The sequence below is a fragment of the Schistocerca gregaria genome, chromosome 5 (assembly GCF_023897955.1).
Source record: "Schistocerca gregaria isolate iqSchGreg1 chromosome 5, iqSchGreg1.2, whole genome shotgun sequence".
NCBI classification, from domain to species: domain Eukaryota; kingdom Metazoa; phylum Arthropoda; class Insecta; order Orthoptera; family Acrididae; genus Schistocerca; species Schistocerca gregaria.
In genome coordinates, this window is record NC_064924.1 from 148347646 (window position 1) to 148482673 (window position 135028).

The window sequence follows — 135028 nt, forward strand, 5'->3', positions numbered from 1 at the left end:
GACTGGGTATTGTGTTGTCGTCATCATCATTTCATCCTCGTCACCGGCTCGCGAGTCGCGCAATGTGGCGTCGACTGAAATAAGACTCGCACTTGGCGGCCGAAATTCCGCGGATGGGGCCTCCCGGGCAGCAGCGCTATACGATAATTTCATTTCATGTGGTGTGGTGTCAAGTTTGTGTTGTGTGATGATGAGAGATGGGGGCAATGGAACACAAAAGCCTGCAGTGTCAGCAGGCTGCCAAGCTCAACGTCCCTATTGGACATACACTCCTGGAAATTGAAATAAGAACACCGTGAATTCATTGTCCCAGGAAGGGGAAACTTTATTGACACATTCCTGGGGTCAGATACATCCCTTGAACACACTGACAGAACCACAGGCACATAGACACAGGCAACAGAGAACGCACAATGTCGGCACTAGTACAGTGTATATCCACCTTTCGCAGCAATGCAGGCTGCTATTCTCCCATGGAGACGATCGTAGAGATGCTGGATGTAGTCCTGTGGAACGGCTTGCATACCATTTCCACCTGGCGCCTCAGTTGGACCAGCGTTCGTGCTGGACATGCAGACCGCGTGAGACGACGCTTCATCCAGTCCCAAACATGTTCAATGGGGAACAGATCCGGAGATCTTGCTGGCCTGGGTAGTTGACCTACACCTTCTAGAGCACGTTGGGTGGCACGAGATACATGCGGACGTGCATTGTCCTGTTGGAACAGCAAGTTCCCTTGCCGGTCTAGGAATGGTAGAACGATGGGTTCGATGACGGTTTGGATGTACCGTGCACTATTCAGTGTCCCCTCGACGATCACCAGAGGTGTACGGCCAGTGTAGGAGATCGCTCCCCACACCTTGATGCCGGGTGTTGGCCCTGTGTGCCTCGTTCGTATGCAGTCCTGATTGTGGCGCTCACCTGCACGGCGCCAAACACGCATACGACCATCACTGGCACCAAGGCAGAAGCGACTCTCATCGCTGAAGACGACACGTCTCCATTCGTCTCTCCATTCACGCCTGTCGCGACACCACTGGAGGCGGGCTGCACGATGTTGGGGCGTGAGCGGAAGACGGCCTAACGGTGTGCGGGACCATAGCCCAGCTTCATGGAGACTGTTGCGAATGGTCCTCGCCGATACCCCAGGAGCAACAGTGTCCCTAATTTGCTGGGAAGTGGCGGTGCGGTCCCCTACGGCACTGCGTAGGATCCTACGGTCTTGGCGTGCATCCGTGCGTCGCTGCGGTCCGGTCCCAGGTCGACGGGCACGTGCACCTTCCGCCGACCACTGGCGACAACATCGAAATACTGTGGAGACCTCACGCCCCACGGGTGTCGAGCAATTCGGCGGTACGTCCACCCGGCCTCCCGCATGCCCACTATACGCCCTCGCTCAAAGTCCGTCAACTGCACATACGGTTCACGTCCACGCTGTCGCGGCATGCTACCAGTGTTAAAGACTGCGATGGAGCTCCGTATGCCACGGCACTCTGGCTGACACTGACGGCGGCGGTGCACAAATGCTGCGCAGCTAGCGCCATTCGACGGCCAACACCGCGGTTCCTGGTGTGTCCGCTGTGCCGTGCGTGTGATCATTGCTTGTACAGCCCTCTCGGAGCAAGTATGGTGGGTCTGACACACAGGTGTCAATGTGTTCTTTTTTCCATTTCCAGGAGTGTATGAATCGCCATGAACAGTGTCATATGCGCTAATATTGCTACCTCATTTTCTACATTTCCTATACCAAGAAGACGTGATCAATTCAATACTGATATTCTAGTTTTTGCGAAAACGAAAAAAGCGAATAAACTGCTATGTCGACAGAGACAAAAACTGAAATACTTCTGTTAGCAATAGTTGTGAACTGTTTAGAAAACCATGGAAAACTGGGCTGGGGTTCTATCTAGCGCATCGGCAACAGACATTTCGATTAGAGGTAATGTCACGGAATATGAAATCAAGATCAGTATCGCTGCTTGTTGTTATTTTCACCAGAGTACAGTGAGACTGATTTTCATTAATCTCAATACAAAAAAAGAACAAAAATGGCGGTTCGTTTGGTCTCAATACAAGTTTGCGTCTTTGCATACCCTTACCGGACGGACAAGTAAAAAGTATTTTCTATTCCTTTACGCAGTTAGACTCTGCCAGTAGAAGTACGAAAGATTTAAATAACTATGCTGAACTCTGGTGGACCCAATAAATAATGCAAATTATACGTCCTTGGGTGTATCAGAAATAAGCAACTGGACTGGAAACGCTGTTTATTCTCCTTCATAACATATCGTATTTCTAACAACTTCAAAATGAGATACAACAAAGGTTTCACTCCGTGGGACACTGCTGATAGGTTTGAAATTTAATTCATGACGTTGGCGCAAAGTCTAGTTAGCAGGAACATTACACCACGAACTATCGTCTCTTCCTGACCTAATTACGGTGATGTAAATTTTTCTGTCACCGACATTCGAAACGGCTATCTTCGAGTCGAGCGCCACAGCACACGTGTGCGGTGACGTTCGCGGCAACGAAGGTGGGTTCAAATGTTGAAGAAAGCAGTGGAGGGCTTTGTTCAGTGACCTTGAATGTGTAGTCACAATGATGTAGAAGGTCTTGCAAACATTACATTCATTATACAGGGTGTTCAGAACAGACCCAGAAGCTTCTGAGGGTGCTGCAGGGTAGATTATGCTGAGAAATAGTTGTTAAGAAAAATATTCAATGCGTTGCGTCGTTTCAAAGTTAAAAGCATTCAGGTTAGCCAATCAGGCATCTGTGCGTGCAAGTTCAGGCTACCCGTCAAATGCAATTAGTTGTTGTGGGAGCGTAGATTATAGGGCAGAGGACTGCTCAGACTTTGGCTCTCTTTCGATTCTTACTGCCGCTCCACAGTCTCACTTTTCTGTCGCTCTCGTGTTTGGTTTTAGGAAACCAAATGAAGAACACGTTTGATGACTCCGTTTCTAGCGGGCCACTTCAGTTTGTGCGTGTAACTGCTTGATTGGCTAACTTCAATGCTGGTTAACTCGGAAACGGCATAAGTGAGTATCGAATTTTTTTCGTTACAAGTATTTCTCAGCATAACCTAGCCCTCAACACATTTACAACCTTTCCAGGCTGTTTCCTACCACCAATTATCAGTGTCAATACTTATTCCTGCATATGTATGTCATTAGCCAAAACAAAGCCAAGTTAGCGTGTTTCAAGACCATGTGCTTCCTTTGACCCAACCAGTCTGCCGCACACAGGATGTCTGATGTCATATTTTGACTATAGAGGTCACAGAAGATGTCCACAATCTGATAAGCAACTAACGTTTCAGTTCTGTTCATCTTTACAAACAGCTGTAACTCCTACATATGCAACACGCAACTAACTACAGGCAAGATTTTTGTTTGAACTTGGAATGGGCACGTGCAGGGGACGTTTTACAGTTGGTAACTACACCGTGTCGTACCTACCATACAACAAAGCAAGTTTCTTTTAGAATTACCGTATACACTAAATTAATACATTTTCAGAATGCAATATTCTAATGCCACTTTTAACTCTGCCGTTTATTCTCAGCGCGTAATTTGCTTAATACACATTATGTTTAATCGAGTTATCTCAATGATCACTCGACTGTGCTGCGTATAGATTTCTAAAATCCGGAGTGTGGTGTAGCAGCGCAGAAACAGGGGGCGGCGGCATTGTCTGCTAACACGAAGGGTTAAGCAGTTCTGAGGCAACCACTCTTGTTATAATAGTAGATGTAGTGCTTCTTTCCTCGTGGTCGTGCGGTAACGTTCTCGCTTCCCACGTCCGGGCTCGATTTCCGGCGGGGTCAGGGATTTTCTCTGCCTCGTGATGACTGGGTGTTGTGTGCTGTCCTTGGGTTGGTTAGGTTTAAGTAGTTCTTAGTTCTAGGGGACTGATGACCACAGATGTTAAGTCCCGTAGTGCTCAGAGCCATTAGTGCTTCTTTACTTTTATTTCATTATTTTCTTCGTTTCCATGACAATCTGCAAAAGTTCAATGAGTATTTGCTGTTTTTCCTATGATTTTCTCCCAAAACAATGAACAAATATCTGAAAGCTTATATAAGAACTGAAATAGATAAAATCATTCAATGAAATTAATTTCAACAACAAAAACGTTAGCTCCGTTGAATGGAAAACCAAGTTTAGGATAATTTATGGCACTTAGAAAGAAAATCAGTCACAGCATAACGTAAAAGGACGTTATGTAGTGACTTCTGAATACTGTTTCATGCTTAATGTTGCATAACAAGTACTGTTTTTGTTCTACTGATATTTGTTCATTTCTCACTAGTTTTCGGCTTATTGGGCCATATTCAGGAACCACGTGACTAGCTTCCACAAGGAACACTAGTCCTTAGATAACTTGCCATTATAGACAAATATACAATGCACTTATAAACAATGGTGTGAACCAAATCTGTTTTTCAGCTTTGTGAACTACACTTTACGCACTGGATAATATTAAACACAAAAATATTTAAAATAAAGAGTATTACAGTAGTACATGTTACATACAGAGATATAACGCTATAGTTTCTGAGGTCGTCACATTGGCTGAGAAGTGTCTAACTGGGCACTAGACACACATGTTGTGCAACAAATACGTTTTACATTGTATATTACGGTTTATGAAATGGACAATATTAAACACAACATTCTGTGCTAGTAGGTTGTATCTTTGTTTATTATGTTTGTTTACCCAAAAACTAGTGTTGCTTGTGGACACTAGGAAGTTGTTTGATGAACTTGGGCCAATAATCCGAAAACTATATATATATATATATATATATGAAAAAATCAGTAAAATAGAAACAGATTACCTGTTAGTAATGTTTGTACGACACTTTCTTTGTTCTTACAGCTTTCAGAAATGTGGAGTATATCTCGTATATCTTTATCAAGTTCTTTCACTAAGAATTTGGTTGTTGATAAAATCTACTTTCGTTGCTAGTTCCTTAATGAAGTTGCTACATGTATTCAATTTTTTAATGAGAAAGACAGTCTTTCATAACCTCAATTTTACAATCGACAGCACTTAGAACGTACTCCGATTTGTTGTTGGCGTCTTTAGGACATTCGTGACAAAGGACGCTGCGGGAGACTAACTTGCCACGAGTAGTCGGCTGAAGCAGATAAATACAATCGACAAGATATGTGTCACCCACAGGAGACATCATGAAGATACTGCATGATATCATCTCTAACCTTGATAAACAGAGTTCACTTCAGGGTTTCAGTATTCCGCTGAATCATCTCACTTGTAAGCAGATCCCACACAGTCCTAAATTTTTTCTGTTGGTTTAAAATCAAATAATTTAGCGGGATAGCGTTCGTAAAAGAAGAAAGCTATACGGGCTGCTCTGTGAACACTGCTGTTATCTTGGAAGACATAGAAGAAACGTCAACGTTTGGTCTACGAGAATGCTAAATTAATCGTGTTTGTTCCCGTTAATTTTAATCTGAACGGATGAGTCTAACCTAAACCATGGTACGATAAACACACTGAAAACATAACAGAAGCACCTCCCGCCTAATCTACAATGTCCACAAACTGCAGTCGAACGCCTGACGCGGCCGTCGGTGCAATCGACAACTTGAGTCATTGGGAAAAAGGCAAAACAGCGGTTCCTTGAACAACACTACGCGACTGCTGTGAGTAACTACCCTACGTCTGTGTAGTAAGACCTACTGAAGACGTTCTGCTTTATGTGCCATTATAAACTGTGGCCTTTTGCTAGGTAACCGGCTCCTAATCTCTATTGCATGCAGTTCGCTTGACATTGTTCAATCGGGGATAAGTTGAAATGGATCTCATTCACCGATAGCAGCAATTCTTGCTGTCTTCGAAACCGATTGTCACATAACGTGACAAAAGTCGCCGACCACGGCTCCGTTTCATCGTCTTACGACCGCTGTTATTATGGCATGTTATATGGTTGCACGTGGTACACCATTCCTTGTAAGTTCATTGGACAGTCTGCATTGATACATCACCAGATCGAGGAACCACATTCACGGTGTGCTCACAACACGTAGAGACATGACAGCACCTTCCTGCCGTACTGTCACATCTCTGCGCAACCACACATACATCCGACAGGTACAAACAGAGCTTCACTCCTATGTCACACAGCGGTAGAAGATCACACGACGGCTTGTGTACCAGTTGCACAGCATACACTGTGCTCTAAAGCTATCAGTGTGCTCTTCTAAGCTGGTGACTAATTTATGCTCTGTGAGCTTATGTCGCTCGTGTAAAACGGCCTTCAGAAATACCTGTCCGAGTAAATAAGAATATAATGACCGAAGCAGACGAAATGGCATACATTTTCATCTGTCCCCGTTGACGTATGTCAACGCCTGTAAGACGCTAAGGGTGTTCATTTCATTGTAATTTCCTTCTAACGAGCTGCATGGTCACCGATGATATCTGTTCTTTCGGAATGTCCGAAATAACAGGTACCATCTTAGTATATATATGAATGAAAATTTCAGCTGCCTCCAGGACTCAATCCTGGGTCTTCTAGCTTTCGAGGCAGAAATGCTAACCATTACTACTGCTTAGTGCCCTCCCCAATGATACAAGAACGTCTCATTGCGTCCAATGCTGGGGTGCTTCCCAATGTCGGAGAGCCCTAGCAGTAGTGACAATACGTAAGAGAAAAATGAAATGAAGTTTGTGTTGGGGAGGGAACTCAGGTAGTTCATACATCAATGTTGACCATCGTACTGCTGTGGTGTAAAGGTTAGCGTTTCTGCCTAGTAAACAAAAAAAGACCCGGGTTCGAGTCCCAGCCGCAGCACAAACTTTAATTCATTTCGTCTGCTTCGATAACTATTGTAGGTAATAAAAGGAGACTTAAATGTCTCAGGGAAATATTTAATTATAAGATCTAAAAGAAGATTATGTCCAGAATCAAGGCAGCTGGAGTCCCAATAGCAGTCGAAAGCGACATTTGACTGGAATCCAAAGTAAAGCGGAAGCAATGTGGACATGCAAAATGACTAATCAGTCGCGCTACCCAGAGTGGCTTCCGACAGCCTGCGGCGACTACGTCTGTAGCAGACAGAGCCAGCAGCATGCTCCATCATTAAGTGGCGCTTAGAGCGCTGAGGTGAGGCAGTCCACTTGAATTTGCCCGGGCTAACTGGCACCCCGAGTACTAAATCAGGCTCTGAACGCAACGTATCGACTGCTGCCTCGTCTGTGCTATATATTGTGTACATATGGCTCACATACCGATCGCAGTAAACAACGACTGGATTTACGAAGAACGAGTCATGAATATATCTTTTCATAATGCACGACAAGAAAATAGACAGCCTTGCTAAAGGCTGGGAAAGAAAGTGAATCCGCTACTTATAGTTAACATTTTCAGATTTTGTTCTTGTTTCAGATAAATTGGTACGCAATGCATAGTCAGACCTGTGACAAATACCCGGACGGAAAAAACAAAATGACAACACCAAGAAGGAGTTGTTCGGCAGAAATGGAAGTTGGTATGCATGTTTCTGCATCTAAAAGACGTAGTATATTCAAATTTCGTGTCAGACGCCAATCATGTTAGCTTTAAAAAAAATATGTAATGGTCGTGGCCGGTAGTTATCTTTGAGATTGGACGTGATGAGTTGACGTTAGTCAAGAATGCTTTCAAGGCGGCAAAGACGCCATTATCGACATTTTATTGAGTTTGAACGAGATGGTGTAATAGGGCTACGAAAAGCTGGATGTTCCTTCTGCGATATTTCGCTAAGACGTGGCATGAATGAAGCCACTGTACCCGATTACCGGCAGCGGTGGTCATGAGAATGTATGGTCGCAAGAATACAGGGCTCCGCACGGCTACCTGGCACTACTGAGAGGGAAGGCCTCTCGTTTCTGGCGTATGGTCCTGGCGCATCGTACTGCTTCTGCAGCAACGACTTGAGTAGCAGTTGGCACTAGAGTGACACAACGAACTGTTACGAATCGGTTAATTCCAGGACAGCTCCCAGCCAGACGCCCTCCAACGCGCATTCCACTGACCGGAAACCGTCGCCATTTGTGACCAGTGGAGTCAAGCGAGAGCTGTTACGTTTTCTGATGAAAGTTGTTTCTGCTTCGACGCCGTTGATGTCCGTGTGTTCGTTAGAAGGAGGTCAGTTGAGGGCCTGCAACCAGTCTGTCTGCGAGCGAGACACAGCTGGAATTATGGTCCGGGGTGCCACTTCGTATGACAGCAGGAACACTCTCGTGGAAACCCCACGCAAACTGACTGCAAATCTGTACGCCACTCTGGTGACTCGAGCTGTTGTGCTTTCATTCATTAACACCATTCCTGAGTGTGTTTTCAAACAGGATAACGCTCACCCACATAGCGCTGTTGTTTCTCAACAAGTTCTATAGTGTAGACATGTTCCCTTGGCGAGTTTTGTTTGTTTCTGGCAGACACTTTGTGAATATATTATCATTTTTATGCTGGGCAGCTTCATTATATAATCAAGTTTAATATACACTCCTGGAAATGGAAAAAAGAACACATTGACACCGGTGTGTCAGACCCACCATACTTGCTCCGGACACTGCGAGACGGCTGTACAAGCAATGATCACACGCACGGCACAGCGGACACACCAGGAACCGCGGTGTTGGCCGTCGAATGGCGCTAGCTGCGCAGCATTTGTGCACCGCCGCCGTCAGTGTCAGCCAGTTTGCCGTGGTATACGGAGCTCCATCGCAGTCTTTAACACTGGTAGCATGCCGCGACAGCGTGGACGTGAACCGTATGTGCCTGTGGTCCTGTCAGTGTGATCATGTGATGTATCTGACCCCAGGAATCTGTCAATAAAGTTTCCCCTGCCTGGGACAATGAATTCACGGTGTTCTTATTTCAATTTCCAGGAGTGTATTTAGACAATGGATTCATTTACAGAAACCTCATCATGCCCAAAATATAAGTAACAGGACATCAAGAAATTTTTAACTTTTTTAAAATTTTTTTCTCTCATCAGAACAATACAATCATCTAATTATACCATGGATTGGACGATAGTAATTTAACACAAAAAATGGTTCAATTGGCTCTGAGCACTATGGGACTTAACATCTGAGGTCATCAGTCCCCTAGAACTTAGAACTACTTAAACCTAACTAATCTAAGGACATCACTCACATCCATGCCTGAGGCAGGATTCTAACCTGCGACCGTAGCAGTCTCATGGTTCCGAACTGAAGCGCCTAGAACCGCTTGGCCACCGGGGCCGGCAGTAGTTTAACACAGAAAGTTCCGCAATTTCACTGCATAGATTGTTTAGCATGAAAATGCAGTGGACCATAAAATGTGTAACAGTATGTCAGTGCAGTGTAGGATCGGAAATTAATAAAATTTTTTCAAGCTCCCTGACTTAGAAAAAAAATAAATCTTACATGTAGCATAAATGTTACCTAAGGATTGCAGAGGATAACAATGTCTTATTGAGATGTTCCAAATATTCTCCGCATCAACATCAACTGCGTGACACATTGCAAAAATGTGAATTTTCTTGCCACCAGATACTGAAACTCTAATGAGTCATAAAATCTAGAAATTAATATTTTAACAACACGTTACCTGCAGGAAGTAGCTATAAATCTGTAGCTTATAAAATACTGAAATTTGTAAGTTCCTATATGCACGAAATAGCTGTATACTTAAGATTTAACTTTCTTCCTTAATCTTAATAAGACTCGTTTGCAAGAAAATGAGCCTGCTCGAAGTGCTAGAAATTTATATCTACAGCTATAACGTACTAGAACTTATTCTCAGCGAACAAGTGGAACCTGCAAACAAGTCTTATCTACACATATTCAATGAAATATTAAAAAACAAAAACTAATTATCCTCTGATATAATAACAAAGTAATATTCTGTGGAAATTCGATGTAGCAGTCATAAAACAGTTCAAGTGTCATTATCGTAATTTGTAATAGTCACATTGTAAACACAAACTGTAACTGTCATTGTATAATTTGTAGTATCTTTCAAAATTTCATGTTTGTAACATCATTGTACTTACTAGATCTAAGTTCTCTGACAACAGTGTGGCTGAAAACAATTTTATCTGTCATTTTTTAAATTGTAATAGCTTTAAGTAATTTCATACATATAAAATCATTGTCCTTCCTAGCTCTAAGTTCTCCAACTAAAATGTGGACCAAAAAAATTTCATAATGTGTATCAGAAAACTTCGTAGTCCGTAGTAGCTTTTCATGTTTGTATATGTGAAACACCTTTGCACATAGTGTGGCTAAGTTCTTTGACCATAACGTACATGTTTCTCTATGAGCAACATATTTACACCTGCTACATCCAAGTTCTTTGACCACAGCCCACATGTTTGTGTGTAAACACAGTGTATTTCACGAATGCACATCGTAATAGTGAAACATGCAGCTAAATTTTGTAAAACTGAAATATGGACGTGAAAATGATAATAAGTGTGTAACTAAGTGGATAAATGGTAGCGTAACTACAATAATGATGCTTCAGCTTTCGTAAGTACAGATATATTTCCGACAAATGCTGCCTTGCCACTTACAATTGTCCCACTTGTATCTATTTAGTCACCAGCAAATAATTTTTTGTATTTACACAGTGATATCCAGCATACAAACACGTACATGAATGTATAAACACCTGAAGATGGGTGCAAGCCCGAAACCGGTAGTGTAACAAATAAATAACCTTTTATTGTGACTGATATCGGAAATTTTTCTACACACTATAAAGGAACAGTAACGCAGTTCAACAGCATCCAATATGGATAAAATTCACTTTATGTGCATCTCTTTCGAATTTCGCCATGCAGTTTCATCTGAGTACTGACGTAGATTGTAATGACTGGACACATTTTTCCACAAGGTATTAGATCTGCTAGCAGATGGAATTCTTTCATTTTCGAAAATGTGGCTTCTTAATTTCAAAATTCGTCATTGCATCCGTAAACTAATTGTTTCTGTGTGAGAAAATCCGCTGATGAGGGTGCTGCAAATGAGTACAAAGCAAAATTTCGTAATCTTATTTATGAGCATAAATTTTTTCCACACAAAATTTACAAAGCCGATGAGGTTGGTCTGCTATGACGGTCTTCGCCATATTCAACCCTAGCGGCAACTGAGGACTGCAACGCAAAGAGTTTTAATAAGAACAAATGCAGGATAACTGTCGTAGTTGGTGGAAATGCTTCAAGCAATCTTAAACTGCTTTTGATTGTGATTTGAAGATATGAAAAGCCTAGATCTCTAATAAATGTGATAAATTTGCCGGTTGTTTATGCCCCACATACTAATGCCTGGATGAAAGCATAGTTCAGAAAAAAATCTATTCTTTCGTCATTTCGTTCCAGCTATGAAAGAACCTCTAAAGAGGTTCCCATCATTACCAGTTGCGGTCTCACCCTCCAGATTCGGACCTTATGTCAGGTAATACATTTTTACACATATCCTCCCGCAGAAGATGAACGAAGGTGTCATACAAAATTTCAAGTGGCTGTTTAGCTGAGTGTAACGTTCTTGTCTATCACGCAGTGGGCCCGGGTTGGAGATTTTCCCTCCTCGTGGACTGGATGATATGTCGTCTTAATCATCATATCACCATCCCGGGCATGCAACTCGCCCTGTGTGTCGTCGATTGAAATAAGACTTGCAGCTCGGCGGCCAACCTCCTCAGCATGGGGCCTCCCGGCCATCAATACCACACGATCATTTCATTTCATTTCAAGTGCTAACACACAGGAATGTTTGGGAAAAACTAATAAGCTCAGAATGCAGTGTCAAAGATTTGGAACGGAATTTTTTAATTAAAAACGCTATTTTGACCACTGCAATTGCTTAGAACTCTGAAAAATACAACACTGCCCAGTGCCTGGAGAAAACTGTCGCCTAAACTAGTTGAAGACGCCTAGACGGAAAGTAATGGAAATGACGATGAGTCGACAACCTTTCGAGTGGTAAATTTGGCATCAACTAGTGAAGTGCGTGCGTTTTCTGCAGTAGCAGTTGATGAATAGATCAACATTAACAGTAATTTAGCTGTCGAAGAAGAGCCAACTGACGATGTTATGTTAGAAAGTGCTTTCTACCCAAAGGAGGCACAAGAAACTTAGAGTGACGAAGAAGAAACTCTTACAACTCACGTCTCTTATGCTGTGGCTCCAGACGCCTTGAAATCTTTTGTAAAATTCGCTTTACAAAACATTTCTGTAAAAATTGAGCTTAGCCCAAGAAACAAGTTAGTACAGTACTTCCGCAATGTTTCACAGGACTCAGAAGAAAATTTCAGAAAAAGCGTCAGTGGTAGATACATGTCCAACATATTGCATGTCCTCGACAACGAAAGATACCTGTTCTATTCCTAAAGATACTGCACCAATTTCTGTTACCTATCTTGTTCTCCTACTAGCTGGGTTATCAAAGTTCTACTGCATATGCCAAAACTGTACGCTAAGATTTTTCACTAGCTTTCCATTATGTTACAGTGATATCTGTGATATTTACCTGTCTACAAATTGTGGTCGAAGTCAACCAGATATTGAAAGGATGTTAATGGTGAAGGCTATATGTAACAGTAATCTCTAAGGATATAACGTTTTTCTTAGACAATACAAATTTTATGCATGCTTTTCTGAGATTCAACAAAACATTCAAATTTGAAAGTGCAGTTCTGCATAAGTACATTTACAAACATTTTCCCGTTCTTGACTACTTCGAAGGAATCTACTTAGCTAGACCAGAATAAATAACTCTTTGTTATGATCTAGAAAATCTCTTTAAAAAACGAAAGCATTAAAAGGACTGATGATCGGGAATTAGACACTGTTGATTATAGACTGAGAATTCATTTCTTCTGGCGGTACCACTGAACGACTCCTTCAATAAACCAAGAAAACATGGCCGTGAGCAGCATTCCAGACAGGAGGTGCATACACAGCGGGTAGTCTTCTGTCTTGTCACGGACAAAACCTGAAAAATAGAAAAATATTTAATATTATGTACCCCACAATCACAACTGAGGAGAAGCATATTCTGTTTATAGATAAAGACATGGGCACGTAATTCAACGATAGGTCATCTAGGAAGTTTACAACACAGAGAGAAAGAGAGAGAGGAAAAATTGGTCTTCAAATGGTTCAAATGGCTCTAAGTACTATGGGACTTAACATCTGAGGTCATCAGTCCCCTAGAACTTAGAACTACTTAAACCTAACTAACCTAAGGACATCACACACATCCATAGGCGAGGCAGGATTCGAACGTGCGACCGTAGCGGTCTCGCGGTTCCAGACTGAAGCGCCTAGAACCGCTCGACCACACCGGCCGGAATTGGTCTTACGTTGGGGTTAATGCACAATTCTGGATGTGAAAGAATCTGTAATGGATAGTTAGGTTTATGACCCTCAAAAATGACCAAGAAAGTGGTGAATGAATTTATGGGCTGCCTTAGATGCACAAAGAGAACGACAATAAATATTGCACAAACTGTCCTAGCAGACAGATGCAGTAAGTGTTGCCAGGAAAATCACTTTGAAGTGTCTATAGGATAAATGAAGATTCGAAAAGGTGGAAAAGAGGTGTGAAACCATAAAAATACCGGCAAAATAGGTTAATTTCAATGGTACTAATGTTTTCTCTCGTTGTAACCACAACAGTATTAAAGCAGATTTAATAAATAATGCTTGTCTTGTATAATTTGTTATATCATGGACATTCCTGTCGTACATCCCTTACATCTAATTATAATATGCGACAACTTGGACAACAATAACCCACTTCGGTTGGATTGAGTCAGCTTCCACTCCCCACGCAAAGATACTGTACTACAAGCTTTATTTAATTAACTGGAGAAGTATATCAGAAAATTGTTTTTGGTAAGAAAACGAGAACATACGATGTCTGTGAATATGAGACCTTTTATTCGGATATTTGCAAAGTAATCTGCCCAGAAGAATGGAAGATTGACTGAAGGAAACTTATAATTTAACGTTTCGTCGACGACGGTGTTGTTATCGGCGCAGTACCAGTTGGAATTAAGGTAAGACGGGGAAGGATTGTATCGTTTCCAAAGAAACCATTTTAGAATTTTACTGAAAGCATGAAAAGCCTAATATTCGATGGCCCGATTGGCATTTGAAGCGTAACGCATCTAAATACTATTCCAGTAACAACTACATCTCTGCGATCGGTACAAACATTAAGGTAAGAAGCACATATTACGGATGATATCTGGTAGAGATTTTACAAGTAGATGATGTGGATATTTAAGAAGCGGTACAACGATTGGTGGTAATAAGACCGCCCCTTCGTTACTAGAATTTATTGCCGCAGTTATTGATTATTTCGTCGAGGCTGAATGAAGCGGAAGCTAAGAAAGATATAGTTAGGTATCATGTATATGTACAACAGAAACACGTTAGATTGTTTACTCAACTAGCTGCAAGGTTCACTTTTGATGAATAACTTGCCCAGAAATTGAAATTCATGGGTGGAATCGATGAGGACGAACTGAACGAAGTGCAGTGACATCAAAGGATGTCTGTGAAGTATACACAGAAAATTCTGAAGTTCAGTGTAATGAATATGGCGTGACTGTGCCTGAATCCGCTTTCTAAATTTTGTTTTCAAACTTCCTTTTTTCTTTTATTTTTACTTTTTTTACCGGGCCTTCATCCGCCCCCTTCAGCACCTGCACCAATAAACGCCTTCGCAGTCATTCAATCTTTGGCGATTGATGCCGTCTTCATGTATCCAAAGCAAGGCTTTTCCTTGAAAGTAAACAAGTTTGAGGAATTAATCTTGAAACGAAAAGAAAAACGTGTGTTTCTTGTCTTGGCTTTCTTACTGTGAAAAACGATTAGACTGTATGAGCCACCTCAAAAGCTGATTATAACTTTCATTGTCACTAATGTTTTCTCCACTACTTCCAAATAGGAGAGCAAACAGTATGTGGGAAATGTACATTGCGGATCGAAATTTTGGTTTTATCCACACTGATGCAATTTGTTTCGTTTCAGTGGATAGAAGTCAGTTTATAAATATCCCTTTGGCAGGGGAAGCCAGGGACCCCCACTGAATCTGTTGCCCCAGCTCTCAATGGTGCTATTCCAAAGTGTCGCGTGGAGAACCTTTCGCTCCTGTGTTCGGAAGTAACGTTAGGAAATATCAGTGATACCTCAATCAATTTCGATAAACACGTAATCCTAGGACCAGTCGTTGTCCGACATATATTTTCATTAATCGCTCAATAGCTACCAGTATAAAAAACGAATATTTGAGCCAAAACTACGATGTTAACATGTAGATTATTGTGATGAAGCCATATTAATACAGAAACGAGTCTCCGCTCTTGGGAGTGGGAACTATAATAGGAGTCGAGCAATAAGATTAATTTCACACAGACTTGTAGACTGTTTTCGTTGGAAAGCACTGCAATCTCTTATCACTTTCAGACAAGATTTATTTCTGGAGTAAGGAAAATTTTTTATAAGTAGTTATGCTCTTAGGTGATTTTTTGATGATTTGCATGCTAGATTTATGTAAAAATATGTTCCCGTTTCCAATACATACTTTGTACACTTGGCTTCATTTTATTGTCCAACATAACTAATTACGAGATATTCCGTACTGCAATAAACAATTAAATGATCATTCAATAATTACCATGCAGAGTAACAATAAAAATAATCAATTGTACAGTGGAATATAGCGAAGCAACCACATCAATGTATTTTGGTGGTCCTAAACTGCTGCACACTGCTACAGACACTTGCTGGTATTTTCATAGTGATGCCCAACAGTTGGCAACAGCTTCGCATAATGAAAAGGTGGAATATTTTTCCACTGGGAAAAAATACCTTTGTTCTAGCTAAGATACAGTAAAAGTTGATGTCAAAATTTGTTGCCAAAGGGTTTGAAAGGTGTTAATTATCTACTTTGTCAGTTATGATGTATTATTTCCTCATCACTACTCCCCGCATACTTTGAAATATCGTAAGTGAATTTAACCTAGCCTACACACACCTAATCATTTAAAAGTCTTTACTCTTAGTTTCCTGTACAACCCTCCAAATGGCAACTTACTATAACAGAATCATGTATTTGATAATGGAAGTTATGGAAAGACATTAGTGGTGTTACATTCGTCTTTCACTCTGTAAAATCGTCAGTGAAATACGTTTATCAATATGTGTGTCTATATATTTATGGTCTCACATAGTACACTTTGCCCTACAAACTAATGTTGAATAGTCATAGTCATAAAAAAATCGATGAACAAAAACTCTTTTATGCGTTTCATCAGTAGTAATTATCAAATAACGGGATATGTTCTTCACTTACACTAATTTTGTGTCTTAACATAACGCACTTGCAAAGTATCCATTTTGCTTCTTCGCAACGTCTGTCATAAATTATTGCAACTGGAATGCTGATTATCCATCTGTACTGGTGCTACGAGTTTTTTTTTTATATACAAACGATATCCAAATCTCCCGTCAATGGAACCATAGCGTTGCATATAACGTGAGATTTACGTCAGGTCAAATGAAAATGGATGTTCTGAATTACCTTTTTTTAATGTAAATGTGTAAAAATCTTTATTACACACCGAAGAAAGAATACTCGTAGAAAGTTGTAAGTTATAATCTTGACGACAAGTAAAAAACAAAGAGGTTAAAGCTAGTTAAAGAAATGTGTCTTAATATTTGCCCCTCCTGTGCGGCCCTTGCATTTTACGTTACTCATATCGCTCTAGTGTGATGACGCTGACACAGTTATGAGCACAGTACATCCTTTGTTGTGTACGCCAAGTTCTTAATGTGGTGTTACTTATCAATTCTGCGTTCCAAGTAGTTGAATACTCTGTCACCTACCAATACATGTGATAAAATACACAGAAATGCAGAATACAGTATCTTAACAAAAAAGCGATTTCATTATTTGTGAAATAAGAGTCCCAAAAGATATCATTATGTTGACTCTTTTACATAGACTTTAGGAACTAGCTCTTGGCTGTATAAGATGTTATTAGGGTTCTTCGGCATTTAGAACCGACATTCGCTATGTTCATTCCCCTGTACCAAAACTCTGACATTCTCTAAGAAAGACCTTACCACTTCATACAGAAAGACAAGAGTGAACTTAAAATTTAGCAATAAACAATCGCAGATCGAGAGTTAATCAGTTGTTGTGACGTGTAAGCAAGTATAAAATAACTATTTATTTGTATACATTTTATGAGCAATAAACTGAAACATGTTGAACGGCTTTTAAACTGTGGCTGGTCTCATATCTCTTATTAATGTCGACTTATGCATGTACACAGTTTCTCTTGCATGCTCTAGCTGTACATAGCTTAGCAGCTTGTTGCAGTGAATGCAACTAACGCGAATTTACTGGCTTAAAGGATCCATGAAAGTTAAAGCGAAAAGAAAAGGTCTAATGCCCCTGCGTGACACTATATGACTGTATGACAAGAACGAATTAAAACAGCCTTCTGTAATGGCATTTCCTCCGCGCAAATGTACCATAGCAATCTTCGGAAATTAAATGACACTTTCCATCAGCTGGCTGTTGATTAGCTTCTGCACACTGCCATCTCATTTATACACTGAATCTGAATGCAGATGCGGGTACTGTACGGTACAATCACCAGTAATGACGTCTGCTGCGTATGAGACGAATCGAGTTCAGGTTCGGGCCGGCCGCTGTGACCGAGCGGATCTAGGCGCTTCAGTCCGGAACCGCGCTGCTGCTACAGGTTCGAATCCTGCCTCGGGCATGCCTGTGTGTGATGTCCTTAGGTTAGTTAGGTTTAAGTACTTGTAAGTTCTAGGGGACTGATGACCTCAGATGGTAGGTCCCACAGTGCTTAGAGCCATTCGAACCATTTTTCAGGTTCGGCTAGAAGAAATGAAACGTTCAAGATTAGCCGATAACATTCAGTTATATCACAGTCATCAAATGATATGGAACAGAGAAGCAGTAACAGCAGAATCGGTCAAGCAGTAGAGCCCATTATCCTCGGGTCTTCACTCGTCATTGATATCAGGTGAGTAACATATGCATCAGCGACACTTCAGTCATTCTAAACCTGCCAAAGTAGACCATTCGTGATGCAGTTATAAACAGGAAACGCAAAGGACCAGGATAACCTCAAGCTCAGGTGGAGAACGTCCGTCGAGATATGCTGAGGGTGATTTAAAAGATCGCGTAAAATTAGCTGCACGAAACTCTGGTGAGTTCCACACTGCTATCAACAGTCCAGTTAGCGCAATGATAGTGCATAATATGTTAAAAATAATGAAGGACAATGGTCGAGGAACCGTCACATGCATTTCTATAGACACTCACTCTGCAGCGGGGTGCGCGCTGATACGAAACTTCCTGGCAGATTAAAACTGTGTGCCGACTCGAACTCGGGACCTTGCCTTTGGTGGACAAGTGCTCTAACAACTTTTGATCTCATTTTGTTAGTGATTGTTCGTTTTACTTGTTCGGGATGAATGTCCTACGACCCTTGTTCAAGCTCATCTTCTTTCCATAAACTCAGTTTCTTATTACAGATGGCGGCTAACCCTCCGACCGAACACTCTGAGCTACCTTGCCGGCTGTCATTTTGCTCGTTATGGCTAGTTGCTCAGTGCGGACGTCGTTGATGCGTTCACTCAGTTTTTGGTACAGAGGGCAGTTCACGCTCTGACCGAACATGCTGAGCTACCATGCCAGCACCAACTGACCTACGCACGCACAACTCAGGACTCGTTCTCGCAGCCTTGCTCCCGCCAGTACGTCGTCGCCTACCTTCCATGGGTAGCTCAGTTGGTAGAACATTTGTCACGAAAAGCAAAAGTCCCGAGTACGAGTCTCGCTCCGGCACACAGTTTTAATCTGTCAGGAAGTTTCTATAGTCATTGCTTTGAATTACGTTGTATCCAGTGGGTAATTAAATGGAATAATGTGGAATTGTTGAAAGCCCGAATAACGTTTCTGGCGTCATGTGTAGTGCCAACACAGAAGTATGGCGGAATTTGTGTTACTGTATGGGCTTTTTTTCATGGTAAGGGCGTGGTTTCCTTATTCTACATAAGATAACACAAAATAGGGATGGGTATGAACACATTTTACGACACTGTGCGCTGCGTACAGTAGACGAACAGCTCGGACACGAGGTTTATGTCTGCATGAAAACGTACGCGGTCATCTTGTGTGAGACAATGGTTTATGGACAAAAACATTCCTGAAATGGATTGGCCTGCGCAGAGACCCGACTTGAGTCCAATGGAACATCTCCGGGGTGAGATAGAACGTCGACTTCACTAAACACCCCAGCGTCCAACATCAGTGCATTCTCTGGTTTCAGCTGTTGAGGAAGAATGTGCTGCCATTTATCCACAGAGATTCAGACATCTCATTGCAAGTGTTCCCCTATCGAAGTTGTAGACATCTTAAAGGTGACGGATGAACCCACCTCATATTAATTTCTACTAAGAATTCTGATGAGCGACACTTATAATTATAGTCATCATTTATTACACAACAATTTCATCCCTCACTATACGTCATTCTGCACTCGCGCTCGTCTATACTTTTGCAGCATTTATTTACTCAGGTTGGTGTCATTGTGAAAATTTCCCCCTTCATATTACTAATGTTGAGATGAAACTCGTATTAGACAGTTATTGAGCTTGTTCGTCATGCTCATTTGAGATGATAAAACCCCATTTCCCGTTGATGTGTTCTATTGATTTTGTCCCTCTTATCACCCTTCCATGTCTTAGATCAGAGGTATTAGTCCCCTATTTAGTATTCAGAAGTCTTCTGTATCATTAAGCTATCTCCAAAGTACTATCTACCTTCTCTCGTGAGGCGAGCTACTGACTCACTCTAACACACACGACTCCCAAGTAACATAATAAACTAGTGTAAGATTATGGGATAGCGATATATCAAAATATCGATATGTGGGTGTCAATATCGCGATACTTTTAATCGATAGTGGGCCAGCTGATAGGTAACATTGATATTTTGCGACGATATAATCGTATAATATTGTTTATTGTCATGAGCTAATCAATAACATAGAAAACTGAAATTAGCTTTCTATTAATACTGAAGTACTCACAACCTAAGAACGACGCCTACTGTTTCATACTTTGAAGTTGCTACAGAAATTTGGAATCTTCTCCCAGAATTATCAGTATATTTGCGAATATCAGCCGGAGGGCAGTTGTTGGAGGGTGCCTCATTGACAATCTGGAGGAAAGTATCTCAGCCTAGTTTCAAGCTGTATTATGCAGCTAGGAATTATTCCTCTGTTTGGAGACCTGAGTTCCCGCAAAAAGACATTTCCAAAGCTGGTGAAGCGATTTATGCACAAAGAAGTAGATTGAAAGCGTAACGCACAAATAAACTTATTATTTTAATTTTTTTACAAATTAACTTACAGCAATGACAGCTTATCCTTTGTATTGTCTGTAATTTGACCTATTTTTTCTGTCTATGTTGTCCTATGGTCTAGTGTAACTTCTGTATTTGTCTGTTTACATGCAAAATAATGTATAATTAAATTTGGGTTTCCGAAATGTTTTAGTAATTCATAAAACTCACTCCTTACAGTTTTAAATAACAGAAGCAATCGTAATTAACCTTAATTTTAATACTAAATTTTTGGCGCTGATATATCAAAGTATTGATGCTTCTCATTCGAAGAACCGTTGATATCGGTACTTAGCAAGGCGATGCTTCATCTTACTGAATTACGATATTTGTCTGTCGATGTATCTTCCCTAATGAAAACAAAACCCTTCTCAAATCGTAAAATCTCACAATGTCAGCACAACGATAACAAATGAATATCCGCCTCAGATAGAATGTGGCTGCCAGTAGATATCGTAGCCTTACAAGTAGCATGGAGAGAGTCTTTGGATTGAAGACCCAAGAAAACGACAAAGAGAATCAGACTCCGTAACAGATCCATCCAATGTGCACTAGTAACTGGAAGTAGATGTTGGAAGGTTAGCGCCTTACCCACAATGGGCCCAACGCCGAACATGAGGACGCCGGCGAACATCATGTTGAGCCCGACGGCGGCCGGCAGCTTGTGGTCGGGGCAGGTGTCTGCCACACACATGTTGGAGTTGACGACAGCGACGCCTCTGGCGAAACCACACAGGGCGCTCCAGACGCACAGCGTCACCAGCTCAGAGCTCATGGCCACCGCTGCAACACACCGATATCACGTCACGACCTTAGAACTGAATACTATGCCGAAATAAGAGATCGCATAATAGAAACTCACAAAAAACTCACAAAAATCTCTCACCAAAGGAAAGATATGTGTACATGATAGGATATTTGTACGCTTCTCTACATATTACAAGACACCGCTAACGTACATGGTGTAACGAGTACAAGTACAATACTGGCCATTAAAATTGCTACACCAAGAAGAAATGAAGATGAGAAACGGGTATTCATTGGACAAATATAATATACCAGAACTGACGTGTGATTACATTTTCACGCAATTTGGGTGCATAGATCCTGAGAAATCAGTACCCAGAACTACCACCTCTGGCCGTAATAACGGCCTTGGTACGCCTGGGCATTGAGTCAAACAGAGCTTGGATGGGATGTACAGGTACAGCTGCCCATGCAGCTTCAACAATATACCACACTTCATCAATAGTAGTGACTGCCTTATTGTGGAGCCAGTGGCTCGGCCACCATTCACCAAGTGTATTTAATTGGTGAGAGATCTGGAGAATGTGCTGGCCAGTGCAGCAGTCGAACATTTGCTGCATCCAGAAAGGCCCGTGCAGGACTTGAAACAGCGGTCGTGCATTATCCTGCTGAAATTTAGGGTTTCGCAGGGATCGAATGAAGGGTAGAGCCACGGGGCGCAACACATCTGAAATGTAACGTCCACTGTTCAAAGTGCCGTCAATGCGAACAGGAGGTGACCGGGACAAGTAACCAATGGCACACCATACCATCACGCCGGGTGATACGCCAGTATGGCGATGACGAATACACGCTTCCAATGTGCGTTCACCGCGATGTCACCAAACACGGATGCGACCATCATGATGTTGTAAACAGAACGTGGATTAATCCGAAAAATGACGTTTTGCCACTCGTGCACCCATGTTCGTCGCTGAGTAAACCATCGCAAGCGCTCCTGTCTGTAATGGATGGTCAAGGGTAACCGCAGCCATCGTGTCCCAGCTGATATTCCATGCTGCTGCAGCGTCGTCGAACTGTTAGTGCAGATAGTTGTCTTCCAAATGTCCCCATCTGTTAACTCAGGGATCGAGACGCGGCTGCACGATCCGTTACAGCTATGCGGATAAGATGCCTGTCATCTCGACTGCTAGTGATACGAGGCCGTTGGGATCCAGAACGGCGTTTCGTATTACTCTCCTGAACCCATAGATTCCATATTTTGCTAACAGTAATTGGATCTCGACCAACGCGAGCGGCAATGTCATGATACGATAAACCGCAATCGCCATAGGCTACAATCCGACCTTTATCGAACTCGGTAACCTGATGGTACGCATTTCTCATCCTTACTCGAGGCATCACAACAACCTTTCACCAGGCAACGCCGGTCAACTGCTGTTTGTGTATGAGAAATCGGTTCGAAACTTTCCTCATGACAGCACGTTGTAGGTGTCGCCACAGGCGGCAACCTTGTGTGAATGCTGTGTTCTGTATCACAGCATCTCCTACCTCTCGGTTAAATATTGCGTCTATAGCACGTCATCTTCGTGGTGTAGCAATTTTAATGGCCAGGAGGGTATATGCACACATCAGATAGTTGGATGATTTTTCTGCGTCACTCTTCCCACAAACACTTCAATAACTTTACAGCCTGATGTTTTGTGCGCAGTAGTAACTGCAACACCAGCTGGACTACGCTGGTAAGTACAAACTACCTGCCTTGCGTCCATGCAGCCAAATTTCCACACCTGACCACATGCACTTGGAGGTACCACCCAACCCAAAAACATACGACTTGTAATATCTATAATTATTTGTCTGCAAATGATGTAACTTTTGATGTAATGTTGTTCAGTTCACCTTTCTCACTAGTCAATAGAAATGTCAGCACTTGATTCACTTACACCCCGTATTTCAAACAGCTGAAACAAGGGGCATATCATTCATACACACGTAATGACCTATGCTTGCAGAAAAACTGGAAATGCACTTTGAAAACCAATTTCCACGTTTGTTTCTCTGTAAGTTATTGGGTTGACAGTATCGGTAACGTAATTGTAAACGTTTTCAAATTGGTTAAATGAATGATGGGACACTGTAACCTGCATTTGAACTAATTGCTAAACAAATTAGTTTGCGTTATAAATACAGAATGGAATATACATATATTATAATTGAGTAACACAGCATACTTCACATTCGAGGAATCATCTCAGTGACATGTCCCCTTATAAGTCGATTGCTGACAGTGGTGTCATATTCAGTCCAATAGAATCTCCATACTTAAAACCGCGGCACTTCTGTTCATGGAGGTAGCGGATCGGCTTCTGTGCGGTTTGGACTTGGAGGTGCTCTGATAATCATTTCTGTCGCAATGATGGAATGCAGATATACTGTAGAATAAGCAATGGAACAGATAGTCTTGGTGCTATTTTTTTTTATTAATCTCATTTTTGTTCGCTTGTGTTCGTTGCATCTGCTCAGGGCGGACGTCGTAAGACATCCATTTATGTTCGATGTTGATCGATTGCCTCAGTTTTTTTATTACAGAGAGCACGTAACCCTCTGACCGAACACGCTGAGTCACCGTGCCGGCTGGTGCTATAGTTGTGCGTTGAAGGTGATTTTGTCTGTTTTGAAAATTTGTTTCCGAATGTCCAGAACTGACTGTCAACTTTTTAAAACTAAAAATCAACTTCGGTAAAAGTATTTCGAGTTGTTATAGCTGTTAACCGTAACTACTACAATGGTTTTAGGGAACACGTTGAAGCAAAGTAACAACCATAAGAATCAGAAATTATGCACATCAGTAGTTGACGTCGTTAACAGAATTTCCCCACACGCAAAAGAAAAATGTGCCACAGTACAGTTACGTTATTATCATTATCACAGTTTCGTGAATGCAGATGATGACCTATTAGTGCCTGTAACTTGTGTTATAGAAGAAGTGACCGCGTGTGTTGTATTAGGAAATGTGCATGTGAAGCGAAGCTAAATAGCATCGCACCAGGCAGAATCCCCTGTATCACTTGAGAATAATACCGGCACAACAACCAGTTCGTCAGATCCCATGAGAAGGAGCTACGCATGGGAAGGCAGTGTGTAATTCTCGTATTGTGATACTGTGCTGTACACAATCCCAGTGTCTCTACGAGACTGTTTTGTAATATTTTCATATGCGCACTGAACCACTGTTTTCTGTTACGACTATTTAAGGTCTGCCAATATAACAACTTCAGGAACTCGTTTTCTTTCTTTCATAGTCATTCAGTCATTTACTTAAAAACGTCACAGAAGATAAAGGAGACTTGAAATTTATTTGTAATATGAGCAAAAAGGCCACTGCTCCATAGCTGTTTGCACGTGGATCAGCTGGCTCTTCGGAACGTCTATCTACACTGAACAGCGATCGAATATTACATTTATTGCTATGACTTATTAAAACCTTATAAATCAGTTGTTCTGAAAATCTGGAAAAAAGTTAGTAAGATGGATAGTTAACAACGGCACTAATTTAAACTTTTTACGTTAAGTAACATCTGGCATACAAAAGACTGCAAAAAACACAGAATTTGTGACTTTCCTTGGAAAAAGGTTCTTAACATCCAGAATGACATTTTCACTCTGCAGCGGAGAGTGCACTGATGTGAAACTTCCTGGCAGATTAAAACTGTGCCGGACCGAGACTCGAACACAGGACCTTTGCCTTTCGCGGGAAAGTGCCCTAACACTTACCCGATAAAGGCAAAGGTGCCGAGTTCGAGTCTCGGTCAGGCACACAGTTTTAATCTGCCAGGAAGTTTCAGGTTCTTAACATGTTAATATGTTTTGATCAGTTGTTCGACCAGAACGTTAACTAAACACCTGATTCTTAAAACACTAACTGAACAATATTTTCATGAAAGGACTACAAATTAATACATAAGCTTCCATTTTAACTACGCTGTTGTTTTATGTGCTAGACTGCGTACTTTTCACTTGTTTTGTTGTCTGAGTAAATGTGGAAAACAATGCAGCATGAAAGTGAAATCTGAATCATTGAAATTGCGAATAACTAAGTGTGAGACAGTGTGGAAACCAAATGGCTCAGTCTTGTCACGAGTCATATACATGAGGGAAAAATAATAATCGTAAAGAAGTAGGTTTATGTTATTTTAGAAATATGAAAGTTACTTCTGTTTTTCAGACACTTACAGCAAAATGGTTCAAATGGCTCTGAGCACTATGGGACTTAGTATCTGAGGTCATCAGTCCCCTACAACTTAGAGCTACTTAAACCTAACTAACCTAAGGACATCACAAACATCCATGCCAGAGGCAGGATTGGAACCTGCGACCGTAGCGGTCGAAACACTGAAGGGAATATACTCGCAGTGTGAGTGGGAAAACGTTGACGAGATAATACGAAATTTGATTTGGGTCGGGTAGCCGAAACGCTTAAGGTGGGAAATCCAGGTTCGAGTCCCATTCGAGCATGAATTTTCATATGTTACCAATAAGCACTACAGCTGCAGTCAACTTAGATTCGCAATTTGTCAATAACATTTGCAAATAATAGATTTCAGCTATAAGTCGTCCTTTGTAAATTTTATTGGCAGATCTAGATTTCAGCTAGAAACTAGCCATCCTTAATGCATTATCATTTTTGATCAATGCTTGTAATGCCTGTTGGTCGGGCTTCATCCACAGGTCAATGATAGTGCATTGAGAATAGCTAGTTTCTAGCTGAAATATACACTCCTGGAAATGGAAAAAAGAACACATTGACACCGGTGTGTCAGACCCACCATACTTGCTCCGGACACTGCGAGACGGCTGTACAAGCAATGATCACACGCACGGCACAGCGGACACACCAGGAACCGCGGTGTTGGCCGTCGAATGGCGCTAGCTGCGCAGCATTTGTGCACCGCCACCGTCAGTGTCAGCCAGTTTGCCGTGGCATACGGACCTCCATCGCAGTCTTTAACACTGGTAGCATGCCGCGACAGCGTGGACGTGAACCGTATGTGCATTTGACCGACTTTGAGCGAGGGCGTATAGTGGGCATGCGGGAGGCCAGGTGGACGTACCGCCGAATTGCTCAACACGTGGGGCGTGAGGTCTCCACAGTACATCGATGTTGTCGCCAGTGGTCGGCGGTAGGTCCACGTGCCCGTCGACCAGGGACCGGACCGCAGCGACGCACGGATGCACTCCAAGACCGTAGGATCCTACGCAGTGCCGTAGGAGACCGCACCGCCACTTCCCAGCAAATTAGGGACACTGTTGCTCCTGGGGTATCGGTGAGGACCATTCGCAACCGTCTCCATGAAGCTGGGCTACGGTCCCACACACCGTTAGGCCGTCTTCCGCTCACGCCCCAACATCGTGCAGCCCGCCTCCAGTGGTGTCACGACAGGCGTGAATGGAGGGACGAATGGAGACGTGTCGTCTTCAGCGATGAGAGTCGCTTCTGCCTTGGTGCCAATGATGATCGTATGCGTGTTTGGCGCCGTGCAGGTGAGCGCCACAATCAGGACTGCATACGACCGAGGCACACAGGGCCAACACCCGGCATCATGGTGTGGGGAGCGATCTCCTACAGTGGCCGTACACCTCTGGTGATCGTCGAGGGGACACTGAATAGTGCACGGTACATTCAAACCGTCATAGAACCAATCGTTCTACCATTCTAGACCGGCTAGGGAACTTGCTGTTCCAACAGGACAATGCACGTCCGCATGTATCCCGTGTCACCCAACGTGCTCTAGAAGGTGTAAGGCAACTACCCTGGCCAGCAAGATCTCCGGATCGGTCCCCCATTGAGCATGTTTGGGACTGGATGAAGCGTCGTCTCACGCGGTCTGCACGTCCAGCACAAACGCTGGTCCAACTGAGGCGCAAGGTGGAAATGGCATGGCAAGCCGTTCCACAGGACTACATCCAGCATCTCTACGATCGTCTCCATGGGAGTATAGCAGCCTGCATTGCTGCGAAAGGTGGATATACACTGCACTAGTGCCAACATTGTGCATGCTCTGTTGCCTGTGTCTACGTGCCTGTGGTTCTGTCAGTGTGATCATGTGATGTATCTGACCCCAGAAATGTGTCAATAAAGTTTCCCCTTCCTGGGACAATCAATTCACGGTGTTCTTATTTCAATTTCCAGGAGTGTAGATCTGCCAATAAAATTTAAAAAGGACGATTGACAGATGAAATCTTTTATTTGCAAGTCAATATGACAGTGGCTGACTGCAACAGCCTTCTGACTGGAAGGTAACCTCATTTCTTAACATTTTATGAGCAGTTGTAGATCGTCACACAGTGTCTGTTCCTATACACACGGATGTATGTCTGAAGGAACATTGTTTCATATGAATAGTCAACATGGACCTTATACTGTTACGTCGTAAGTGACACTGATGAGTTTGATGAGTTTACTCTCTTTTCTCAGATATCTGGAAAAAGGATGAAAATTCACCACGCCAATTCCAGTCGGGACGTGGTGCAAATTTGACAGGAATCGGCCATTGTCAGAGTCAGTAGAGCGACCTATTTTTACTGCTCGAGTGCCTGGGATCCCACCGGTTCGCATTAAGGGACGACATCTAAGCAATTCAGAGATGTTCTGTTAGATATGGTGCAGGTAGGTTCTACCAACACGTGAGTATAACGAAGATGCTTCGTGAACACAAAAGGGAAAAGATGTTTTTCCGCGAAACGCTGTTGAGAAAATTTAGAGAATGGGAATTTGTAGCTGCCTGCAGAACGGTTCGGCTGTTGCCAATCTATACTGTGCGTAAGGACTGCGAAGAGAAATTAGAGGTCGTAAGGAGGCATGAAACAACCTTCCCTTTGCTCAGATTCTGAGTGGAATAGGAAAGGAAGTGACTAGTAGCGGTACAAGGTACCCTCCACCTTGCACCATACAGTGACTTGCAAAATACGTATGTAGCTGTAGATCTTGAACCACTCTAGTTTAGGCAGACAGGCGTCAGCGGTCACTGAGGCGTGGAATTCTACGTTGTTTTAGCCTTAGCATTATGCATCAACTCTAGACAGAATATTTCGATTTTATACGATTTATACAAGGCTATAAGAGACGCCGAAGACTGATGAATAATTAATGACATAGTGAGGAAATTCTTAAACATATTAGTAGTAGAATATACAGAGAAGTGTCGCTGCCGACTTTCCAGGGCACCGTGTTTGCAAAACGGATTAGAAGTGTACAGTGAGTGCGAGTTATTTAGTAAAAGTGATCAGTATTGCGTGTGGAGCTCACTGTTAGCTGTCCACACCCTCGCAAACACTCACAGTTACAAAGCTGCCTACTCTACAGAGGAAACAAAGCTGTTTCACATCTAGCGCAGGTCAAATCATAGGTTTAGATAACGGCTAACATCAGACTAGTGTTCTAATTGTAATAACTATAGCTATACATATTTTTAAATAAATATTACTAGCACTGTCCCTTGAAGAAGAGCAAAGGCTCCAGATCCTAAAGGCCTGAGCGTGAACTGGAGAACAGCACCGATTAGATGCATAGTAGTAATTGAGTGTAGGCGCCGGCCCGAGTGGGCGAGCCTTTCTAGGCGCCACAGTCTGGAACCGCTAGACCGCTACGGTCACAGGTTCGAATCCTGCCTCGGGCATGGATGTGTGTGATGTCCTTAGGTTAGTTAGGTTTAAGTAGTTCTAATTTCTAGGGGACTGATGACCACAGCAGTTAAGTCTTATAGTGCTCAGAGCCATTTGAGCCATTTGAGAGTAATTGAGTGTAGGCATTAACTGTGGGATGATAGTCGATATACACGCCAATTTCACAACCCAGGGTGCTGCGATAGGGACTTAACTATACCTTTTTCTACATTCTATCCATTTTTCTATTACTGTCCCTCTTTTAGATTTCTTCACCTTCCAACGTAGTTCATATATTTTAGATTGTCAATAGAATGCCTAAATCACTAGCCGAACTATTATTCTTTATACTAATAGTCTACCTTCACACTACACTGCACACACGAAAGGCAATTTAACGGATAATTGTATTTGTTTTTATACGTTATTACATCATCTCTTAACAGAACAAATTTGTGTTTAAAACGGAAAAACAAACGACCTGCGTTTCTGTTGTGCACAAGAAACAAGGAATAAAGATGTAGACATACAATCGTGTCCACTCTGCCGTAACAACCCTAAATCAAATCAACTGTTAAACTTTTCATGTTAGGGAAAGTTAGCCAAAACTATCAAATCTTGCAAACCATAATATTTCATTTGATGTAAGAGGCTCCATTGCTCATGTGTTACGAAGCAGACAATCCAACATCGTTCACGTAGTGGTTATACCGGTTGTCAATCTAGTAGCATGTCAGCTTTCCGATGCCTTTCTTCGGGTTTACGTTAAACTGTGATCTTCCAATTTTAATCACTTAAAAACATTATCAAGACATGTGTATTCCCGAAATTTAAGTACGGTACATTAATTATTTTTTGGTTTTGCAATTTTTGGCCGTCATTGTAGTTGTAGTGCTCTGTGACAAGCTCCTTGGTTACTGGAGAGCGTCATCGTTCTACGTATTAGTAACTGTTACTTAATTTGGTAGGGTATATAAGGGGCATGAACAGTGTCAGATGTTAAGTGATCACTGTGAGCGACATGGAGATGTACTCATATTAGATAGAATTATCATCAGCTGTCTGAGTTTCCAGGAGGGGTCATTGTGGTTTCCACTTGAGCTGCTGGTCGAGTCGTGTAACATCCAGATTTTTGGAGCATTCGGATATGACGGTGGCCCATTGTTGGACTGGGCAGGAAATTGAAGACATACATACTCATAGTCAAGGCTCTGGTCGACCATGTCTGACACTCTGAAGATAGAATCGTCATATTGTGTGCCCATTACATCGACAGCCTACCAAGAACAAGTACTGAACTCGCACACCATTGGACGGAGAAGAAAAACCTCTGCAAGGGGTTATTGCCTTCCCACACTTCGGGTACTAACGAAGACGACTACTTTGGTAGTGGTACCGTGACCATGTCATGGCTGGTAGTGACTGAGGTAAATCTAAAGACCCAACCGTATGTCACAGAGTTCCTTGCATCTGTCTGATCGAAGCACAGCTGTCCGCAGTCCTGCCAGGCAGGACACAAGAAATTCCACCGATCACCAAGGAAGAGCCGGTCGCGGTGGCCAAGCTGTTCTAGGCGCTTCAGTCTGGATCTGCGCGACTGCTACGGTCGCAGGTTCGAATCCTGCCTCAGGCATGGATGTGTGTGATGTCCTTAGGTTAGTTAGGTTTAAGTAGTTCTAAGTTCTAGGGGACTGATGAGCACAAATGTTAAGTCCCATAGTGCTCAAAGCCATTTGAACCATTCTGAACCAAGGAAGAAGTGTCAGCACATCTCATATCTCTGAAGTCCAGGAAAGCTACAGGGAGCGATGGAGTAAAAAAACATATACTGAGGAATCTTCCACCCAGGGTCTATCGTTCTTCAGCCAGATACTGTGTTTGGTAGCATATCCCTCCACATGGAAGCATGAGGAAATTTTGGCTATCCAGAAACCCGACAAGGGCTGACGTAAGGCATCAGCTTGCTCCCTTCCCTCTCGACGGTCTTTGAATGGCTGTATGCGAAAAGACTGGAGCAACATATCACTCTAGAGAATATCATACCAGATTAACTGGTCTCACCAGCTGCTGCATCTGATGGATGTGGCGCAGAGGGCGGTGGAAACATGGAAGTACCTGCGAGGACCTTCCACAGGAGGACAGACGATGGGTCATCCACAGAGAGGCAGTTACGTGAAAGGGTGCCACAGGAATCGGTGCTCGGCCCCTTGTACTTCCTTCAGAGGCCTTCATGTCGAGGGTGGCTCGCATAGAGATGGCACTCACCGACAGTATGTTCACCTCCAGTATGAATGTCCAGACGATGAGACACCACCTCCAGCTCTGTTGAGACTTTCTAGGTACCTGGTCAACAAAGTGGCGCCCCAGATTCAATTCCGCCAAGAGGCAGGCAGTTATCTTTGCCCAATAGATGCTGCCGCCCCTGTCAACACCCTGGGAGACTCCATCCCTTGGACAAAGGCCACAAAATGCCCTGCTGTGCCCTCAATTAGGGGCTAATCTGGGTGCCGCGTTTACGAGAAGCGGAGCAGTGGGGCGGCTCCGTGCCTCCTCAGCGTAACCCTCAGTCATCGCTGCCTTCGCCACACAGTACGAAGCTCTACCCATGCCTTGTCAGACCATTGTTGGAGTATGCGGCAGCGTGTGGGGAAAAGCGGCAGACACGCAAATCAGGCTCCTAAGCTGAAGCCTCTTGCAAGGCCATATTCAACTCGTCTGCTGCGTGATGAGACAGGCATCCAACTGCGGTGAGTCAGCTTCCAGCGGACCAGTCGTGCTTTCTACTGAAGAGCAGGTTAATCCTTGCAGTCAGCTCCTCCTTTGAAGTGGACCATGAAGGACAATGCAGGCGGTCAACATAATGGCTAAACTTCAGCAGCCTGAGAACAGATGACCTCCACATCACCTGAGGCCAGTCCTGAGAACAATATTCTCCATAGCAGCTTAAGGACAAGGCATCCCGACATCAACTAAGGCTAACTCAGCTAGTCAGGTTACCGTAAAACCGAATGAAAACGTTCAGCAGGGATAAGATTTTCGTGTTTGACCTGCATGCACGCCGAGCAAGAAATGCTCGAACAAAGTTCTGACAATGGATGGGTAGAGCTTAATGTCGTGTTGCGGAGACGGCGATGGCTTAGGTTTAAGCAGAGAACAGAAGGCCTAGAGGTGCCAGACTGCTCCCTTCTCGTGTACACGGCGCCCAGATGAGCCTCTAATTGAGGGCACTCCGAGGTATTTTGCGAACTTTGTTCGAGGGATAGAGTTTCCCATGACGAAGAAAGGTGGCAGATCAGGCGGCAGCGTCTGTCGGGTGGAGATTACTGCCTGCCCCTTGCCGGCATTCAATCTGGGGCGCCGCTTTCTGAACTATGCACCCGGTGAGTTCCACCTGAGCTGCAGGCGGCGCCTCATCGTCTGGACATTCATGGTGCGGGTGAACATGCTGCGGGTGAGTGCTGTCTCGGCGCGAGCCAATCACGACACGAAGGTCTGTCCATGGAGTTCTAAAAGGGTCCGAGCACCGACCCCTGCAGCACCAGATAAACGACTAACAACGGACAGTCTGCTTCCTTACGTGTTTCGTGTGACAGTATCATGCCGCCACTTTTCAACAGGACAATGTCTATGAACTGTCTGCGCGTGGTATTCAGATTCTCCAGTGACAAGCAAGTTCGTCAGATCTGCCTCTGTAGAGTATCTGTGGGAGCAGCTACGACATGAATAACACTGGCGTGCGAAATGCAATGACAAGACAAACTTTTGCATCATGTGCCACTGCCAACATAGATCGATGAAACCTTGACCATACGCAGAAATAACTGCTATAATATAGTACACAAGGTAACTGAAAGATATATGCAGTATGACAAACAGGAACTACATTTTAATGAAAGCCATTAATTACACTGAAGTCACCATATATGATGGTCGCTTTGTCATTATGAAAGATGGGACTTGGTCCTCAAAAGGTTGTGTGATCATCACAGTCGTAAAGCCATAAGTTAATACCCCCCTGAAAAGACGCACATGGAAAATGGGTATAGTTTCACAATAATGTTGATTTGTGAGTGAACCGTTCTCAAAGATTTGGAGATAAGTATGCCTATGCAATATTTTGCCTCCCCACACAACACAACATCTGGACCACAAAAACAATTATTTTTGACAATGTTCCTAGCTGGATTACGGGCTCCCACCTCTCGCCATGTGAGGGTATGTCCAGCACTTTCGAATACGGTCGTTATGGATGGCCACGTGTTTGAGGAGGTATAATGTTGCACGGGTGTAGTAATTTCCAGATCTTTGAACTGAGTATAGTCACTGGTCGCCGTTATTTTGACACTGTAGTATTTCCGGATGTGCGTCTTGTAAAAAGTGCATTCGGCCCTGACTTCATTTTTGTAGATAACAATACTCGGTCATTCAAATGGCGCAAGTGGAGAAGTTTATGGAACGGTAGCACGCTTGGTATGCGTTGGGGAGACGTACTGAAAAAATAAAAATGTTTCGCGTCCCATAGCCGTCTACGTCATTAGGGACGAACACAAGTTCGGATCGTTTCATTCAAGAATGGGGAAGAAAATTGGCAATGCCCTTTCACAAGAATAATCATCGCGGCATTTGCCCAGTGCGATGTATGATAACGACGGAAACTTAAATATGGAAGGCTGCTAGCGGATTGGAAATGTTGTATTCCCGAATCACAGTCCAGTGTATTAGCCACAGCGCCACGTGCCTCGGTAGGGACATACTGCAGCACATCCACAGGTACCAGCGAGTGTCAGACAGCTGTCAACCGCACTAGTGGAGGAATGCAACGCCGTAGAACTACAACTACTAGCCAGTTTCGTGGTCAGCATGGGAGCACGTCGCAGAACGTGCACTGCGTCCGTGGTGATGACTCAACCCGTTGAGAACGACTTCCCGCCTTTTATAATGTCCAGGGGAACGATCTTCCCGCGCCCGGGTTCGATTCCCGGCGGGGTCAGGGATTTTCTCTGCCTCGTGATGACTGGGTGTTGTGTAATGTCCTTAGGTTAGTTAGGTTTAAGTAGTTCTAAGTTCTAGGGGACTTATGACTATATATGTTAAGACCTGTAGTGCTCAGAGTCATTTGGGAACCATCGTAAATCGCGTGAACTTCAGAATGAACACTCTTAAAACAAAGATGTCATACCCTTTTTTTTTTTTGTAATATGTTACATTACAGCATCACCGGTCTCTGGCGGTCTAACTGTGCTGGCGAGGCAGTAAATTTATTCACTTTGGAGGTGTGGCGGTGCGACTTGTAGTCCCGTACCACCTTCTGACGGTGACAGTACTACATGAGTCAGGCAGAAAAATGTAGCCTAACGTGGGCAGGTATGATTGAAAAGTATTGGACGTAGAATGTGGGCTAGTCCTGCGTCCGTGGTAAGCGTACCAGACCTATCACTAGCCATGGTCGGAATCCGATTCCTGTAGGATGGTTAGGGGAACCGGATGTCGATGCCAGGAGCGTGGGAGTGTGGTTCCAACGTAGCGTAACCCATGGCCAGTGTCCCGCAAGATATCCACTTTCTCACAGAGCCACGCGCGTTGTTGCATATGGTCATACCCGATCGCCAGACTGGATATATGATATGCCGGAAGAAAAGCAGCTGCAAGAGGGAGTTGTGTGAAGTAAATGAAGCTTGGTAGGTGTGTTCCTACATCTGAGAGATAATGTCTGTTCAGATTTCAAAGCGGTCGAATAGAAGCGGCGCTAATAGCGCAGTTATGAGGAAGAAAATTAGGTTTGCTTTAAATACAAGCAGTGATGGTCGTGAGTGTGACCTACCTTTGAGATTAGACGTGGAGAGATGATGTTCGTCAAGAATGTCTTTAAGCTGACAAAGACGCCATTACCAATATCTCATTGCGTTTCAACGAGATCGTGCTGCGTAAAGACTTGGCAGGAATGTAGCCACCGTACGTAATTTCTGGCAGCAGTGTTCAATGGAATGTATGGTCGCAAGAAAACCAAGCTTCACTCGTCCACGTGGCGCTGCGCAAGAGCGGAGACAATTTTGTTAGATTCATGGTACTAGCGCATCGTACTTTACCTGCAGCAGCCATGTGAGCAGTAGTTGACACCTCAGTGTTATAACGAATCGTTACAAATCGGTTACTTCAAGGACAGCTCCGACACAGTCGCCCTCTAGCGTGCACTTCACTGAGCCAAGACTACTTCCATTTGCGACCTCAGTGGTGCCAAGTGAGGGCAGAGTGGAGGTCGGTTGTGTTTTCTAATAAAATCTGGTTTTCTCTCGGTGCCAGTAATGGCTGTGTGTTGTTCAGAAGAAAACCAGTTGAAGGGTCGTAACAAACCTGTCTGCATGCTAGACACCTTGAGTTATGGTCTGGAGTGACATATTTAATGACAGCAGAAGCACTATTGTGGTTATCACATGTAACTCTTAATGCAAATTTGTACATCAATCTGGTGACTTGACCTGTTGTTCTGCCATTCATGAACAGCATTCCAGGGGTCGTTTTCCGGAGGATAACACTGGCCCACATACTATTTCCGCCACCCAACACGCTCTACGGAATGTCGACATGTTCCCTTGGTCTGCTCGATCACCAGATCTTTCTCCAGTCGAGCACATATGGGACATCATTGGACGACAAATCCAACGTCACCCACAAACTGCACTAAGCGTCCCTGTATTGACCGACCAAGTGTAACCGGTATGGAACTCTGGAATCCGGTTCCTGTGGAACACAATGCGTGCACCATTGCATGATTCCATTCAACATTGTGGCTGTTATACCGGCTGTCAAAGTACCAGCATTTCACATTTGCAATGGCTCCTCTCGTGCTTACATTGACCTTCAATCCTGCATTGTTAATCACTTAAATATATTACTTAGAGAAATTTATTTCGCAAATTTCATTACTTAACGTTAATTACTTTTTGGTGTTGCGCTTTTGTTCCTTCGGTGTATATATACAGGGTGAACGATAATAAACCCGACAAACCGCAGGGAAGGATTCCTGACTGGTAATGGGGAAGAATGTCCTGCGAACATGTGTCCGGCAATGCATTGTTCCCACGGTAGATGGCGCTGACAAATGAAAGTTCCGCTGTGAAGGTACCGTCTGTTCCTTATCTTTTGCATGATATGTGACTGACGCAGCGTGCTGTAAGCAACAAGCCGAGGTGGTGTTTCTGTACGGCTAAGCAGATGGAAGAGATCGAGAGGCAGAACCCGGTCCTCCTTATTGGGTGTACGCACATACACCACCAGCTGTACATTCGCCTGTCTGAAAGGACCCATGATGAGACAAACTCTCATGTTTTGGTATAGCCGTGCAGCCTCTCGACCGTTTCTATCTGCCTGGCCGTAGACAGACAGCATCTCGGCTTGTACCTGACATGAATACTGGAACATTCCGCTGCTCACAATGCGCTACATCAGTCACACAGTCTGCAACACACAAGAACACACTGCACGTGGTCAGAGGCATTTCTCAGTCGTCAGCGCCATTAACTCACTTCATGACCCGTATTCATCATACCTCATCCTCCATTTCCAGTTAGGAAGCCGTCCCTGCAGTTTGTAGATTTTATTAATGTTCATCTTGTATATGGAGTTCTTTCTACGCATGGTGCAAATTTCATCGAACTAAATTACTTGAGAGTGACTCACGCGAAATCTACTTTCGGCATTACATTTTGTACAACAGTGTAAGTCCAAGTGTCAAGATACAAGGGTTGTGAGGCAGGTTGCGTCAGGAGCGGATATAATAACTTTATGACACCCATCACAACTTAATCAGTACGTGCATCCACAGCAGCGAGGATAATGATACGGTTTTGTGGGAGCGCTACAGGAATGTCTTCAGCGCCCGTGCATCCAAGCCAGCGGGAGAACAACGTCATAGTGATGAGCAGTTGCTCCCGCCAAGTTCTTTGCAAATTTGAGTCGATATCGAGATTACTGTAATATCACTACACATTTTCTCAACCTGTGAAGTTTCATTTCGTTTCCTCCACCACATCTGGATGCTTCATTTTTTTGTCAGGTGGCGTATATTTTACTATTGTAGCCATGAATGGGAGATGCTCATTAACGGAATGTACAGTTCATCTTAACAGCTAGACAGCGGACCATAAATTTAGTCTAAAAATTAAATAAAGAATTATCTGAGTGAGCCCTTTGACCATTGCTATTCAGCCATTGCATGGATACGGCAACAGCTAACATACAGACTTCACATCCCTGGACCCTTCTTTATGCAGATGATCTGGTGCTTGCCGACCAAGCCCGCCCTGAACTGCAGCACCAGGTTCAAACGTGGAAGGGCAGACTGGCTGTAAATGGACTGCACCTCAATGTGCAGAAGACAGAGTACCTAGAATGCGGCTCCCAAACCAGAGGTACCGTAAGACGGCTTGCAGAAGACCATACATTTTAAGTACCTAGGGTCTGTCGTCACCTCAGACTGCGACACAACTCTTGATACGCGGATGAGGGAGCATGCAGCTTGGCTCAAGTGGAGATACGTCACTGGAGTCGTCTGCGATAAAGAGATGCCACAGTATCTAAAGGAGAAAGTACCGGGTGATCAAAAAGTCAGTATAAATTTGAAAACTGAATAAATCACGGAATAATGGAGATAGAGGTAAATATTGACACAGACGCTTGGAATGACATGGGGTTTTATTAGAACCTAAAAAACAAACATTCAAAAAATGTCCGACAGATGGCACTTCATCTGATCAGAATAGCAATAATTAGCATAACAAAGTAAGACAAAGCAAAGATGATGTTCTTTACAGGAAATGCCCAATATGTCCACCATCATTCCTCAAAAATAGCTGTAGTCGAGGAATAATGTTGTGAACAGCACTGTAAAACATGTCCTGAGTTATTGTGAGGCATTGGCGTCGGATGATATCTTTCAGCACCCCTAGAGCTATCGGTCGATCACGATATACTTGCGACTTCAGGTAACCCCAAAGCCTATAATCGCAGGGACTGAGGTCTGGGGACCTGGGAGGCCAAGCATGACGAAAGTGGCGGCTGAGAACACGATCATCCCAAACGCGGCGCACAAGAGATCTTTTCACGCGTCTATCAATATGAGGTGGAGCGCCATCCTGCATAAACGTCGTACATTCCAGCAGGTGTTTATCAGCCAGGCTGGGGATGATGCGATTCTGTAACATATCGGCGTACCTCTCACCCGTCACGGTAGCAGTTTTGCTGGCCAGCGCCATCTGTCGGACATTATGTGAAATTTGTTTTTCTTCTTGTTATAATAAAACCCCATGCCATTCTAAGCATATGTGTCAATTTTTACCTCTCTGTCTACATTATTCCGTGGTTTATTAAGTTTTCAAATTTATACTGACTTTTTGATCACCCGATGTACACTCCTGGAAATGGAAAAAAGAACACATTGACACCGGTGTGTCAGACCCACCATACTTGCTCCGGACACTGCGAGAGGGCTGTACAAGCAATGATCACACGCACGGCACAGCGGACACACCAGGAACCGCGGTGTTGGCCGTCGAATGGCGCTAGCTGCGCAGCATTTGTGCACCGCCGCCGTCAGTGTCAGCCAGTTTGCCGTGGCATACAGAGCTCCATCGCAGTCTTTAACACTGGTAGCATGCCGCGACAGCGTGGACGTGAACCGTAAGTGCAGTTGACGGACTTTGAGCGAGGGCGTATAGTGGGCATGCGGGAGGCCGGGTGGACGTACCCCCAAATTGCTCAACACGTGGGGCGTGAGGTCTCCACAGTACATCGATGTTGTAGCCAGTGGTCGGCGGAAGGTGCACGTGCCCGTCGACCTGGGACCGGACCGCAGCGACGCACGTATGCACGCCAAGACGGTAGGATCCTGGTGCCGTAGTGGACCGCACCGCCACTTCCCAGCAATTTAGGGACACTGTTGCTCCTGGGGCATCGGCGAGGACCATTCGCAACCGTCTCCATGAAGCTGGGCTACGGTCCCGCACACCGTTAGGCCGTCTGCCGCTCACGCCCCAACATCGTGCAGCCCGCCTCCAGTGGTGTCGCGACAGGCGCGAATGGAGGGACGAATGGAGACGTGTCATCTTCAGCGATGAGAGTCGCTTCTGCCTTGGTGCCAATGATGGTCGTATGCGTGTTTGGCGCCGTGCAGGTGAGCGCCACAATCAGGACTGCATACGACCGAGGCACACAGGGCCAACACCCGGCATCATGGTGTGGGGAGCGATATCCTACACTGGCCGTACACCTCTGGTGATCGTCGAGGGGACACTGAATAGTGCACGGTACATCCAAACCGTCATAGAACCCATCGTTCTACCATTCCTAGACTGGCAAGGGAACTTGCTGTTCCAACAGGACAATGCACGTCCGCATGTATCCCGTGCCTCCCAACGTGCTCTAGAAGGTGTAAGTCAACTACCCTGGCCAGCAAGATCTCCGGATCTGTCCCCCATTGAGCATGTTTGGGACTGGATGAAGCGTCGTCTCACGCGGTCTGCACGTCGAGCACGAACGCTGGTCCAACTGAGGCGCCAGGTGGAAATGGCATGGCAAGCCGTTCCACAGGACTACATCCAGCATCTCTACGATCGTCTCCATGGGAGAATAGCAGCCTGCATTGCTGCGAAAGGTGGATATACACTGTACTAGTACCGACATTGTGCATGCTCTGTTGCCTGTGTCTATGTGCCTGTGGTTCTGTCAGTGTGATCATGTGATGTATCTGCCCCCAGCAATGTGTCAATAAAGTTTCCCCTTCCTGGGACAATGAATTCACGGTGTTCTTATTTCAATTTCCAGGAGTGTATAAGACCATGGTACGCCCCGCAGTAAAATATGGGTCTGAGTGTCGCTCTATGACGAAACAACAGGAGCAAATCTTACACACCATGGTGATGAAGATGCTCCGATGGTCCGTGGGGCTGACACGATGTGAAATACAGAAATCCGGCAAAGGTCTCGTGTCACGCCAATCACGGACATAGTGGGAGAAGCCAGTGTCCGCTGTTACGGCCACGCCATGAGAAAGCAAGACGGTCCCAAAAACTGGGCTCCACATCAACCCAAGAGGAACAAGACCACCAGGAAGACCGGAAAGGAGATGAACTGAAAATGTCAGCGGAGACATGCACGTTGTTGGCTTAAGACCAGAAGATGTCAACGATAGGAAGAAATGGAGGAAATGTAGCAAGACAGTAGACCCTGAAAGTCGGAATTAATGCTTGGAAAGAGAGAGAGAGAGAGAGAGAGAGAGAGAGAGAGAGAGAGACAGTACATTTATAAGCCCTTTGGGGACTTCGTCCAGTTTCTAGCGTGAGAGAGATTTTGTCACCTGATCTGGTGAGAGCGGTGAGTACGGCTCCGACGAAGAAGATGTGGCGCGGCCTGGCGCCGAGGCGGTCGGTGACGGGCGGCACGGTGAGCCTGGACAGGAAGTCGCCGACGGCCAACATGGTGAGGCAGAGCGCCGTGTCGCTCAGCGGCAGGCCGACCACGCGCTGCAGGTAGAACGGCAGCAGCAGCGTGAAGTTGACGCTGCACGTCACCATGCTGCCCGTGCCGAGCATGGTGTTCAGGAAGGCGCCGCTGCGCAGCAGGTCCAGGTCCATGAACGAGGCCACGCGCCGCCACACCGGCTGCGGCTCTACAAGCGGGAGTACCCCAGTCGCGTGGCGGTCTCTTGTTTCGTACGGTATGCAGTGATACAGCGACGATCCAAGAAGGCAGTACTATTGTTAAGCTGTTGACAAACCCGATACTATCCGTGTGTTCATTTTGCCAGTCTTCTGTTGGAGACGGAAACAAAAAAATGAAGTGTGTTTTCAGTGTAATGCGAAAATAATATTTATCATTTTTTCTGTGAAAGCACATTTGAAATTATGATACACTCTTTCGAAGATACCGCAGGGCTGGGCGCTGATGATTCGCGTGTCTACAACGCGATATTGCATACGTCTATACGACATAGTTATGTACACGGTTATTGTCTTAGCCTACAACCGTTTCAGCTTCGCAGTTAGAAGCTATCAAAATTCTGGCAGTTGTGAAGTATTTCCTAAGGTCGACTCGACTGTAGAAGTGCCCTAGCAGTAAATAATAAATGTATTGAAACCTTCATGCTATTTTTCACGAGTCACGTTGTTTGTGACTTCATATTTCGTGAACTGTAAGAGAGGTAGGCCATTGTTACCCCCCGCTGCGTTGTTGCCTGCCAGTGAAGCATATGTTTACTAAGTTAGTATGAAATGGGTGTAGTGGTTTAGAGAAACATGGAAGTTACACATACACATATACTCATTTTTGTAATGTCTGTAGATTCCTAACGATGATACACCCAAACAAATTTTCAATTTGACTATGCATCTCTTACGACTATGTACGCAGAGTAGCAAACCAATATTGTAAACTTTCAGCAGTTGTGGAAGGTGTCTTGAAGAAGTAACTGGAGAAAGGAATCAATTACGGAAAAAGTCATCGTAGGTCGCTACGCACCATCGGAGCTGAAGGAACTAGCACCAACTGCTAAGCTACCTCTCACGTAGAAAACTGAAGTTTGGACCATGACGCTTGACGGACCGCAGACTCTATTTTTCTGAAGGCGTGAAAGCATGCGACACCGCCCGACGCCCTGAATGCTGTCATGCCCACTGCGTACGTTCCGTCCACAGCTCGTCTATGAAAAAACTCCCGTTGTCTGTGGAAGGGGTGGCCTCACAGTAGTTGTTGAACCCTATAATTTTTGCTCTCTGTGGAGTCGTTGCCAGACGCTTGCAGACATGGGTTCCCATCCTAAATTGGGCCCTGAAGACATAAACTACAATGTAATGCGTTTGTCGATATACTTTTGTAACTTTTGTTCTGTCTATACGAGATGTTATAAATCAAAGTCCTCGACCGCCATTTCTGTACATGTGTATTATATATAAATCATGTTTTTTCCCATTATTCATTTTCGATTCCGTCCTCCCCCCCCCCCCCCCAGCTAAATACGCCGCTCTACGGCCGATAGAAGAGCTATAAAACGTAATGCGAAGATGGCAAAGAATATGCAAGGGCGATAAACGGTGACTGTTTAAAACAGTAAAAATGCGGAAAGTTTCAGAAATGAAAATAGAAAAAACATGGGGATTACGATACTAATTAAGACACACAGTAAGTACACAGACTCAGCTGCAAAACACGGCGACAGTATGTTTTCACTTCGCAACACTTTAAGAAGGGACATACAACACTGACCACTCAAACACTGCACCAGAGATTAGAGACGAAGATAACGCACCACTGTCTAAAGAAGATGAGGGGGGGGGGGGGGAGACCCGGCCGGATGAGGGAAAAAAAGGGTGGGCAAAGCAAAAAGGGGGCAGTCGATGGATGATACAGAAATGGGGGGGGGAGCAGGGCAGACGCGAGAAAAGGAATGGGAAGACAGTGGAGGGGAAAGAAAAAGGACTCGAGGGGGGGGGGAGATAATGTAGTCAAGGAATGAGTGGGTGAAGAAATACAGGAAAAGGACAGAGGGAGGGATGGGAAGGTGAGGATCGAAGTTGATAGGAGGGGTAAATGGGGGAGATAGAGCATCATCCGGGAGTTGGTGGAAGTCACCTCGGGAAAGGAGATGAAGGGTGGAAAGGTGCAGGGTAGGGCACACATAACATTGAAGGCGCGGCAGCAGGCGGGTGTTGGTGGCGAGAGGAGCAACCAGGGGATGTGGGAGATCAAGCCAGCAGCAGCTGTAGAGGACATGCATATGTTCTAGGGAAAGAAATCAGTTCATAGAGGATCTGCATGGGGGCATTGGGATATGGAACGTGAGGGACTTACAGAATGAGGGGGGGGGGGGGCGGATATCCAGCTGCGACTAGCATAACAGATGGTGGGACAGATTAATGATATGTAGGTGTCTAGAATGGTAGAGGGGTTCAACCCTCATGTCTAGCTAAAGAGGACTTAAAGGAGATGGAGGTGGTTGTGAGCTTTGGATTGGATAGAGCAGAGATGACGGATCCAGGCTAGGTGAAGGTCAATGGTTGAGTCGAAGGTAGGTGAGGGTTGGGAAAAGGCGGACAGGACGGGAGCAGATGGTGAAGGAAAAATCAAGGAACCAGAAGAGAGAGTGGTACGACCTATGATGATTGCCTGGGTCTTGGAAGGATTGATTTTGAGGAGCTCCTGGTTACACCATGTGGTAAAAAGGTCAAGCTGAGTCTGGAGAAGGCGTTGGGACCATTGAATCGTAGGAGAGAAGGCAAGGAAAGCGGTGTCATTCGCGTACTGCAGGAGGTGGTCTGGGGGGGGGGGGGGGGCATACCTATTGTGTATAGGAGGTAGAGGAGAGGGGATAGGACAGAGCCCTGGGGCACACCCACAGAGGGGTAGGAGGTGTGGGAATGGGCGTTATCGATCGTAATATACGAGGGGTGGTGGGAGAGGAAGAAGGCAATCAGATGGACATAGTTGATAGGAAAGGGCATAAGTCTGGAGTTTAAACAGGAGACTGGGATGCCATACACGGTCATAGGCCTTTTCAAGGTCTAGGGAGGGCGAAGCGACAGGAGTTAAGCTGGAGGGAGAGCAATTGAGTGAGGCGTAGGAGTTGGTCATCAGCAGAGAAGGAAAGTCGAAAGCCACATTGGGTGTATAAATCATGTTTCATATGTATTATAAATCAATGTCCCCTGACGCTATTTCTGTCTGAACGTGAAGGTTAATCTCAGGATCTACTGTATGGACATCGCTACAGTTTTCGCTAGCAGAAAGAGTCATTCTCGAGGAAGATTTTTGTGCATAATTCATTGTTACTTTAATGATGACTGTGTAAAATATGTATTGGGATCTATTCCACATTTCAATGGCGTTTGGAGTGACATCTGATGGCAATGATAGGAGCTACGAGCTGGTCAGCTAAAGAGGAGGCGGTATCTGGTGGGAAAAGCAGTAAACAACCGCTGCAACTCAAGAGGGCAGCCTATTCTCCCGCCACGACTTTCTGTCTGTCATAAAGTCTGATCTCAGTAAGTACTGCAACACGGGATTGGCTAATAGAGAGATGGATTCAGGGAAGAGCTTTGTGTATATTGCTACATATTAGGAAAAAATTGTCTGATGGTAAATACTTAGGGCAATCTGCACATAACTGGGAAAGGTCGCTAGTCCTGTACATGCGTAACTGCTTCACGTACGATGCAAGAACTGTACATTCCGTTAATGAGCATCTTCCATTCATGGCTGCAAGAGTAAAATATACGCCACCAGCCAAAAAATTAAGCATCGATAAATGGTACATGAAACTAAAAGACACTTCACAGGTTGAGAAACTGTGTAGGGATATCACAAGTGTAAGTAGGCTGTTTAGGTTTCTATATTGGTAACGCCACGTACACTTTCCCGGCTTTCCCACAGTCCGTGTTTCACTACCATATACTGCTGTGCTTTACTACCAAATATTTTGTGAAACGTCTTCCTCAAATTAAGGCCTGTGTCTTATACTAATAGACGTTTCTTGGCCAGTATTGTCCTTTTTACTGGTGCTCTTCTGCTTTCTATGTCGTCCTTGCTCTGTAGGTCATGTGTTATTTTGCTACCTAGGTTGCAGAATTTCTTAGCTTCATCTACCTCGTGATCAGCAATCGCGATGTTAAGTCCCTCGTTATCCTCGTTTCTGCTACTTCGCATTGTTACGTCTTTCTTCTATTTACTCTTTGTCCATGTTCAGCCGTCGTTAGACTAGTCATTCCTTTCAGCAGATCTCGTAATTTTTCTTCTCTTTCATTGAGGATAGCAGTTTCGTCAGAGAATTTTATCATTGATGTTACTTCACCTTGGATTTAATCTTACTCTTGAGTCATTTTTTTGTTTCCATCATTGCTTCTTTTATCTACAGACCGAGCAGTAGAGGTGAAAGTCTACATCCCTGTCTTACACCCTTTTTAATCAGTGCACTTCGTTCTTGATGTTCCGTTCATATTGTTCCTTCTTTACTCCTGTACATAATGTTTATCATCCGTCTTTATCTATGGGTTTCCCCTAATTTAGAGATTTTTGACTATTTTCGATTGTTAAAGGCGTTTGTAAGTCTACAAACCCTATGAATGTGTCCTGATTTTTCTTTAATCTTGCAACGTCAGCACTGCCTCTCCATGATTTTACTTTTCCTAAACTGATAGTCATCTAACACACTCTCAATTTTCTTTTCCATTCTTCTGTATATAATCCTAGTCAGCAGCTTGGATGTATGAACAGTTAAACTGACTTTGTGATAATTCTCGCATTTGGCTGCTCTACGGAATTGTGTGGATGGACGTTTTTTTCTGAAAGATGGTACATTGCCAGACTCATACATTCTACATACAAATGTGAATAGTCGTTTTGTTGTCGCTTCCCCCAATGATTCTAGAAATTCCGATGGAATGTTATCTATCCCATCTTCCGTATTCCTTCATAGGTATTCCAGCCCTCTTTTAAATTCTGATTATAATACCGGATCCCTTATCCCTGCAAAATAAATTGCTGTTTCTTCTTATATCAAGTCGTCAGACAAATCTTCCTCCTCAAAGAGGCTTTCAGCGTATTCTATCCACCTGTCCCCTTTCTCCTCTGCATTTAGTAGTGGAATTCCCATTTCACTCTTAATGTTAGCACTCTTGCGTTTAATTTCACCAGAGGCTGTATTGACTTTTCTATCTGCTGAGTCGGTCCTTCCGACAATCATTTCTTTTTCGAGTTCTTCACATTTCGCCCAATCTTCTTGCCACATTTTACCTTAGCTTCCATCCTTTTCCTGTTTGTTTCATTCCTAAAGGAGTTGTATTTCTGTATTCCTGAATTTCCCCGAAAACTTTTGTACCTCCATCTTCCATCGATCAACTGACGTATTTGTTCTCTTGCCCATGGTTTCTTCGCAGTTATTTTCTTTGTACCTCCATTTTTCTTTAGAGTATCTTATTCTGCAATAATGGGCCAAGGCTTTCTTAGGATCTACAACTGCCTAAAAGTTTACTTGATTACACTAGTTCTTAAGGTACTAGAGAGCGCACGTTCAGAACATCTCTGCTGCTTACAAACCCAAACTGATCCATGCTGAGTACTTATACAATTCCAGTCTTTCGTTTATGCACTCCCGTATCATTGGTAGCGTCAACCTAAAGTTCTCTATGCGTATCTGAAATTGCACACTCAGTTAGGCGGCATTGATCTTTTTATTTTGGGCCTCTCTCTATTAGGAAACTAGTTTATCTTGTACCATTGTTTTAACAAGTTAAAATACCCCATCATCTCTAGATCTTGTCATAATGCTTCAAAAGTTAGGCCATACTGAAGTACTGACGCCTCAGAACACTTTTCCAGATGTTATAGTACGTATCAGAAGATAAATAACTGTACAACAAGAGCCTAAAAAGTAACTCTTGAGAGCAGCTGTTCACTAGGATTCTCATTTTATGGGACCTTCTGTCATTTTCAAATGATCTTACCTCCTGTCATGTTATTGGAAAGATTTTCTTTCTTGAATGGGCCTGTCATGTACTCTTGTTTCCTGCCTACGATTATATATTTAACTGAAATGCTCAATGAGCAATTTGCAAATTAATACCTAAGTTCAAATAACTGCAGACTGTATGAAATTTTCCTGTAGGTGCTTGTTTTGAAATTTCCTGATAGTACATAATCTTTATGATTTTACCTCTTTGTGTAGTCTCTCCAGTTCGTTCCTAAACGATGAACACTTTGGTTTCCTATACCATCGCCTGTAGCCAGTACAGCCTTCCATAAGGTAAAGCTTTGGAATTTTTCATCAACTGTGCAAGGTGTAAATTTCCAGAATTAGATTTTCACTCTGCAGCGGAGTGTACGCTGATATGAAACTTCCTGGCAGATTAAAACTGCGTGCCCGACCGAGAGTCGAACTCGGGACCTTTGCCTTTCGCGGGCAAGTGCTCCACCATCTCAGCTACCGATGCACGATTCACGCCCGGTACTCACAGCTTTACTTCTGCCAGTACCTCGTCTCTTTCCTTCCAAACTTTACAGAAGCTCTCCTGCGAACCTTGCAGAACTAGCACTCCTGAAAGAAAGGATATTGCGGAGACATGGCTTAGTCACAGCCTGGGGGATGTTTCCAGAATTAGATTTTCACTCTGCAGCGGAGTGTGCGCTGATATGAAACTTCCTGGCAGATTAAAACTGCGTGCCCGACCGAGACTCGAACTCGGGACCTTTGCGTCTCGCGGCAAGTGCTCTACCATCTGAGCTACCGAAGCACGACTCACGCCCGGTACTCACAGCTTTACTTCTGCTAGTACCTCGTCTCCTACCTTTCAAACTCAGATGGTAGAGCACTTGCCGGCGAAAGGCAAAGGTCCCGATTTCGAGTCTCGGTCGGGCACACAGTTTTAATCTGCCAGGAAGTTTCAAGGTGTAAGTTGTTAGTTACAACCATTAAGTTAACAAAGCTTTAATTTTCGTAATTTATTACTTCTTACACCTCACTGGAGTATTCACAACGACCTTGCTTAGCTTAATATTCACTACTACAAAATGTTAAGAATTTTGTCCCATTATTTTACAACTTCGTATTCTTATGTTTCGCCGTATGCCTTCAACTCTTTTTTCCATTCTTTTGATTTCGACTCACTGTCTATTTCACGTGGTGATAGGTGGTTTCTTCTCATGATCCCAATGGGAACAGGATGATGTCAGGGCGCTGGCGACGATGCGCTACACGAGCACCTGCTATGCCTCACCTCCATATGCTGAGGGGATCCTGCAGTGGACGCAGTGAGTGAGGAACAGATGCTGTTCATGAACAGAAACTTCAGTTATCAATTTATTCTATAACTAATATCAAATAGCAAAAAGATAACCTAATTTGGTTGCTGTGCTGCAGCGTCAGTTATTAACAATAGCTTTGAATGTTGAAACATACACAGATACAGAAAATTTATAAATCTCTCACTCTCCAATAGAATGTCTATTCAGAAGATGTCGAGCGTGGCCGCAACGAAAGTCTGTAAATGTTATTCAGCTAGCAAACACTTAAAATGTGTGCAGTGCACGGGTGCCTCAACTTAAGTACACTCTCCGTTGGCGGCCCCAAGTGTGGTCGGTTACATCTAATTGGCAGCGGCGTAATCATTCGTAGCAGCTGTGCTCGTGCCACGGTGGCGGCTGTAGGAAACGCGACGGCGTAATCAGCGGCGCGAGTATTTGAACGTGCGCCCAATCAGATAACGTCCGATACCATAGCCCTAAAGTCCTTACCGCTCCAAATCTCTGTTAATTACTATGCAACGCTGCACCTCTTCCGAACCTGCAATAGATCAGCATTAGAATATATGGTCCAACCCCTCCTTAAATGAAAATGACGAACTCCGAAACAAGCACCCCCAAGAAAATAAAGCTGGGGGTTCAGAATATCGCACTAAAATGTCAGTGGATTTTTGGGGAGGGAGGGGTGAGAGCCAAATAAACCAAAACGAAATACTGCAGCACGTAATATGCGCACCATGGGACTTGCAGAACATCTGGCCTGTGTGCAATACATTAAATGGGACGTTGTTGCAATCAGTGAGATGAGGTTGAAAGGTGGCACGGCTACTATCTTAATGCCCAGGCACCTCCAATTCCAGAATAATTCTGATGTAAATTCGCATATTGACGCCGTGTCTCTGCTTATCACCAAGATCACGTCCATATCAGACTGGGTGCTCTTTGTGGTCCTTGAGTTGAAAGCCAAGATTGATTTCCCCGCCGTTTTTGCCTCTACAACTACTTCCACCTGCACTAATGACGAGGTAGAACAGTTCTATGAAAATGTGACACGATAAAAAATTTAGAAAACGCCACTTTTCCCTTAGTACTTCCCGATATTAATGCTGTGATAGGAGCAAAGACCGCAGATTTCCTCCATTCATTGCAAATTTCGGAACTAACGAGGACAAAGGATGATGGATTTCCTAAACAAAGAACGTTTACACAACATAAACGTATTTTACAAGAGAAGTCAGGAATGAAACTCGATCTGGAGAAGCACTGTTGACACAGTTAAGAATGAAACAGACCATATCCTCACATCTAACAACCGAATGTGATAGACATGGCAGTCATAAATCGGTCCAATATAGGTAGCTATCATAGGCTCTTAGACACAGGATGAATATTAATGCTGGACATTAGAAAAAATGTGTGATGGTAAGGTGAATCAAACGTAGAATAAATCCGCAGAAAGAGAAATGAAAGGAATTCAGTCAATGAACTGACAAGTCAATGAACTAACAGAAACGGTGAGAGGAATGGAACTGAACCAACTTTAAACAGAACTTATCAACAGTACTCTAATGGCAGTAAAGGAAGTTATAGTTCTTCGAAAACGGAAAAATCAGACACTCAGCATCGAAACAGGGCAGCTTATAGAAGAAAGAAGAATCAAGAAGAATCACTGAGAGAGACTCACTTAAATACAGAGTCCGAAGTTCAGAAGAGGTCACAGAAGGAATAACACAAGGCTAATCGAGGAGATCGCCGGAAGCAATATGAACACGAGAGCCTTTTGGTCCAGTCAACCCAAACGTAACCTGATCATCCACAAACTTCTGAATGGCCGAGGAGAAGTTATAGAAATTGTTACTAAAAGAGACATAATTATAAAAAATTTCGCGGACCTATTTCTGAAATTCAGTAGTCAGTCAGCAACACAAAAAAGGCTCCAAGATGAAACAAGAAGCTCTGTTGTGAATGTATGATCGAAAGAACTGAAACTTATGGATGAAGATAAAATGGAAAATTCTGAAACAACTCAAGAACTGTAAGGCACTAGGAGATACTTACAATTTGTACTCCTAATTCTAATAAACAAATGTATCGTGCAACGGATGATTTCAGAGTCATGGGAAACTACAGACGGCGTTCTCCTCTTCGAAAAAGGTGAGTACACGAACATGGAGAGTAACAGTTCCGTTAGTATTTTACCTATCTATTACAAGCTGCTAAAAAAAAAAAAAAAAACACCATTAACAACCGTTTGAGACAGAAATTTGACTTTTACCAGCCAGCTGAACAGGCGGCATTCAGGAAACGTTTCAGTACATATGACCATATTCATGTAGTACGCACAGTGATAGAGAAATAGCGAATCCCTTTTCATATGGTCTTGATGGACTACCAGAAGGTGTCCAACACAATCGATTCCGGGTGGTATTCAGAGCTATGAACAGGGCCGTATTGACTACAGATGTACCAACTTCATCATCTATAATTACGAGAACTCCACTCTGCAGGTGAATGTAAAGAAAGACTGAATCACTATAAAGGTTCCAGCAAAGAGAAGCTCCAGAGGACGAGTCACCTTGGACCTGGAGAACGTGTTCAGGTGTAACATGTCACCCATCTTCGCATTTCTGATAGTGTCATCCTCCTTCGCACTGTCATAACCTAACTGTGAACAATCATGAGACTTTTTATTCTTACCGTCTGCATCGAAAAACACACTCTGGAAGTAAATGAATTCATTTATCAGGGACATAAAAAAGGAATTGTAAAATATAATCAGACAGCAGAGATTACCTAGCGATCTAGCTTCACCTGGACGACGTTCTGCCAAAATTTCCACAACTGAACATTTCCTATAAAATTAAAAAGGAAGACTTATGACGCATGTATCGCCGCACGGAGTGAACTCGCGGTTTGAGGCGTCATGTCACGGACTGCGCTACCACTCCCACCTGAGGTTCACGTCCTCCCTCGGGCATGGGTGTGTGTGTTGTTCCTGGCAAAAGTTAGTTTAAGTTAAGACTAAGTAGTGTGTAAGTCAAGGAACCTATGACCAAAGCAGTTTGGTCCCTTAGGAATTTACACACACATACACACATGTATCGTAAACAATGGCATAATTAACGGGGCAAATCTACTCCAGGTCTGTCAAAGGGCAATAGAGAGACAGGAGCAAGAAGGAAGGGGTAAGGAGAAGAGTGTGGGGCAATGATGTCCAGAGGAGAGCGAGACTTGCAGGAAAGAACTGTGTCGAGACCGCCCTGCAAAGAGTGGTATGAATATCTCCGGAAGACGTTTATGTACAGAAGGATGAAGAAGAAGACGTAGTCAATGTCATAGGATTATTCCAGAGCGGCAATACTGTGTTGTGGTCTTCGGTCTAAAGGATGTAGCTCTCAACGTTCTCTTCACCTCTGCATAACTAGTACTATATCCTCATGAATCTCTTTACTGTCTTTAACTTTGATCTGCCACTACAGTTCTAGCCCCTCAAAGTTCCCTAAGGTGGCAAATTATCTGTTCCCTGAGGCCTCAGGACACTTCCTATCAAACTGTCACTTTTTTAGTTCAGTTCTATTATAAATTAGATTTTGGTCCCGTTCATTTCTGAGCCTGTTCTTTTGGTATTTGATATAACCTAGTAACCTTTAGCACACTTCTATAACACCACTTTTCAAAAGATTCTATTTTTCAGTAAAGTTTGTCGTTCACGCTTCGCTACACACATACACCTTCAGAAAGTAGTTCTCAACACTTATATTTATATTAGATGTAAACGTAATCATCTTTTCAGAAAATTCTGCATTTTGTATGGTCTTTACTTATATCTTCGTCAGTTATTTTGCTTGCCAATTGGAAAACTGCTTTACTACTTTGAATTATTTATTTTCTGATCAAATTTCCGCAGAATATCCTGGTTTTTTCTGGTACAATCCATTCCCCTCACTTGCGTTGTGATGGTGTTCATCTTGGGTGTATATCTAATTCCGCCGGCCCGAGTCACCGAGCAGTTCTAGGCGCTACAGTCTGGAACCGCGCGACCGCTACGGTCGCAGGTTCGAATCCTGCCTCGGGCATTGATATGTGTGATGTCCTTAGGTTAGTTAGGTTTACGTAGTTCTAGGTTCTAGGGGACTGATGACCTCAGAGATTAAGTCCCATAGTGCTCAGAGTCATTTGAACCATTTTTATACAATTCTAAAGTCGTTGTCTCCTGTAGTGCTTCTCACACGGGAAATTGAAAGAATACTTCCTAAAAGCATTCAAGCAAATCGTTTTCTGTAATTCATATCTCACATCAGCAGTTAAAAACACGTCAATACATTTTGCTCATATTTTCTAGATCATATCTTCCGCCAATTCTGTAGTTCTCTCCCTCACCTATCACCAAACTCCAGCCTTACATTCTTCCTGATGTTTCAGCCATTCATAAATACTGAGATATTTTCATGTTGACCACGTAAGTACAGTCGTGGACAAAACGAGAGAGACCCCTCGCCTTTTCGTTATGCTGATCCGCACAGCTTTGAAGTCTGCTACACAGCATAACAGGCAAGGCGACGAAGTACTACCAACATACTATGCCCAGGCGTGTAATTGAAAAACTATCCGAAGTTTTTCAGACTGATTTCAATCAAGTGTAAGACTATATTAACACTGAATAGTGTGTTAAACACAACACGTAAATATAAAATATAAATGTAGGAAGAAACGCTAACTAGTGAAATGTACTGATAAAAATGAATTCCAGTTTATCGAGATAACATAACTGTTTTAGTTAGACAAAGTACCCCACATCGTTACGAATTAGCAAAATATTACGCGCATTCGACCACGAAATGGTCTGTGTCATCGTTCACACCAGTCACTCTGGATTACCGTTGATGACCTACCATGAAAGTGTGCAAATTTAGCAATGCGTGAAGATTCATAACGAAATTCAGTTAATTGTGAAAAGGGTTTCAGCGGGTGCGGTGGCCGAGCGGTTCTACGGGCGGCTGCTTGCCACACGTTGGAATACTACCTCGGGCATGGATGCCTGTAAGGCCCTTAGCTTAGGTAGCATTAAGTAGTTAGGTCTAGGGGACTTACGACCTAAGCAGTTTCGTCGCAAAGTTCTTAGAGCCATTTTTTGACCTTTCGCCTAAATTTTCTTTACATAAACGGCCGTATCTTTAGATTGCGTTGATATAGAAGCTCACTTTCTTACACCACCAAAGGACCGTATATCGCAGGAAGTGCGACAATTCTCCGCTTATTATGTCTACCCGTGCTCGAGGTAAACGGGTTTCAAGGTTTGGGGAGACAGATAGACAGTCAAGAATGTGAGACTAGTAGCGTTCCAGTTTTACCGATTTAGATGACGAAATCCTAACAACGAATTAATAATTCACCCGACTCTTTATTGGAAATGTTATAGTTGCAGTCGATACATCAGCATTAATCGTAGCTATGCTTTCGATCGTAATCATATTTACAGGAATGCAAGTAAAATCCATTAGCCTATACGCGTGGTAATTCAGATCCCAGTATTAATGTCACTGCATATTAGAATGGAGAGCATTCCAAATTCTAGCTACCTTAAGAAACACTTCGGATAATGACCGTTTTCTGGCTGTGGTGAGGCTAATGGAGAATTCGAAACATTGTAGAATATGTTAGGCAGCTATGTCGCCATTTATTTCCTGGGGTGGTGCAGAGTTATCCCACTAAATTTACTCGATAATATCAGTATTTTGTTATTTCGATAAATATCCCAAATGATCGTCACATAATCGGTGACATAAAGGTAGAAAATTAATCTTTTTTTTAGTCCAGAAAGCTCTATGCAAGAGAAACTGCAGAGCATTTTGCCATTTTCATTGCGAAATTGCCGGCCACTTCATGTCTGGGGTAATAATAGAGGGCTGTTTGCCTGTGTTGTCTGCTAGTGTAGTGAAAGGTGTTAGCTACTGTAAGGGAGGTCTGGTTTGTTTTCGGTTCTAGTGTCGATGGAAGCAGATAATCAGTAAAGCCATTTTAAGAAATTCTCGCGCCCCCAATGCGTTTTATCGCTAACTCTATTATTAACCAGCGCCATGTGTGGATGTCAATATGAAACACTAGTAGAATTTCATACTTGTTGCTGCTTACTTTTTTTTGCTTCTTTCAGTTGACTTAATTGTGGCAATGAATGATTTTTAACAGAATTTCGTTATGAATCTTCACGCATTGTTAAATTTACACACTTTCATGGTAGGTCAGCAACGGTATTCCAGAGTGACTGGTCTGAACGATGACACAGACTGTTTCGTGGCCGAATGCGCGTAATATTTTGCTAATTCGCAACGATGTGGGGCACTTTGTCTTACTAAAACTGTTGTGTTTTCTCGATAAGCTGAAATTCATTTTTATTAGTACAGTTCATACTAATTAGAGTTTCTTCTTTCGTTTATATCTTATATTTACGTGTTTAACACACTAAACAGCGTTAGTATAATCTTGCACATGATTGAAAACAGTCTGACAAAGTTCGAATAGTTTTTCAATTTCACACCTGTGCATAGTATGTTGGTAGCATTTCGTCGCCTTGAGTGTTATGCTGTGTAGCAGACTTCAAAGCTGTGCGGATCAGCATAACAAAAAAAAAGGGGTCTCGCTCGTTTTGGCGACTAAGTTCACACGTCACGCTGTAACAATGTTGGAGAAGTGTGAAGATGGCCCATAACGGTCGACCACAGCAATCGCCTAGATATCAAGCATAGGTGTCTACAAAGGCTCAGAAATTCCTTTCCAGTTAGACGACTACACCAACCCAGCCCACAATGAAATACGAGATTTCCTTTCTTACGAAAGCAGGAGCTATAATGTTGCAAGACATGCCAGCAGGGTCACTCACTTTGCTCTCCGGCACCTCTGATGTCCTCGTTGGTTGGGGTCGCCTTCTTGGCTTGAGTTTCGAACACGACGTCCGTCACTTCGCCCATCTCAGAGTTGGCCAGGGACAGCGACGAGGCGTACCGCTTGGAGCGCCGCATCAGCGAGGCCTCCGCGTCCGCCGTAGCGTCGCCGCCGGTGTCCGCCTTGAGCGGCTTCAGCTCCCCGGCCAGAGGGCGGCGCTCGGCGTGCCACTCCAGGGGGTGGAAGAAGAGGCCGCCCATCGGGCCGTGCATCGTCACCCCTCCCAGCACCAGCAGCGCGCCGCTGAAGCCGTACCTCTCCAGCAGGAAGCTCACCAGGTGCGGCATCGCCATCTGGCCCACGTTGCCGCCCGCCATGGACATGCCGACGGCGCGCCCTCGTGCCTTCAGGAAGTACGTCTTCACTACCAGGAAGCTGGAAGGTGACACGAGGCCACTACCGAGACCTGCACACATAGCATGGGAATACCCATATCAGTTTCTGATGTCTCAGGAGGTCACAAACTTTGCTCCAGCATTGAGAGTTGAAAGATGTCTGTTAGAATTCTACATCTACATGACTACTCTGCAATTCACATTTAAGTGCTTGGCAGAGGGTTCATCGAACCACAATCATACTATCTCTCTACTATTCCACTCCCGAATAGCGAGCGGGAAAAACGAACACCTAAACCTTTCTGTTCGAGCTCTGATTTCTCTTATTTTATTTTGATGATCATTCCTACCTATGTAGGTTGGGCTCAACAAAATATTTTCGCATTCGGAAGAGAAAGTTGGTGACTGAAATTTCGTAAAAAGGTCTCGCCGCGACGAAAAACGTCTATGCTGTAATGACTTCCATCCCAACTCGTGTATCATATCTGCCACACTCTCTCCCCTATAACGCGATAATACAAAACGAGCTGCCCTTCTTTGCACCCTCTCGATGTCCTCCGTCAATCCCACCTGGTAAGGATCCCACACCGCGCAGCAATATTCTAACAGAGGACGAACGAGTGTAGTGTAAGCTGTCTCTTTAGTGGACTTGTTGCATCTTCTAAGTGTCCTGCCAATGAAACGCAACCTTTGGCTCGCCTTCCCGACAATATTATCTATGTGGTCCTTCCAACTGAAGTTGTTCGTAATTTTAACACCCAGGTACTTAGTTGAATTGACAGCCTTGAGAATTGTACTATTTATCGAGTAATCGAATTCCAACGGATTTCTTTTGGAACTCATGTGGATCATCTCACACTTTTCGTTATTTAGCGTCAACTGCCACCTGGCACACCATACAGCAATCTTTTCTAAATCGCTTTGCAGCTGATACTGGTCTTCGGATGACCTTACTAGACGGTAAATTACAGCATCATCTGCGAACAACCTAAGAGAACTGCTCAGATTGTCACCCAGGTCATTTATATAGATCAGGAACAGTAGAGGTCCCAGGACGCTTCCCTGGGGAACACCTGATATCACTTCAGTTTTACTCGATGATTTGCCGTCTATTACTACGAACTGCGACCTTCCTGACAGGAAATCACGAATCCAGTCGCACAACTGAGACGATACCCCATAGCTCCGCAGCTTGATTAGAAGTCGCTTGTGAGGAACGGTGTCAAAAGCTTTCCGGAAATCTAGAAATACGGAATCAACTTGAGATCCCCTGTCGATAGCGGCCATTACTTCGTGCGAATAAAGAGCTAGCTGCGTTGCACAAGAGCGATGTTTTCTGAAGCCATTTGATAGCTATCAAATGTTATGGTAGTCTGCCGTATCCTAAAATCTACATGATTTGATATTTCGATGAACCAGCTGCCCGCAATCTTCAGGAGAATACTGCTGAGTCCATCTGAAATGTTGTGCCAAGGCTGCATACCGTTGGCCCACATAGGCCCCCAAACCGTACATAACGCATGCCTGTCTACCACAGTTGCTGCTCCCAAGACTGCGCTGCTGGTGCTCTCCCTCGTACAACAAAGGTATCAAAGATATATTTCACTATCTTCAAACATTTGCGGCTGCTACAGCAAAGGGTGTTGTACATGTCCCAAAAAAGAATGACCAGATTTTAACTTGCAATAATATTGAGACAAATGTAACTGAAAAAGCGCTAGATGTAATCGGCATGATCTAGAGTTTTAGAAACAATCCGTTAGCTGTCGCTGAGAGCGCCGCAATATGGCGTCAGCGCAACAGAAGATGTATTGTGATATTGAATTTAGTCGTACTGAACCAGTGATCACAATTCAGTGGGCGTTTCATATTCGATTTCGTGCTAAGCCGCCACCACCAAAGAACATTCGATGGTGGAATAAACAGTTTAAAGAAACAGGGCGCCTCTGTAAAGGCAAATGTCCTGGCCGGCCACGCGTTTTTGTACAAAAAGTGGAAGCAATCCTACGAGCATTTGAGCGGGGTCTAGCCAAGAACTTGCGTTACCACACATGACAAGTGTGGCGTGTGTTACGGCGTCGTTTAGCCCTCAAACCATACCGATTACAACCGGTACAAACTCTTTGAGATACTGACAAAGTCAAGCGAGTGGACTTCAGCAATGCTATTCTATAGGACATGGAAGATTACACTTTTATGACACGGTTGACATTCAGCGATGAGGCAACTTTTCATATTAGTGGTAAGTTTCACAGTCAAAATGTGCGTATGTGGGGCTCGAAAATCATCATGAAACAATTGAATATGATCGTGATTCAGCAAAAGCGAATTTTTTTGTGGTGCTTCTCAAAGCAGGGTTTATGGACCCTACTTTTTTTGCGGAAGAAACCGTAACAGGACAATAATATCTTGCAATGCTGCGGAACTGGTTATTCCCACAACTTGACTCGGACAATTTCATCTATTAGCAAGGTGGAGCACCACCGCACTGGCACAGAAACGTGCGCAGTTTCCTCAGTGCCAACGTGTCTCAACGTTGGGTAGGGCGTACAGGACCGCGTGACCAGGCTTTACACTCTTGGCCTCCTAGGTCCCCTGACTTAACGTCATGTGATTTTTCCTGTGGCGATATGTCAAACAGTGTCTTTACCTTCCTCCCTTACCTCGTGACATTGATGAAGTAAAAACCAGAATATCAGCTGCGGCAGCTTCAGTGTCAGAAGACACCTAACACTCAGTTTGGAATGAATTTGGCCATTGTCATCCGTGCAGCCAATGGAGGACATATTGAACATTTATGATGGATCTTTATAAACTTCCGTCTTTTCTGAGTAATTTAGTATGCAATTTATTGGTGTTAAGCCCTTCTTCCTAATAAATACTCCTATTTAAAATCGGGTCATTCTTTTTACGACACCCATTATTTTGATGGGAGGTACTACGATGTTTCACATCCTGGTAAGAGGAACACCTTGCCTATATTACTCAAATAACCTTCCAGCCAAATTTCAGTTGCCTCGTAATAGGACGTGGAACCCTGTACTACCTCTCATCCAAAAAAAAAAAAAAAAAATGCTGTTTGGTGTGACAAGACTGAGCGTCTGCAGATACTCTTTGAGTGGCATATACACTGACACCACTGTTCTACTATAGACAGCGCCACCTACCCAGTATTCGGGGCATCGAAAGTGATAGGTGGCGAAGGCAACGTGTACGGTACGAGAGCGTATACAGAACGAATATTTGCTACCTTGGAATGCGTTTTCAGTGGGACTATTCGCGGCGGGGTCAGGGATTTTCTCTGCCTCGTGATGACTGAGCGTTGTGTGATGTCCTTAGGTTAGTTAGGTTTAAGTAGTTCTAAGGTCTAGGGGACTGATGACCATAGATGTTAAGTCCCTTAGTGCTCAGAGCCATTTGAACCATTGTTTTCAACGGGACTTGACAGCAAGAATCGCCTGAATCGTCGAAACATCAATTCATGCTGATTTTTGTATCTGGAAGCAAACCCGAAGAGACTACTAAATGTTATTGCGCCGGGAAAGCCTATAAAGTGCCCCAAGTATCATGTTTTACTAATCTGTTACTCGCGAGCCATCTTTGCTGATATATCTGCGCCTACTGGTCGCACATGCTTCTGCTGCGCTGCTGCTTTGAAACTGTCGCAGGCTCAGCCAGGGAGAACTGAAGGTAATGGTACCGACTGCTTAGCTTGCCAGTTCGAAGGGAACAAAGCTTTCTTTGTTCTCTTCTGTTTAGTTGTGGTGATAAGCTTGAGTGCTAGAAAGTATACTAAGAAGGAATGAGACTGATGTGCGTACAAAGCCTTGGGTTTGTTCCAACATATGTGAAGTTACTGTGAACTATATACAGTATTTCTCCAGGCGTCTGTGCGGGAAGATAAGGTAATATTTTCTCTAACTGCGAGCTTCGCTAGCCATACTGGAAAAGGAATTTACTTTTATATGGAAGCAGCATGTTTAGTTGGAGTGCGACTGCCATTAGATTAATATGGGGCAGTTTCCATTTTCATTATACTGCGAATTTGTTTCAGTGGGGGAGTTAACTTGACATGTTTTTCATTTGCCAAAGGTTACTTTGTTAACTTCACGAAATATGTAGGCTTCCTTTTATCGTGGCTGTTGCTACCACATAGATTTCGTGATATTAACTACGATGTTACTTGTAAAAGGGTTTGTATCTTATCGTATTCAGTATCTGTGAGGTATTAGAAAATCTCTTACATTTATTTACGTGTCGTTCGTCCGTAAAATTAAGTACCTATGTACATTTTCTTATAAAATTTGTCTCTCAAACAAATGAAAATAGATCCACTTACATTGTGCAGTAAAGATAAGCAATTAAAATCTTTTGCCATCAGCAGAGCCATTATTTCCAAAGTAATTGATATAATGACAAGAAGGCGGCTTTCAGTATTCTACACTCCTGGAAATTGAAATAAGAACACCGTGAATTCATTGTCCCAGGAAGGGGAAACTTTATTGACACATTCCTGGGGTCAGATACATCACATGATCACACTGACAGAACCACAGGCACATAGAGACAGGCAACAGAGCATGCACAATGTCGGCACTAGTACCGTGTATATCCACCTTTCGCAGCAATGCAGGCTGCTATTCTCCCATGGAAACGATCGTAGAGATGCTGGATGTAGTCCTGCCATTTCCACCTGGCGCCGCAGTTGGACCAGCGTTCGTGCTGGACGTGCAGACCGCGTGGGACGACGCTTCATCCAGTCCCAAACATGCTCAATGGGGGACAGATCCGGAGATCTTGCTGGCCAGGGTAGTTGACTTACACCTTCTAGAGCACGTTGGGTGGTACGGGATACATGTGGACGTGCATTGTCCTGTTGGAACAGCAAGTTCCCTTGCCGGTCTAGGAATGGTAGAACGATGGGTTCGATGACGGTTTGGATGTACCGTGCACTATTCAGTGTCCCCTCGATGATCACCAGAGGTGTACGGCCACTGTAGGAGATCGCTCCCCACACCATGATGCCGAGTGTTGGCCCTGTGTGCCTCGGTCGTATGCAGTCCTGATTGTGGCGCTCACCTGCACGGCACCAAACACGCATACGACTATCATTGGCACCAAGGCAGAAGCGACTTTCATCGCTGAAGACGACACGTCTCCATTCGTCCCTCCATTCACGCCTGTCGCGACACCACTGGAGGCGGGCTGCACGATGTTGGGGCGTGAGCGGAAGACGGCCTAACGGTGTGCGGGACCGTAGCCCAGGTTCATGGAGACGGTTGCGAATGGTCCTCGCCGATACCCCAGGAGCAACAGTGTCCCTAATTTGCTGAGAAGTGGCGGTCCGGTCCCCTACGGCACTGCGTAGGAACCTACGGTCTTGGCGTGCATCCGTGCGTCGCTGCGGTCCGGTCCCAGGTCGACGGGCACGTGCACCTTCCGCCGACCACTGGCGACAACATCGATGTACTGTGGAGACCTCACGCCCCACGTATTGAGCAATTCGGCGGTACGTTCACCCGGCCTCCCGCTTGTCCATTATACGCCCTCGCTCAAAGTCCGTCAACTGCACATACGGTTCACGTCCACGCTGTCGCGGCATGCTACCAGTGTTAAAGACTGTGATGGAGCTTCGTATGCCACGGCAAACTGGCTGACACTGACGGCGGCGGTGCACAAATGCTGCGCAGCTAGCGCCATTCGACGGCCAACACCGCGGTTCCTGGTGTGTCCGCTGTGTCGCGCGTGTGATCATTGCTTGTACAGCCCTCTCGCAGTGTCCAGAGCAAGTATGGTGGGTCTGACACACCGGTGTCAATGTGTTCTTTTTTCCATTTCCAGGAGTGTATATTAGATAATTCTGAGACCCGATTATATCGTAGACCTTACTATGTATGCCTGTGTTGAGTTGTTCATGCATGATAGATTACGTATTAATATTATTTTTATAGGTCCGTATTCGTCACTGAAAAAGGGTATTTCCAACGGTGCAATTTTCTGTGGTGCTTTCTAACATACAGATTAAAATGATTCCACATTGTTATATTTCCAGAATCCATTTTACTCCGTTTCTAACAAGCGACGTATAATCAAATTGCATGCCTACGGAGTATCGTCTCAGTTACGTGACTAGACTCGTGATTTCCTGGCAGGGAGGTCACATTTCGTAAAAATTGGTGGAAAGCCATAGAGTGAAACAGAAGGAATATCTGCTGTCCCCCAAAGAAGTGCTACAAGCCTATAGGACCTATGTCGTTCTTAATCTACGTAAACGATTCAGGAGACAATCTGAGCAGCCCTCTTAGATTGTTTGCAGTCGTGTAAAGTGGTCAGATGATCAAAACGAATAGCCAAATGTTTTAGACAAGATATTTGTATGGGGCAAAAAGTGGCAATTGTCTCTAAAAAATTAACAGTGTGATGTCATGAGCACCAAAAATAATCCGCTGAATTTCAGTCGCATGATAAATAGCAGAAACCTGAAGTCTGTCAACTCCACTAAGTTCTTACAGATTACAATTACGGATAACTTAATTTGGAACGACCACAAAGATGATGTAATGGAGGGAGCAATCCTGTCTGTGATTTATTCGTGGAACACTTAGAAAATGTAACATGTCTACTAAAGAGACTGCTAACACTACACTTGTCCGCCGTCTTTTGGAGTACTGTTTTGCGGTGTGGGATCCGCATCGGATAGGATTGACGGAGGAAATCGAAAAAGGGCACCTCATTTTTTACTAGTGAGAAACAGGGGTGACACAGAGCCACCGATATGGTACTCGAATTACGGAGGCAGTCATTAAAACAACGGCGTATTTCGCTGTGGCAGAGCCTTATAATGAAATTTCAGTCACCGGCTTTCTCCTCCTTGTGAGAAATATTTTATTGACACCCACCTACATAGGGAGAAATGATCAATAAAACACGAGAAATTAGAGCTCGCACGAAAAACATTTAAGTGTTGTTCTTTCCTACGCTCTGCTCGAGAGTGGAACGGTAGAGAATGGTGGCTCTATGAATCCTCTGCCAGGCACTTAATTGTGATTTGCAGAGTAATCATGTAGATGTAGATAGATTCATAAAAAGTCACTAGTTTAACTAAATAATGTATATTTTGGTTATTAACAACATATGCCAAAACATTAGAGATACTGCTCCTCATATCATTACAATCTCCTACGCTAAAGTGTGATACTGCTGTACAAAAGAGCACATCAACAGTCTCAAAGATGACCATACAAAATCTTATCATGCCCTAATTATGAATAACGTCTTTTTGTCTGATTAAGTGTTATATAAGTGACACAATAAAACAAGTGAAAAATATAATGCTGGCTTCTTTTTGAAATAATTGTATTCTGTAATTGTGTTGCTATTGGTTAAGAATGTTTAGATGGGTCATTAGTCAGAAATTTGGAGGAGTACTTCTAATGAAACTAAAAAAATTTAATTACTTTGCATGTGGAAGTACTTCGTCAGGTGACAGTGGGTCTCATCACGAAAACATATTTGAGAATCTTGGAGTACAATTGGCATTCTGCAGTAAGATATGAAATGAAAATTCTTGTATTTTGTTCATAATGTAAAATAACTTAAGCCAGAGACGTAAAAAAAAGAAGACTGTTTTAATCTCTAAACGTAAACTACCATAGTGGCAGTATATGACGTTTTCCGCTTTTGACTGATATTTTAAGATATCTAATTCTGAAGAGAAATAAAACTGAGCTAAAGATTTTTTTAAATGTGTTAAATGATTTAATGACACTTACATTGAATATATTTAATATTAATGTCTGAACACATGAATATGTCGAGAACATTCGTGCTGTCATCAACGAAGATCGACAACGGACCATTGAGGAAATTGTATAGCTGTTGGGAATGACATGGAGTTCTGTGCAGCGAATTGTGACAAGAGACTTGGTAATGCAAAGGGTGGCTGCAAAATTCGTGCCACGACTGCCAACCAAAAAAAAGGTTGAATGGAAGCGTGTTGTGCTTTGAAAGAAGAGTCCTGAAATGACCCAAAACTTTTATCAAAAATTGTCACAGATGACAATCCTGAATTAAAGCAATCGTGAATCAAAGCAATAATCAAGCCAGCAAAAGAATTAAAGTTCGCCTCTCCACAAAAAAGCTCATCATGTGAAATCATCATCATCATCATCATCATCATCATCATCACTTAAGACTGATTATGACTTTCAGCGTTCAGTAGGGAGCATAGTCGCCCTGATAAAATTCCTCCATGATTCCCTATTCAATGCTAACATTGATGACTCTTCTGATGTTAAACCTATTACTTCAAAATCATTCTTAACCGAATCCAGGTATCTTCTCCTTGGTCTACCCCGACTCCTCCTACCCTCTATTGCTGAACCCATGAGTCTCTTGGGTAATCTTGCTTCACCCATGCGTGTAACATGAGCCCACCGTCTAAGCCTGTTAGCCCTGACTGCTACATCTATAGAGTTCATTCCCAGTTTTTCTTTGGGCCATTGTTCCCATCCGCTAGTACCTGCAATCATCCTAGCTACTTTCATATCCGTAACCTCAACCTTATTGATAAGGTAACCTGAATCCATCCAGCTTTCGCTCCCATACAACAAAGTTGGTCGAAAGGTTGAACGGTGCACAGATAACTTAGTCTTGGTACTGACTACCTTCTTGCAGAAGAGAGTAGATCGTAGCTGAGCGCTTACTGTATTAGCTCTGCTACACCTCGCTTCCAGTTCTTTCACTATGTTGCCATCGTGTGAGAATATGCATCCCAAGTACTTGAAACTGTCCACCTATTCTATCTTTGTTCCTCCTGTTTGGCACTCAGACCGTTTATATCTCTTTCCCACCGCCATTACTTTCCTTTTGGAGATGTCAATCTTCGTACCATAGTCCTTACATTTCTGATCTAGCTCTGAAATATTACTTTGCAAACTTTCAATCGAATGTGCCATCACAACTAAGTCATCTGCATATGCGAGACTGCTTATTTTGTGTTCACATACCTTAATCTCACCCAGCCAGTTTATTGTTTTCAACATATGATCCATGAATAATATGAACAACAGTGGAGACAGGTAGCAGCCTTGTCTTACTCCTGAAACTACTCTGAAGCATGAACTCAATTTACCGTCAACTCTAACTGCTGCCTGACTATCTATGTAAAGACCTTTAATTGCTTGCAAAAGTTGACCTCCTATTCCATAATCTCGTAGAACGGACAATAACTTCCTTCTAGGAACCCGGCCATATGCCTTTTCTAGATCTATAAAGCATAGACACAATTCCCTGTTCCACTCGTAACACTTCTCCATTATTTGCCGTGAGGTAATGATCTGCTTCTGACAACCTGTACGAGGCCTAAACCCACACTGATTTTCATCCAGTTTGTCCTCAACTAATACTCGCGCTTTCGTTTCAGCAATACCTGAGAAGATTTTACCCACAACCCTGATCAAAGAGATACCTCTGTAGTTGTTACAATCTTTTCTGTTTCCATGTTTAAAGATTTGTGTGATTACTGCTTTCTTCCAGTCTGATGGAACCTGTACCGACTCCCACGCCATTTCAATTATCCTGTGTAGCCATTTAAGACCCGACATTCCACTGTATTTGATGAGTTTCGACTTAATTTCATCCACCGCAGCCGCTTTATTGCACTGCAATATATTGACCATTTTCTCCACTTCCTCAAATGTGATCCTATTTCATCATTCCTATCCCATTGTACATCGAAATCTGAAACATTACACATCGTATTTTCACCTCCATTGAGCAACTCTTCAAAATATTCCCTCCATCTGCCCAAGGCATGAACAGGATTCACCAGCAGATTTCCTGACCTGTCCATAATACTTGTCATTTCCTTCTTACCTCCCTTTCGAAGACTGCTAATTACACTCCAGAATGGTTTCCAGCAGCTTGACCAAAAGTCTCCAACCTGTTTCCAAAGTCTTCCTAAGATTTCTTCTTGGATGCTGCAATTATCTGTTTGGCTTTGTTTCTTTCTTCAACATACCTTTCTCTGTCTACATGAGTTCTAGTATGTAGCCATTTTTTATACGCCATCTTTTTCCTTTTATGTGAAATCAAACGTAAAAACAATGCTAATTTGTTTTCTCGAAGAGAGATGAGTCTTCCATTCAGAGTTTGCTCTGCAGAGTCATACAGTTAACCAGGCTTTCTGCTTGGAAGTTTTGAAAAGAATACACAGCAGTGTGCAGGTGATGCAACATGATTTGTGGTAGTAAGTTGATTGATTTTCTTCCATCATAAAAGTGCGCCTGCTCACACAGCCCTGTCTGTATGTCACTTCTTGACCTAAAAGCTCATGGCTGCTGCTCTTCATCCCCTATACCCTGACCTAGCCCCATGTGACTTTTCATAGTTTTTTCAGAATTAAGAGAGACATGGATTGAAAGCATTTTGTTAATGTTGCTGAAGTGAAGAGAAAAACAACAGAGATGCTGTCAAGAATCACAAAAGGGGAATTGAAACAATGTTTTGAAAACAGAATAAAAGATTAGACAAGTGCACTAATGTATGTGCAGAATACTTTGAAGGGGATCGAAGGTTTGTGCTTAAAACGCGAACAAATACGTTAAAAGAATAAGATCGATTCTTCTGGACACCCTTAGTATGTGTGTGTTTGTTTGGGATCTCTTCCTGAACCACTGGACCGATTTATTGAAATTTAGCATAGAAATATCAGACCTTTTGAGTGGCAGCACTGTGGGGTTTATAACTGCCTAGTTCCAGTGGCAGTGGGGATATGGGAAAAAACGTGTTTTCCCTGCTCCTGGCTTACAGGCTGTTCTGCATGATAGGCATGTTGTGTTGTGGTTCTGCCTAGATGTTACTAACAAGAAATGGTTTTCCTGACATCAATATGTAGGTTGCCCTACATGAAAGGTGTATCGGAATAGCATCAGCATACTTTATCGATCTGTTTGGCATGGCAATCTGTACATTATGGGAAGGAAAGTACAGTCAGAGAGGGGTTGGGGGAAATGGTCAAAGAGAGGGGAAGAGGAAGTAATAAGACATAGGGAATAAGGAAGCAGATATAAGGGGAGAGGATGATGTGGACAGAAAGAGGAAGAAAGAGATGGAAACAGCTAGGGGGAGGAGATGTATTCAAAACATGTGCCATATATGTATGTGGGCAAAGCAAATGGGATAAGGCTACTGTAGAGACAAACTGAAATTTGTGTTGGATACATAGCTACTACGGTATCTCTGGGTGACTGAGGGTTGTTATAGGGGGAGGGGGCGAATAGAGAATGAAAGAGAACATTTGTTTGATTAGATTAGATATACTTCTTCTCTCATAGATTCATAGTAAGGAGATCCGCAAGGATGTTGTAAAACGTGGTTATTTAATACATAGAAGAGAAATGCCGTTATTCCTTTCATTCATTCTAAGTAACGATGTCTTCATGGATGTGGACTAAGTCAAAAACTGGGAAACGTACTTTCATTGAAGGTGTAACAAATATGTAACTGTACGAATGTATATTCTGAGGTGCGAAACATAAATTGTAGGCTAATGTAACTTCGCATCATCAAACAGAAAGCTGTGTACGATACGATTTTACATTGGTCACGTTGCTGAAGATTAGCAAAAGTCAGGTTTTACATGACGTGCAAGCTATTTGCTGTTATTAATAATATATACACTACAAGAAATTAAAATTGCTACAGTACGAAGGTGACGTGCTACAGACGCGAAATGTGACCGACAGGAAGAAGATGCTGTGATATGCACATGATTAGCTTTTCAGAGCATTCACGCAATGTTGGCGCCGATGGTGACACCTACAATGTGCTGACATGAGGAAAGATTCCAACCGATTTCTCATACACAAACAGAAGTTGACCGGCGTTGCCTGGTGAAACGTTGTTGTAATACCGCGAGTAAGGAGGAGAAATGCGTATCATCACGTTTCCGATTTTGATAAAGGTCGGATTGTAGCCTATCGGGATTGCGGTTTATCGTATCGTGACATTGCTTCTCACATTGGTCGAGATCCAATGACTGTTAGCAGAATAAGGAATCGGTGGGTTTGTAAGTAGGCTATTTAGGTTTTCTTATTGGTAACGCCACATAGCGCTCTGTACGAAAAATCACTGGCTGTGCCGTGTGCAGTCTGTGGCTGGTTTGCATTGTTGTCTGCCATTGTAGTGTTGGGCAGCGGCAGCTGGATGCTAACAGCGCGTAGCGTTGCGCAGTTGGAGGTGAGCCGCCAGCAGTGTGGACGCGCATTTGCTTAATCAAATTGCCTGAACATTTACGGCATATTATTTTGGCAGGCCGTTGCAAAGACGACATTGAAGCTTTTCAGGGACTCTTACAAGAATTAGAAATTGACACTGACAATCGCGGAACGCGAAAACAGGAACACAACAATTACAGGTCACATCCGTCGCATTTCCGCGATGAAAGAAATAATAACTGGACACGACAAGGCTATTCTCACAATACAAATCGTGACCAAAACAGACACCACCCGTATGACAACCGCTGGCAGAGTAGTAATAATTACAGGGAAAGGTCACCTCTCCGCGGTAGTGACTATCACAGAGACAATCAGAGAAACAGACAATATGGGAACCAAAATAATTACTATCAAGGGAGACAGAATAACTTTAGACGCAACGGTCCAGTGCGCAGTTACGATTCAGAGAGAAATTCTCCGCCACGTGACCGACAAGAAAGAAACTATGGAATCTACCGACATGACGACAGACGATATAATCATAACGACAGACCGGAATTGCAGCAGAACTGGCGGGAATCAAACAGAGCAGGGCCCTCTCGACAAGGTGAATTTGTAGAAGTTAGGTCTCCTAATCCCAATAACGGCGCACGCCAACAGAGACAGACAGTGACTCACACCGCAGGCAGCCACGTGCGCCGGCTGGCTCAGAGAAAAATAACATAGACACTAACCTTCAGAAAAATTCCAGTATTCTTTACCGATGTATACCGCGATATAATTGCGTTCAAGTTAACTCTGAGCACTAGGAAGAGTAACGGATTGTCCTACATTTCACATGTAAAACCGTTTATTGAAAGATAATCTGCTTTTTAACTTTCTATTTGCCATATAACTTTTCACTTTACATCACTAGTATGCTTTGTCAGACTTAGAATCTGTTAACATACGACAATGTATGAAGTTAAATATCCAGTCTAGAACTTAGAGAACTTATTTAGACAGTATTTACGAGTGCATTGTTATAGTGAACAGACGTCACAGTGTTATTGTGTGTGTACATTCTTGCTTGTTAGCTGCACGATTACGTAACGACTATAAAGCTTACATAATTAGAACATTTACCAGTATTGCTAATGAGATTTTAATGCAACATTTTGGTTTCCTTGAAAATACATTCTGGATTTAAAGTACTTTCTGTGAGATACCAGATGACACAGTGGTTAGTTTATGTGACAGCTATACGTTTTTATCACGACGCTACTAATGTGTGACACAATTTACATTGTGCTTTTGCGGTGTATCTGTTTTATATCTGCACAGTTTTCTGAATTATTCTGGAAAGTAAAACATGTTTTAGTAGTAACGTTTGTGGTATAGCTACAATGAGACAGCCTTTTCTGTAGCACAACAATACGTACAGTACAGTACTTACTTCATCACGGCAATAAGCGTAATAACTAAGATATCTATACCCAAAGCATTTCAATTTCGTTTATCATGAGGTAAGTACATTGACTTCTGCAGAACTTAGCTTTCGGAGGACAATAACTACGACACTTCCACAGAGATTGTCTTACAGCAAGACGCACATTTAGCGCTACAGGACACGCATTAAACTATTTATTTTTCAACATATTTGAATTACAAAGAAAGTTTTCAGTGATACATTTCATTCCATTGCTGCAATCTGTAACACCTGAGGATATAATTACATTAATCCCCAGGGGGGTACAAGCTTACTTTGTGTACCATGTGTTTGGCAAGCACAAAGAGCCCTAGCTAATATGGTATTTGCTTATAAAACTTTACACATTGGTACCATATTTCTCTGACACAGAATTACACAGCTATCTGATCATTTAACTGAGAGACAAACATCTCTTTACTACGTCAGTGACACATGTTTACGCAATTACGCAAGTGGATTACTTCACACTTATGAAATTGTATTTTGTCTGTACTTTGTGAAATGTTCACATTTTTTTCGGAACCATTGTGATACTATGAGAGCTTTGAATGATGTATTTGGTATGGGATCATGATTTTTAAGGTACGTTTGAGGCAGATGACACTTTTGACATCAGCAGAGAATTTTTTTTAGGTTTTGAAATTATTGGAGGAAGCTACGACGATTTTGAGATTTGGCTGAGGTTTTATGATGTTATGATGACGATGTGTATTACGCTGTTGCGGTATATTTATGATCAATAAGCTGATGCTATATGAGTTATTTGATTATGCTACGTATATGTTATGATGAAATATTGAAGAAGTGTCGACGAATAAGGTAAGGAATAATGAGTAGTGGTTAGGGACTCTGGTTTGTGAAAAAGGATGTTGGAAACCGAGAATCGTACTTTAAGTGTTATTAATTGTGTGTATATGCGTGAATGTATCACTATGCTGGTGAAAATTTTTTGGACACTATTCTATTTAAAGGATTTGGTTTCTACAGATTTGTAACGCAAATTCTCAACCTGTGAAAATATTTTTATATGAGACTGTCACTGTAGCGGAAACTGTTGTCGTAAATTTTTCAGTAAGAAAGGTAAGTGACCACCTGCACATACTGTGTTGTGAGCACCCAGCTGTGCGACAGTCGCCTGGGAGAAAAGCCATTAGTGTGTGCCTTTCAGAGGCACAGGTAAAAAAAAAAAAATCCATTATCCTCGCTATTGACATTCCTTTGTAGAAAGCATCGTAAATACGACAACCTCAAACTTGAGAACATGATTACACTGTAGAGTTCTTAGTTTATGATATTTACTGAAATGAAATGATAAGAAACATTTTATATCTATTGTCTTTCTAGCTGAGAGATTCCTCATTTTGTTTAATATCCAGTTTCTATCTGCACTGCAGCATTGGTTAAAATAAAATTTAATAGATGTACTAATATCACTATTTTCTGCCTACAGACCCAGTAAACAATCATTTTATGATGTACTTTCTTAGAAAAGAGAGCACAAATAGACATTTCCCTTCGCAGGAATTGCAAAATTAATTTTTTTACGATTTGGTAACGTATGTTCTCGTGATGCATCACTCTAGTGTTAAGATGTGACATAGGTATTAAACATTTTTACTGTAATATTTTTTCTGCTTCAGCTTTGTCATGTTTAGATATAAATTATTATATTTATAATTTATTGCTGCTCGCTGTGCTTACTTGCATTTTTTTTGTCATTGCTGTTTGTATTAATTGTTTTGTGCTGCTGCATTGCTTCATCCATTAGTTAATCATCTGAGCTCAGAAGATTTAAGTTAGCTTAAGAAGGGGTAGCCTATATAAGAGAATGAGTTGCGATGAATTTGAAGAAATGCACTGAGAGGTTATACAAGAACAGTACAGAAAGCAAGTATAGATAGGACTTTTTGGAAATAATGAAGAACGAAGGGAGATCTCCGAGAAGTAAAGAAAGTTTTCTTTGCAAAATACTGCAGTAAAACAAACCCTGTCCTTTCCTTGTGTTATCCCACTATGTGTTTGTGTACCCTTGTGTATTTATGTTCTTCCTGTCTTTATATGTTTATCTGATAAGACTTATGTTGCAGAATTTTTCTAATACTCAGTTACATGAACTATGATGAGGAATACTGTTATCCTCAAATATAATTTGCATTCATAATATGTTATTTACTTTGTAAAGATGTTTACACATTATTTATTCTGTTTTGTTCTAATGCTCATGTGTGAAGTTGATGTTTCAAAAGCTGTTCTGATCTTTTATGTATGTACTTATGTCGTAATTTTTGTAACACTCATGTATTTGCTATATCGATTCTTTTGTAAAGCCTGTACTACTGCAAATGTTATCTGTATTGTTATATTTTTTAAAGATGTATTTTGTACCTTTGTTATTGTATTCTCATGTTATAAAATTGTAATTGACTATAGTTCATCAAATTAAGTAAATTACTTTTCACTGCACACGTTTCTGTTGGTCATAGTATATGGCTAATATGTGAGAAGTAGGGACTGATAGTGTTTGCACGTGTGTTAATAACTCAGTACGGGACTCGATAACAGCATTGCTGGTTCTAAGGACAATTCCAAAAACTTTGTGCGTGCACAAGTGGTGGTTGATGGACTTGCTATATTATCTGCAAGACTCTTCAATGGTGATTGTGCGCCTGCGCAGTCAAACAGATGGCTGCTGGCCATCTCTACAACGACTACAGTGGTTCTACACCTTTGATGACCTACCAATACCATTATTTCTACAAGGACTGCAGTGGGTCTGCGCTTCTGGTGGCCCAAGAGTACTGTAATCTCTACCAGGACTACAATGGGTCTACTCTGTGACGACCTACCTACCAATATTCTTTAAAACTTCGACTGACTGTGCTGTGGGTTTGCTCTGTTGTGGCCCATTACCTGTCTGCACGTCAAGAGTCAGCAGTGTCTTTCTGTTGGAAGGACAACACTTCCTCAAGACTGCATGGAAATCCACTACTTCCGTGTGCACTTTCTTTTACTGCTCAGACTTCGAGAAAAACACTGCAATTTTACTTTGATGAATGATCGGGACTGTTTTTATGGACTGTGAGAAAATTTTAGCTTTTGACCAACATTGTATCAATAAGTGTGTGCATTTCATTTCTTTGTAATTGTAATTATGAAAAAAAATATTTTCAAATCTGTATTGGCCACTGCCCAAAACAATTTCTAAATTTTTTTGTGGGGAGCATGGGGGCTATGTAAGTAGGCTGTTTAGGTTTTCTTATTTGCAACGCCACATAGCGCTCTGTACGAAAAATCACTGGCTGTGCCGTGTGCAGTCTCTGGCTGGTTTGCATTGTTGTCTGCCATTGTAGTGTTGGGCAGCGGCAGCTGAATGCTAACAGTGCGTAGCGTTGCGCAGTTGGAGGTGAGCCGCCAGCAGTGGTGGACGTGGGGAGAGAGATGGCGGAGTTTTGAAATTTGTAAGAATTGGTGTCACGAACTGATATATATATTATGACTATTAAGGTAAATACATTGTTTGTTCTGTATTAAAATCTTTCATTTGCTAACTATGCCTATCGGTAGTTAGTGCCTTCAGTACTTTGAATCTTTTATTTAGCTGGGAGTAGTGGCACTCGCTGTATTGCAGTAGCTCGAGTGACGAAGATTTTTGTGAGGTAAGTGATTTGTGAAAGGTATAGGTTAATGTTAGTCAGGGCCATTCTTTTGTAGGGATTTTTGAAAGTCAGATTGCGTTGCGCTAAAAGATATTGTGTGTCAGTTTAAGCACAGTCTTGTATAATTTTTCTAAGGGGACGTTTCAGGTTTAGAAGGGTGATACGGAACGCCGTACTGGATCCCAAAGGTCTCGTATCACTAGCAGTCGAGATGACAGGCATCTTATCCGCATGGATGTAACGGATCGTACAGCCACGTCTCGATCCTTGAGGCACACAGCATCATGATGGTCGCATCCGTATTTGGCGACATTGTGGTGAACGCACATTGGAAGCGTGTATTCGTCATTGCCATAATGGCGTATCACACGGCGTGATGGTATGGGGTGGAATTGGTTACACGTTTCGGTCACCTCTTGTTAGTAATGACGGTACTTTGAACAGTGGACGCTACATTTCATATGTGTTACGACCCGGGGCTCTAACCTTCACTCGACCCCTGCGAAACCCTGAATTTCAGCAGGATAATGCACGACCGTATGTTGCAGGTCCTGTACGGATCTTTCTGGACACAGAAAATGTTCGACTGCTGCCCTGGCCAGCACATTCTCCAGATTTCTCACCAATTGAGAACATCTGGTCAATGGTGGCCGAGCAACTGGCTCGTCACAATACGTCAGTGTGAACGGTGGTATCGTGTTGAAGCTGCATGGGCAGCTGTAACTGTACACGCCATCCAAGCTCTGTTTGACTCAATGCCCAGGCGTATCAAGGCCGTTACTATGGCCTGAGATGGATGTTCTGGGTACTGATTTCTCAGGATCTATGCACCCAAATTGCTTGAAAATGTAATCACATGTCAGTTGTAGTATAATATATTTGTCCAATGAATGGCCGTTTATCATCTGCTTTTCTTCTTGGTGTAGCAACTGTAATGGCTAGTAGTGTACATCAGATATTTACAGTAACAAATTCGTCAGTGTCGTAGAAGCTGTTGAGTGCCTACAATTATTTACTCTCCACTAAAACTGAAATTCGTTAGAAGCTGAATTTTTATAGTTGCAGGCGAGTCATTAAAAATTAAGCTCCTGAATAATCAACGTCTTCGTGGATCTAGTAAATGAATTGAAATCGCTGCTTCGATTATCCTTATTTCTGGTGCTGATCGCATAAACAGAGCTGATTCTTTGAAAACGAGGGACCGTATTTACGACAAATTTCACCAACAGATAAAAGAATTGGAAAACTGTGGTTGGTAGTCAGCAGCTCCTTGAACAGGCCTCTGTTGGCCGTCCTTGAATTCATCCTGCTGTGTGCCTACAAAGTACCTGATTTCTCACTCACACTGACGTAACGACGTCACGGCTTGCTCTCACTGACCTACACAGATGCTGTACGTGACGATGATGTGGATTACAGAGTTTGCGAAACTCGTCAACGTTACCCCGACCACCACCAAGCAGCCACCGAACACAGAGACCTGACGTATGGAGTATTTCTTCAGCAACGGAGCCACGAGGAGACCTGCAAAGAAATGTTTTCTTTAAAAATACGGCAGTGGTTTCACATACTCTGCTTATACAAACATACTAAATAATGAATACGTACTGTGTAGATACCACTAAGCGCTAAGAGAAAAATCATCATATGTCTAATTAATCCATCATTGAGTCAGAATGCTGTATAGGTTATTAACACGTAACATTTCATGTGAAGCGACACTTGGAGGAGAGAGGAAAGTGAAAATTACGTATTAGTGCAGGTCACTAGGAACGCAATTAATTCGCGATGGTAAGGGAAGTAGTGTGACGCTCTTTAAGAAACGATTCGGTAATTTTCGGGAATAATTTTGTAGAAACTAGGGAATACCTACTTGTCTGCTGCCGGTTTGAAAAACGCTCTTCGCAACTGTGAGTCCAGCGACGACCACTTCGTGACGAACGTCTGTTGGTATTTTATATTCGCCCCAAACGCAAAACTCTCTCGTAGTATTTGAAATTCTACGTTAGATGGTGTATTTGCAATCAATATCATCGTGACCTGTGTACTGCTCCGTATCTACCACAAATGTAGGTACAATAATGTCAATAAAAAGGCTATACTGATTTGATTAAAAATGGCCGTGTGCCTTTTTTACTTCCAATGTCCTAGTTTTCCTTATAAATGTTATGCAAATAATAAATCAATCATTATATGCTGAGAATTTTACGGGCATAATAAATCTTTATTTATAGCTACTTGGGAATAAAAAGAAGTACCAACAGCAAGATTCGATCCAGAGACCTCGCCCTTACGAGACTAAGTATTTAATCACTTCTTTATCTCATTTTGGCCCTCATTGCTCGTTGCGTTTGTTCAGGGCGGACGTCCCATGACACACTTTCAATCTCATCATTGACCCGTTCACTGAGCTTTTTTTTGTTACAGGGGGCTCCTAACCCTGAACACGCTGAGCTACGGTGCCGGCCAATCACTTGGCTACTGCCCCCGTGCCGCTGAGGGATAACACAATAGTGTATATACGCATCCCTAAAACTGTCAGACTCGATTTTCTCGAAAACGGTTTACAGTTGCGCCTTTCTCTTTGCTTAAGCGTGTATATAGGCATCCCTAAAACTTTCAGATTCGATTTTCTCGAAAACGGTTTAGAGTTGCGCCTTTCTCTTTACTTAAGCTGACTTCGAAGCCATGCTGTACATACCATGTCAACATCAATCAGATCGGTACGTACTGTCCCCTTGTGAGGTGACAAGTGTTACGGGATAGCTATATGCATATATACAGATGCCAGTCGTATCGTGTACACAACGAATGCATGAAAGGACAATGCATTGGTAGAGCTGTCATTTGCACTCAGGTTATTTATGTGATAAGGTTTCCGACGTGATTATGGCTGCACGGAAATTAACAGACTTTGAACACGGAACGGTAGTTGGAGCAAAACGCAAGGCACATTCCATTTCACAGTGAACTTTCTATTGATGGGATCAACACTCCAGTGCGTGTAAGTTTACGTTTCCATTCACGGCCGTTTGTATTACCAGACACGCATTGTATTATAAACAATGCCTCCTCATCAAACAAAACGAAATCAGGAAAACTGAGGTTTTCGACAGATTCTTATAAAATACCAATTCCGCTCAAAATGACTGCACTTTCTGAGGATGACATGGACGCAACTGTCAGAGAAAAATAATCAGGTCAGGTATTCTGCTCATGTTCAGACGCCGTGCAACCGTTAGTGCCTGGATAGCGTTTAGTCGTACATTCCCTTCCAGATAGGATGTTCCAGTATACCTCGTATATCTTTCTTACATTCCAGCAGGAAATAGATCCGTTTACACGTGCGCGCCTATTGCAGGATCAAAAAGATTGCTTCCCGGTTACCGTCGTTGCGATAACAGCACGGCGTAGTATCGTCGCCCGTTTTTCCACTGAATTCAGCAAACTCTTACTCTTCTTCAGTAAACCTATCCACATTGCTATCCATATTGTGCAAATTGTATCGGATAAACTAACCCGAGTCAGAACCGCGCGGTACCGAATGCAAGACATAGGGCGAAGAGTAAAGTGGGCGCTAGTGTTGTCGACAACAAGTACCGTGAGTACATTGAACAAGTTGGAATCCAAACAACACACACAGCGAATACCGTCGTCATAAAATACTGTTGTACGCATATTATCGTTACAATACCGATACACAGATGAATGTGAGTAGGTTAACTGTGGTCCAAAATGAGACTAAGATGGATTGCATAAAGCACACTAGAAAACCGCCTACACAGTCCAGGTAGTTAAGCCATGCGGTAGGCTCGACTCGGATGTAAGCCGGTTCGAATCCTGGTCGTGAATGAAATTTCGATGGACAATATTCGGCCGACGAGGGGAAGAGAAGTGAAGGCATGAAGTTTCTGATCGCCCGTCTCTACATCAATGACCTGGATTAAAATCCAAACCTCTCCGTAGAGCCTCATGTTCTAAGGGCGTTTGACACTGTTGACAAGTGGTCCGTCCATCAGAGGGTACATATTGTTTCAAATGGCTCTGAGCACTATGGAGCTTAACACCTGAGGTCATCAGTCCCCTAGGACTTAGAAATACTTATACCTAACTAATCTAAGGACGTCACACACATCCATGCCCGAGGTAGGATTCGAACTTGCGACCGTAGCGGTCGCGCGGTTCCAGACTGAAGCGCCTAGAACTGCTCGGCCACAACGGCCTGCTGAGGGGCACATTAAGCACGGTGGTCAGCTTGGTGGTATTTCAGAAGACAAGGATAGGTACTGGCACCAGGTTACAGCTCTCTTCTCTCTACATCACCACTTACCATAAACATAACACTACACTGTACACACGTTCGTTATATTCACCTACATGCTAAAAATGCGACACAACACTTGCATATCCACAGAGAAAGTGGCCAATTTGCTCGGAGAAAGAATACCTTATTCGACTTGTTGCTAATTCCACAACTTGCGATATCACAGCCAACAATTCCATACGACATTTATATTTTACATTTTTACGTAACAAAATTGGTCAGCTATACCACCTATTAACTAGTCAATCTTTCCGCAAGGAGATAGCTTTTCGGAGCCTCTAATCCAAATAATGGCGTCCTAAAACGTTTCAAAATTCAGTTAAGCACTTAACAGTTATTCAGATTATCCCTTACTGGGATGGAGTACAATAAATATGACCAGTTATGCAGCGAGGAGAACTAAATTTGTGTATTTTTTCGATGGAGATATATTACACGAGAGTGTTATCAACTGAACAACATTTGAAGTTATCATTGAACTGCTTCTGATTAATTTCTCCTTCTTTCGAGTACTTTTCCGATTTCCCATGCGACTTGAAGTGTTGTACAAAACCGATTTCATTTTGATATCTCCACAATTATATTGAAGCTATCAAAGTGAGCTATCGGAATATTACCTGATTTGGAGTTCTTACGTTTCTTATCAGAAGTGTTGGTACGAGGCGCGTTATCTCGCTAACAAGTATCAGTAAACACGTACGTAAGTAGCAGAAGGACATCTGCCGACGTAATTTCAATGTCAAACCAAGATCTCTTCCAGTTATTTGCTAATGTACGTTGAAAATGTGGAAAGTATCCCCTTAATAGAGAAACAGTGTAGCAGCGAAACCAGACGTTTCAACAAACAAATAGGAGAATAAAGCTGTGCAGCTCAGACGCACTGCAAAACGGACGTTGACCCCACAACGATAAGATTTGTGAGTGTGCTGTGGCTGCAGATGCAACGGCCACGAAATAATGATTACGGGCAGGAAGGGGGGATGGTAGGAGATAGACGGGTAAAGGGGGTTATCCAAATGTGCAGCGCTGGCGTCACTTATCTGTGTGAATTGGTACCTCGTTCCACTTTGGTCTGGTTCAGTGACCACTGAGCCTGTCTATCGGGAAAAACGTGTTCCGCTATCTCAGGTCTCATATAGTGTATTTATCTTTAATCACAGTACATCTCTTGAAAGTTCTTTTCGACCTGCTTCTTCAAGCGAATGGTGCCGAAATATTTCTCATAAATCAATAACTTGTTAAAGTATTTCATCTCAGAGACAATTTTACGGAGGTTTACTTTAACAGCTATGTTTGCAGGAATTTTACATTGTATATAAGCAACATGCAGATTCACCCAATCGACTAAAGACATAAATAAGCTAGTTTCTGTGCCTGTCCGTACTGACCCTGCAATGTAGTATGAATAAACCATGTTGTTGTTTGTTAAAGTGAGATATATTTGAAAAAAATGGGAAGAAAAAGTCTGTATTGCAGCTACAACGTGTTTCGACAGTTGCAACACTATTATCAGGTGTAAGACATCTCTTAGACAGCTGTGCCTGTTAGAAGTATCGGTGACTTCTTGCAGGAGCACGTGAGGCGTTCGAAAGATTAGAGAGCGACTCACAGTGTTCATAATTATCTGAATTAGCCGCAATGTCTACAGATGGAGAAATGTAGAAAATAGTTGAAACGAATAAAAGGCTCTTAAAGTTCAAGAACAGTAAATGTTTAGTGGTTTTGAATCGGAAAATCGCCTATGCTGCTAACCGTACGTCAGTTGCGCAATATTGTGCAACAACGAACTTACATTTTTCGTTAAAGATTTTAAGGCCACAGCAAACAGAAGCTGGATCAGACCGTGAATTTATATTTCCTAATCATCACGCCCTAGTATGTGTATACTATAGAACTATTGTTTAGGAGTAGGTAGGATGAACAGATAACTGTTGCCCAGAAGGTTCTGTTACAATTGAAGGTCTGGCTCAGCATTGCTGTGAGTGGGGGATGGGAGGGGGGGGGGGGGGAGTGGATAGGGGTGCCGGGCAGGATGTGGGGACACTAAGGCACTGTTTCTCTGTTTTCCGATCCGACGAGACGTCTTGGAGGTGCACCACCTGTAGAATGAGGTATGCAGGCTGCATTGCGATACTCTTCATCGTTGTTTGGTTGGTACTAGCAACAAAGGTCCTTCCTCGATTGTTCGTGGTATAGCTGTTCTACAGTTCTTTCAGTTAGTAAATTTTCGATTCCTGTCATTTGTGTAGTAAAGGTGCAACCCACGTGTTCGTTTATTCAAATTAGGCTGTAAGTGCTCTTCAACAGTTCGTCATCATGTCCTCAGATCAGCATGATTTTCACCCAGTTGTCACGTGAAATACAATGCGCGAAATTTACTGATGTTCAGTGCGTTGTGTGGGATATCTTAAAGTCTTCCTTTGATGAATCAGAGCTACTTCGGTTAGTAATTTTGTATTTGTATATCTGTAGAATAAATCTTTGAACTGAAGTTGTTTCGTACCTTTTGCCCTTTTCATATGAAATTTCCCATACATGTGGTTGAGTACATTAAACGTTAGTAATCCCTGGTAGCTCATTAGTGTGAACACTTCATGGAGTGCGTTAATACTGGACGCCGAGATTTGTACCTGTGCCACAGTTAGCCGAAATGCACTGTCCAACAGTAAATTACGAACATTACGCGCGTACCTATTGCTTCTGAAGGAGGTGGACAAGATGATTCGACACCATACTTGCGTTTCGTAAAAATGAGACTCAAACATTGTTCTGCCCTCGAGCTTTTTCCATTGTTTCGTTAAATAATTTACTCCGAAGGAGACGCTGGACTCTTGAAGAAACTTACTGGTGATTTTCTTCCCCAATAGTAAAAGCAGCCAGTACTGTAATACTAATAATCTTAATGTCGACAAAATTTTAATTCCGAATCTTACTTCTCTCCCTTTAGCTTAAGCTGACACTACGAACACCGTAATCTCAGTTGACATACGTAAAGAGGGTTACAAGATCGGATATCGCTCATCCGTCCAGATCTCAAGGTGTACGACGCCACGAATTTAATTTTCAAACAGCAATGTTTCTCTTGATATATTACGATTTCTGAAGCTGGAGAACAGAGAAAATACGACGCTTGACTTACCGGAGAACTGCATGACAGCCATTCTGATGCTCATGATAACCGCAGCGCTGGTTGTTTTGTGTCCCATCTCTGTCAGCTTGTCTCCGAAGAGGACGCTGAAAACTGAACCCAGGGACATGCTGGTCATCTGTAGGCGTAAAAAACAGCAGCCAGTAAGCATTCTGTCAGAAAACATTTGGTGCGCCTCTGAATTATACTCGAAATCAATTACAGCAAATAAGATTGTGCGGTCGACATAATCCACTACAGAGTGTTACAAAAAGGTACGGCCAAACTTTCAGGAAACATTCCTCACTCACAAATAAAGAAAAGATGTTATGTGGACTTGTGTCTGGAATTGCTTATTTCCTTGTTAGACCTCATTTTAGTTTCGTCAGTATGTACTGTACTTCCTCGATTCACCGCCAGTTGGCCCAATTGAAGGAAGGTAATGTTGACTTCGGTGCTTGTTTTGACATGCGACTCATTGCTCTACAGTACTAGCATCAAGCACATCAGTACGTAGCATCAACAGGTTAGTGTTCATCACGAACGTGGTTTTGCGGTCAGTGTAATGTTTACAAATGCGGAGTTGGCAGATGCCCATTTGATGTATGGATTAGCACGGGGTAATAGCCGTGGCGCTGTACGTTTGTATCGAGACAGATTTCCAGAACGAAGGTGTCCCGACAGGAGGAGGTTCAAAGCAATTGATCGGCGTCTTAGGGAGCACGGAACATTCCAGCCTATGACTCGCTACTGGGGAAGACCTAGAACGACGAGGACACCTGCAATGGACGAGGCAATTCTTCGTGCAGTTGACGATAACCCTAATGTCAGAGAAGTTGCTGCTGTACAAGGTGGCTGTATTGTGGGCGGCTGTGATACAATACGCCATTCTCCAGGGCTGCATCAGCGCATCAGGGATTCCACGCGACGGAGGGTGGATGCATGTATCCTCGCTAACGTAAGACATTTTGAACATTTCCTGTAACAAAGTGTTTGAAGTCACGCTGGTACGTTCTGTTGCTGTGTGTTTCTATTCCATGTGATTTTAAGAGAAGTAATAAAATGAGTTGTAACGTGGAAAGTAAGCGATTCCGGACACATGTCCACATAACATACACTCCTGGAAATTGAAATAAGAACACCGTGAATTCATTGTCCCAGGAAGGGGAAACTTTATTGACACATTCCTGGGTCAGGTACATCACATGATCACACTGACAGAACCACAGGCACATAGACACAGGCAACAGAGCATGAACAATGTCGGCACTAGTACAGTGTACATCCACCTTTCGCAGCAATGCAGGCTGCTATTCTCCCATGAAGACGATCGTAGAGATGCTGGATGTAGTCCTGTGGAACGGCTTGCCATGCCATTTCCACCTGGCTCCTCAGTTGGACCAGCGTTCGTGCTGGACGTGCAGACCGCGTGAGACGACGCTTCATCCAATCCCAAACATGCTCAATGGGGGACACATCCGGAGATCTTGCTGGCCAGGGTAGTTGACTTACACATTCTAGAGCACGTTGGGTGGCACGGGATACTTGCGGACGTGCATTGTCCTGTTGGAACAGCAAGTTCCCTTGCCGGTCTAGGAATGGTAGAACGATGGGTTCGATGACGGTTTGGATGTACCGTGCACTATTCAGTGTCCCCTGGACGATCACCAGAGGTGTACGGCCAGTGTAGGAGATCGCTCCCCACACCATGATGCCGGGTGTTGGCCCTGTGTGCCTCAGTAGTATGCAGTCCTGATTGTGGCGCTCACCTGCACGGCGCCAAACACGCCTACGGCCATCATTGGCACCAAGGCAGAAGCGACTCACATCGCTGAAGACGACACGTCTCCATTCGTCCCTCCATTCAGGCCTGTCGCGACACCACTGGAGGCGGGCTGCACGATGTTGGGGCGTGAGCGGAAGACAGCCTAACGGTGTGCGGGACCGTAGCCCAGCTTCATGGAGACGGTTGCGAATGGTCCTCGCCGATACCCCAGGAGCAACAGTGTCCCTAATTTGCTGGGAAGTGGCGGTGCGGTCCCCTACGGCACTGTGTAGAATCCTACGGTCTTGGTGTGCATCCGTGCGGCGCTGCGGTCCGGTCCCAGGTCGACGGGCACGTGCACCTTCCGCCGACCACTGGCGACAACATCGATGTACTGTGGAGACCTCACGCACCACGTGTTCAGCAATTCGGCGGTACGTCAACCCGGCCTCCCGCATGCCCACTATACGCCCTCGCTCAAAGTCCGTCAACTGCACATACGGTTCACGTCCACGCTGTCGCGGCATGCTACCAGTGTTAAAGACTGCGATGGAGCTCCGTATGCCACGGCAAACTGGCTGACACTGACGGCGGCGGTGCACAAATGCTGCGCAGCTAGCGCCATTCGACGGCCAACACCGCGGTTCCTGGTGTGTCCGCTGTGCCGTGCGTGTGATCATTGCTTGTACAGCCGTCTCGCAGTGTCCGGAGAAAGTATGGTGGGTCTGACAAACCGGTGTCAATGTGTTCTTTTTTCCATTTCCAGGAGTGTATTTTCTTTCTTTCTGTGTGAGGAATGTTTCCTGAAAGTTAAGCCGTACCTTTTTGAAAAACCCTGTATTATTTTGTCAACTAGTACTATTTAAAATTCTAGGCAAAATTCTGAACTCTGATATCTTATTCTCGTCCTCATTTGCTGTAGATGATTCAGAGCAGCTTGAGCAAGTTCGTCAAATTATTCTCTAACCAGTTTTATTTCCTATTTTTAGACCAGTCATTTCACAAAACATTTTACCGTTTCCTTTTCAACATTTCTTTCGGATGTTTTCTTGACACTTTAATATCGAATTGATGTAACGCTTTATACAGAATACTGATGAACTTCTTGACATTTCGTGTACATAGCTAACAGCAACTGTACATGAAATATTGCAATATTCTCTCAAATTACTAGTTAACTCTCACTCATTTACCCTCATTACTTTCAAACAGTTAAATCTTCTATATGAATCTGGATCCCATGCTGGTCAATTTCACACATCACTTGTACATTTTCCACTCTTTTGGTGAAAATTTGAAAAAATTCCCGCTAATGACTAATTAAGTTTTTCGTAATTAACCTGACTCATTTCGAGCAAGTAAATCTTTCCTTGCAAAACTAGACATCACGCTGATCAATTTGGCACCAAATTAGTCTATTTCTCACTCTTAGTTTGGTTATGACAATTCGGTTAAAATTCCATTGTGTCATTTATACAGTGGTCTCAGTTTCGTTCCACTCGAACATTTACACATCAATATGTGCTTACTTGTCCATTTCCCTTTGAATTTCGTAATAAAATTAATAGTTTGCTATCATTTACACATAACTACGCTGTCCAATCAAATTAATGTGATCACCTGTCAAAAGCCTGATCAATTATCTTTTGCAGCACGGATCGCAGCGGGACGTACAGGCAGAGTGTCAGTGAGGTTCTGGTAGGTAACGACAGGGATCTGCAGCCATGCCGATTCCAATGCCGTGTCCAGCTGCGAGAGATTTCTTGGCTCAGCATCCATGGTGCGAGCAGATTGATGTAGGTGGTCCAACAGATTCTTGACTGGGTTTAAATTCGTCGAGTTCGGTGGTCAGAGGAATACAGTAAACTCACCCTAGTGTTCTTCGAACAAAGCATGTACGTTGCAAGCTGTGTGACAGGTATCATTGTCCTGCTGGTAAATGCTGAAGGAAAACAAACCGCACCCATGGGTGAACATGGTTTGACCCATTGTGCCTTCATTTCCTCCTCCGATCTGAACCGTACCGACGATTGTTGCAGGGTGTTTGCTTTCGCTCCGCTGGACCATGAAACGTCTCTGTGAACGTCTAATTGTGGTAGTGGCGCCCAAATTCTATCCCTCGTCGACGATTAAGCAGGCGCCTGGTGCGAACGTCCGTACGCAGCAACATTCGCTGAACGGTCATTGAGGAGACACGGCTTGTAGCTCCTTGGTTCATGTGGACAGTCGGTTGCTCAACTGTTGCGCGTCTATTCGACAGAACAGATCTCCACAACCAATGTTCACCTCTGTCATCTGTGGACGGTGATGCACCACCGTTGCCTGGAAGCCAGTTTTGGATAGCGACATTTTGCCATACACGCTGCACTTTTATCATGGCAGCTCGCGAACAGTTTACAAACTTAGCCGTGTCGCAAATACTTCCATAGTTGGCCCGCAAGCAAATGATCGTGCCGTATTGAATTTCAGGTACACTGTTGTCTGTGTTTCCCAGACGTGTTTTATATACCCTTCACTACTAGTGCTGCCACCAGCCGTCTGTAAATGGTTATTGTATATGGACGTCGAACGTAGGCAGTAGTCGCTTTAATGTGACTGGACCATGCATGGATTCGTACTAGTGCTAATAACACGGTATTTGGGTACTGACTTGTTGTTCTGGATTAGGACATTCATTATCGATGTTATTACTGGTTTGGCTTACTTCTTCCCACTGGGTGTTTCAACTTACAGTATTGAGGGCGACACCCAAGACGACCATCCAGCCCCATCCGCCATCAGGTGGGATGAGCTCATAATCAGCTGCACTCGGCTGTTTCATGTGTGCTCCTGAAAACAAAACAAAAAAAAACAAAAAAATTATGTGGTTTAAAAACGTCAGTTTGTAACGAGACCACCAAGATAAGGTCTAAAGTTGCAGAGCAAGAACTGAATCTTGCCTTACAAGGGACAATATTTTTTCACGTACATACAGGTTCTAGTTTTCGCACTTACGTAATTTGTGTTATTAAATTCACTGAGTTTTCTCTAACTCAATGTTAATAGTATCTTAAGGGACAATGAGGCATTTTAAAATATATCTTGGGTTCAGTTCATTGCAATACTTTATTCATAAGACACAGACAGGAAAATGTTCGCTGGCCGCGGTGGCCGAGCAGTTCTAGGCGCTTCAGTCCGAAACCGCGCGACTGCAACGGTCGCAGGTTCGAATCCTGTCTCGGGCACGGATGTGTGTGATGTCCTTAGGTTAGTTAGGTTTAAATAGTTCTAAGTTCTAGGGCACTGATGACCTCACGTGTTAAGTCCCATAGTGCTCAGAGTCATTTGAACCAAAATGTTCTCTTTTGCATTAAGCACAAGGGAAACGAATAATATCTTTATAAAAAATGAACAGAAATATGAATCTATTAATGTACACAGGGGAGAAGTTCCAATTATACACGTGTTACTAGCGTTCGCTGTTGGGTCTACTGTTGTGATAATAAAGGAAAGGATTAATAGTGTGAGTTTATGCTATTACTTGAGATGCTGTACAGGCTCATTCTGTAGTATTTACTATTATTGCTAAAATGGGTTTTAAGCATAGAAAGGGCTGTGGGTACACCAGACATATCATATTCTGTTATCACCGACAGAGAGCTAGACAAGCTATAGTGACGGAAACTGGTGAAGATGAACGGCAAATAAAATTTCAATCGATCGTAATCTGTGAAAGAGAGTTCGATGTAATCAAAGTAAAGCTGAAATCCGGCAGCGATTACAGCTACAGGCATTTCATTCCCACCTAGAATTTACCGTCTTCGACTTGAAGTAACGGAAACTGGAGGCATATCCCTCATGTTGTGGGTTGCTTCTCTAGGCATCTTAGGCAGTCTTCTGCATTTAAACGTCTTACGGAGGATAAGATGGTTATGCAGTTTCTTGACAGTAAATAATTGGAGTCATCTTTGGATTTGGATACGGACATATTTGTCTGACAAATTGCTTAATATAGACATTAGCTCCTGCGTCATCCATTTTTCTGCTGCCTATCTACATGGATGGTGTTGTGTGTGCGTTCAGTCACTAGTAATTCAATAAAGTTTTGTCAGCTCCAAGAAACTTACGGGATATACACTCCTGGAAATTGAAATAAGAACACCGTGAATTCATTGTCCCAGGAAGGGGAAACTTTATTGACACATTCCTGCGGTCAGATACATCACATGATCACACTGACAGAACCACAGGCACATAGACACAGGCAACAGAGCATGCACAATGTCGGCACTAGTACAGTGTATATCCACCTTTCGCAGCAATGCAGACTGCTATTCTCCCATGGAGACGATCGTAGAGATGCTGGATGTAGTCCTGTGGAACGGCTTGCCATGCCATTTCCACCTGGCGCCTCAGTTGGACCAACGTTCGTGCTGGACGTGCAGACCGCGTGAGACGACGCTTCATCCAGTCCCAAACATGCTCAATGGGGGACAGATCCGGAGATCTTGCTGGCCAGGGTAGTTGACTTACACCTTCTAGAGCACGTTGGGTGGCACGGGATACATGCGGACGTGCATTGTCCTGTTGGAACAGCAAGTTCCCTTGCCGGTCTAGGAATGGTAGAACGATGGGTTCGATGACGGTTTGGATGTACTGTGCACTATTCAGTGTCCCCTCGACGACCACCAGAGGTGTACGGCCAGTGTAGGAGATCGCTCCCCACACCATGATGCCGGGTGTTGGCCCTGTGTGCCTGTGTGCAGTCCTGATTGTGGCGCTCACCTGCACGGCGCCAAACACGCATACGACCATCATTGGCACCAAGGCAGAAGCGACTCTCATCGCTGAAGACGACACGTCTCCATTCGTCCCTCCATTCACGCCTGTCGCGACACCACTGGAGGCGGGCTGCACGATGTTGGGGCGTGAGCGGAAGACGGCCTAACGGTGTGCGGGACCGTAGCCCAGCTTCATGGAGACGGTTTCGAAGGGTCCTCGCCGATACCCCAGGAGCAACAGTGTCCCTAATTTGCTGGGAAGTGGCGGTGCGGTCCCCTACGGCACTGCGTAGGATCCTACCACCTTCCGCCGACCACTGGCGACAACATCGATGTACTGTGGTGACCCCACGCCCCACGTTTTGAGCAATTCGGTACGTCCACCCGGCCTCCCGCATGCCCACTATACGCCCTCGCTCAAAGTCCGTCAACTGCACATACGGTTCACGTCCACGCTGTCGCGGCATGCTGCCAGTGTTAAAGACTGCGATGGAGCTCCGTATGCCACGGCAAACTGGCTGACACTGACGGCGGCGGTGCACAAATGCTGCGCAGCTAGCGCCATTCGACGGCCAACACCGCGGTTCCTGGTGTGTCCGCTGTGCCGTGCGTGTGATCATTGCTTGTACAGCCGTCTCGCAGTGTCCGGAGCAAGTATGGTGGGTCTGACACACCGGTGTCAATGTGTTCTTTTTTCCATTTCCAGGAGTGTAGATGTTTCTAGACGTCAGCGGTTGGGAGTCGACTGAGTTAATATTTCCACATTTGTTGTAGACTTGACGCTGTTCTTCTTGAGGGTAAGTAGTACAAAGTCATCTGTGAAAGCAGTGAGAAAAGTGTCAGTGGAAAGCAGGTCGTCTAATGTTGGCGCAGCTTTTCCTCTCGTCGAACATCGAAAACATTGGTGAAACTCAACGAAAAGCCGTCCACTCCTGCCCGTTAGTTTCTTGGTACCGCTAGGATTATCTCTTTTAGGCCTCCGAATGTAATACCTGCAATGAGTTTCCTATTTTTTCCGTACTGGACTTCGTGTCATGTTTCACCAAGCCGACTCCACATACCAACGTGTGTCGATTTGATTACCTAAGCATGTCTATTGCCTTACAACGTAATATAATAAGTATAAGTTGCGAGTACCTCTTCATACTGAATGTTTACTGTTAGTTCCTCCTAACTCCTCCACAATGAGAATGCGACTACCTAATGTAGACATTTTAGAGAGTTCATTACAACACTCGCGCGTTCGATACGTATAATGCTCTTAATTTTTTCTCTGGGAGGCGAAATTCAAAGCTAGGGTAACTTCTCAGTTCAGTAAAATAAAATTATAATGTATACTTTTCTTGGCATGAAGAATGAGATAAGAATGAGATTTATCCAAATGGGACAGAAATCGGTAGATGTGATGTACATGTACAGACAAACAAGTCATTAGACTATCAGAAAAATCGGATGATTTATTGAAGAGAAATAGCTTCACAAATTGAGTAAGTCAACAACGTGTTAGTCCGATATTGGCCATTATGCTAGCAGTTCTTCAGGTTAACACTGATTTATACGTTGTTTTATGTCTTTCTGTGTCAGACCGGTATCTCACCGCTGTCCGCGACGCCTACAGGCAAGTCTTTGTTCTGGAATCTTACTGACTGGAGTAGAATTGTCTTCACTGCAAATTATGTCCAATTGGCACTATATATCGTCAAAATCACTCCAAACGTTCAGAATTGAGGTCAGATCCGGCGACCTTGCTGGCCAAGCTAGGGTTTGGCAAGCCCGAAGACTAGAAGTGGAAACTCTCGCTCTATGCGGGCACGCGTTATCTTACTGAGATGTGATCCCAGGATGGCTTGCCGTGTAGGGAAAAAATAACAGGCGTAGAATATCACCGGTATACTGCGAGAGTGTTGCGGATCACAACCAAAGAGGTCCTGCTACGAAAAGAAACGGCACGGCAATCATTTCTGGTTGTCGAGTCGTATGGGAAGCGACAGTCAGGTTGGTATCCCACCTCTGTACGGTGTGCCTCCAAACACGTCTTCGGTCTCAATGACTGGAGTAGAATTGTCTTCAGTGATGAGTCCTGCTTCGAATGAAGCCCCGGTCACTGGCCGGGACGTTTCTGGAGACTCCCCGAAATGCGGAGATACAGATAGCCGTACCGTAGGTGCAACCACAACGGAGGGGTACCTGTTGAGAGGCCAGACAAACATGTGGTTCCTGAAGAGGGGCAGCAGCCTTTTCAGTAGTTGCAAGGGCCACAGTCTGGATGATTGACTGATCTGGCCTTGTAACACTAACCAAAACTGTCTTGCAGTGCTGGTACTGGGAACGGCTGAAAGCAAGGGGAAACTACAGCCGTAATTTTTCCCGAGGGTATGCAGCTTTACTGTATGGTTAAATGATGATGGCGTCCTCTTGGGTAAAATATTCCGGAGGTAAAATAGTCCCCCATTCGGATCTCCGGGCGGGGACTACTCAAGAGGATGTCGTTATCAGCAGAAAGAAAACTGGCGTTCTACGAATCGGAGCGTGGAATGTCAGATCCCTTAATTGGGCAGGTAGGTTCGAAAATTTAAAAACGGAAATGGATAGGTTAAAGTTAGATATAGTGGGAATTAGTGAAGTTCGGTGGCAGGAGGAACAAGACTTCTGGTCAGGTGACTACAGGGCTATAAACACAAAATCAAATAGGGGTAATGCAGGAGTAGGTTTAATAATGAATAGGAAAATAGGAATGCGGGTAAGCTACTACAAACAGCGTAGTGAAAGCATTACTGTGGCCAACATAGATACGAAGCCCACGCCTACTACACTAGTACAAGTTTACATGCCAACTAGCTCTGCAGATAACGAAGAGATTGAAGAAATGTATGATGAAATAAAAGAAATTACACAGATTGTGAAGGGAGACGAAAATTTAATAGTCATGGGTGACTAGAATTTGGTAGTAGGAAAAGGTGGAGAAGGAAACGTAGTAGGTGAATATGGATTGGGGGTAAGAAATGAAAGAGGAAGCCGCCTGGTAGAATTTTGCACAAAGCACGGCTTAATCATAGCTAACACTTGCTTCAAGAATCATGAAAGAAGGTTGTATACATGGAAGAAGTCTGGAGATACTGACAGGTCTCAGATAGATTATATAATGGTAAGACAGAGATTTAGGAACCAGGTTTTAAATTGTAAGACACTTCCAGGGGCAGATGTGTACTCTGACCATAATCTATTGGTTATTACCTGTAGATTAAAACTGAAGAAACTGCAAAAAGGTGGGAATTTAAGGACATGGTATCTGGATAAACTGAAAGAACCAGAGGTTGTACAGATTTTCAAGGAGAGCATAAGGGAACAATTGACAGGAATGGGAGAAAGAAGCACAGTAGAAGAAGAATGGGTAGCTCTGAGGGATGTAGTAGTGAAGGCAGCGGAGGATCAAGTAGGTAAAAAGACGAGGGCTAGTAGAAATCCTTGAGTGACAGTAGAAATATAGAATTTAATTGATGAAAGGAGAAAATATAAAAATGCAGTAAATGAAGCAGGCAAAAAGGAATACAAACGTCTCAAAAATGAGATCAACAGGAAGTGCAAAATGGCTAAGCAGGCATGGCTAGAGGACAAATGTAAGGATTTAGAGGCTTATCTCACTAGGGGTAAGATAGATACAGCCGACAGGAAAATTAAACAAACCTTCAGAGAAACGAGAGCCACTTGTATTAATATCAAAAACTCAGATGGAAACCCAGTTCTATGCAAAGAAGGGAAAGCAGAAAGGTGGAAGGAGTAGGAGGGTCTATACAAAGGCGATGTACTTGAGGACAATATTATGGAAATGGAAGAGGATGTAGATGAAGATGGAATGGGAGACATTATACTGCGTGAAGAGTTTGACAGAGCACTGAAAGACCTGAGTCAAAACAAGGCCCCGGGAGTAGACAACATTCTATTAGAACGACTGACAGCCTCGGGAGAGCCAGTCCAGACGAAACTCTACCATCTGGTGAGCAAGATGTATGAGACAGGCGAAATACCCTCAGACTTCAAGAAGAATATAATAATTCCAAACCCAAAGAAAGCAGGTGTTTATAAATGTGAAAGTTACCGAACTATCAGTTTAACAAGTCACGGCTGCAAAATACTAACGCGGATTCTTTACAGACGAATGGAAAAACTGGTAGAAGCCGACCTCGGGGAAGATCAGTTTGGATTCCGTAGAAATGTTGTAACACGTGAGGCAATACTGACCCTACGACTTACCTTAGAAGCTAGATTAAGGAAAGGCAAACCTACGTTTCTAGCATTTGTAGACTTAGAGAAAGATTTTGACAATGTTGACTGGAATACTCTCTTTCAAATTCTGAAGCTGGCAGGGGTAAAATACAGGGAGCGAAAGGCTATTTACAATTAGTACAGAAACCAGATGGCTGTTATAAGAGTCGAGGGACATGAAAGGGAAGTAGTGGTTGGGAAGGGAGTGAGGCAGGGTTGTAGTCTCTCCCCGATGTTATTCAATCTGTATATTGAGCAAACAGTGAAGGAAACAAAAGAAAAATTCGGAGTAGGTATTAAAATCCATGGAGAAGAAATAAAAACTTTGAGGTTCGCCAATGACATTGTAATTCTGTCAGAGACAGCAAAGGACTTGGAAGATCAGTTGAATGGAATGGATAGTGTCTTGAAAGGAGGGTATAAGATGAACATCAACAAAAGCAAAACCAGGTCAATGGAACGTAGTCGAATTAAGTCGGATGATGCTGAGGGAATTAGATTAGGAAATGAGACACTTAAAGTAGTAAAGGAATTTTGCTATTTGGGGAGCAAAATAACTTATTATGGTCGAAGTAGAGAGGATATAAAATGTAGACTGGCAATGGCAAGGAAAACGTTTCTGAAGAAGAGAAATTTGTTTAACATCGAGTATAGATTTAAGTGTCAGGAAGTCATTCCTGAAAGTATTTGTATGGAGCGTAGCCATGTATGGAAGTGAAACATGGACAATAAATAGTTTGGACAAGAAGAGAATAGAAGCTTTTGAAATGTGGTGCTACAGAAGAATGCTGAAGATTAGATGGGTAAATCATGTAACTAATGAGGAAGTATTGAATAGGATTGGGGAGAAGAGAAGTTTGTGGCACAACTTGACTAGAAGAAGGGATCGGTTGGTAGGACATGTGTTGAGGCATCAAGGGATCACCAATTTAGTATCGTAGGGCAGTGTGGAGGGTAAAAATCGTAGAGGGAGACCAAGAGATGAATACACTAAGCAGATTCAGAAGGATGTAGGCTGCAGTAGGTACTGGGAGAAGAAGATGCTTGCACAGGGTGGAGTAGCATGGAGAGCTGCATCAAACCAGTCTCAGGACTGAAGACCACAACAACAACAACAACAACCTGGAGTGATGGCCAGGAGTGCTGTTTGTTTTATAGCAGGACCCCTTTGGTTGTCATCCGACATAGCGGTCCCTCTCTCTGTCTCTCTCTCTCTCTCCGTTTTTGTTCAGTCGTGATCATCTGACTGGTATGATGCAGCCCGCCGTGAATTTGCTCTCCTGTGCCAACCTCCTCATCTCAAAATAGCGCTTGCAAGCTACAGTACGTCCTCTGTTATTTTCTGGATTTAGTCAGATGCCTGTCTTTCTCTACCGTTTTTGCGCTCTACAGCTCCCTCTAGTGCAATGGAAGTCCTTCTCTGTGGTCTTAACAGTATCTTCTCATCCTATCCCTTCTCCTTGTCTGTGTTTTCCACATATTCCTTCCCTCTCCGATTCTGCGTAGAACCTCCTCATTCCTCACCTTATCAATCCACCTAATATTCATCATTCGTCTGTAGCACCACATCTGAAACATTTCGATTCTCTTATGTTCCGGTTTCCCCAGAGTCTGTGGTTCACTACCATACAATGCGGCCCAACACAAGTACCTTCGCAGAAATTTCTATCTCAGATTAAGGATAATGTTTGATACTAGTAGACTTCTCTTGGCCAGGAATGCTCTTTTTTCCGGTGATAGTCTGCTTCTGATGTCCTCCTTGTTTCGTCCGTCATTGGTTATTTGGCGCCTAGACAGTAGAATTCATTAACGTTATCTACTTCGTGGCCCTCAATCCTGATGTTAAGTTTCTCGCTGTTCTCACATCCTCTGCTTGTCATTATTTTCGTCTTTCTTCGATCTGCTCTCAATCCATTTTCTATACATATGAGACTGTTCATTCCATTTAGGAGATCGTGTAATCCTTCTTGACTTTCACTCAGGATAGCAACGTCATAAGGGAATCGTATCATTGATATCATTTCGCCTCGAATTTTAATTCCTCTCTTTTTCTATTCCCGTCATTACTCCTTCGATGTACAGATTCAACATTAGGGGCGAAAGACTACAACCATGTCTTGCATACTTTTTAACTCGAGCACTTCGTTCTGGGTTGTCCACTGTTACTATTCCGTCTTGTTTCTTGCACATATTGTACATTACCCGGCTCTCCCTACAGCTTACCCATATTTTTCTCAGAATTTCGAACTTCTTGCACCATTTTACATTGCCGAATGCTTTTAGCAGGTCGACAAATCTTGAGATCGTGTCCTAATTTTTCAATAGTCTTGCTTCTATTATTAACCGCAACGTCAGATCTCAGGTGCGTTTACCTTTCCTAAAGCCAAACTGATCGTCATCTAACACATCCTGAGTTTTTGTTCCATTCTTTTGTATATTATCCTTGTCAGCAACTTGGATGCACGCGATGTTAAGCTGATTGTGCAGTAATTCTCTCATTTGTCAGCTCTTGCAGTCTTCGGAATTCTGTGGGTGATATTTTTCGGAAAGTGAGATGGAATGTCACCACACTCACACATTCGTGAAGAATCGTTTTCTTGCCACTTCCCTCCATGATTTTAGAGACTATAATAGAATGTTATCTATCCCTTCTGCCTAATTTGATCTTAAGGCCTCCAAAGCTCTTTTAAATTGTGATTCCAATACTGGATCCCCTGTCTCTTCTAAATCAACTCCTGTTTCTTCTTCTATCGCATCAGACAAATCCTTCCCTCATAGAGGCCTTCAATGTGTTCTCGCCACCTATCCGCTCTCTCCGCCACATTTAACAATGGCATTTCCATTGCACTCTTAATGTTACCACCAGTACTTTTAATTTCACTGAAGGTTGTTTTGACTTTTCTATATGCTGAGTCAGTCCTTCGGACTATCATTTCTTTTCCGATTTCTTCACATTTCTCATTCAGCCATTGCGGCTTAGCTTCCTGTACTTCCTGTTTATTTCATTCCTCATCGACCTGTATTAATGTATTCTTGAGTTTCCCAGAACATTTTTCTGTTCCTTCTCTCATCGATCAACTGAAGTATTCTTTCTGTTACCGATGGTTTCCCTTGAATAAATCAGCTATTTTTTCTGAAGTTTCAATCATCTCTTTGTCTATATATGCGCAACGCAACTGCCGATTTATATCCCATTCGGATAATTCTTTCGTAATGCAATTTTGCTTTTTCTTCTTCCTCTTCTTCTTCTGCTTCTTCTTCTTAAAGTATATACGCCAATAAAGTGGTAGCGTATTTTAAGCCCTGTTTTAATTTCATTCTTATGTCATTCTAATTTCACGTTATTGAAGTGATAAGCTTTGCTTGTCATCTGCAGCAGTCCTAGAGCAGACTGGTTCGTGGACGATATACTACGAGCCGTTTTGTTGTCATTCACCGCAAGACACCCTGTGCTTTCATTTCACCAAGATAATGTCGGCCTGCACACGGTGAGAGTTTCTGCTAATTGTCTTCGTGCATGCTGAACCTCACCTTGCGTAGCAAGGTCTCTGGATCTCTTCTCAATTGAGAATTTTTGGAGCATTATGCGCAGGCTCCTCCAAGCAGTTTGAGATATGATGGCCTAATGCTGCAAAATGGACAGAAATTGGCACAATGTCCCTCAGGAGAACAGCCAATAGCTCTATTAATTAGTGCCAAACTGAATAGCCGCTTGCACATGGACCAGAGATGGACCAACGCTTAGTTTGTCAATCTCTTAAATAAATCCTCCAATTTTTATGATGCTGTAATCATTTGTTTGTCAGTAATTGTACAACACATCCACCATATTCCGTCTCATTCGGATTATTCCTTCGTTGTGCGTCGTTTCCTCTTATTTTTTTTTTTTAGTGTGTCTATTGACTGACATAATAATAGGTATGGCGGATATCGCTGAGACAACCGGTTCATCCACGCCAGTTTAACAGGAATTTTAAACCCGCTCCGAATTACCCGTTTCTGAGATAACGGATTTTCGGTGTTTTATTCACGTTATTTCATGTAGTAAACATAGAAATCCAACAAAGATTAAAAAGTTTGGCTGCCTCTGTTTCATGATACATAGAATCAAAATATTAAATTAAATAAGAAAATAAAAGAAAACTTAGACTGTCCATCTTTCGCTCCTTTCCTCGAAATGTGATTAGTGGTTGAATACTGAAAACAGTCACCAGTATTTATCTACTGATTCTAACGTTTTCAAACTCTCGTCAAAAATCACCTCGTAATCGGGAATCATATAATTATTTGGAAATTTCGAATAGTCAGTGTTCAAGGGCGAAAACTGAGTTTCAAGGTCTCTATGTTCCTTGTTAATTTTTTGCGTTATCAAGAGGTATAGGCGGATAAAGGCATGAAACTTTCTGGCAGATTACAACTATGTGCCGGACCGCTACTCGAACTCGGGACCTTTGCCTTTCACTGCCAAATGCTCTACCATCTTAGCTACCCAAGCGTGACTCACGACCTGTCCTCACATCTTTAATTCCGCCAGTACCTCGTCTCCTACCTTCCGAACTTCACAGAATCTCTCCTGCAGACATTTCAGAACTAGTACTCCTGGAAGAAAAGATATGCCGGAGACATGGCTTAGGCACAGCCTAGGGAATGATTCCAGATTGAAATTTCCACTCTGCATTGGGTGTCTCCGCAATATCCTTTCTTCCAGGAGCGCTACTTCTGAAAGGTCTACAGGAGAGCTTCAGTGAAGTTTGAAAGGTAGGAGACAGGGTACTGGTGGAATTAAAGCTGTGAGGACGGATCGTACGTCGTGCTTGGGTAGCTCAGACTGTCGCCGACACGGTAGCTAAGCGTGTTCGGCCAGAGACCTGGCTCGTCTCTCTAATAAAAAAACTGAGTCAAGTGATCAACAACGAACTTTAACAGGTGTCATGTGACATCCTTTACGTCTTAAAACAACGTACAATATCGTACAAAATGAAAAAAGACGATAGAGCATTTGCTCCCGAAAGGCAAAGGTCGCGATTTCGAGTAGCGGTCCGACACACATGAAGTTTCATTTCAGCGAACACTCCGCTGCAGAGTGGAAATTTCATTCTGGAAAGAAAGACATATTAGGCATATTATGGAGATCAGGCAGCAGATCAGCAGCTTTATGAATGACCTTTTAACTATTAAGTTTTCTCCTTATATAATGTCACAAGTTGTATTTGTCTTCCCAAGTTTTTGATATTTTACGGCGAACTGAACGTTGTACTTCACTGATACTGCACATCATTAAATACTTCGAGGCAAGGGATAGTGTCATTCTCCAATACAATTGATGTCCAACGACAGCAGTGAAAAATTGTCGTATAGACCATATGGGGCAACTCTTACTCATTGCCTGTGCATGTGTACTGTCTAATTGGCCAAGCAATGGCTAAGAGGTACATTATTATGTAAGCAATGTAGTACCAATTTTTATGCCATGCGTTTGTTGCTTGTTTCTGTCGGCATTGTTATTAAAATATCAGTAATCACTTTCCCCATTTTCTATAATAATGCAACATTTCAAAGTAATGCAAATTTTACAGATAAAAATTACTTTTTTTAAAAAATAAAGTTTATTTGAAAATGAAAAATTTTAGCAACGCTGCTATGAGTAACTGATATTTCTATTTTTGTACATGGTTATTTGTAACAAATAAAAACACCAGTTATAACAGAGACTAAACAAATACCGAAAAATATCAGTTACTCAGAACTAAACTACTGATATCGGTTTTAACTGATCGTTTTGTCCTATCCCTACACAACAGCGCTTTCCTCTACCTATCGACAATGTGTTTTTAAAGATCAGGCTACAACAATAGACGTATTCGGTTGAGTTGCCAGATCCAGGGATCCTGGCAAGTTGGTTGAGGTTTACGTTTTATTAATAAATAACTTGCAGAATGATCGAAAACTTTTAGTACGTAGAATCTGCGGTTGAGACGTGTCTGGATTACCTTTGTTTGTGCGTAAATCCCGTTCACTCTACTCGATGTCGCCGTAGATCTGTAAGAGTATGAGATCGTATTCCTTGTGTAAATGCTGCCATGCATCAATTACGTCCAGATTCTGTGCTGCGTATATTTGTGGTTCCTCGCTGCACACTATGCAGTTAAACTGTTCCCTCCTAAGATGGTATGGTAACGTAAATTATTAAGGAACTTCATCATTGCACCTCTATAGAATTCTCCTTATGTCCTACGTCCACTGGGTCGTTAAGGAAGGTATGCACTGATAAATGACAAACCATATCCCTGAAATGTTATGGCTTTCGATGTTTGTAAAATCACTTGTTGTTCACAACTGCTTCGAGTAACGTAGCCGTTCCTGGTTTATTTTCAGTGCTAAGTACCAAATCATTGCTTGGTATTTCCTAAATTCGTAAAATCTCACCCAGTCTAGCATCACGATATCAATTTCGCCCGTGCTTAAGTATGGTGCTAAGATTTAAGGCTTGTTTCAGAAATTGTGAGGTTAAAATTTAACGTGGCTGTGTTAAAGGTTTTGGTTTTGTTGGCGTCCATCGTAAAAAATCCTTATTTTGCGACCATATGAAACTCCGAGCCGAGTCGGCATCTTTGGCTGTCTCCATCGTGTCCGGCTTCTCCTTATCGGAAACAATGGATGGTTGTGTCTCCACGACGTAAACATCATCCACGGAGACATCATCTTTATCCGTTTGCTGATTACTAGTTTTTCGGCCCCGTTTCTTTGGTGTTGGACTTTTTTTCTCTCTTGCTTTCCTGTCCTGCTTGTTCTGAGGGTGTATTTTCCGTCGTCGCTGAATGGGTTCGCTAAATTCGACTACAGTTACACGCATCTTCTCGTTACAATCTGAGGTCTCGTTTGCTCTTAATCTCTTATTCGTAATTTTTATCATGTGTTCACATTTTGGGCTCCGTATCTCCAGTATTGTTATTTGGTAACACAAGACATGGTTTCTGCTTTCGTCGTGTTTGTTTCTAATTTGAGTATTCGTGTGTTCATCACATCAGCATTAGCAGCGACACAGATTTCAAAGTTTAACACGGTACATGACTGCGGTTACCTTTTCCTCTTGGGAATTTCATCTGCGGCAAAATATACGGTGCAAGTGCTCCGCTAACTTCATATATTATCGAAAATTTAAATCCGTATATCACAACGTAAGATGCAGCGTCCGTCTGTAAATCGGTCTGAACGCCATGATCGACTTTACAGTACGAGGACTATTCGGAAAGTAAGGTCCGCTCAGTAGCGAAAGAGAAACCACAGTGAAATTCAAAAATTGTTTATTACCAACAGTTAGCTACACCTTCGAGCTACTTCTCTACATAGTCGCCGTTCTGAGTAAGACATCTAACGTTGCGTTGTACCAACTTTCCAATATCATCGTCATAGAAGGCAGCAGCCTGTGCTTTCTGCCAGTTCTCTACGCTGATCTGCAGCTTGTCTGATTAAAAAAAAAGATGCCGAAATGTTGCCTTCATAGCCCATAGTTCATGTGAGCAGAGGTGAACATCGAGGGTATCAAGTCCTGGCTGTAAAGTGCATGATAAAATACTTACCACCGAAAACGCTGCACGAGCGTTATCATTGCCCCTGCAGTGTGTGGCCTTCATGAAGAAGGAAATGCGCGAAAGTGGGCTGCCTGAAATCAGGCGAAGTCGGTCACAGGCACTCATATTAGGCGGAAGAGCCGGCCGCGGTGGTCTCGCGGTTCTAGGCGCGCAGTCTGGAACCGTGCGACTGCTACGGTCGCAGGTTCGAATCCTGCCTCGGGCATGGATGTGTGTGATGTCCTTAGGTTAGTTAGGTTTAAGTAGTTCTAAGTTCTAGGGGACTGATGACCACAGCAGTTCAGTCCCATAGTGCTCAGAGCCATTTGAACCATTAGGCGGAAGATATTACCTTCTAGGCATTTTCACATTCTCACTGTGCACTAAGAACTGTTAGGAGTGATGTGACGCGATCTATGGCTGAACTGCAGATACTACCCAACATATCCATGGAAAACTTCATCGGATTTTCAGGGCGGTTTCCATTTCGCAGTCCACCAGTCCTTACTTTCCGAGTAGGCGCTGTATATTTTATTTTATTGATTCCTTGCTTTTACCTTTCATACCAAGCCAAGTGTTAGCTAATTCGTTCCTGAGGAACTTTAAGGGATACTTTTTATAAGCGAACATGAACTAACACGGAGTTTTTCGACCATCACTTTACTAGCCTCTCCATTTGGGTGTCCAGGGACCTAGAAACGATGGAGAGGCTTCGTCCCGCCGTAGCCCCCAGTGGTTCACAACTCCACAACAAGCCGCAGCACTCCACCCACTTCACTGCCATACCACACCGAACCCAAGGTAATTGCGCAGTTCGGCCCCCAGTGGACCCCCCAGGAACGTCTCATACCAGATAGATGTAGACCCAAATGTTTGCTTGGTAGAGGAGTTATGGTTCGCTCGTATGTAGTAGTAGTAGTAGTAGTAGTAGTAGTTTTATTCATCCGTAGATCTCTTTTTACAAGGATATAGGACATGTCAAAGTATTTACAAGCTTAGATCAATTTACAATAAGCTAATTCGTATACACATATATTTACAGACTTCTAGTTAGAGACAATCATTAGATTTTACTCCTGGTATACAATAATTTATTTACAAATAACTCATTAAATAATGTAATGCCACACTATTCACTCATATTTCACTATCAGTCACTGCACACACTATATACACATTGTTTCATAACACTTCACTCACTACACACACACACACACACACACACACACACACACACACACACACACACACACACACAGGTGATCCTTGGGCCATTTTCTGTACTGCAAGTTCCCATTTGCTATCCTGAAAAACTGAGTCAGCATCCCTTCATAATGAGTGAGATGTTGAGCTCAGAAAGAGGAAGAGGTGTTAGTATTGTGCTATGCATAGCTTGAGGGGAGAGTGTCTCTAGAAAGGAAAAAAGAAGAAAAATAATAAAGTGAAGGTGTTATGTGGAATATTGGATGTTTTATAATCATCATTATTATTATTATTTGTTTGTATAACATTTTTTTATCAAACCCCTACTCTGCTTTATCTAAGTAATCCTTCAATGTATAAAATGTATTGCATAACAGGTACTTTTTAGCTGCCTTCTTAAATAAGTGTATTTTTGAAATTTCTTTAATCTCTTTTGGCTATTTATTGTACAGTTTTATTCCTTGGCAGAAAATGCTGTTTTGAGTTTTATGTTTATTTTTTCTTGGTAAATGTAAGTTGAGTCTATCTCTTGTTGCATGGTCATGGACAGAGCTGTTTGTGCAGTAATTGCCAATGTTACTTTTGATGTGTACAACTGACTGGTAAATGTGTTCACATGGAGCAGTTAAAATTCCCAGTGTTCTGAACAGATCTTTACAATGAGCTCGACTACTATTTCTGGTTATTATTCTTATGGCTCTTTTCTGGAGTTTGAATATTGTGTTCATATTTTGTGGATTTGTTCCCCAAAAAAGAATGCCATAGCTAAGAATTGAGTGTACATATGAATAATATGTAACTAAAAGACACTGCATGTTACACACAGATGATAGAATTCTAAGGGCATAACATGCTGATGACATTCTGTTTGCAAGTACCTTTGTGTGTTCGCACCACTTCAGCTGAGAGTCAATACTCATTCCTAGAAATTTTGCATTTGTTACACAGTCTATAGAGGTGCCATCTACATTTAATTTAACATTGTGATTTTTCCTCTTCAAACTGAAGTTCATGGCATTAGTTTTCTTTATGTTTAATGTCAATTTGTTGCTTATTGACCAATCGTAAACTTCCTTGAGAGTTTCATTTGCTTTCTCGGTAAGGAGTTCTCTTGTTCTCTCAGTGACTATAATATTGCTGTCATCAGCGAAGAGAATTTTCTCACCATGAGTAACACTACTGGGAAAGTCATTGATGTATATCAGGAATAGTATTGGTCCTAATATGCTACCTTGTGGAACCCCTATATTAATATGTTTTGGTTCTGATAAGTATTTTACTAAATGTTTAGATCTATTTGAAGTATGTGTTATCTCTACTCTTTGTACCCTATCTGTTAGGTATGATCGAAACCAGTCATTAGCTACCCCTCTTATTCCTAATGCTTCTAATTTATTTAATAGAATCTTGTGGTCGACTGTATCAAAAGCCTTAGAAAGATCCAAAAATATGCCTGTGACACACTCATCTTTATCAAGAGCATTAAGTACAACTTTTGTGAATTCTACTATGGCTGACTCCGTATTTTTGCCACTTCGAAAACCAAACTGTGATTTGCTTAAAAGATTGTATTTATTCAGATAATTCATTAATCTGTCTTTCATAATTGCTTCTATTATTTTTGAGAATGCTGACAGCAGGGAAATGGGCTGGTAATTTTCTATGTCTTCTGCATTACCTTTCTTAAGCAAAGGTACAACTCTTGCCTGTGTTAGCTGCTCTGGAAATGTACCTGATGTGAAGGATTCATTTATTATATTTGTTAATGGGCCTTGTATAATCCCTATGCATTGTTTCAGTACACACATTGGTACATCATCTAAGCCTTCTGACTTTTTATTTTTTAGCTTTTGAACAGTTTTATTGACTTCATTCTCTGTGGTTGGAAGTAACATCATTGTATCTAGTGCAACAATTTTTGCAGGTGTTATATTTGTTTTGGGGAATTTTTGCTGTAACTTCTCTGCAATACTTGAAAAATGCTCGTTTACATAGTTTGCTAAGTGTTGTGGATCATTTATTACCTTATCCCCCTCCCTTAGCAGTATGTTATTCTGCGTTTGTTTGCCTCTCCCCGTTTCCTTTTTTATAACATCCCAGACTGCTTTGCTTTTATTCTCTGCATTATATATTATTTTGTCATTAAATGACTTTTTTGCAGTAATCAGCACCTTCCTATAAATCTTTTTGTATCTATGATAGAAATTTAAGAATTCTGGATCATTGTGAATCTTTTTCATAGAACTGAGGTGTTTAAGTGTTTGGGAGGACTTCTTAATACCTGCTGTTATCCATCTGTTTTTGTGAGATGTTGATACAGTCATGCATACTTTTGGAAATGCTGTTTCAAAGTTCAATTTAAACAATGTGGAGAGTTTGGAGAATTTCATATTCACATTGGTTTCCTTATACACTTCATCCCAGCTTTGTTTTTCTAGTTCTTTTGAAAAATCTTTTATTTTGATTTCTGATAGATGTCGTTTATAGGCTTGTAGTTTAGGGAATGATTCGATGCCTGATTTTACTGTTGTTATTTGACAGAGATGGTCTGATAGTCCGAGATCTTTTACAGCTACATCACATTTTTCCCTGTCTATATTTGTGGCCACATGGTCAATTACTGATGCAGTCATTGTAGTAACCCTTGTTGCACTATTGACCAATAGGGACATGCCAAAACTTTGAAGGATATTTATGAAGGTGCTGCTGGATTCATTTATGATATTAGTGTTGATGTTTATGTCCCCACACAGAATTATGTTGTCCTTTGTACTTGAGACTTTATCTAGAACTTCTGTTAATTTATTGAAAAAAGTGTCCACACTACCACTGGGAGATCTATACACACACAAAATGATTAATTTCTTGGTGATATCGAGCCCTGATAATTCAATAGCTGATATTTCAATGTGTTTGTCTTCACTTACTGTACTGAGGTCATGTCTAGATTTGAACTGTGTTCCTTTTCTGATATAAATGCATGATCCTCCACCCCTTGAAGTAGTTCTGCAGTAAGAGTTTGCCCTTTCATACAATGATAATACTACATGTTGGATTTCTTTGTCTCTACACCAGTGCTCAGTAATACAAACTACTGTGCAGTTCAAAGATTGGAGCTCAACTTCTAATGCTTGTATTTTATTTTTTATTGATGGCATGTTTTGATGGAGGATTGTTAAGTCTGTGAAATGCCCCATGTTACTCTTTCCGATGGTTTGTTTTTCTCTGTGACATCTGGTATGTGTGATTTTTGAAGTGTGGAGACAGTGTTTGCACACCTATCGCTGACATAGTGTAACTGAGGCGGAATGAGGGGAACCAGCCCGCATTCGCCGAGGTGGATGAAAAACCAGGCCTCGACACTAATCAGCCAGTCGGATTTATGCCAGGGAACGGGACACCTTCCCACTCGGGAAGCAGCGCGTTAGACCACATGGCTAGCTGGAGGGGCTATTTGTAAATATACTTGACCCTCTTATGCTCTGACTTACAACACGTTAGCGAGAAAATCGTTTGGATGTCTTGAAATCTCTGAACCCACGGGGCATGTGGAACTCCAGTGTCACTACGTATTCTCTTCAATGCAGGTTCAGTTTATGTAAACAGATTGTATTTTGTATCACAAGATCACTAGTCTATTTAAGGTCACTGCATCTTCGTGTACTTCATACCATTCTACCTATTCCCTTCAATGCTTTATAGATAATTTTCTGACACCAGGTTTTCTAGTTTATCGGTTTCAATGGATCATTCACAAAAAGCCTATGTTAATAGGCCTACTGCTTTACAGTTCAAATTGACATATCATTTGTGGCAACATCAATAATAAGAAATTTGGTTGACATAAACGCCATCTTCGCCTTTGTTTGAGAAGTTTTTACTTTGCCCTAGTATACTGAATCTACCTGGTTAGTCCAACTACCAGAACTATTCTACCAAAAGCTGACTAAATCAGGACATACTCATGTGATACGGGTAGTTACTGCTACTAACTGGTTTTGGGGTCAAGCAACGGTTCGATGTCCTGTACAGCTCTATATTTGCATGGACATCTCCCTATTGATAGTCTCCTCCTGGTATCTGATGAAATACAAACGTAATCTCTTGCCAATGGAGAGATGGTCATGATACATATCAGTTACAAGCTATAATTCCTGCTGATACACATTATGCGTATTTAATGCACAAGTCTTCATTGCCTCCTGTATTTTCATTCCTTTGATTATTGCAGATCTTTTTCGCCTTTAAGGTCAGTTTTCGGATTCAATGGCAAGATGCAGGAAGCTGTAGGAAAAGACAGAATTTAGAATATACACAACAAATTATTCAGGAAGTTGGATGTACCCGCTACTCTGTCATCAAAAGACTATCTCAGAACTGGAGTGCGTGTAGGTCCACACCAAATTAGTCACACTAATCAAGAAAAGGAAGAAATTAATAACATTACTAGATACAGTATTTAAACAATTCTTTTGTTAGTAACTGTGTCTTAGTTTTCAAATGGCCTTTGTGTAAATACTTAGTTTAATGTTGATGGTAATTCGACAAGTTCTTAAAGATATTCGATATGTACGGCCATAGGGTCACATTATCTGATGTTACAGGTAAAGAGAAAACGTCATGTTTATGTTTATAACATTATGTTTATTTATATTTTTTAAAGACTTTTTGCAGTAATTCGCACTTCATTGCAAAGATAAACAAAGCCAAATAGCAAAACCCACACATTAACACCGATGGTCTGTACGTGTGTTAACCTACTGACATATGGTCAGATTCATTTAGGTTTTCATCTCCCTTTTATTTAACTAATTCGTGATAATCATCCCCCAGAGAGGGCTGATTAATGATAATCATTCCGCAGAGAGGACTAAACTGTGGTTCAAATGGCTCTGAACACTATGGGACTTAACATCTGGGGTTATTAGTCCCCTAGAACTTAGAACTACTTAAACCTAACTAACCTAAGGACATCACACACATCCATGCCCGAGACAGGATTCGAACCTGCGACCGTAGCAGTCGCGCGGTTCCGGACTACAGCGCCTAGAACCGCATGGCTACCACGGCCGGCGACTAAACTGTGCACTTTGACCAAATTTTGACGCAGAAACATATTGTTTGCGAAATATTATTCGTTAAACTTCTATAATCTAATCACGCTGAAGCATTTTATGACGAGATGTAAACGAGAACATTGGACTGTAATCATCCTGTCACTTTGCCCAAGGACAGCCTGAAGTGACGCATATATTGTCTGGATTTTAAATCAGTTCCATTGTCGTTAACGTCAAGCATATTAATTCGGTGAGATATCATTTATTATAAGATACTAATTGCCTACATTCTTTGCACCACATGAACTGTGAACCTTGCCGCCCTTGCGTATCTCAACGGCACTGATCGCAGCACCATCCCTGCAATAATATCAGAGAGTTACCTGTGGAGAGGCTAGATTAATATAGGTTTCCTGAGGAGAAACAGCAGCATTGTCAGCAGTTGCAGCGGCAGCAGTCTGGCTGATTGATGCAGCCTTGTAAGATATGGTCTTGCTACGTAGAAACTGCCGACAGCTGAACGCAAGTAGGAAACACAGGCGTTATATTTCCTAGGGACATGCAACTCTACTGCATGTTTTAATTATGATAGCATCCTCTTGGGTAAAACATTTCATTCGGATTTCCAAGCCGGGTCTACTCAGAATGTTGTCATCGGCGTGTGGGACGTTAGTTCGCTTGATTGGTTAGATAGGTTAGAGTATTAAAAAAAAGATACATGAATAGGTTGTAGTTAAATACTGTGAAATTGCTGAAGTGCGGTGATAGGAAAAACTGGTCTTGCGATCAGAGATGTATACGGTTATTAACAGAAAATCAAACAGGAGGAGATCTAATAGTGAATAAGAAAATAGGAATGCGAGTGAACTATTATGAATAGCGTAGTGAATACATTAGCATAGTCACTCTCCCCCCCCCCCCCCCCCCACAGTAGTACAAGTTAATATGCCTGCAACCTACTTAAACGATGAGGAGGTTAAAACACTATATAATAAGTTAACCGAAATTATTTGGATTGTTAAGGGCGATGAGAAGTTAATTATAACGGCGGATTTGAATTCGATAATAGCAAATGGGATAAATGGAAAAGGGTAGGCGAACAGCGACTGGGGGAACGGAATGAAACAGGAAACCTTCTGGCAGTACTTTCCACGGACCACAATTTGATGGTATCAAACATTTTTTTTAAAATAATTATGAAGCGGCTTATGTAAGTCGAAGAGACTTCGAGACACCGGATGATTTATTGTAAGTTATATACTGATAATTCAGAGAGCCCAAAGCAAGATTTTAAACGGCAAAGCATTCCCAGTGCAGATGTGGGTTCTGACCATAATTTCATGGTTATGAAATGATGATTAAAACTGAAGATACACTGTACTGTGACAGAAAAGAGATACGTGTGTAAGTGGAGCCCGTTTGCAATTCTGACAGGTGTTGAATTTAGAGCTTTGACATTCCATACTAGTGGGGTTGACAAGAGGATCGATGTACTGTCAACTAGTGAAAATGTTCTTGATGCCAGGAGCGGCACGCAATTAGTGTAGGGTAATAATGAATCATTTGGAAGTGGTTACAGAAGCGAAATTGCAACAGCATTCAAATGAAATAAAAGACCAAAGAAGTGGCTATAGTATAATGGTTTAGACATACAGGTAGTCTACTAGTCGCTACACACTGCCCTACGTACCCGGCATGCGTACTGAGCAATATCTACCGAGGTCGTTTTCGATCGTGACGAATGACATTGTGTCTGCAGATAGCTGGAACAGCGCGCTGAACTATTGTTCAGATAAAAAGCGGCTTTGAGCATATTGTTCGGGTTACATGACAGTTACCTGCAGATTAACGCCGCTGACCAAGACATAACAGAATACCAATTCTGTCCAATTATCTTGTGCAACAACAGAATATTTCACTGTTTACGTTGGATAACGTACAAAGTTAGAAGTTCTTTATCTGACAGAAGCATGACATCAGAGGACAGAGTACAATCACAAGGGATGGAAAACTAGCAATGAGCGTGACAGGAAGGTAGGCTAAACCAAGGAGAGCTGATCGTTCCCGACACAAGTGGAATGGCCCCTGTCTCAACAAGTATTTGTTCTCCTTGCTCCTGAAGAAATTCACAGCGTTTCAGACAGCCACACTTGATAATTTGCTTGAGGCTCCAGACCGGACCAGCACAAAATAAAACAATTCATTCTGAAATTCTGTTTGAGGGTTCCCTGTGTCTCCACGTCCATAATGTCTAACGTGCTGGGCAAAAAAATTATCAAACGGAATTATGTTGACACCAGTTGCTTCCTCAAATCCACGCTCCATCTTTACGCCTGCAGCCATTGGAAGCCCCCTTGAACCAGTCGATTCTATATTTGCGAGACAGTGGCGGAAACAAGAAACCGCGCGAGCAGAAGTACCACGAAACGACGAAACGCATTCTTCATAGACGATGATCCTGCTGCTGCCGAAATGTGATGGTATACGTCTCACTGTCTTGTATGAGGCATAGCTTTAGGTTTCCACAAACAAAACTCGAATTCCATTTCTGAATGATAAACCAGTTGTGTACCCTTTCTTTATGTATAGAATTAAGACGGCATTACTCCTACTCACGTTGTGCAGTTGTGCTGAAATCCTACTAAAATGAAAATCCTACACTGTAGTAAACTTCGTAACAATTTAAATGTCATGGTATTGCAGTTTCAGTGGCCGCCACTGTATCTAGATTTCTGCAGCACATCATAATAATTTCCTTCCACGCACTTTGACAGCTAAACCATAAGGGTATGATGGACGAAAACATTTTATAGAGATAACTCTGCAAAAAAAGCTAACGAAGTCATAAGATATTATTGCATTAAAAATGAAAATTGTACTACATCCGTAGTTTCAATGAAATTGTAGTCTCTAAGCTGGAGGTTTGTAGACTTTGGTTGAATTAAATAAATGAGATAATGCAGAACGTTAATGCAAAATTGTTTGTCATCCTTACAATGATGACACAACAGTGCTCTTGTTACATGATGCTGGTCAGTCAGAAGATATAATATGAGAAGGTGACACATAAAAGGGAACGCAGTACTCTCAGGCTTTGACATACGCAACTTTAAAAGTGCTATATGACACAAAACAAAAAACTCTTTTACTCTTGACATACATAATTTGTTTGCTGGTATTATTAATGCAGAATTTGGGTTTTTAACTATGACGGACTTCTCTCGACGGATCTGTGAGATACAATTCTCTGAATACCAATACTTTCCGGCACCGTGACAACAATGAGGTATACAATGTTTCGAATTATCGTAATCGTTCCTTCGATGTGGAATTCGTAACGCAAGGATGTCATATGTGGTCTGGTGAGCAGATATGTGAGCGCTTGTGCTTTTATATCGAATTTCTAAACGTCGAAGATTCCGTCGCAGACTAAAATACAAAAGTAATTTAAAGTTTCTTGATATCGGATTGCTTGCGTTCTGCCACATCGAAAATTACAATTGGAAACTCGCAAACTCACGGTCAAATTTCCTAGTAGAAACTATTGCAAACTTCCAATATTTCAGTTGCAAGCTGAAGATTACAGTAGCAAAGAGTACAAAATGAAAAGATTTTCTAATTCAAATAAAGGGAGCCAGTGTGGAAAATTATCGTCATTCAGAAATAAAAATATGTCACACTTATCTGCTCGTCGATAGCGAGAACTTACATCGACGTGCCAGGCGACAGGCAGGGTGCCTTATCTGCGCGTAGATAAAATTGTAATCAAACACCGTCACATGAACGCCACCAGTCAGATAACCGAGAGTCTCACGGCGCGAGTTGTTGATACTGATCAGAATTGGAAACTATTGAGTGAGCATCGCGTCTTACAGATGCAGCTTTGATTTCCATTATTCTCCTCTTTCTCTTGTCTTGCGTTATTCGGAAAACTGTACAGCCCTAATAGCTCACTCATGAGTATACACTTGTAAGTGAGCAGTGGCAGAGAAGTATGGCTGGGTGATTGTGGATGAGACGGCCGCTGTGGCCCAGCGTTCTACGCGCTTCACTCCGGGACCGTGCTGCTGCTACGGTCGCAGGTTCGAATCCTGCCTACGGCATGGATGTGTGTGATGTCCATAGGTTAGTTGAGTTTAAGTAGTTCTAAGTTCTAGGGGACTGATGACCACAGATGTTAAGTCCCATATTGCTCAGAGCCATTTGAACCATTTCATTGTGGTTGTTTGACAAGTGATGTGGTGATGGCAGTTTGGCAAGTGATGTGCTTCGCGAATATGTTGTGACTGGTAGTCACGCGTATGAAACGAACGCGTAGGTTGAAAACTGTCACGAGCGTTACATGCTGGTACAGATTCGTGTTTTTACCATCAGGGTCGTCTTGGATATCACAGCGTACAGAGAAACCACTGCAGATATCAGCTTCATGCGTCTGATCACTTACAGTTTGCTAAATAACCTAGGTAATCGCCCTGGAACAGTGGAGTACTTAAGATCATATGGCGCCTACAGTAAATTACATTTTTTGTCTTCATGTCTCTCCTCCGAAAGCCCTTCATTGTATCAGTCCACAGATGAACAACCGCTTTTGTCATCAACAAAATGTTAGACAGCGCGTATTGAGGACTGCATGATGCACTTGGCCATAATGGACAATACAGTTTCCTTTACAGTGTTGATTCAACATCAGAGCAATACAACGGACGCGGACGTGTTTGCCTCACCACCATTCAAGGACGCAACTACGCCCGAACACCTAAATCCGAATGAAAATTATTTTAAAACGAGAGGATTTGCCTCCTATACCACCCATCTTCGTCGTTTAAATGTAAAACTCTGCATTTGTTTTCACCCGTTCTTGGAAGGCTAACTGAAGACGTAATACCGTGTAACGGACAATTGTACGATCAGATTCATAACATTCATAAAGACTGTGATGTATTCGCACGTCGCCGCTACACAACGGACGTCAGGAAGTGACCTGGCCACGCTCTGGACTTGGACACGTCCCCCATGTAGCTCATGAGCTCGGCCACGCTGCACGTTTCTTCCAACGGGGTAGGAACCTCCCGTGACAACCACGCAGACCCTCCTATACACCAAGAGAGTACAGACTTATGGCTCCTGGCGAGAAGTGCCTCTGCTATTGAGAAGAGTCTAGAGGTGTGAACCCACAATGTCAAGCTGGAGGAAAGTAAGTATTTAATGGACGACAGTTTTGCATGGATGGCTTACGGTTTGCTGGGTGAAGGAATACTTCTTGCTGAAGCAAATTTAGGTCTGTACGTGACCTCCTGCTGAAAATTGTGGCAGCGATAACAGACCCAACACATTATCTTGCTACAGTAAAATGGGACATTAGTCGGTTTAGTTACAGAGATGACGGATGACTCTACAGGATACAAGACGACCATTTTTAAGTGACGACATGTTGTTTGATAGGCGAGAGGAATGACGGCTACAATAAACTATGCATATGGTATTCCTGTTTTAATGTGACAAATAAGAACAGTGAAAAATGTTTCAAACTGACGTTGATTGGCCTGAAGGCAGTTTTAAGCTAGCCATTTGGGTATATGGCCATACCCATCGAAAGAACTCTGGATAAAGTGGAATTATCGCCTTCGGTAGCACTTGTCGTCGAGATGGGAAAGAAGGCACTAGTCCTCGGAACAGAACAGAGGACACTGGTCATCGAGACGGGAAATATAACTTGTCGTCCGGACGCCAAAGGGAACGGTTACTGACAGAGTCGAGAAAAGGCACTTGGCTTCTCAGCATCTTCCACTGTGCCGTCAACGCCAGACATCGAGCTCCGGCTACCTCCGAAAGACATGCATTCTGCTGCACTCAATCCACAGCTAATGACGAGAAATATGGACAGCCGCCCCAGGCCCACCCTCCGGAAAAGGCACCTCGAACTGCAGCACAATCATGACACGTGGACCAAAGTAGACTCGCTCCAATTCCGTGTGACAATGGCATAGTCTGCACCTTGGATCTGGCAACAAATGAGTTTTCTCATTTCCCTCCATGTGTGGCAAGTGGGAGCATTACACAAAACAGCAGCGGAAGATCTGTGACTGGCATCATCGGTGCCCAGCCACAACAAACATAGCAGCCGTCGAGGTGTAAAACCAAGCCGATGCCTACGACTACACTGCAACTGCCAGACTATGTAAGCAGAGTTATGAGAGATCACTCAGTGTTATGAAAAATGCAAAATGGAGGCAATTTACGTATGTGAGGAGAATCGCAAACTCCATACTGAAATTCTTTCGGCCGCATATGAGCCCAGTGCTTCACGCTCTTATGTACGACACCTGCCACGTAAGCTGCCACAGTTTCGCAGTGACGAGCGAGATAGTGAGAGTCGAGAATTCGACAACTGACACACACTTGTGATACGGATGGACTGTATCACCTGTTATAACCCCGAAACAGATGAATACAGTGAATTTTTCTCATCGAGCCCAAGGTGTATGTGACCTCCCTTCTCTTTACGATTCTTAGGTGACGTTGCAACAGGATGCTATCCGACAATGAACTGTACGAAAGATTTATATTATGCCCCCTTGATCCACCACAAGGTGTGATGACTGGCCCCAGTATATGGTAAGTTTCTCATATGTTTTCTGCTACTGCAAATAATTCGCCTTTACTGTAGTGGCACAAAGATGAAGAGGACTAGAGAAGTTGTAATGTTATGCATATGTAGGCGAGCTAATCCCCACTGTCTAGAGTCGGTGTGAGAACGTGGACTGCAGCAGACGCTCATGGCTCCCCTCGAACCAGGACCAAGGGCATTAGAAAAGGATGGGATGTGAGTTGATTCCTGTACTGAAAATTTCGGCAATGGACAATCGCTTAGTAGGGTACACAATGCTACAGGAAATGGATGAGTGTCAGACAATGTTAAATAAGGGTGAGCTACAGCTCTCTGTACTGCGACAATAAATCACATTTTCTTTTTAACTCAAATCTGAATACATCGGAGATCTCAGATAAATAAGGTTCATCCAATGACAGAGCAGTATTTCAATATCTTTCAAACTACCGACCTTAACGTTTCACAGAGAATAAACATTTAAAAAATGACCTTTGAATTAGCATCTTTTAATCGCTTCATGCGATTTCAATAAACGGTATCTCAGATGATATCACTGGATGGTAGCTTTCATCACTGAAATACATGTATCTGTATCTATTTTAATTATTGATTTACAATGACCTCTATATCTTTTAATTATGAGAATATTTGTCAGAACATTATATTCTCTATAATGACACAGAAAATGAACAAAGCATGAATACCTCGTATTTTATCATACTTGAGTATTTACTTAATGAACAATTTACGATTTTTCCAGTGACTTTATTCAGATGTTGAATGCAACTGCTGTTAAAGAAGGTTTGTTAACTTAAAAGTGGTCGATAGTGTGTATTAGTGGACACAACAATTGAAAAGAGAACCAAAAGACGCTTCTGTTAAGAAGACATAAATAATCTTTTAAATAATAATTAGCCACAATCTGTAGTCATTTAACATTAGTGCACTTGCCCAAGAATACTGGCTTATTTATTTATGAAGCAATTTTTGCTTGTATTTATTGTAAATAATCACAGTGTAACCGAACATTTATAGCAATTCTTGCATTTATAGCAATTCTTGCTCAACAACGCATCACACAGTAAATTTGAATAAAACGAGTATTACGCATTTCATGTTATTGTAAGCTAAATTATAAGTTAAATTAAGTGCATCCAATAACACAACAGTACTTCAGTACCTTTTAAACTATAGAACTTAATATTCCACCATGAAAAAACATTTAAACAATGAACATACGAATTACCAACATTTAATCGCTTCAGACGATTTCAACAAACGATATATCAGATGTTAGCATTGCACTATAGCTATCATCCCTAAAAGCTACATATCTATATCTATTTGATTTATTTATTTAGGATGTCCTTTATACCTTTTTCATTATGCAAATGAACAGAGCAAGAATACCTCTTATTTTATCATAACGTGAAACGTCCCGTTAGAAAAATTATAAATGACTATGCTTAAACTGACACACAATATTTTTTAGCGCAACGCAATCTGACTTTTAATAATCCCTACAAAAGAATGGCCCTGACTAATAATAACCTATACCTTTCACAAATCACTTACGTCACAAAAATCTGCGTTACTCGAACTACTGCAATACAGCGAGCGCCACTACTGCCAGCTAAATAAAAGATTCTAACTACTGAAGGCACTAACTACTGATAGGCATAGTTAGCAAACGAAAGATTTTGATAGCGAACAAACAATGAATTTACCTTAATAGTGTTCAAAAGTCATAATATATATAGCACTTCATGACATCCACTCTTACAAATGTACTGTCTCTGATGGACACACGTCCAGATCATCCGCTCTCAAAAATCCGCCATCTCACTTCCCCACATCCACCACTGCGGGCGGCTCACCTCCAACTGCGCAATGCTGCGGGCTTTAACATCCAGCTGCCCAACATTACAATAGCCAACAACAATGCAAACTAGCCACAGACTGCACACAGCACAGCCAGTGATTTTCATACAGAGCGCTACGTAGCGTTACCAATTTAAAAAAAAACTAAACAGCCTACTTAGAAACGGAGTATTTCTTGAATGAACAAATATTTTTCCAGTAACTTTATTCAACTGTTTAGTACAAATGCTATTACAAAACTGTGCTAGTTTAAAAAAAATGTCAGCCACATCTGTTAGCAGACACCACAATTAAAAAGAGATACAAAAGACGGTTCTGTTAAGAAGGCATAAATAACTGTGTAAATAATAATCAGCCACGATCTGTAGTCATTTAACATGAGTGCACCTGCGCAAGATGATTCTAAGGACTATGGGACTTAACATCTGAGGTCATCAGTCCCCTAGACTTAGATCAACTTAAACCTAACTAACCTAAGTACATCACACACATCCATGCCCGAGGCACGATTCGAACCTGCGACCGCAGCAGCGACATGGTTACGGACTACAGCGCCTAGAACCGCTCGGCCACCGTGGCCGTGCGCAAGAATGCTGCTCATTTACTTATGAAATCAACTATTACTTATATTTACTGTAAATACTCGTAATCGCACTGTAACTGACCATTTATGACGTCTCTTCTCTTAAATATAGCTGTAATACGTTACTTTAGATCGGGAAAGTAGTCAAGATGAATCAGATCATATCTGTAGAGCTTAATGACGGGACTGGTGACCCTGTAGTTTGTTCGCTTTACACCACAAACCAACCTGCCAAACTTGAAGACGAATACATCGTGTGGTGGGGACGGCCTGCAGCGAATGGAGAAGCATACATTAACGGAACGCCATGGGAGTCAAGTGAAGGTTGGGAATTTTCTAGTGCCCAACTCAAGGGAGCGATTCTACACACTTGAAAAAAGCTGGCCTCCCATGTGTTTTTCGGTCATGTAAATGACTCATTCTGGGCAGTGAACAGCAGATGCCATACTTTATTTTCTCCTGGGACGTTATACTTCGAGACATCTGAATGTGCTCCAAAGTAGAACTATAATTTATCCCACTTATTTTATAGAACTGGGGAACGACAGAGAATGAGGTATTATTTTTCATATTGTGTGTGTCAAATTCTGAGTCATCATGTTGAACGATGAATTATTTTGAGCTGGTAAACTTTGTGTATTGTTATCGCGAAATGGACTTAGTTTTAGCGAGTATTTGATGACTATTTAGTTTGGGGATTTTGCTGTCATTGTCATAAAGTTATCAACACAATTTTACTGCATTTGACAAGAGTATTTCCTGTCTGTATTTCAACTGAATATCTTAGGACCACTTCCCATTTATTTGAGATGTACTTTTCTGAATAAACATTATCAGTATAATTCTCTGTTGTCTTTATCAATTACAGACATTATAATGGAGCCCATTCATTAAGTTCTTCGTTCATCTTCTATTTTATTTTTCTGTGTATTATGTTAACTCTCAATTCTAGTCAATGCATAGACTACTCGTATTTGAATGCAGGATCGCAGCTGCTGGTTATTATTTGGAGTGAAGTAACTGCGAGAATGAAGGCAGACGTGCACAGCTCGACCCTATGACTACAGCGAGGCATTCTTTTTAAACAGAACCGTGCATAGTGCCATTACCTAAAGTACAAGTAACCGCAGGTAATGACGCAGTACGTTTCTCGTATGGACTGCAGTCAGGAAGAGCAACTATACAGGCATAACAGTTGGGTAATGTCTCAGAGTACTTAATAAGGTTCTTGACTCTATGTTTTGTTTTATCTGTGGTTGATTTCTTATTCAGTCAGTTGTGCAGTGCTGAGACGTTCTTATTTGAAGCATAGTAGCGTGGAGCTGAGTGTTTCAAAGAATGAGATCTCTTTCTGCGAATCTGAGAGATAATATCTTGAATACTTTATTATGGTGGTCAGAACTCACATGTGATGGTATCTTGTTCATGTTGTTGATAGACCATATTTTGGAGGAATTTTAAAGATATGTTTGTAGTTTCTTTGTAATGAACAGCTAAAGACAAATAATCTACTGTAATTTTTTTCTGAAACAATCTTTATAATTATTAGAGTTTTCTTATGTTGTGTAATCTTTTTGCCAATAATCAGAATCTGATTTCTCTAAAATGATTTTCTTGAATGTAAAATCCACTTTCATGATTCACAGTGAAGTTTTGAATTTTTATCATGCGTACACTGCACCTTACGCCACACGGAACAACAGATTGTTTCAGACAAAAAAATTACAGTAAATTACATTTATTTAGCTGCTGCATCTGCTGTTTTTTAGTTGCTTTCTAGAACTTCAGTACTCTAAACACAAAAACAGCAAGCTGAGCAAGAGATAAGTCACTTTTATTTCAGAGTAGATCTCAACTTGTATTCTTGTGCTAACTGTGTGTAGTCGGGATTGTCAGGTGTGGTGATAGCTAGTACATTAAGTTTCAGGGAAGAGTGTTGGTAATTTCCAACACTTATTTCCTTGCGGGTAGAGGAATAACTTATTTTTGTAGATTCTCCGAATCTAACATTGCACTCCATATCATGCAACGTCCGTAATGCACTCCGGTACTGAGTTTTAGTTATACAGTTATCATTAAGCCCACAGTTAGTTTCTTTTGGCATCTAATTAAATTTATTTTCTCTTTTTAGAACATGCATTTGGTGAAGTCTAAAAATAAATGTTCACGACACTGTTCATATGCGCACCACAGCGTTAACCGACATTCAACTACTCAGCAACTGAATACGTTATCTAAAGTGCATCCTACACGAGGAGAAAGTTTTCGAAACCAGTGTATTCAGTTTACTCTTAGGCATACGATGTTTCATACAACGTTTACTACTTCCGTGCAGCCAAGTCAGTTACAGGTGAGTTACAACAACCCGGAATAGCAGTAAAGTCTGACAACCCTTGGATCTTGTCCATCGATCTCGTCCCAAAAACAGGACAGCGCAAATCGATTATGTAGCATAGATGAGATGCTCAGTGCTCTTACAGTCTTCGATAGCAACCCAGTGCCATACATTCAAGACGTTACCCATACCTTAGCATGAATTTCTATGTTCATTGTTTCAGCCTGTAGCCATGCTTACTTGCAAACCTCTGTAGGCAAGGAGACATACCAAAAACTGTGATTATCACCCCATTTGAGCTTTATGAATCTCTGTGCATGTCTTATGACATGAAAAATGCAGTTCAAACTTGGTCGCATTTTACAGACAATATTCTCTTTGAGTTCCCTTCCAGATATACATATCTGGACGATAGTTTAGTAATTTCCCTTCCTCACATCAACATGGAGAGCATCTCATTTCCGAACTACATAAATATTTCGGCAGCATGAGAAGTCTAACTCGAAAATCTGTAGTGATCTTCCTTGACCTAGACCATCCGACCAATTATGCAACGTCCCACAGAACTACGACCAATTAAGCTGATTTCTTGGCATGGTGAATCTTTAGTGACAGCTCTTACCCCATGTGGATATAGTTCTGGCTCCTTTGGGGAATGCTCTAGCAGGAAAACATGCATACAGGAAAATGAATCTTTATGGACTACATAAATGTAGGAAGCACACAATAAGGAATCTCACGTTTCCACTGTCCTGTTTCTGACAGACCAAGGTTGTTTATTGCGGTGTTTAGCGCTACCACGTTACCGAGTATCAGCCTGAAAGCTATGGTTTGGCGGAGCTCTGGTACTGCACACTAAAAACAGCATTCAAGTGTCAGTGTTGGGATAGGGCAAGATCCTTACCATGGCTGCTATTAGGCGTTTTTCTGCTTTTATGGAAAACCTCTGTGCTTCGTAACTAGAAACCCTATATATAGAGCCACTCAGCTTACCAGGTGATTTCGTTTCACTGATAGCCAGTGGACAAGGAAATACCTACCCTCGTCCGCAGCTAAAGGGCACGCCTCTCGTTTGAGAATACCACTTCCTCAAGTACACGGATCACCCAGAATTATTCACATACAGCTCTAAAAAAATGTGAGTATGTCATGTTGTGAGAAGATACGATCTACCCTGCTTTACAGCCACCACATTGAGGTTCCCAGAGTGTGATAAAATGCGGAGCGAACGCCTTCCACATTCTCTTCCACAGGACAGCGATCACTGTCACAGCCTGCGTGGATTCTATGGGATGCCTGTAGCACAACTGACGAAGGCACGAAGCACGCAAACGGCAATTATTACGCCCCTCTAGGCCAAGCCCGTGCATCTGACACGTGTTATGAAATCAACACTTCCCTGCTGAAACGTGATGCGCTAAAATTTCAGTCAGAAGACGTGACAGTGGAACTGGTCGACGTTTTTATCCTTGTCGAAGGCAAGCACATCCAGGTCGAAGATGGAACTGTTCACTCTCAACTACAAACGTCATGATGTCGACCCGACCACAAACACGTCACGACTCTGAGCTGAGGGTGTTATTACCATCATAACCACTATGAAACAGCACACACTCCTACGCATACAAACAGAGGTTGAGGAAAACGAAACTTTAGCTGCACCGTCCACGCAACATTGTCTTCCACTTCACTCACCCCATTCCAACACAGACCGACAGTCACGCTATGGTTGAACTCCCCGACTCCCTCCCCACCTTACACGATACCACCTGTTTTCAAAGGGGGATGAGAATAACAACACACAGTCCCTTTCTTCCTCTCTCTGAGAAACGGTACAGCCGTACACTACGACGCATCCAGACACGATATTGCGGGTCACGCTCAGCTGCGCGAAGATAACCTATTCTGCTCCCTCTCCACCAGTCAACAGTGACCCTCGCAAGGAGGAAGGAAGGGGATGGATGCTCTGTGTCTGTGGCGGCTAGAGAGGGCGAAGGGGGGGGGGGGGGGGGGATGACCTGTGGCGGCTACGCTATCGATAACCGTAGCAAGGAAAATGAAACTCCTTGGTCAGTGGTGAGGGAGCCTGCGGCAAGACTATCTTCAGTTGAGTCAGTTCTGTCTGAACAATAGTTATGTGTGCACGGGCTTCTCTGTATATCTTGAGCCGGTAATGTAGCGCGTATGATCTACACAGCTGCATTTGTTATTCCACTACGAATATGCCTACCCAAATGCATTTGAATCAATTCTGAGTGCTTTTTTCCACTCTGAACGCCTTTTTCAGAGGCTTCGACAGATTCATGAAATTGTAAGAATCTCTTAAAATACATTTCGTAATTAGATACCGGCAATGAGAAATTAATTCGATAACTTTATAGCTCAGGTAATCAATTTCTTGACGTCTTGTGTGACAGCAAGGATTATCATAGTGAAGGATGGTGCTGGGTTTTAAGTTGTTTCTCCAGATTCCATCGGTAGACTGTGGGTAAAAAATTGTAGCTAAGTAATTGTAACTTGTTGTTTCTGAAGGGAATTGAGCAGCACAAGTTGCACAAAGAGTTCGATTAATTGTAGTTGAGTTGTTGAGCCGTTAACGGAATAGTGAGAAGTCGTTCAGTGTAAACCTTCATGAGAAATGTCGAGTATTTTAAAACAGTGTTTCTTCAAGTGCTCTCTATGAACAAGCTACTCAGTTACTGAGCTGTCACTCTTCTAACAATAACAAATGACGAATTTAAAAACAGTAATAAGGTCACATCCTAATAGCATCATCTGTTGATCGTCTGTAAAAACATTAAAAATGGTCATTGTTTATCGTTATATGAAAATGGAGTGTACGTTGGATACTATAATGTCCCGTAGAGAAATCGTAGTGCTTAACAGGCCTTATCTTCACCTGTGATATTCAAGAAATACACAATTTTTATGGTACTTTTGGTAGCAAACATAATTTCGGATATCACTGGCCTCTACAATATTTCCTAACATTTTGCGCACAATATTGGTAGGATGGTATCTTTGTCTCGTTATCACTTGCCACACATCTATTCCTTGTGACAAGGATCTCGCTTGTAACCTCAGAGTGAACACGAAAGGTGTGTGGTCGTAAAATTGTGGCTGGGCAATGCCTGTTGACATACAGTTTGATTACTGTACCTCAGTATTTAGTTCATTTACTATCTATTTCTTGAGAATTCGAATTATTTTTTGTTGAAATTATTTCTTGTTTATGAAGTTATACGTCCGTTTTGGAGTCCAACGACCAAACAATAGTTTAAAGGTTTTCTTCTTCTTTTAGTGGGGCAGTGATCGTCGTAATTGATAAACCTAGCATCTCCAATAATATCACATCCTGTTCTCCAAATAGCTTAATCCCACACTCACCTTCTACAGCCTCTGTATAGATCCTCTATATTAGAGTAACAAATCACCGTTTCAAATTCTTGTGTTAACTCCAGTCTTTGATCGCACAGGTGTTTTTCTGTTCTATTTGAAAAATATCTCTAACTCTTAATAATCACCTTCAGATAGCTCTAGAGGACACAAAATCAATGAACATGTAGTTATTGGTAAACATTAATCTTCAGTTTTATCACCTTCTTTTATTCTCTGAAGCCGCCAATCTTGGCACAAAATTTATGATGTTTTCATGCAACTGAATTGACACAAGTATGTTTCCTTACGGAGACATTATCCTAGCTCCTGTGTCGGTCTCTACAAAATGTACGCACATGTTATTGCTAATACTTTCTAAGCATTATTTTTCTATCTTCCAGAGTAATCTCAAGGTGACATTAAATATAATTACAAACGTACAATTCAACGCTTACTGGACTAAGAAGTGTAGGACGTTAACATGATTTAATATAAAGCGAGTTAACGTACGTTTGATAAACGAACTACGCATTATGTGACAACAACTAATAATGGGGCTCAATTGGACTTGTCAAAGTTGCAGGAATATTCAGCAGAAGTTTCACAAAATGCGATTCAGTAAATACGAGAAAGATTTGCAACGTACGGCACATATCAAGAATGTGATTTATTTGGAGACGAAAATTGAGGCCAGGTGATAGTCCACCGCGACAGTTTCGGCGCACCAGACAGGCTACAGTGGCTTATGAAATGTAAATACTCGTCGATGCAAATTGAAAACTTGTGGAAGGGGGGTTGGGTATGGATAAGGTACTTGATAACGCAGATATCATTTCTCTTATCCTAGCTGACCTCTGGCTATAGACATTGTGCCATGTATGAAGCGCGGCAACCAGTATTTATGGAGGAAAAATGGCAATTCAACGCTATGATACAATAAATGTATCTTATATCTACACACAAAACGGCTTCTCCTCTGATTTAATTCTAGTAACACATTTTGTTGATTCTTACCTACAGGTAACTGTTACGTATAAACTGGCACGATCTGCTCCTTCAGTAGTACGTGTTGACGCCTCGGCGAACCGATACACCACGAAAACATCAAGAGCTCAGTGGCGTTCAACGAACAAATGGTTCACTGTGAGACTGTCACTGCTCATAGAACGACTCCTTATTACTCGCCTTCCATTCGCATGGAGGAGACAGTGGCTACTGATATTCCAGCGCTAGATCACAATCTTTGGATAAGATGTAAGCTGGCCATACTTGCCGTTTTGAGAGTGTCTCTTGTTGGGGGAAAAAACCATGCATTCTAAACTATCTTGACGATATCACGTAGTAACACAGTCGGAGATCATTTAGCGAAACACACAGAAGCACTGATATGGATATCGGTGTACAGCTATCGTTTAGCAATCGTTGGCCTTCGACTGGTTTGTTCTGCCCAGCCGTACACTTGAGTCCGTCTTCCACAAAAATCTAATCTTATCTCGGATAGTTGTTGAATATTCGAGTAATGTAGTAATTAACTCAAATAATAATTAGACAGATTATTCGGGATTTCAAAATAACGTTTTTATCCACTTACTGGTCTCGCAGTAGGAAGTGTTTTTTTCTAAATTTACTAGAAGTTGTATGCTCTACAAGCCACGGTAAAAGTCGTTGCGGAGGATAGTTCCTAGCTATATTCGCAACTTTCTTTCATTCTAATCGTAAGAAAGTTTACGCGCGCAAGTGAGTCGTAAAGCTTTGTGTCGTGCAGTCATCATGGGTACATGAGTGGGCCTTCGGCTCCGAAAGCCTGTGTCGATGATGTTTCGTTGAATGGTTCGGACGCCGACACTTGTTGATAGCCCAGCATTGAAATCTGCAGCAAATGTGTGGAAGGGTTGAACTTCTGTCACGTTGAACTATTCTCTTCAGTTGTCGTTGGTCCCGTTCTCGAACGATCTTTAAGATTTGATGCTTTACCAGATTTCTGATATTCGTGGTAGTCTCATGAAAATGTCGTACTGGAAAATCCCCACTTCATCGCTACCTCGGAGATGCTGTGTCCCAACTCTCGCGCGTTGACTATAACGGCACTCACTTATATCTCGATAGCCTGACATTGGTAGCAGCAGTAACAAATCTAACAATAGCGCGAGACCCTCGTTGTCTTACATAGGCGTTACCGACCGCAACGCCATATTCTGCATGTTTACATATCTCTGTATTTGAATATGCATGCCTATACCAGTTTCTTTGGCGCTTCAGTGTATGATCATATGAAGTAGCTTCACAAACATGTGATAGCCTTGAGCTTGTCTTCACTGACACAATCTTAAATATTACACAAGACGGCGGATTTTCAACAGAAACGTTTAATTCATTGATGAGAAAGCCTCAGCAGTGCAGTGAAATTATTCACATGTGATGCTACTGTCTACATGAAAGGATAATTGTTTGCTGATTGTAACAAAATGTAGAACGAGTTAGGCAGAATTATTTACGTTCTACTGACATTATATCTGAACTGGCTGAGACAATACTAAATGACAGCTGTTTATAAATTGGAAATTTAAAGACCTTCAAAATGGTTCAAATGGCTCTGAGCACTATGGGACTTAACATCTGAGGTCATCAGTCCCCTATAACTTAGAACTACTTAAACCTAACTAACTTAAAGACATCACACACATCCAAGCCCGAGGCAGCATTCGAACCTGCGACCGTAGCGGTCGCGGGGCTCCAGACTGTAGCGCCTAGAAACGCCGGCCGGCGGTAAGATCTTATGGGACCAAACTGCTGAGGTCATCGGTCCCTAAGCTTACACGCTGCTTAATCTAACTTTAACTAACTTATGCAAAGGACAACGCCCTCACCCACGCCAGAGGGAGGGCTCGAACCTCCGACAGAGGGAGCCGCGCGGAGCGTGACTTGGCGCCCCTGACCGCGCAGCTACCAAGCGCGGCAGTTGTCTACAAATGGAAGATACGAGTCCGTAAAAAACAAATAAACTAAAAAAGAATCTGGTAGTATATGATTGCGAGGCGAGTGATAAACATTGGTAGTCGACCACATATGAGCCAAGCAGTTACACTATCTGATTAAAAGTGTTCGCACGACTATTAGTGGACATTGATGTACACTCCTGGAAATGGAAAAAAGAACACATTGACACCGGTGTGTCAGACCCACCATACTTGCTCCGGACACTGCGAGAGGGCCGTACAAGCAATGATCACACGCACGGCACAGCGGACACACGAGAAACCGAGGTGTTGGCCGTCCAATGGCGCTAGCTGCGCAGCACTTGTGCACCGCCGCCGTCAGTGTCAGCCAGTTTGCCGTGCCATACGGAGCTCCATCGCAGTCTTTAACACTGGTAGCATGCCGCGACAGCGTGGACGTGAACCGTATGTGCAGTTGACGGACTTTGAGCGAGGGCGTATAGTGGGCATGCGGGAGGCCGGGTGGACGTACCGCCGAATTGCTCAACACGTGGGGCGTGAGGTCTCCACAGTACATCGATGTTGTCGCCAGTGGTCGGCGGAAGGTGCACGTGCCCGTCGACCTGGGACCGGACCGCAGCGACGCACAGATGCACGCCAAGACCGTAGGATCCTACGCAGTGCCGTAGGGGACCGCACCGCCACTTCCCAGCAAATTAGGGACACTGTTGCTCCTGGGGTATCGGCGACGACCATTCGCAACCGTCTCCATGAAGCTGCGCTACGGTCCCGCACACCGTTAGGCCGTCTTCCGCTCACGACCCAACATCGTGCAGCCCGCCTCCAGTGGTGTTGAGACAGGCGTGAATGGAGGGACGAATGGAGACGTGTAGTCTTCAGCGATGAGAGTCGCTTCTGCCTTGGTGCCAATGATGGTCGTATGCGTGTTTGGCGCCGTGCAAGTGAGCGCCACAATCAGGACTGCATACGACCGAGGCACACAGGGCCAACACCCGGCATCATGGTGTGGGGAGCGATCTCCTACACTGGCCGTACACCTCTGGTGATCGTCGAGGGGACACTGAATAGTACACGGTACATCCAAACCGTCATCGAACCCATCGTTCTACCATTCCTAGACCGGCAAGGGAACTTGCTGTTCCAACAGGACAATGCACGTCCGCATGTATCCCGTGCCACCCAACGTGCTCTAGAAGGTGTAAGTCAACAACCCTGGAAAGCAAGATCTCCGGATCTGTCCCCCATTGAGCATGTTTGGGACTGGATGAAGCGTCGTCTCACGCGGTCTGCACGTCCAGCACGAACGCTGGTCCAACTGAGGCGCCAGGTGGAAATGGCATGGCAAGCCGTTCCACAGAACTACATCCAGCATCTCTACGATCGTCTCCATGGGAGAATAGCAGCCTGCATTGCTGCGAAAGGTGGATATACACTGTACTAGTGCCGACATTGTGCATGCTCTGTTGCCTGTGTCTATGTGCCTGTGGTTCTGTCAGTGTGATCATGTGATGTATCTGACCCCAGGAATGTGTCAATAAAGTTTCCCCTTCCTGGGACAATGAATTCACGGTGTTCTTATTTCAATTTCCAGGAGTGTATGTTATGTTAACCATTCACAGTTATGGCGGGTGCAGCTCTACTAGGGATACTTTCAGTGAGGTGTCTAAATGTCTGTGGAAAAATGGCAGTTCGTTATTTCTCGAAAGCAGAAACCTTAAAATTTGTGATGTTGGACGCTGTAAGTCTGGGTCGAAGATGGCATTCTAACTCGTTCCAAAGGTCCACCAGGTTCAGGTTGGGACTCTGGGTGGCTAATTCATTGCCGGAATGTTATTGTCCAAAAATAATTCGCTAGCAGATGCTGTTTCATGACGGGGTGCATCGTCGTGCTGATACAATCGCACACGGAACTGTTCCTCCATTATACGCAGTTCTCAATGTGGTAAACGTGCTCATGTTCTTTCTCCATGTAGCGTTTTCTTGAGCGCAACAAAGGGATCACAGGTAACCACAAAAACACACCGTAGCATCACCTCTTCTATACTTGACTCTTGGCACTACACGGATGGTAGATAACGTTATCCGGGAATTCGTCAAACCCAAGCCCTTCCATCGGCTTGCTACAGGGTATAGCGTGATTCACCACTCCAAACCAGCCGTTTCCAGTCATCCACTGCCCTGTGGCGTCGCTCTTCACGCCATCTGCAGCGTCGCTTAGAACTGACTACAGAAATGTGTGGCTTATGAGGAGTTCCTGGAATTTTGTATCCCATTCCTTTAACTCCGTAAGCACAGTGATTGTGCTAGATGGACTGCTGATAGCAGTTTGGAGCTCACTAGTGAATCCTTCAGCTGATTTCCTGCGTTTTTTTGCAACCATTCTCTGAATGCTCGACTGTCCCTATCCCTTAGTATGTGAGGCCTGCCAAGTCTTTCTTTAGCTATGGTTGTTCCTTCGGGTTGTCACTTCACAATGTCATCACAAACTCTAAAACTTGACGGTTTTAGAATGGTTGAGAAGTCCCTCCTGATATGTTATTCGTGTGGTATCAGTTACTAACGCACGTTCAAAGTCAGTGAGTTTTCCTGACCCACCCATCCTTTTGTTACTCCATCCCTACAGACAACGCAAAACTCCCTGCCTTCTTTCATTCTGACGTGTCCGCCTCTTGTGATATCTTCAAGTCAAGTCCTGCATTGCATAGGGGTGGCCGGTAACTTCTGATGAGACAGCGCACTTCGTCCAACGCTAAACTACCTGTTGGAACGATGAGACAACAAGATCAAACGCGTACCTGATACGAAGCCATTTTTTCGCTGTTCCTTATGTGAACAGTATGTCAAAAAGTCGCTAATTTTGCTACAAAGCTGCCTTCATGAGATGACAGTTGTGCACTGAATCTTCCACTAGCAGACCCACAAAAATATTGGCCCCTATAATGCTCTGACACAGTCATCGACTGGGAAGTTTTCATGGCCTATTGATAACAAACAGCCAGTTGAAATCGTTACAGTTACTAACCAGTATATGTGAGCATTCACAGAAATAAACTTTATAGTTGATGGTAATGTGCCCACTAATACTGTGTGCCAATAACTAGAAGAATATTGACTAACACTGAATGGATAGGAAGAATACATCTCAGACGGATGTCAGTGTCTGGGTTCGACAAGTAACTGGACAGGCCTGTTAGTGTAGCGTCCCTATTTATCATAGAGTTCTACTGAAGAAGCTCTTCAATACAAGTTTGTCTTCCCCTCCTATGGCAGTACTCCATAAGCATCGTTTACGGGCTCTGACACAAGTGACGACTGTATCGATGAAATCAGAGCCTGATCCAAAATATTGCTCGAACATGAACCTCCCTTCCTGTTTACATGATCTTCTGGCATTCTCATTACGACACATTCATTAATTACTCTGCCTCGGGAACTTGTAACTTACTGTCTTATAGTAGTCTATGTTCATTTCATAAACATACTGAAGGCGACGGTTGGTGACTGCTAATTTGCTAAAGGAAAGAGTCTTACACCTCTCCTCGACTATTTCTACGATAGATTTCTATCGGTGTACAGTTTTTTTCCAGTCAGAAACCTTATTACAGCACGTACTTCACACTTCGCGGCATTTTCAATTAACGCTGACATTTCAAACTGCCACAGTAACTCATCGGAGTACAGCACGAAACTCTCAGTAACACCGCAGGATTCCGATTGAGCGGCGGAATGCCATGACACCAAGACGGCCGCGCTAGCCCCGCCCTAACGGACACAAACGAAAACGTAATGTACTTTGTGGATAGCCCTCGTACCACATAAAAAGTTACACAATGTCACATAACACGTGGTGGATTCAGGTTTCAGTAACCTGTACAGTCTTTAGTACTACAAAATAGACGTATTGTTGGGTGTCAGAAAGATATCATGGGCAAATGCAAAGTTTTGTGACGGTTTTATGCATTCTGCGCTAAGCCAAGTGAAGCCACACCAGAGTGCCGTGCAAACAAGCAGAGCCAATTCTTCAAATGTGAGGCCTGTTCAGAAAGTATGTGTGCTAGTTTTTTTATATTTTCTTAGAAAAAGTGTATTTGACAAAAATTACAGGATATTGTTGATATACTTGTTGAAATTTTTTTTCACATAATGGGCATCACGTTCAATACGTGTGGTGAGCCGTGGCACAAGTGCCTTTATGGTGCCTTGGAAGAACTCTCCCGCCGGCTCCTTCCCCCTTCAGAACGTCTTTCTGCAACTCCTCGTCGGCTGAAAATTTAATTCCATTCATGTGTGGCTTCAGGAAGGTGATAAGTTGATAATTTGATGGCAGAAGGTGAGGGAAATAGGGGGAGGGGGTTCAAAACATCCAAAACAAATGAGTCCAAGAGCGCCCAGTGGCTACGGCTGTGTGATGACGGCCGTTGTCGTGCATCAAGCACATTCCTCTCGACAGCATTCCCTTCCTTTTGTTTTGAATCGTCCTTCTGAGTTTTTTTCATGGTCTCATAATATCGTTGTGCATTGATGGTTTACCGTCGAAGCAGAAATTCAACTAAAATGATGTCTTTCCGTTCCCAAAACACTGAGGCCATGATTTTTAGGACCGAATTTGAGGTTTTAAATTTTTTAACAGGTGTGGAATTGGTGGTGACGCTACATGACGCAGTCTTTTTGCCTCAGGTGTATAATGAGCCACGCACGTTTCATCTAGAGTCACAACAGAGGTCAGACATATCTTACCTTCCAAGTCAAGTACTTCGAGATACTCGTGGAGGTTGTTGACCCGATATTTCTTGTGCTGTTCTGTCAGTTGTTTTGGCACCCATCTCGCTCACAGTTTCCGATATCCCGGCGTTTCTGTGAGTGTCTCGTACAAGAGAGTTCTGGAGAGTTTGGAAAAATCGCAGATATTTTATCCACTGTCAATCGGCGGTCTTCACGAACAGTTTCCTGGTTTTTTTCACCAATTCATCGCTGAAAATGGAAGGTCTTCCGCTCCTCCGTTCGTCATAAACATTTGTTCTGCCTCCATTAAACTGCCTGTACCACTTAAACACATTAGTTCTGTTCACAACACCTTCCCCGTAAACCATTTCGATTCACGAAACTTCGGTAGGTGTTATTTTCTCCACGAGTTGGAAGCGGATCACAGTACTTCGGTCGCATTTGGTGGGATTTCTTACCGAGATCTTTCACGCAACTGAACACAACAATGTGAGCTTACATACAAGTGTGTTCCTGAGGTGCTCAGCCTGGTCAAGTGATGGTGTCTCAGGTTTGACAAACCTCAAAAAACAAAACAAAAAACAAAAAAGTACATTATGATCAAAGCACACTTCTTTCCGAAAATGCCTCATAATATGACACTTCCTGGAAGCTATAGCTTCACCTCACTCGAGCGACAAGTCTGAATCGTTAATTCAGCAATATCACCTCACTGGAGAGGAATTATCACTTTATTCTCACAGAACAGAGTGGTGCCTCAAGAACTAGTGAATGTTCAACAAGAGCGTCTATAATCCTGCTGACACGGTCGAAAGGCATCAAGCTGAAGCATTGAAAGTCTCTGTGGTGACACTGAGGTGTGGCAAAGAATGCTGATGAGCCCGCATAATGAGGACAGATATGTTCAGCCTTGGGACGACAAAACGTCATCACCTCAGATGAATAAACATTGAGGCTTTCAAGCCCACACGTGAGTCAGTAACAGTATATATGATGGAGCCCATGTGAGACGCTGCCAACCAGTAGCCAGATGACTTCTACCTTCAAGATTTCTGCCCGACTGGTTTGCCCAGACTGGTCGCTATGACTTGCCAGTATCTCATCCACTAATGTGAAGTCTTCGGGACTGCTCCCTTTGGCTTTCTGAGGGGCGAATTGATGGAGTTTGGCACACTGCCAAAAGGCCATTGTAACTCGAAGGCACACAAATATTTGCTGGCTACTAAAGACTGCTGATCATGACTTCCCTTAGTGAGGAGACTCCGTTCTCCTTGGTCTACATCTTTTGTCGTAACACTGCACTACCTTCTACATCACATGCAGAGCTGACGGGGTTCACTCAGGTAGATCCCTTCGATGTCTGCGAGGGTTCCCTAGTAACAAGCAGTTGATGGTTTGCTGACAGATGTCACTATACGAGCTAGGCCTGCCCTCGCTATCCTGCATGACACTGAGGTGTTACTTGAGCAGCCGCGACAGAGACAATGGTCTCGAGAATCTGCTGCTGCCAGGGCCGGGGAGAACATGAATCATTTGAAACACTCAAATAGGAAAATTTTATGTCTTGGTAACTGTACATCAGTAGAGCATAGAGCGCCACCCGTCCTCAACCACCGTACCCTATTCCGCACGATCCTGCAACCGTAAGGGTCAAGCCAAGGACTTTGCAATATGTGCATCACCTTTACAACACGTTCCTAGTAAAGGAAGGCGCGAAAAAGTTACTATGTATGTGGCATAAGAGAAAAAAGTTAGCGTATTGCTTTAAGCATTCATAGATCAAAACAGGATCTTCCAAGCAATTGTCTAGCTCTACAGTGTGCATTGACTGATAACGTACGACCCCGTTGCGCCCATCTGGTGAACACTTCCAGGAATCAGGAATCAACGGCTTGGAGTGGCTTGGATCCAATACTGTATGCTTGGGACCAGTCGAAATAAGCAGTGCATCTCGACAGGAAAACTCCTCAGGAATTATATAACAACCACGTATTCTTTTAAGCATTCATAAATGTACAGCATTCCAAGCTCTCTCTAATAGTTCATACGAGCGTTTGTGTCAGGAAAAGACTATCACAGGCCATTAATTAATAACGGGCATAAACTACGACTGCAATTTTATCAAGAATTGACATTTACGACAATGATTCACGTCGTCACTGAGTGCAAGATTTGAAGACACAAACAGATTGACTTAAACCCAATAACGCTACACAAACAGCTCCAGGAGAGAAGAGATGACAACGAGGGAAGTTGTCAGCTGCAATGCTATACACCACAACATGGTCGAGAAACCACACGCATTGGAGTTATTTCAGACCTAATAGAAGATGGAAATAAGAGAAAGGTTCAGGAGTGGAATTAAAATACAAGGTGAAAGGATATCAATTATATGATTCGCTGATGACATTGCTATCCTGAGTGAAAGTGAAGAAGAACTAAATGATCTGCTGAACGGAATGAACAGTCTAATGAGTAGACAGTATGCTTTGAGAGTAAATCGGAGAAAGCCGAAGGTAATGCGAAGTAGTAGAAATGAGAACAGCGAGAAACTTAACATCAGGATTGATGGTCACGAAGTCAATGAAGTTAAGGAATTCTGCTACCTAGACAGTAAAATAACCAATGACGGACGGAGTAAGGAGGACATCAAAAGCAGACTCGCTATGGCACAAAAGGCATTTCTGGCCAAGAGAAGTCTACTAATATCAAATATCGGCCTTAATTTGAGGAAGAAATTTCTGAGGATGTACGTCTGGAGTACAGCATTGTATGGTAGTGAAACATGGACTGTGGGAAAACCGGAACCGAAGAAAATCGAAGCATTTGAGATGTGGTGCTATAGAAGGATGTTGAAAATTATGTGGACTGATAAGGTAAGGAATGAGGAGATTCTACGCAGAATCGGAGAGGAAAGGAATATGTGGAAAACACTGATGAGGTGAAGGGACAGGATGATAGGACATCTGCTAAGACATGAGGGAATGACTTCCATGGTACTAGAAGGAGCTGTAGAGGGCAAAAACTGTAGAAGAAGACAGAGATTGGAATACGCCAAGCAAATAATTGAGGACGTACGTTTTTGCAAGTGCTTCTCTAAGATGAAGAGGTTAGCACAGGAAAGTAATTCGTGGCGGGCCGCATCAAACCAGTCAGCAGACTGATGACAAAAAAAAAAAAATCATTACATTCGTGCAGAAGAAGAGTTTTCATGGGTTTGTCTGCCTCACCTATTACTGGATATGAGATTTTGCCACCTGAGTAGCACATACAAACTGTTTCCCCCTTCCATTTTAAAGCGTTGTGGTGCCTACATTTTTGATTCCTACCCTTACGATAACTAATTTATGATTAACATTGTCAGTTAATATATCATAATCAATTGTAGCCTCACCAAAAGCATCCCACTTTACCGCTGTAAAGGTTTGATTCTGTGTTTGTCACACAGACTTTAAACGACGGTGTTGTGAGTCTTCAAGCTTCTTGGAAGTTGTTAAGCGACACGTGGCACTCGGTGTCTAAAAGTAGTTGGGCTTGTGACTCTTGTAATGTCTACGTAGCCTGACGTTCTGCATCCAAGCTCTGATGGAGATGAGATTGCTGTCAGATTTGTTGAATTTGAGTAACTTTGGTAGCCTGTTATCTTAAGCCTATGTGCCGCATCAGACTTATGTTTGCGAGGCTTATACTACCAGTTTGAAATATGGTTCTCGGGCTTACCGTCTGACCTTATTGTTATACTTCTACCAAAACTCTCCAGATATTCCAGGTGCTGCAGGAACTAAAATTCATAAACCAGGAGCTCAATGACATTGGCTCTGCACTGTCACAGAACAATTTATAGGCACTAAGAGTTACCCATAATCGCGCCAGCATTGTCTGTATGTCACTCACGTGTACCATACTTAAACAAATTAATAATACTCAAAAAGATACAATTTTGTTAAGTGGCCTATGGTCTTCCTCATGGTTCAAGATACCTTCGTACCAAATACCACAGCAATCGGTTCAGCGGTAGAGTCGTGAAAACGTAACAGAGTTAGCTAGTTTCGCAGTTAGTAACACTGATATTTATGTAGAGGTATGGATCAAGCACGTTGAGAACTGAATAAGCATTGTATTGATTACGTTGAATAATATTACACAGAACATATCAGCTTATAAAATCATTTTCACAAATATGATATACTTCAACTGCAAATAAGCTTTTTTACTGGCTTCATAGGTCTAGTGTAACTGAGGATTTTCTTTCAGAGCCAACTCCCTCGGCCTTTGATAAGCCAATATCACACTACAAGGCAGCAACTGCTGGTTTTGGTCCACCCCGGGTATTTTATTTCCCCAGTACCCACTAGGAGACTGTAATAGCTGTGTACAAATTGGGGAAGGACGATCATCATGGTTTGAGACCAAGAGTGGAGTTCAGACAGGAAGTACATTGTCCCCACTACTATTCATCACTGTTATGGATACTATTATGAAGAACGTCAATGAGAAGTCAAGTGAACTGAATGCATTTTCCTTTGCTGATGACATCATGATATGGGGTAAAACTGAAGAGGATTTACAGATCAGACTTGATGAATGGAAATCTGGGTTCCAAAAGTATAACCCCAACATCCGCAAGACGTAGACTGTGGTAACGGCAGTCATCAGAGATGGACAACCAGCAAGTGTAAAACTAGGAGGCAACCAACTAGAGGGTGTGGACAGTTTTCCTTACTATGGAAGTGTAATCTCCAATCTCCAGTGATAATTTGGTCGGAAATGAAATCACAAACGAAGTGCAAAAAGGATCTGAATTTCACCAACAAGTAGTATCACTTTTATGGGGTGGCTTGACTCCAAAACCGGACAAACTGATAATGTTTTATAGCTTTTTCATACCAATATTGACCTGTCGTATTGAAACAGGTACCCTCACAAAAAGAGAATCATCTATGCTGCAACCATCAGAGATGAAATTTCTTAGATCTGCCATAAAGAAGACGAAGATGGACGAGTTAAGGAATGAGTAGGCGAGGAAAGAAGTCGTAATAAAGACATCACTATTAGATCTAATTGGCGCATCTAGACTTCGATGGTATGGGCATGTGATGAGAATGGAGCCAACTAGAACAACCGAAATAAATTTGGAAAGACAGGATGGAGAGTGGATGACGTTCTCCGCGAACAGGTGTATTTGGGCAAGACGAAGTGGAAGAAACTCATTACAAGTACCTGGGAAACTGAAACTGTTAAATGATGGTGAACGATAAACTTCAAAAGTGAAAGAGTAAATAGCTTTTTCCAAGAGTACGTATTCTTCCCTAGATAGCGCAATATTCTTCAAATCGATAAACATGTTGTATTTCATACTACCTACAACAGCGTATCTTCTTCATCACGTTCAAGCTATCTCACGTCAAATATGGATAACGCTTTAGCGGTTTAATCGTGAAAATGTAACAGACAATCATTCTCGGAATTGTAATATTAGTACGCAATTATGAATTGACATGGATTAAATACGTTGAGGATTGCACAAACATTGTATTCATTATCTTGTTATCTAAAACACATCAAACGACAAAAGTACTTTCACAATTAAGATGAAGTTCAAAAGTAAAGATTAAAAGTATTTTAATAAAGTAATCATTGTTTAATATTTCATGTTGTATTCCTCTACAATAAATAAGTTCTATAACATACTTTCTGCAATAGCTTCTGTTCTTTCACAGTGTTCAGTTGTTTCAGCGGTTTAGTCATGAAAGCTTTACAGACAGACTTACTTTCGCTTTTATAATATTAGTATGGATATGGCTTGACAGTCACTGGATAACCTGCCAGACATGTGTATGTAGGAAGACTGCCTGTAATTTGGTTGTTATTATGTTTTTACTTCACGCTGTAGTTATCTTTTAGTTTAATTAGGGTTCACTTATTCATCCCCGACTCCCTGCTCGAAACATTCGCTGATATTCAGGTGATGTTAAACTCCCTCTGATAATGTCGTTTCGAAGACAATTCTGAGAATATACATTTCATTTCGCTATGACATAAGACCTGTCATCATTTTCATGTGCAGAAGTCAACGTCGTTTTACGTTGTAAGTGTGGTTCAGAAATTAGTTTTAGTTCTCCGCAGCCACTTCCAGAACATGTATGTTCGTATTCGAGAAATTACTACCATTTTATCTTATTGTCAGTAATGCACCTTGTGAAGCAGCAAAGATTTCGTGGTGGAAGGATAATGTTCCTCGAACTTGACAAACTGGCAACAGCTGTGATCTCAAGGCAGGTAGCTGGTCTCAATAAAATACTTTATTTATTTATTTATGTATTTATGCATTTATTTTACCTGGCAAGATTAGGGCCTTCAGGCCCTCTCTTACACCTAACCAGGCATACTCAGATTGAACGAGTTACAGTTACTAAATAACATTATGAACATTTAACGTATTATGCAGTATTGATGTCAAACGAAAAAAAATTGAGATTATAACAGTAGTACAATGATAGTTATAACAATAAAAATAATTATAACAATCAACGATAATAATGATAATAATAATGATAATAGTAATAATAATAATAATAATAATAATAATAATAATAGTGACTAAGTATATGAAAGTAAACATACATTTCTTTTGTGAATGTCAGTTAGTTGGGAATTTTCTCGTTATATTCTTGCAGCTTGTGAGTTATTCTCATCGAGCAGAGACATAAGACGATAGAATGGGGTGAAAGAGATATATAAGAGGTAGATAGGTTTGAGGAAGAGAAAAAGAATGGTAAAATTCGAAGCTGTGATGGAGAGAAGAAAGAAAGAGATGTTAGGGGCACAACAATGGTGGCTATACCGCCCCTAATATGTAAGTTTTGAGTTCCCTCTTGAATGTTGAGTAGTTCTGGATAAGACGCAGATCACAGGGGAGTGCGTTCCATAGTCGTATGGCTGAGATGGAGAATGACACGGAGAAAGATTTTGTGTTATGTAAAGGTACAGCCAAGATGATAGACGTATCCGATCTAGTATTGCGATTGTGGAATGATGATAGATGTTTAATGTGAGAAGATAAGTATTGAGGGCACCAGTGGCTAAGGAATCGATGAAGTAAGCACATCGTGTGGAGATCGCGTGCCTTATGTGGGCGTATCCGACCTAGCTGGGAGTATGAAGGACTGATATGATCATACAACCGAATATTGCACACGCATCTGACGCAAGCATTCATCACTAGCTCGAGGCATCTAGAATTTTCACTATTTGTGCCGTGTTGAACTACATCGCAGTAGTAAAGATTAGGCAAGACTAGTGTTTGGACTAATTTTTGTTTAACATGGGTTGGAAATATTCTTGTAAATTTTTGAATTGCATGTAGGGAGGAGAGCGATTTCCGGCAAGCTGTGACTGTTTGTTCTTCCCAGTTTAGGTGTTCATCCAAGATTTACAAATAAGTAAAATACTATCACAGTAGCTTCGTCCCACGAAAACAACAAGAAGGTCTGACCTGCATCCAAGAGCCTTCTTTCTCTCGTCTCCGTTATTCTTAGTTCTACTTCATGCTTACTTCTGTCGCTACCTACAGTGCCAATACAGACATCTGCCCTTTTACTTATTGGTAAGTTTTTTACTACAGTATTACCGTTATTACTACCCCATTGCCTGAATCCTTTGCTTGAAATTGTTCTTTACCCGTAGTTTTAGTCACTTTTATTACTGTTATTACCATTTCTTCTCTTAATGTTAATCATATGGTTATATTCTGTCACTTTTCTTATTGGTGTCCATGTTATAGCTCATCTTATTAGTTTCCGTATGCTATAGTTCAATGTCATATTTGATGTTAGCAGAAAGATGCTAGGTTGGTGACGAAAGGATGTCTCTCCGGTTCAGAGCGGATGATGTGCAGATATATGGACACATAAGTAAACAGTAAAACGAGTGCGCGTATCTGAAACTACAAATCTACCAAATTTAGTATCAGATACCGCGGAAAACAATATCGTATTATGAAAATTACGCTCAACCTGTTGTCACCTAGCGCTTTCAAACTGCATACTAAAATAATATGTAGATTTTAGTTATCTATTCGTATGGCTCATATGCAGCGTTAAATATAGCTGTATAACATTTGTATATGCAAACAAGAAGAATACAGAAAGACAAATCCACATACAAAACTAACAAAATATCAGTATCTCAGACCGTAATCCGT

At 42.7% G+C, this 135028-nt stretch overlaps 1 protein-coding gene across 1 annotated transcript; it reads right to left on the bottom strand.

The window, feature by feature from the left end:
- Nucleotides 1-12631: 12631 nt before the first annotated feature.
- Nucleotides 12632-120363, bottom strand: LOC126273048 (monocarboxylate transporter 1-like). The gene is made up of 8 exons (XM_049976445.1): nucleotides 120161-120363; nucleotides 84237-84334; nucleotides 79753-79879; nucleotides 73670-73813; nucleotides 54545-55012; nucleotides 40238-40549; nucleotides 21067-21258; nucleotides 12632-13005 (listed from the first exon to the last, which is right to left on the bottom strand). The coding sequence occupies exons 2-8, from the start codon at nucleotides 84324-84326 to the stop codon at nucleotides 12881-12883; spliced, it is 1458 nt and encodes a 485-aa protein (XP_049832402.1). The 5' UTR covers nucleotides 84327-84334; nucleotides 120161-120363; the 3' UTR covers nucleotides 12632-12880.
- Nucleotides 120364-135028: the final 14665 nt, after the last annotated feature.

Coding starts and splice junctions, on each gene's coding strand:
- LOC126273048 (XM_049976445.1), bottom strand. CDS start 84,326: ATGAAACAGCCGAGTGCAGCTGATTATGAGCTCATCCCACCTGATGGC. Junction 79,880..84,236: donor TGGGTGTCGCCCTCAATACT/GTAAGTTGAAAC, acceptor TTACGCCTACAG/ATGACCAGCATGTCCCTGGG. Junction 55,013..73,669: donor CACGTACAGCATCTGTGTAG/GTCAGTGAGAGC, acceptor CTATGTGTGCAG/GTCTCGGTAGTGGCCTCGTG.